This window comes from Brassica rapa, chromosome A04 (genome assembly GCF_000309985.2).
Source record: "Brassica rapa cultivar Chiifu-401-42 chromosome A04, CAAS_Brap_v3.01, whole genome shotgun sequence".
NCBI lineage: Eukaryota > Viridiplantae > Streptophyta > Magnoliopsida > Brassicales > Brassicaceae > Brassica > Brassica rapa.
The window spans coordinates 15,535,256-15,642,552 of NC_024798.2; the positions used below are offsets into that span (position 1 = coordinate 15,535,256).

The 107,297-nt window shown below is 34.3% G+C and overlaps 15 protein-coding genes and 1 non-coding gene across 18 annotated transcripts; 9 read left to right on the plus strand and 7 right to left on the minus strand.

The window, feature by feature from the left end:
• Nucleotides 1-2,203: 2,203 nt before the first annotated feature.
• Nucleotides 2,204-5,161, minus strand: LOC103864923 (U-box domain-containing protein 12). The gene is made up of 4 exons (XM_009142699.3): nucleotides 4,890-5,161; nucleotides 4,658-4,774; nucleotides 3,591-4,025; nucleotides 2,204-3,506 (listed from the first exon to the last, which is right to left on the minus strand). Exons 1-4 carry the CDS (start codon nucleotides 5,154-5,156, stop codon nucleotides 2,367-2,369), a joined length of 1,959 nt encoding a protein of 652 aa, XP_009140947.1. The 5' UTR covers nucleotides 5,157-5,161; the 3' UTR covers nucleotides 2,204-2,366.
• Nucleotides 5,162-20,614: 15,453 nt separating this feature from the next.
• Nucleotides 20,615-23,095, plus strand: LOC103864926 (putative E3 ubiquitin-protein ligase XBAT31). Of its 2 annotated transcripts, none has more exons than XM_009142701.3 (8): nucleotides 20,615-20,972; nucleotides 21,044-21,103; nucleotides 21,173-21,244; nucleotides 21,474-21,595; nucleotides 21,684-21,824; nucleotides 21,894-22,001; nucleotides 22,084-22,345; nucleotides 22,416-23,095. In XM_009142701.3, the coding sequence occupies exons 1-8, from the start codon at nucleotides 20,793-20,795 to the stop codon at nucleotides 22,824-22,826; spliced, it is 1,356 nt and encodes a 451-aa protein (XP_009140949.1). In that variant the 5' UTR covers nucleotides 20,615-20,792; the 3' UTR covers nucleotides 22,827-23,095. The 2 variants fall into 2 exon arrangements, with proteins under 2 accessions (XP_009140949.1, XP_009140950.1); XM_009142702.3 differs by having other exon boundaries at nucleotides 20,791-20,972; nucleotides 21,173-21,248.
• Nucleotides 23,096-26,944: 3,849 nt separating this feature from the next.
• LOC103864927 (cyclin-dependent protein kinase inhibitor SMR10) lies at nucleotides 26,945-27,932 on the minus strand. The gene has a single exon (XM_009142703.3). It carries the CDS (start codon nucleotides 27,606-27,608, stop codon nucleotides 27,204-27,206), a length of 405 nt encoding a protein of 134 aa, XP_009140951.1. The 5' UTR covers nucleotides 27,609-27,932; the 3' UTR covers nucleotides 26,945-27,203.
• A 5,052-nt stretch (nucleotides 27,933-32,984) lies between these two features.
• Nucleotides 32,985-35,232, plus strand: LOC117133367. The gene is made up of 2 exons (XM_033289385.1): nucleotides 32,985-34,744; nucleotides 34,839-35,232. Exons 1-2 carry the CDS (start codon nucleotides 32,985-32,987, stop codon nucleotides 35,230-35,232), a joined length of 2,154 nt encoding a protein of 717 aa, XP_033145276.1.
• A 54-nt stretch (nucleotides 35,233-35,286) lies between these two features.
• LOC103864950 (aminodeoxychorismate synthase, chloroplastic) lies at nucleotides 35,287-38,494 on the minus strand. The gene is made up of 12 exons (XM_033289386.1): nucleotides 38,185-38,494; nucleotides 37,977-38,108; nucleotides 37,824-37,891; nucleotides 37,694-37,758; nucleotides 37,503-37,569; nucleotides 37,136-37,417; nucleotides 36,928-37,054; nucleotides 36,529-36,815; nucleotides 36,344-36,423; nucleotides 36,167-36,269; nucleotides 36,002-36,084; nucleotides 35,287-35,914 (listed from the first exon to the last, which is right to left on the minus strand). The coding sequence occupies exons 1-12, from the start codon at nucleotides 38,492-38,494 to the stop codon at nucleotides 35,287-35,289; spliced, it is 2,232 nt and encodes a 743-aa protein (XP_033145277.1).
• Nucleotides 38,495-40,149: 1,655 nt separating this feature from the next.
• Nucleotides 40,150-41,395, minus strand: LOC103864928 (CAX-interacting protein 4). Its single transcript, XM_009142704.3, has one exon. The coding sequence runs from the start codon at nucleotides 41,220-41,222 to the stop codon at nucleotides 40,335-40,337; it is 888 nt and encodes a 295-aa protein (XP_009140952.1). The 5' UTR covers nucleotides 41,223-41,395; the 3' UTR covers nucleotides 40,150-40,334.
• A 124-nt stretch (nucleotides 41,396-41,519) lies between these two features.
• Nucleotides 41,520-46,889, plus strand: LOC103864929 (RING-H2 finger protein ATL72). Its single transcript, XM_033289286.1, has one exon. The coding sequence runs from the start codon at nucleotides 42,095-42,097 to the stop codon at nucleotides 42,521-42,523; it is 429 nt and encodes a 142-aa protein (XP_033145177.1). The 5' UTR covers nucleotides 41,520-42,094; the 3' UTR covers nucleotides 42,524-46,889.
• Nucleotides 46,890-49,469: 2,580 nt separating this feature from the next.
• LOC103864931 (probable serine/threonine-protein kinase PBL10) lies at nucleotides 49,470-52,210 on the plus strand. The gene is made up of 7 exons (XM_033289265.1): nucleotides 49,470-49,621; nucleotides 49,714-49,804; nucleotides 50,126-50,451; nucleotides 50,530-50,665; nucleotides 50,759-50,901; nucleotides 50,999-51,122; nucleotides 51,526-52,210. Exons 2-7 carry the CDS (start codon nucleotides 49,753-49,755, stop codon nucleotides 51,999-52,001), a joined length of 1,257 nt encoding a protein of 418 aa, XP_033145156.1. The 5' UTR covers nucleotides 49,470-49,621; nucleotides 49,714-49,752; the 3' UTR covers nucleotides 52,002-52,210.
• A 2,262-nt stretch (nucleotides 52,211-54,472) lies between these two features.
• EXPA6 (expansin-A6) lies at nucleotides 54,473-57,790 on the minus strand. Of its 2 annotated transcripts, XM_033289226.1 has the most exons (4): nucleotides 57,530-57,790; nucleotides 56,937-57,255; nucleotides 55,729-56,153; nucleotides 54,473-54,823 (listed from the first exon to the last, which is right to left on the minus strand). In XM_033289226.1, the coding sequence occupies exons 1-3, from the start codon at nucleotides 57,681-57,683 to the stop codon at nucleotides 55,844-55,846; spliced, it is 783 nt and encodes a 260-aa protein (XP_033145117.1). In that variant the 5' UTR covers nucleotides 57,684-57,790; the 3' UTR covers nucleotides 54,473-54,823; nucleotides 55,729-55,843. The 2 variants fall into 2 exon arrangements, with proteins under 2 accessions (XP_033145117.1, NP_001288899.1); NM_001301970.1 differs by lacking the exon at nucleotides 54,473-54,823 and having other exon boundaries at nucleotides 55,844-56,153; nucleotides 57,530-57,683.
• Nucleotides 57,791-63,477: 5,687 nt separating this feature from the next.
• Nucleotides 63,478-75,378, plus strand: LOC103864933 (probable leucine-rich repeat receptor-like protein kinase At2g28990). The gene is made up of 13 exons (XM_009142708.2): nucleotides 63,478-67,190; nucleotides 67,279-67,816; nucleotides 72,046-72,521; nucleotides 72,611-72,755; nucleotides 72,843-72,914; nucleotides 73,008-73,079; nucleotides 73,174-73,251; nucleotides 73,413-73,573; nucleotides 73,651-73,901; nucleotides 73,985-74,111; nucleotides 74,230-74,295; nucleotides 74,470-74,659; nucleotides 74,770-75,378. The coding sequence occupies exons 1-13, from the start codon at nucleotides 67,121-67,123 to the stop codon at nucleotides 75,176-75,178; spliced, it is 2,655 nt and encodes an 884-aa protein (XP_009140956.1). The 5' UTR covers nucleotides 63,478-67,120; the 3' UTR covers nucleotides 75,179-75,378.
• Nucleotides 75,379-75,619: 241 nt separating this feature from the next.
• On the plus strand, nucleotides 75,620-80,170 carry LOC103864934 (probable LRR receptor-like serine/threonine-protein kinase At2g28960). Its single transcript, XM_033289296.1, has 12 exons — nucleotides 75,620-77,042; nucleotides 77,130-77,617; nucleotides 77,707-77,851; nucleotides 77,932-78,003; nucleotides 78,074-78,145; nucleotides 78,241-78,318; nucleotides 78,396-78,550; nucleotides 78,660-78,883; nucleotides 78,970-79,096; nucleotides 79,183-79,248; nucleotides 79,353-79,533; nucleotides 79,606-80,170. Exons 1-12 carry the CDS (start codon nucleotides 76,489-76,491, stop codon nucleotides 80,015-80,017), a joined length of 2,574 nt encoding a protein of 857 aa, XP_033145187.1. The 5' UTR covers nucleotides 75,620-76,488; the 3' UTR covers nucleotides 80,018-80,170.
• Nucleotides 80,171-80,699: 529 nt separating this feature from the next.
• On the plus strand, nucleotides 80,700-81,970 carry LOC103864935 (uncharacterized protein RAB5IF homolog). The gene is made up of 4 exons (XM_009142711.3): nucleotides 80,700-81,011; nucleotides 81,166-81,269; nucleotides 81,436-81,565; nucleotides 81,663-81,970. The coding sequence occupies exons 1-4, from the start codon at nucleotides 80,886-80,888 to the stop codon at nucleotides 81,699-81,701; spliced, it is 399 nt and encodes a 132-aa protein (XP_009140959.1). The 5' UTR covers nucleotides 80,700-80,885; the 3' UTR covers nucleotides 81,702-81,970.
• Nucleotides 81,971-82,081: 111 nt separating this feature from the next.
• Nucleotides 82,082-82,153, minus strand: TRNAG-UCC. The gene has a single exon. It is a non-coding gene; the product is annotated as a tRNA-Gly (tRNA).
• A 121-nt stretch (nucleotides 82,154-82,274) lies between these two features.
• On the minus strand, nucleotides 82,275-85,254 carry LOC103864936 (probable xyloglucan galactosyltransferase GT11). Its single transcript, XM_009142712.3, has 2 exons — nucleotides 84,001-85,254; nucleotides 82,275-83,351 (listed from the first exon to the last, which is right to left on the minus strand). Exons 1-2 carry the CDS (start codon nucleotides 85,188-85,190, stop codon nucleotides 82,523-82,525), a joined length of 2,019 nt encoding a protein of 672 aa, XP_009140960.2. The 5' UTR covers nucleotides 85,191-85,254; the 3' UTR covers nucleotides 82,275-82,522.
• An 8,855-nt stretch (nucleotides 85,255-94,109) lies between these two features.
• On the plus strand, nucleotides 94,110-95,096 carry LOC103833812. The gene has a single exon (XM_009109872.3). The coding sequence runs from the start codon at nucleotides 94,110-94,112 to the stop codon at nucleotides 95,094-95,096; it is 987 nt and encodes a 328-aa protein (XP_009108120.2).
• A 4,773-nt stretch (nucleotides 95,097-99,869) lies between these two features.
• On the plus strand, nucleotides 99,870-102,776 carry LOC103864937 (scarecrow-like protein 33). Its single transcript, XM_009142713.2, has 2 exons — nucleotides 99,870-100,201; nucleotides 100,407-102,776. The coding sequence occupies exon 2, from the start codon at nucleotides 100,430-100,432 to the stop codon at nucleotides 102,596-102,598; it is 2,169 nt and encodes a 722-aa protein (XP_009140961.1). The 5' UTR covers nucleotides 99,870-100,201; nucleotides 100,407-100,429; the 3' UTR covers nucleotides 102,599-102,776.
• The last annotated feature ends 4,521 nt before the right edge of the window (nucleotides 102,777-107,297 follow it).

Genomic DNA, 107,297 nt, shown 5'->3' on the forward strand with positions numbered 1-107,297 from the left:
TTTTTATTTATGTATTTTGATAAAAAAATAGAAAATATAATCAAAACTAAAATTTAACAAAAAGGCATTTGCAAAGATTATATTTTATTGTCTCAATAGTAGCAATTATAAAATATTTTAGCTCATCAATGATATTCTAGTATATGTTATTTAAATTAATTTTCAAAATAATCTGAGAAAATATATTGATGTAAAAAAATATTTTATTAATTTAATATTTATCATGTTGTTTAATATTATTTTGAAAAGAGATGATTATTTTTTAACATAAAATATTTTCTTGTGAACTTTCCTTTTTATGAAATCACACTATATATAAAATATATTTTCATAAAATATGTTTTCTTTCCTTTTTGTAACTATAATATTCATTTTATTAAAATATGTTTTCTTTCCTTTTTGTAAATATAGTATTCATTTTTTATTATATTTAATTTTATGATATATGTTATTTGAAAAATATAAAAATGAAACTAATATTAAAAATTTAATTGGCATAAGTTATTAAATAGTTTTAATAATGACAATTATATATAATAGTTTAATTCATTAAGGGTGTCTCCGTAATTACACATCGTAAAAATTAACATGAGCGTGACACACATTGAAAACTTACTTCTCAAAAATATTATAATGATATTTATCTTATAAAAAGTAATTTTCATAATCCTAAAAGTTATACATATATAAGTATATAACAAATAAATCTCACCAAAAATCAACTCAGCAACTTTCAACTGAATTCCACAAAAAAAAAACACATTGGGGGTGATTGGTTGGGCTTTATCTCCATACTTTAGCATTATTTATTTTTAAATCACTAAATTTTACCAATCATGCTTTAGCTTTACTTTTAAAAATTAAAGTCTACATCAAGTTTTTATTTAATTTTACCAATCATGCTTTAGCTTTATTTTTAAAGCTACAGCAAAAAAAATAAAGCAAAACTTTTTATTATGTATTTTAGGCAAAAATGCTACATCATATTTTTATAGGCTGTAGAATCTGTAAAATGTAAAAAATATATCTATAATATCAAATAAATTATATAATCATAATAAAAACTTTTATAAATATTTTAATTTTGAATTTGAGTGTTTTTTAATTATTAAGATATTTAAATAATATAAATATTATTTACATATCACTTTTTAAATTACAACAAATTTTGATAATTTATAAACAAAAATATTAAAATAAATTATTTTAATTCATATAATAATAATTTTATATATACAACACATATTTCATATATTTTATTTTAAAATATCTACAGCCTATAACTTACAGCTACAACAAATTTAACTACAGTAAAAGTCTGTGCAGAAAAAATTTACAGTAACAACTTTACAGGTACAACCAATTTATCTACAGATAAACATCTACAGCTAAATTTTGTAAGCCACAGTCGAACCAATCATCACCATTTTCTATGGCTGCGACGAGACGTTAAACACGGCTGAGTAACAAAGGTAATGTGTCTATGTTTTTTAAAGACTTGGTCGGACGAAAGACCCTAAAGAAGAACAAAGACACATTTGGTGTGCGGAGATTTTGCTAGAAAGACGCCAAGGAAGGGATAATTGGAGTGACTAATGTGATTATATTGTGACTGAGAAATTTGGCCCTCATAAAATTCTAGTCTGTTTGGTTAGATTCTGGAACTTTATTTCATATCAATTGTGCTTTTAATCTGCCTGAAATTTATGCCTAGCTGTACACAAATGCCTAGATGAGATTATTCTTTGCATTAAATCTAAAATCCCATTTTGCTGAATTCGTTGATGTAAATAACATTTAAAAGTTTCCAAAACTTATTATCAAAATGAAGACATGTTTATGAGGTTGCACGATCCGGATCAGAACCGGTCCTAGGGTGTATCGGGCTAAAAGTAAAATTAAAAAAAAAAAAGAGGCCACTTTTTCAGGAAAAAGAAAAGAAAAAATGAGGTAGATCAATTTTGATTAATGAATGTGGTTTGGTGTTAAAAAAAAACACTAGACTAAAACTATATTTGTTAAAATTATGGCCAATTTTTTTTATGGAAGCCCATGCTTCATTGGCACGGCCCAAGGGCAGGCTCTGCCTGGATCATTTACATGATAAGTCACGTATTGCTAGTTGTTATGTCTCAAGTATAATCTTTGTTCATCATGACGAGATCAAAAGGAGTTTCTCAGCGCAGTCCAAGTTTTTCAAACATGACAGAAGCAATAGATTGTGTTGTGATTTATTTTCCGGGTTGAAGGAGAGATACAGAGAAAAACAATTCCATTGTACAGGTTTCAAAATCTTGTCCTTGTGGTGTAACTTTGATATGAAAAATGTAGAAAAAAAATAACCGTAAAAGCAAACCCTCTAAACCTCAGATCAGAGAGACTTGACCCTCTACACCCAAACCAGACTGCTTCTGCTGTTCATTAAAACGGCTAAAGCGGTTAAGTAACTGTGCCGCTTTGCGTTTCCCTCTATCAGTACCATTCTCAGCCATTTCTATCAAACACCCCATTACCCCTAACTTCTCAGCTTCAATCAAATGCTGCGGATCCCATGAACACAACTGCACCAACACAGCAGCTGCGTTCTCTTTGTTCCGCGGCGACCCGCTCCTAATAAAATCAACCATAAAGGGAACTGCATCAGCCGCTCCAACCACTACTTTCCCTTCAGGATGACTCGATAGTATAGCCAATATAGCTAATGCTTCATCGACCATTCTCCCTTCCGGTTCTGTTAGTAACCGCATTAGCACGGGAACTAAACCGGCTCTCACAGCTTTCCCTTTGTTCCCTTGAAATATACAGAGATTGAACAAAGCAGTCCCCGCATCTTTCTTCCCCCTCTGTGACCCTTCGCTCAGCAAGTTCACAAGCGGAGGGATGGCTCCCGCGGCGCCTATCGTCATTTTGTTCTCGTCTATAACCGAGAGGCTGAAAAGTGTAGCCGCCGCGTTTTCTCTAGCTTCCATGCTTCCTTTCTTGAGGACGTGAACGATCCCCGGAACCGCTCCAAACGTAGAGATGATCCTTCCTTTGTTCTCTTGGAATATAGAGAGGTTAAGGATCGACGTCACGGCGTGTTCTTGCGTCCGGGGGTCGTCGGAGTTCGTGAGGAGACTCACTAGCAGAGGGATGGCGCCTGATGCAGCGAGGACGACTCGGTTATGGTTGTTTTGTTTTGCTAGGAGGCGGATTTCTCCTGCGGCGGATCTTTGCTCTTCGGGGCGTTGCGAAGTGAGCTTACATAGGAGTGCTTCGATCTTTAACTGTTCATCAGAAGGAGGTGAGAAGGAAGAGGAAGAGGAGGAGGAGGAGGCTTTACTACTCGGTTGAGGATTGTTTGGACGTTTTGGAGGTTCGATGCCATTGGATTCACACCATTGAGCTATAAGGCTTCTTAGAGCATAGTTCGGTGTGACGATGTCGATTGTTAGCTTTACTTGAGTCTTTGGACAAGTGGAATTTCCGTCGTCTAGCCATTTCTTAATGCATTCACGATCATATGTCTATTAAAAATGATTAAGACAAGACAGAGTTAACAAAAGTTGTGATAAATTAAAAAAATTAGGAGAGACTATGTTTCACACTACCTGTCCTGAAGAAACAATGACTGGATCACTCATCAACTTGTGTGAAATCGGACAGCGAAAATCTTCAGGAACATTCTTCTGATCTTCATCTTGTGCCTTAGAAAGCGACGGTTTTGATCTCAATGGAACGTCTTCCAAGTTAGGATTATAGGTTTGCACAAAGTCCTTGATATTCTTGAGAAGCATCATCATCTTCTCAAAGCTTTCGCCGGGGTCATCACCACCGCTGGTACTAAGCATGTCAAGTAAAGCCAAAGACTCTTCGGTAAGGTCGGTTACAGTCATCAGCTGAAGCTTCTCAGCCACTCTCCTGAGGATCTCAGAGTCTGTTGCACCGTCGTAAAGAGATAGAAGGTCTTTATACAACTCATCATCGTACTTTTCGCCGCCGCCTTTGCCTATCGATCTTCTTAACTGAACTAGAACAAGCTCAACCTACAATTAAGTAGAAGCAAAGTTGTGGTCATGGACATAGCGAAATGAAACATTGGACACGACTCTCAAAAATTTGAGTGGTTAATGTGTATAAACTATTGACCCCCAGATTGGTTAAGAAAAGTATATGCATTGATCATTTTTTTTTAACAGGGATGTTCCGCAGCCCGTAGCCACTCTCAAAGAGCTGTCCGCAACCCGTAGTCAGGACCCCTGACTCAGAGCCAGCCTGCGCTCATACCTTTAAGTGGCGTAAAGCACTCTATGGCCACGTAGGGTTTAGAGACGAATCGAACCTAGAGACGCGCAGCCAAACGGCATGACGCTTAACTCAACTGGGTACCACTAGCCCACCACTAGGTGGCCACATAGGATCATTTATTCCTTTTTTTTAATAACATAAGTTCGGGGCTGAAATCCGTTATCCCCATTAGTTTCGTCTTAGCGGTCAATCGAACCGGGGACTTCTGACACAATGGCATGGGTTCTTTCCAGTTGAATTAATGACCTCTGGTTATGAATTGATCATTTAGCACTCAATCCATAATTATTTAAAGACCGTTAGAGACAAGCAAATGTAAATGTAATTACCAAACATTAGAGACAAAGAATCTATTTCTCTCTCTATGTACCTGTTCTTGAAGCTCATCTGAAATTTCAAGACTCTGGTAAGGAATCTCACTCAATGCTTGTTCTAACAGAGCTGTCACTTTCTGGAATCTAACCATGACTTGGTCTCTCTCCAACACCTTAAAAGAATCATAAAGACAAAACATTAAAAAAAATAAAACAGAGCATATCCGCTTCTGTATTCCCGACAAACAATAGCATCAAGAATCAAAAAGATACTTTGTTTACACGCACCAGGTAAATCTTGCTGAGTTGGCTTATATAAATAAGCAGATCCTTGGCATGGAGGAGCGATTCTCTGAGAGATAGCAAAGCCTTCATCATCGATTCTTCAGGGAGAGAGTTTTTGCAGTCTCTGATCTCTTCCAACATGGGAAGGAGAAGCTTCAAACGCCGGGAGAGATGGGCGCAGTGTGTCTTCATCGGTGGACGGTGATCTGAAATAGAAGCGATCTCTTTTACTGATTCGATTAAGATCTTTGCTAGCTCTGTTTTCGCCATCTTTACTTGGCCTTTTGGTCAGGAGATTGGACTCTCAAGCATGGAAAAATTAACAGAGAAGACGAAGAAGAACTTGTCTGCGTGCGTGGACTTGTAGTTAGAGAGAGAGAGAGACGATGTCGTGTGTAGAGAGAGAAAGCACTCATCACGAGTCACAAGTCATGAAACGGTTATAGGTGAAAAGTGAAAACAGCTCTGCTCGGGTTGACCCGGTTCAGGTCGGGTTGGTCCGGACAAAACTTGCCTTCTTTAGCGCAGATTTGGGGATTGACCGGTTGATTTCTTTCTTCCCTTTAATTATTTTACTTTCAGTTTTCAACGGAAAATATAATCATAATAATTATTATGCAAGAAATATATCACTACTACTTTGAGTTGGAATCTCTTACTTTTAATGTTGTAACTTAAAGATCCTCAGTTAAGTGAATCATGTTTGTTAAGTGAATCATGTTTGCAGACAAATTAAAAAAAAAATTGGACTTACTTAATGGGAAATTATTATGAATAACCATATATATAATACACTACATAATTATTTAAAATTAAATGGGTCCGGACAAAACTTGTGTTCACATGAATGATGGTAATTTATGGGCGGTTTGATGTTCTTGAAGAGGGCATACATTAACAAACAGACATGCCTAATTCAGGATCCGGTTATGTGAGAGGTCATCCAATTGGTCTCGACCAACTAAAGCATTTTACTTTCTTGCTATCCAAGCTTCTACGTCGTCGGAAGATGGATTTTCGGCATCAAACAGTTTGAACAAATCAACAACCTCGTGCTTGGGATATGTTTTAAAATATTTCAGTTCACTTGTATTGTATACATTTTAATTATTTTTTTCTCGTAGGCAGTTCCGAAGAAGAAAGTGTAACATCCCAAGTTATGATATGTGGAAAGTCTTAAGAAAATTGATTTGGCTACTTATGTTACCAAAGTTGATTTATCTTTTTCGTCACACGTTCGTTTAGAACTCCAGAGTTAAGCGTGCTTAGGCTGGAGTAGTGAAAGAATGGGTGACCTATCGGGAAGTGATTCGCGATACCGTGCGAGTGAGGCCAAAACACGGAGAAATGTCGAGTTGTGATTGCAGGGTTAGTAAACAATGATTTTGAGCCTTAGAAAATTAACGGATCAACCGTCGGATGGGATGGAGCCCACGGGCCGAGAGAGCGGCCGGGCGTGGGCGGCCCATTAGCTGTGGGCGGTCGGGACGTTATAAAAAGGTTGGCTGGTTGGGTTAGGTCGTGGAGCAGGTTCCGTTTACTGCTCTCAAAATTGTGGAACAACTAAGGAACAAAGATGAGCGGATCGTGGTGCTAGAGAACCAAAATGCAATGATTCTATCTCAATTGGCTAAAAACCAAAAAGTTACTGAGAAGATGAGACATAGATTAAACGACTTATAGGTATTTTTATTTTAAAAATAATAATCAAAATTTAGATTTATTTTATGAAACCTTTTAATTATGTATTTTAATTTTCAAATTATGAGCTCTTGATTGATTGTTTTTATTAATTATTTAAGAGTAATTGCACTCCCTATACAAACATAACAGCTATATTTGTAAAAATGGAATTTTCACTGTTCAATTTTCATAATACCACTGCTGCCCCTGTCCCCTATACACAAAGCTTATTAATTTATTTTTCTATTTTTCAGTATTTTCATTTTTTAATTGTTTTATCATTTGTTTTTTCTCTCTCTCAGAACAGATCGAAGAGAGAAGCCGGTGATGTTAAATGGAAATCTAAGTTTGGGGAGTTTCAACTTTCAAGAGCTGAGTCATTATCGCATGAAGATGTCTCCGTAACATCTCTTTTTCCACTTACACTCTAAGCGTATGGTCCTGTGAAATCACCGTCGCCGAAAACTGGCTAACAGAATCTGAACCGGTCGAGGATTGAAGACGAAACCATATCGGTGATGGCCAAGCGCCGTCGTCTACGGCGGGACTGAACGGAAGAGAGATAGATCTCAGGGTATGGTCTTTATCTCGGGTGATGATTTATGTGGGAGAATCGATAGATTTAGGGAAAAGTGTTGCAGTTAGAGATCATAATTTTACTTTAGATCTATCGGATGTCGTTTTGCGTATATGCTTCATCCCTCTTTTTATGTTTATTTTCAACTATTTTTCGCCTGGCTACCTTATCATGAGCTTACTTATTTTTAGGAATTACTCGATGTGTGAAGTTTTTGTTTTGTTGCAGAATAGTGAACCATATATTGATGGGGCTGGTACTGAACCTGACCATGTGATTAGAACAACAGTTCGTGGTTGGATTATTATAGAAAATGTATGCAAAAAGTATGGAATCCCCAAGAAATTCACTTTTATGTGTTCGAATTTAATGTAAAATTTGGTGTGTTTAGAGTTAAATGATGAAATTTTGTAAAATAACAAGTTTTCAGTAGTGATGTAATTATGTGAAATAACCGGTTAATAAATTTCACTTGTTTTTTTTTTGCTATAATGATAACCGGCTACTCTCCGAAATGCACAACTAACAATAATATTATCCGGATAATTAATATGCATTATTTAGCTTATTGGATATGATACTAATTTTTGGGTCTAAATCTATAATAACAACTGACTATTGATTGAAAAATTCAACTAACAATAACAATGACCGGATAATTATATATGTTTGTCCACCACTAATTTAAATAACCAACAACCATTCAAAATAACTGGATAACTGGTTTGTTAGCTGAACAAATCAAAACATAACCATTCTATTTACATCCAACAATCTATACTTCAGACATTTTATATAAATCGGTTAGTCACTGGTTCAATCATACATAGCTATATTTTAAATATTATTCATTTACTAATTAACATAACCATCATCAACTCCAATAGCCGGTAGTTTTAACTCAAAACATTAGTTAATATGCAAATTATACGGATAAACTGAAATATAACCATGCTAATTTATAAAAATATAAAAATTACATTTTAACTGTACTAATTTACGTATTAACTATATGATTTAATATTTATTAGCCGGCTAAAATAAAGTCAAAATAAAATCAAAGAAAATAAGTACAAAAACATATATTTGTTAGCCAGCTAAATTAGTTTAACAGCTTGAAACATATTTGTTGGCCGTTTAAACTAATTTAATAAACTATAAACATATTTGTTAGCCGGCTAAGCTAATTTAACACTAATATTTTTGACAGCTATAAAAATTGTAAGATATTCACAAAAACACAACTAAGGAAAAATACCAAATAAAAATACAGGAAGAGAGCTACGCTAATAGAAAAGTATGTCAAGTACATAGCGACTTTCTCTTCTTGACATGTCACCAAACAACCTCATAAGCCTGCAACAGAAGCTATGAAAGTAAACCCAGAAAGAAGCTAGCTAACATTGTACTCTACAGACTGAATCTTCAATAAGATACAACAACTGATTATCGGAGAGCTGTTTCTGGTGGTGCGCCGCCGCTGCGCTAGATCTCTATTTTCCGTTCATTGTCGTTCAACCATGAATCACAGCTTTTATCTCTTAGCATGAATCAGAGCCACAAATGAATCTTCTAATTGGATGTCTGTTAAGCTGTTAATCAAAGCTTGCTTTTTTATTTCTATGTCGTCTCCTTCTCTCTCTCCATTGATGAAATTGATTAAAACGAAAAAGAAATCGTTGTTTCTCTTTCTTTCAGAAATTCATAGGGCTAAATATGTCATTTTAACCTTTTTCTCTCTCCTATTTTCTCTATTTTTCCATTCTTGCAAATTACTTAATCTTTTCTTATTTTGTTTGCAAATCGCTCATTATTTAAATACAAATATTTGATTTTAAAAAAAAATTGTTTAGAAAAATTGATGAATTCCTGAAGAAATCATTACCGACGGATTACCAATTAATGTGTTACTAGGAAATGTTTGTTGGGCATATTTCTGAAAGACTGCAGACAATTATTGAAAAAATTCTAGACGAACCTTTGGGGTCATAGAATTATTGTTGAGAAATTTTTTTTACCATTTTTTATCCGTGGGAAAATTTTAGTGATGCATTTCCGACGATTATTTTCTACAGTAAGTAACATGACGTTCTCGAGAGAGGAGAATACATGTGTTACAATTTGGTTAATTCATCGAAAATCCGTCAAAAATCCGTTTGTTGAAAATTCTTCTGAGTGTTTTGAGAATTTACTGACGAGTTTTTCTTTCCAAAAAGCTAGTCTCGACAAATGAGTTTCTTAGAGAAACTATCGGTACCATGCATTTTCACGGATTTCATGCGGTTTTAGGTTGAGAATTGTTTTAGTTGTTATGTAAATTGGAAGGTTGTAGACTGTTTTCTCTATATTCTTAGAGATATTTTTGTCCAAAACTAACATCATTAATTTGTTATCATAGAGATTTTCTTAAGTATTTAGACTATAACCAAGTAAATTGTTCCTAAACTAAACCCTCCATTAAATAAATAACACCCAAATAAACGCATACACTAACTCATATTTGGTTCGGTTTGTTTTTCTCGGATTGACTTTGTTGGACATGGTCCTTAGATCTACCTGCTGGCCAATACTCTTACAAGTATTTTTAATGCCAAAGGCCTTCAGGCTGAGGGTTATTTTATTTGTATAATTACTCAAATCTTAGGGTTCGATTGGTAATGACTGTAGTTTTAAAAATTTTGCTGTAGAAAAAAATCTGTAAACTTTTTGATGTGGTTTTAGATTTTATTACTGTAGAATTTTATGGAAAGTACAAAACAATTGATTTGGATATTTGGCTCTGCAGATCACTTGTACAGTTGTAGATTATTTCAAGAGTTGTAGTTTCAAAAAAAAATTTAAAACTTAATTGCTCTGAATTTGGTGCCGTAGAAATAAATAAGAATGTGGAGATCACATACAGCAACTACCAATCACCCCCTTAATCGAAATGTCAGCTAAATTTTGCATTCTTCTCCTCCGTTTGAAAACCATTTTCAGCCAGGTAATTGCGTTTAAACAAACCCCATGAAAGATACTTACCAATTAAAAAGATAATTAGATATCTTAATCATATCTTAATCCCGCTTACTATTGGACAAACATAACTCATTTTTATTACTGGAGACCATTTATCATATCAGGTTGAGCCTGTATATATTTTAGAATAGCATTTTCGAAAAGTCTTACTTGAAAATTCATCAAACGTGATCAATGCCGGTATTTCTTAAATAAAGTATGTCAGATATTTCAGCGGCACGTATCCTTCAAATCAAAATTAATTTCCTTTCATTTATATCATTGGCCTACATGATAATTCTGATATAACAACATTCATCAACAATGAATTAATTCATCATGCATCCATTCTTAATAGTATTTGGAAGAATCTTATGGAATATATTGTCACTTCTTTTAAATTTAGGATATAGTCAATTAGTCATCATATGATATTAAACCGTACAAGTTATAGAATCTTCAGTCAATTTTTTTTTAATAGAATCTACGCGACAGGATTCCGTGATAAGTATTTCTCTGCTATAAAGGCAGAAGCAAGAACAGAGATAAAGACTGAAGTTTTACGTTTTATTTCTGATAAAGATAACTCATTACAAGACTTGATATTTATACACTCTACAAGAAGGATCTAGACTGACGCCAGCTGTGGCTTCATTAGCCTGCTGTAGATAAGATAGCGTAACGGTTAGCTAGCTGGATACTCTCCTTTCTCGTACACTGAGAACAGCTCTTTTGCATGAGCAAGTCTAATGCTCTTTTGTCTTCTTGTCTCAGTGCAGTAGCAGGCTTTGTATTGTTGCTGGGCTTCACTAGATTCTGGACTTGGGTCATGTTAATACCCCCTCGCAAACTCGTGGTGGGTGGTTCAACCACACCGAGTTTGTTTCTGAGCGCGTAGTATGCAGCCTGAGGTAAAGACTTGGTAAAAATGTCTGCCAGTTGAGCTGAAGATGGAACATGCTGCACTATCAAGGATCCTTTTGCAACCTGTTCCCGAGCATAATGATAATGAGTGGCAAAATGCTTGGACTTCTTGTGCAGTACCGGATTGGCTGTAAGATGTACAGCAGATAGGTTATCACAGTAGACAGTAGCAGGCTTTGTGTTGTTGCTGCCAAGCTCACTCAGAACATCTGATATCCATGATATCTCAGCTGCCGTATCAGAGAGAGATCTGTACTCAGCTTCTGTTGATGATCTTGAGACAGAGTCTTGTCTTTTGGCTGACCAGGAAATGAGATTAGAGCCTAGCATTGTCAGAAAACCGCCTGTAGATCTCCTTGTTTCATGACAACCTGCCCAGTCACTGTCACAGAATGCTTTCAAAGAAGAATCAGATGCCGATTTAAAATGAAGTCCCATGGCAATTGTCCCTTTTGTGTACCGCAGAACCCTCTTCAACAAATGAAAGTCTGCCATTGTTGGCTGATGCATCTTTTGACACACAAGATTGACAGCAAATTGCAGGTCTGGTCTTGTTAATGTAAGATATTGAAGCTTGCCCGCAAGACTCCTAAAATATGTTGGATCGCTGAATAACTCATCTTGATGAGGTACACGATCAAGTTGTAATGGCAAAGGTGTTGGCATAGGAGCACAATCAACCATCCCTGCTGCTTGTAATAAATCTGACGCATACTTCTCTTGATTTAGAAAGATGCCTGTTGGTGTATACTTAACTTGAACACCAAGAAAATAACTCAGAGAGCCCATGTCCTTCATTCTGAACTCTGAACTAAGATACTCCAGTAACTTCTTCATCGCAGCTGAATCATTTCCAGTTAAAACCATGTCATCTACATACAAGAGAAGAAAGATTGTTGCTTCTCCATGACGATAGATGAACAAGGAGGGATCTTTCACACTGCAGACAAACCCATAGGCTAGGAGAAAAGAGCTGAATTTATCAAACCAAGCTCTGGGAGCTTGTTTTAAACCATAGATTGCCTTATGAAGAAGACACACATGATCTGGAAACTTCGAGTTTACAAATCCTGGTGGCTGTCTCATGTACACTGTCTCTGTTAAGTCTCCATGCAAGAAGGCATTCTTGACATCTAACTGCTTTATATCCCACTTGTTAACTGTTGCTGTATGCAGAACCATCCTTACTGTCGCTGTTCTCACCACAGGACTATAAGTCTCAAGAAAATCAACTCCTTCTTCTTGTTCATTGCCTTTTGCAACCAACCGTGATCTTAACTTCAGCACACTTCCATCTGCATTCAGCTTCACTTTGTGCACCCATCTGCAACCTAAGACATGTGTATTGTCTGGACGCGGAACTAAGCTCCAAGTCCTTGTCTCCTCACATGTATCTATTTCTTCTCCCATCGAGTCTTTCCAGCCTGAATGATTGAGTGCCTCTGCGATACTCTTAGGTTCTGATGGTATGCCTTTGACAGTATGTAAGATATATCTTGGATTTGGTTTTCTAATACCATCTTTAGCTCTTGTTACCATCTGATGAGCATTATCTTCTTGGGGTTGTTGTTGCACAGGAACCACAGGCACTGGTTGAACAGGAACATTTGGTGCGGGTGGAGGGACTAACACAGGAGCTTCTTGTAGCAATGGAGGAAAGTCAGCTTCAACATACTCAAAATGAGGTGTTGGTGCAGTATGATTCTGTTTTCTCATTCCCGAGACCACTTGTTCTTCAGGTGTAGACTGATCCTTGTCTTCTGTAGTTGACATAGGCACCGAAAGACCTTTGTACCATGCTGATAGTAGAGGCGTATCAGCTTGTGGTAAGAAACTTTGATAGTCAGTAGCATAGGGGTATCTTTCTTCATCAAACAGAACATGACGACTGATGAACACACGGCCCGTAGGTGGATGAAGACATCTATATCCTTTATGTTTCTCAGTATATCCCACAAAGACACACAACAAACTCTTAGGATCGAATTTTTTGTGTGCATAAGGACGGAGGTATGGATAGCAAGCGCAGCCAAACACTCTCAAAGCTGTGTATACTGGAGCAACCCCGTTGATCTTCTCAAACGGACTTAGGCTCTTATCATGAACTGATGTAGGTAAGAGATTTGAGAGAAAGTTCGCAGTGAACACAGCTTCAACCCATAGATTCTGTGGAAGACGAGCTTCAAAGATCATTGACATTCCAAGCTCCAGAAGGTGTCTATGCTTTCGTTCTGCCAAACCATTTTGCTCAGGGGTGTGTGGGCATGACAAATAATGCTTGATACCGCAGCTTGCAAGGTGAGTCATGAGCTGTGTATTGACAAATTCTCCACCACCATCACTCTGAAATATGCTTATCTTTCTGCCAAATTGGTTCTCTACCAAGCTTTGAAACGTTTTGAAGACAGCATATACATCAGACTTGAGTTTGATAGGATAGAGCCATGAAAATCTTGAAAAGTTATCAATAAAGATCACATTATATCTGAATCCTTGAACTGAGGTAACAGGTGCTGGACCCCATACATCACAGTGAATCCTCTCTAAGGGATTTTGAGACTGATACACTGAATTAAAGAAAGGAAGCTTTGAAGTCTTTCCTAAATGACATGACTCACACATAGTCTTATAGACTTTATTAACTGAAATAGACTGGATTGCTGATAGATGTTGAAGAATCTGATGATGAGGATGCCCCAATCTCTTGTGCCAAATCACATCACTCGTGCTCTGCTGCCTTGATGAGTAAAATGCCAGAAACTGAGGATTCTCCAATCTATACAGACCTTCATGTTTACTTCCCCGACTGAGAAGCTTGTGTGTTGCTTTGTCCTTAACAAGAACAGTTCGTGAGTCAAACGTGATTTCACATGGGTAGTCATCAGTTAATTTGGACACAGACAGCAGAGACTTGGTTATACCAGGACATACAAGAACGTTATTAAGAGGAAGCGTACCTGACATCGCTGGTAAAGCAATAGAACCCACATGCGTGATCGGCAAGAAATCTCCATTACCAACCAAGACTGAGTCGGAACCCGAGTAAGGCTGAGCAGACTGAAGATTCTGTGATGAGTTTGTGACATGATGGGTAGCCCCAGAGTCTGGATACCAGTCGTTGTTCTCATACTCATGACTCTCTGATCCTCTTATAGCAGCCAGTGCTTGCGGAACTTCAGCTTGATAATGCTGATCAAAGCGCTTGTAACATGAGACCGCAGAGTGACCATATTTTTCACAGATCTGACATGTTGGACGCGAACCTCCTCCTCCTGAGTTCTGTTGTGTTCCACGTCCACCAGTCTGACCAAACTGTTGATAAAAACCCCGGCCTTGAGTTGAGTAGCCACGACCTCTTGATCCTCCTCTGTACTGTCCTCTTCCTCTACCAGAGTAACCTCCTCTCTGTGTATAAAACGCCTGGTGAGGTGTAACTTCAGAGGAAACAGCATAACTCTGAAGCTTTTCATCAAAAGCTGTCAGCTTGGACATTACATCATCAAGAGTCGGAGCCGGAACAAGGTCCATAGAGTTTTCAATGACCGCACATATAGACTCATAATCTTTACCCAAACCGTTGAGAACGCCGAAGATCTTTTCACTGTCAGGAATAGGTGCTCCAATGGAATCAAGCTGGTCACACAACGTCTTGATTTCAGACAGATACACCGTCATCGTCTTGTTGGCCTTTGTAGTATTCTGAATACAACTCTGAAGAGCAAGCTTCCGGGAGGCAGAGACACGGTTGTACTTCTGTCCTAGAGCGACCTACACCTCTTGTGAAGAATGAAGTCCATACACTGAGCGAAGAGCATTCTCAGTAAGAGTACCATAGATCCAGGCCATGATTAGCTGGTCTTTTTGTACCCACTTGACAAACTCCGGGTTAGCTGCTTCAGTAACCTGGTCTCCTTCGCGAACAGTGATGGTTTGAGCTGGTCGAGGGTGCGTGCCGTTGACGTAGCCGAGAAGCATCTGAGAAGAAAGGAACTGCTCAAACTGCAGTTTCCAGAGCAAATAGTTGTCATCCTTCAACTTCAAGGTGACACACTGAGTAATCGTCAAGTTAGACGCAGACTGAGGATCGGGATTTCTGTCCATGATGAGCAAGAAAGCGAATCCAAGATCTACTTTCTGTGCTCTGATACCATAAAGGCAGAAGCAAGAACAGAGATAAAGACTGAAGTTTTACGTTTTATTTCTGATAAAGATAACTCATTACAAGACTTGATATTTATACACTCTACAAGAAGGATCTAGACTGACGCCAGCTGTGGCTTCATTAGCCTGCTGTAGATAAGATAGCGTAACGGTTAGCTAGCTGGATACTCTCCTTTCTCGTACACTGAGAACAGCTCTTTTGCATGAGCAAGTCTAATGCTCTTTTGTCTTCTTGTCTCAGTGCAGTAGCAGGCTTTGTATTCTTGCTGGGCTTCACTTGATTCTGGACTTGGGTCATGTTAATATGCTACTCAACGGACTGGACGAGTGAGCTCTATACGTTTAGAAAAAGAAATGCAAGTTTGTGCCAATGAACATGCTTCCAAAGAATTAGATGGTCGAGCTTCGGTCTGCAGACACCTCCGGATTATTAAAATTAAAGAATGCATGTTGTGTGAAAAATAAAGATTTATACTTTATGATCTTAGAATGAAATCAGTGAACGAATATCATTTGCTTAATATTAAAGTTATTCAATATGTCTCGGGACTCGGGTGAGTTGATTTGTTTCTGTGTATATCACTGTTACTGTATCAAGCTAGTTATGAAAACGTTTTTGGCGTAGAGATAAAACAGAAAAGGAGAAAAATAAAAGGAAAGATATATAAACGAGACATGGAAGTAGAAATATCAGTGAAAATAAAAAGAAGAGAAAATTATTGTCGACTCTGACGAATCTCGCGTGCCGATCAATGATCTACTATTCGTATATTGTCCCGATTTACAATTTCTATTTTTTTTTTCTCGACTGATCCCGATTTACAATATCACTCATAAAGTTGAGTCCAAAAACTTCTGCCCCTTGGTGTTATCAACAACTCCATCTACAGACTACCGTACGCTTCCTATTTATTTTATTTGATCCTTTTCTCGATTTTTATAATAGGAGTATTTTCCACAAATCATACATTTCCCTTTTTTTTATATTTTGTAGAATTATCCGTTTACCTAAAAATAATAAAAGATGAGAATAGAACCAAATCATGCAAAAACAAAAGTTGAATTATGAATCACTTCTTTATTACACGAATTTGAGATACTTAGTTATTGAAATACTGAATGGGTCATAATAAAAGTTGAGAATTGTTTTGCATGTTTTTGCATAAAGAAGTGACTCACAATACTTAGTTATTGAAATACTAAATAATAAATAAGACAAACCAAATGGTGGTAATATAGTGAAAATCTCTTGAGGTTTGGTGTCTACCCATATCAGTCATGAATTCAATTTTTATGAGAATTAAATGATCAAATGTTTGGTCAGTCTGGACTTGAAATTCGGTCAAAGTGGTTTTATGGTGAACCGTAACAGATGATCGGTCTATCCTCTGATATTAGTCGGAATGTATTTCAAACTCGGATCAGACAGTGTGATATGCTTTCGGACTAATTCATTTTGTAGCATTAGGTGCGTTCTTTTCGGACCGACCGAATCGGCCGATAAAATTTATCAAAAAAAAAAAGAAGACACTAAGACAATTTGAGATACAAAGTGACTCATAATCACAAGACTGATTGTCTTATTTGTTATATATATGTAGAAATACTGAATGGGATGTTTAAATTTCAAAAGACTGATTGCACGTACCAAACATGGAATCTTTTTTCATTCCCATGTTTTTCTTTTCATGCCCATATTTTCAGTTAAATACATCTGTGATTAGTAGATTAAAATAAAAAAAGATGGTGGACCCCAAAATTAAATAAGATCCTCATGACAATTGCCAATCTGACACACAAAAAGTTATGTCGCCATGGTATAACGCATGACACAATACCTAATTTACGGGGAAAATGAAATTTATGTGATTATATATTTTTTTTGGTAAAATATGTTTGATTATATTTGGACACAATAATGAGACATGTTTATGAACTCCCTTACCTATACCGCATCAGGACTTGATACCATGGTAATAGGTGTTACAATTATTCCACGATAAAATAGTAATTTGATATTAAAAATTCATATTAATATGACTATATAATTTTTAGAAAACAATAAATAAATATTATTAGGCGTGGTGGTCAAAAGTAAACCATGAGAATTTTTTTGGGTAAAAAAACCGTGACGGCTAGAAATTTTGGTTCATATTGAACTGCAGGCTGGAAATCAGTGAAGCTTAAAATCAGCGACATAATCTGCTTTTAGTAAATATATATATATATTAAAATGTTTGATTTTGTGTTTACCTAACGATAAGATATAAGTTATTCTAAGAGTATTTTTTTCATTTTTATTTTTGTAATAGCATTTAGAAGCAATGTTATTCCATCTTATTACTGTTTATTTCTCTAAACAAAATTTGTTATTTTTCTCTATAAGAAAAAATAGCAATTTCTATTTTATATTTATATTTAGAGCAATGATATTATAAGAAAATACATTAGAATTATTTGATCTCTATTATAGAATTTTTATACATTAGAAAAAAGCAAAATACATTAAGATAAACATAGTCAAGCCTATTCTAAAGGTTTGACCAAATGTTCATTGATGCTTCTATACCAGTAGTTATGTGTTTCGATTTCTGGAGAAAGCGTAATTATGCGAATTAATGGAAAAACGGTTTACAAGAGATTTGCAGCACGGCGCAAGGAGTACCATCAAAGGTGGATCCGACAGAGCGGTTCAGGTGATGCAGTCAGACGTGAATCTTCATTAGGCATATAGAATTGTCAGCTGTAAAATCATTTGTAATAGCATAATATATCCACCGTTAAAAAAAAAACATAGTCAAGCCTATTCCAAAGATGTATCTGTTTTTCTTCATTAAAAGATCGTATTGTCATTAATACTTAATACTATATAGAACATTAGGTACACGTATATCTGGCTCTCTCGCTGATTGTCAGTTATGTGTATGCCAATATTGCCAAATGATGATTGGTGATTTGTCCACCTTAAAAGATTTTTTCTTATATATGCTATATACAAATGTCTAAATTCTACTCAGGATCAAAAGAATAGAGAAATGGTGTTCTTAAATAGCGAACGATATGTTAATACGATAATCCATATCCCAAATTAATCGTGCAAGCTTTGACACGATCCATATCTTATTATATACTATATAGACTAGAGAAAACCATAATGACTTCGCTAATTTTAGTTTTGATACCATTATCTCAAGAAACTATGTACGAGGACTATATAGTCAGTACAATTAATATACATGCAACATCATCACAATATTTATGACAGATCTTAGGTTCCAAATGGTAACTGCGGCTTGAGCGGTGTGGGACAAGCGGTTCAACTGCAGTGCAGTTTTAACAGTTATAAAAATATATAGATATATGATATATGTAAAAAATTTTGTTACTGTTAACTGCGATGCGGGACGAAAGGGTTCGTAACGTTAGAAAGCCTTAGTCGTACAATCATGCTGAGAGAGTTGCATGTTTTTTTCTCTCTCTACATAGTTGCATGATATTTGCAATAAAAATTCAGTATGTTTTTATGCTGGGTTTTTATTACTAGAAAATCACTTTTATCACAAAATTACTTTTATGCCACCAAATTAATATACACAAGTTTTTCTCCTTTTTGACCAGAAAACATTTCTTAAACAAACAAAAAGTGAAACAAGAATTTGATATAGGAGCAAAAGTCATCAAATGCCACTTGGATTCGACAAGAAAATTTTCCAAGTGGGGGTGTGCTTGTTGGCTTTTAGTATCAGATTGACCACACATTTATATGATTGTCATTCTAAATAATTATTTGTTGACTCAACTAACTACAAAGATGGTGTATGAGTGAAAGAAGGATCTGATAAGAGTTATGTTCTGTTAAAATATCTGAGGGATGATGCATAAGCATTTGGAAGGATCTATGTTTAACTAATCATTTTCTTATATTTATTCAAGACTTTAAAAGTCCACTTAAAGTGCAAATGCTATTAGTTACTTACAGTATTTATAGATGTTTCTTTAAAAGAGGTTTCATGTTGCTTTAGTGATTTGTCAAAAATTAATATTAGTAGAATTATATGTAACTTACATAACTATAGAGACTAAAATGAAAAAGTAAATAGTATATATTCAAAGTTTTGAACTGAGATTTAATTATTCAGATTCTCAGATCTAAGGGTTTAAAGGTTTGATAAAAAGTCAAAAACCTTCAAAATTTGAAGGTTTAAGAGCATCTCCAAAAGAAACTCTATAACTTCAAATATATAATTTTTTGCTCTCTAAAAAAGAACCTCAAAACTTAAATTTAGAGTTTTAAGAAATAAAACTTCATATTTGAAGTTTCACTATTCAAAACTCTAAATTTGAAGTTTTTCATCTTTTTATTTGCATCTTGGTCCTTATAATTAATTATACCCCACAGTTCTGATTCTTAAGTGATTTCTCATTCATAGTTTTAATCTTTAAGAAAAATTTTATATTTTAAATATTTCAAATTTATTTTTATAAATTTAAATTTTACACATATTTTTTTAAAAATAAAATAAAAGAAGACTTATAATATTTTAAAAGTAGAATTAGACAACAATAATATAACAAAAGAAACTTAATATATTTTTTTTAAACGATACATGAAGACATATTATTATACAAATTTAAATATTACAACAACACTAATAGTCTTGTAAATTTTCTCCGGAACGTCTAAAATATTGCTCAAACAAATTTTGTATAACCAAAAATAGAGCATTAAGAAAATAATTTTATGTAATAATATAGTATTTTTCTTGTAGTCTAATATTTAACTATGTATATCTATTTATAATTTTATATTTTATTATAAGATTTTATTAATTAATATTACTATAATATTTTTATATATGTGCTAGTTATCTATAAAAGTTTTATGGATATATATTAATATAACAAATATAAGGAGCATAATGTAAATTATAAATAATTTTGAAGTTAAATTTAAAGTTTTGCTTTTAGAAAAGAACATTTTGAAACTTTAAATATAGAGTTTGCAAAACTTTATAATAGAAAGTCTTTTTTGGAAATGCTCTGAGCGTTAAAAAACAGAAGGTTTAAGAGCTGAACACATGTATAAAACAAATAATAATAATCTGGTATAAAACAAGGGATGATATGTAGTTATTTTCGGAAACGCCATGTTTCATGTGATGAGGTCTGAAACAATCGATCTTTAAACAAAATCAAAGAAGTATGATTAACTGAAAACTATAAATAAAATAAAAAGAGGAGATCTGACAAGCTGCCCGAAATCACGGAAGAAACTGTAATCCAACTGACACGGGCAAAGATTAAAAATGCTGCCCGTCGGGCAATCCTCAAACTCCAAGAGTCGTCGTCGTCGTCTCTCTCTTTATCTCCGTCTCTTTATTTTTATTTTCTTAATTCCAAAAATAAAAGAAATTTTTTAAAAATAATATCTCAAAGCCATTGGCTCCATCATAAATGTGAAACTTCCCTCTTCTTCTTCTCCACTGGAATCACCAAACCCAAACAGGGCCCACCGTGGCGTTTCACTCTCACGGCGGAGCGCCTCATCGGTGGCAGAAGCAGCGATGGGGCAGAGCATGAGCTGCGGAGCTAGACCGGAGCACGAGATATTCGCCTCCGTGCAGTGCGGCGACATCGTCACCGTGCGTCGAGCTATAACGGCGGATCCGAGTGTCTTGCGACAGACCACTGCTTACGATCGTCACTCCCTTCTCCACGTCGCCGCTGCTAGTGGCCACATCGAGGTCAGTTTTAGTTAGTTTTCTCGCCGGAATCTCTTGTTTGATTCGGTTTTATTACTGATGCATTTCTGCAGATTCTGGCATTGCTTCTGGAACGATCTTCGAATCCAGATACGTTGAATCGTCACAAGCAGGTAAGATTTGATGATTCGCATTGATCTTTTGTTGTAATTCTAATGAAGCTGCTGATGTGATTCGTGTAGACTCCGTTAATGTTGGCTGCAATGCATGGGAGGATCTCTTGCATCAAGAATCTCGCTCAAGTTGGAGCTAATGTATGTAAGGTTTTTTTTTTTTTTTGAATTATACATGAGTATCATGACCCTAGTCTAGACTAGTCACGTGTTACCACGTGTCGGTTTCCTGTCCCTGACGATGCCGAAATTTTAATTCCCTAGTGGCCGGGACTCGAATCCTGGTGGCTTCACCGTATTGGACTTTTGCCCTCAAGTTAATCACCACCGGACCACAATTTTTGACTATGTTAATGTTGGGAATCTGCAGGTTTTGATGTTTGATAGTGTGAATAGAAGAACATGCTTGCACTACGCAGCTTACTATGGACATGCTGATTGTGTTCAAGCCATTCTCTCTGCTGCTCGCTCAACTCCCGTTGCTCTTCATTGGTGACACTCTCTCTCTCTTTACTTGATCATTAGCTCTGCATTTTAGCTGAAAGTTTATTTATACTTTGGAGTTTACTTTTTTTTTCAGGGGATACGCGAGATTTGTGAATCTTAGAGATGACAAAGGAGCAACACCGTTGCATCTAGCTGCACGTCAGAGAAGTCCTGATTGTGTGAATGTCTTGCTGGACAGTGGTTCTCTTGTTTGTGCTTCTACTAGCCTATACGGGTGATGAAGCTGTTTCTGTTGAAATTAAAAGTTTCTATCGTTTGGTACTAATAATACTCCTTGAAACAGGTCTCCAGGGAGCACACCTCTTCATTTGGCAGCAAGAAGCGGATCTATCGACTGCGTCAGAAAGTTGCTTGCTTGGGGTGCTGATCGTCTCCAGAGAGACGCTTCTGGGTATTTTATAAACATTCTCTATCGCCCACTTTCCTAACTTGTATTCAGAATCTCAGTGAATCTTGAAATCTTTTTCCTTCAGGAGGATACCTTATGTGGTTGCCATGAAATACAAGCACGGAGCATGTGGAGCGTTGCTTAACCCTTCTTCAGCAGAGCCACTTGTCTGGCCATCGCCGTTAAAGTTCATCAACGAGCTTAACGAGGAGGCGAAACTGCTCTTAGAGCAGGCTCTGATGGATGCTAATATGGAAAGAGAAAAAACCATCCTTAATGGAACTGATTACTCCTTACCATCACCATCTTTCTCCGACACTGCCTCAGATGATGATAACATGTCTGAGGTAATGTTACACATAAAGCTTACACTGTTTGTTAAATCAATATCAATGCGTTGTAAAATGTGTTTTACAGATGAGTGATTCAGAACTGTGCTGCATTTGCTTTGAGCAAGTGTGCACGATAGAAGTAAAAGACTGTGGACACCAAATGTGTGCACAATGCACACTTGCACTTTGCTGTCACAACAAACCGAACCTAACGACCTCAACCGTGAATCCACCGGTCTGTCCGTTCTGTAGAAGTGTCATCGCACGGTTAGTAGTCGCCCAGAACAACAACAAGGACGATAGGAGCAAGAGCCAAGATGAAGTTGGTGATGTAAGCTCGTCAAAACTAAGGAAGCATAGAAGATCGATCAATCTTGGAGAAGAAAGCAGCAGTTTCATGGGCCTATCAAGCATTGGATCGTTCGGAAAGGTTACCGGCCGTGGCTCTGGAAGGATCGTAGCCGACAATGAGCTGATGGACAAACCGATTTCCTGAGGATTGATTTCACTTAAAGACAAGACATTATGGGTGAAATTGTGAGAATGCATAGATGAATTTATGTACTGTAATATGATCTTTTGTGGTGGTGGAGGAGAGAGAGGTTAAAATAAGGAAAGAAGAAGTGAGTTTGTGTAATGCAGTCAATGATTTGTTGTTTTTGTGATAAGTTTTGCAGAAACATTTGGTTTGATGTTATTATTTGGTTACTTGATAATGAAGCGGAATATCAAGCGGAAGCTCATAATCTTCTTGTCTTTGTCTCACTTGTTTTTGCTGATAAATTAATGGAAAAATTGTATTAAAATCATAAAATGGCAGAAATATTTTTACTTTTTTTTTCTCCTATTTTTATATTCTTAAAAAATGGACAGTTGAGATGGGAACAAATGCTATAGGAATGGCTGCAAAGTTGCCAGTGGAGAAAGATATGAAGGAGAGAGAGTCATGAAAATATGAAGAAGAGAGTCTCTTGGTGGTGTGTTTTGGGGATCGTTGTCCCCACATGATCCAATCACTTTGTTTATTAATGCCTTACTTTTAAAAGAATTTTTATTTGATTTACCGGAGTGTTATAAAAATTGGTCTACGCATAAAAAAATCGGATATCGGATATAAGCGAAACGATTGCATCAAAAGTCGGATATCGGATATGAGCAAAACGATTATTTCAAACCGATTTTTTTAAAAAAAATCGGTCTAGGAACTCACCTAAACAATAATCTTTCAATAAGACGCATAATCACTAACTAGCAATTTTTAGAACATTGTATTATATTTTTTCTTTTTGTTAAGTTTATAGGAAAAACAATTATGGATTGTATTTTTATTTTTTATTTAAGAAAATCTTTTATTTTTATTTCTTTCACGTTTTCCCTCTTCAAATTCAACCTACCCTTTGTTCAAACACGTTTTAGATATACAAGAAAACTAAAAGGCAAAAAAATTCAACATCCATTTTCTTTGTTTGTCTGATTTTACAGTCATAAAAAATCCAACATTCATTCTCGAACCAGTACCATCTGTTTTATTTTTTACTGGTTCTCTATCATCATTCTGATTTTCTTTAGTTACTTTTAGAATATTTTTTTGGGAATTTGGGTCAAATATAACTTTTAGAATTTAAGTCGACGGCTTAAACTATAAAAGAAGAAATCGAAAATCATAATACTGAAGTCAGAAGAGTCTGACATAAACATGTTATTGACTGCGTCACGTAGGCCCCGGACTGTTTCATGTGACTCCTTCCTATTGTATTTCATGCATTTCTTTAATTATCATTTATGTTTTATGTCATTATAGACGATCAAAATTATTCGAACTCAAATCATATATAATATTTATGTCAGTATAGTTGATCCAAAAAAAAAAAAGACGATCAAAATAATCGTTCACGCTTCATTTTTTGTAGCAAAAAGAAAGAGACTAGTTCATGAGCAAATACCAGTCAGTCTACTGGATTAACAATCATGTTCTTCAAATCTGAACAGTCCATCTCGATGCGTATGGTAGTAATTTTGCATATGTTGTAAACATAACATCAAAGTAATTTTTTCTTCTCATCATGGAAGACTAAGAGGCGTCATAAGTATTTATGTGGTCCAAACCGGTAACCTAATCATTGTTTGTATGATATTTTATATAATATTTTACATATGATTTGAACGCTGTCGAGATTTTAAACGGGTTATCTCTTACAGTTAATAGCGTTAAATTAGTTCTCATAATTACTCTGAACTGGCTAGTAAAAATAACCATGGTCTGTTTTTTATGTCATCAAGATACATATTCAATTAAGACTCTGCGAACCACATAAGTAACTCTGTGCCATATGAACGATGAATGACGGTTGTTTCTGAGCACTGCGTGCAAAAATGTATGCTCTTTTATTTTTCGTCCGAGGTACATGTATGAACTCAGAGTGATTGAAACTCTCCTGCACCAGGTTGATATCTTCCAAATAAGTTGCAAAAGCATGTAATTTTTCTCGTTCCGAAACCATCTTCACCAATTGAGAACAATCGGTTGCAAACTTCACATGAAACTGTCGTAAATTCCTCTTACTCTCCATTGTCCAAATGAGGGCTTCTATTTTCGAATGAAAGGGTGGTAAACTGGCTCTCGTGTTCTTAGCCCTCATTAGTCCATCAAAACCTTCCAAAGTACTATACCATCCTTTCCCCGAGAACTTATCTCCGGAAAACCATTCGTATACCACAGTCGTCCTGATATTTGAGCTACTATTGTCATATCCACCTCCCTGGCTTGGGTGGTCTGTCGTACAAATGATGTTTGTGCCTCAAGCCACATGCTTGCTTTCGTCTCTGCCAGATGGATAGTATCTCTAGGATCAATATTCATGTTGAAGAAAACCATATTGTTCTGCTTTTTCTAAATGTACCATATGATACATGCAAATTGATGACTATCCATATGCGGTTCCACCTTCCAAAATAAATTATCCGCATTTGTAATAATTTACCAAGTAAGGAAGATGAGCGGATTTGATGGGATCTACGAGAGAGTCCATACTTAGATAGCCGAAGAACATTCAAAAAATACATGATTTATTGATATTTCGTTTGTTCCACATCTTGCACATTGTGTATCTCTTAGTATTCTTCTCACCGTTATACTCTGGTCTAACACATTCTTCTACTTAAGAATACAGATCATTGGGGATTAGGCTTCTATTTGCTTTTCAGCTCACTTGGATAGATCCAAATTACATGCTATTGATTATTGTAATTCATTTTAATTTCATTAATTTTATGTTATTATATGTTTTCTTGTAATTTTCTCATGCATCTTATCTCAAAAATTCGTTTAATATTTTTTCTCGAGAATTCGTCGAAGATACTTCTGTTAGAAATCCATCATAAGCAAACTCCGTTAGACATTTTTTATTTTATTTTTAAGAATCCTTTGAAAATTTTCGATAGACTTCTATAGATTTTTATTTCCGACAAAATAGTTTCAACCATCAAAATCTTTCGAAAATCTTTTGAAAAGGTTAATTTTCTACATACTCCCGAAAGTTTCACTAGTTCGGAATCGCTTGTTTTCCTATAGTGGCACCATACGCTAGTCCAATGTTTGACTCCATCCCAAACGTTGGTTTGGGTTGAGGAAGTAGAGTTTCTATAATAGTAGAAGGGTTAGTGGGTTACATATCCTGATTTTGAAAGTCTGGACTATTGTATTTATCTTCCTTATCCATTGAAAACTGTCTGCTTTTTCAGGAGGTTTAATTGTATTAAGGTTGTACACTTTGGTTCTTATATGATCCATCTAATACAGCTTTATAGTATATACATTAGAGAATATAATATAATAATATATAAGTGGTTCTCTCTTTATACAGTTTTATAGTAGTTGTTGGATCATTACTCTAGTTTGACCAATGCAAACAATAACTACTTGCATCCTTTTTTATTTTATGTGTTGTTTTTATCCCTTTTCTCTACTTTCGAAGTGCTTTGGTTTGCTTGTACCACAACAATTTGGACCAAAGGTCCCTCTCTCTTTCGATTGAAATACAGCGTCAAGAAAACAATAACTCTGGTCTAGCATTCTTCTACTTGTAGGAATATGCAAAGCATTTGGGCTTAAACTTCTATTTCTTTTCAGCCCACTTGGATAGATTAAAATTACACGTTGCAATAATATAATACTATCACAACTCACAGTAAAATGAACTGTTTATTGTAACTTAATTTGGATATATCCAAATTTGTATATATACTACTAGTTCTTACACTATGTACATATTATAAGTAAATTTATTTTTCAGTGAGGTAAAAAGTAAATAAAATTAATTTCAGTTTTGGTGTAAATGTGTCTATCGTTATTTAAGCTTTTAACATGATTGTAAAAAGCTACTCCAACATTCATTCAATAAAATAATTATTTTGAAGTTTTTTTTTTAAAAAGTTGTGAGATATTGTGGTGAAAACCAGCTTTTAAAACTTGATAATCGAAAAAAATGGGAAAACACGTTCACCTTGATTTCAGTGATTAAAGAAAAAGTCTTAGATATCTTTTCAATACTAAATTCCACTTGAATAAAATCAAAGGATTTGACCGACTCTACTCTTCTTCTGGCTTCCCAATGCTTATAGTTTACGTCCTCTAGTTACCTATTATTCCCAATGTAAGAAATATAATAGACTCGCGAAAAAAAAAGAGCATGCATAGCTGCATAAGTATAATAGCCTTGTCACTTGTCAACCAAAAAAAGTGAAAGAAAGAACTAGCAACTGAACAAACAACGAATAAATAAAGGGAAAACAACTGAAATGGCATCTCACTACATTGCATAACTCGTAGTTAATTTATTACATGTAGATACGATATACATATACAAATGAAACATCAAATACGTTTGGCTTTCTTAATTTTGTTACCTAGAGATGCTGAGTTAAACATACAATCAATCTCTCTAGAAACATTCAAAATGATCATTCTCCTGCTTCTATAAGAATCTCGAACCTTCAAACTTCTCGACGGAACTCTCTTAGGCTTCCTCGGCGCCGGAGGACAAATATTTGTAACCTTCGGGAGAATCTGGTCGAGGCGTGTCGGAGTCTTACATAAATCTTCTTCTTCATCTTTCTTTGCCTTTACTCCTTCGCGTGGAGTATCAGGTATCTCTCCGACTTTAGTTTCAAGATCTTGATCTGGCCTGAATTCTTGAACGCTTTGGTCTGAAAACCCTAGTTCCGTTTCGCAGAGATTGTTTTGATCGGAGAGACCATTTCCAGAGTTCGAGAAGCCCATCTTTCAAAGGAAAATTGTAGCTCAAACTTAAAAGTCGAAAGGGTTAAATAGTTCTGATGTGAGAGAGAGAGAAGGAAAAGAGAGCAAGAGGTTATGACTTTTAGTAGCTTACTTTGATTTATATAATGGTTATACGATGTACGTGTTGTTTTGAATTGTGTATTTGGAATATTTATTTTGGAAACATTCAGGATTTTACTTAATGTTGTGAAGGATCCGATGCAGCAAATACACTTTATGTAAGCTTGCTTTTTATTACAGTAAGGTTTTCCTCAATTTGGTTAATCTCTATACCAATCACATGTTTCTCGCCTTTTAAGGCCACATTTTGCTTTAGGTGATGATTGTTTCAATAGATTTTAGTTTTAGTTTTTGGTTTTTAGATTTTAGTTTTTGGTTTTTAGATTTTGGTTTTTGGTTTTAAGCTTTTGATTTTTATTGGTTTTTAGATTTTGATTTTGGTTTTTGGTTTTGCAGTATTTTTTTATTTTTTAAAAATTAATTAATGTGTTACTTTGAAATAATACAACAAAATAGAAATAAATAATTATATTTACAATTAAAATTATCAAAATATTGTGATGATTATTTTAAAATAAAATACAATAACATATTTTAATTATTATAGTTTTATAAAAAATATATTATACTAAAATATTTATCATAAAATTTATATAAATTGCAAAAAATTAAATTATTTAAAAGTTTGAAACTATTTAGAAATTTTTCTTATATAAATTATTTTTAATTTTATAAACTTAAATAGCAATAATTTTTCTTAAATATTATAAATTATATAAAAATAAAAATAAAAATACTTAAAATTTTTTAACTAATTATAAAATTTCTCATATAAATTATTTATATTTTCTTAAAATTGAATGGCTATTTTTATTTTTCATGACTAATACAATATATTGTATTACTAAAACATATTATGTTTTTATAATTTTAGTTATTTTTAATGTGACTAGTAATTATTAAAATTATTCTATTATTTTATATAGTGAAATTAATAACTAAGCTTTAAAATTAATTAATATTATTTATAAACTATATAAATTTATTTTACAGATATTAAACACAAATAAATTATATCACATTATTGTTTAAATTATAGCTAATGTACCAAAAATTGTATGATTATTTATCTTTATGAAAATATTATTTATTAATTATTAATTAATTAAATATTATAGTTTCTACCCAAAAAAATCAAAATTCGTTTTTCCTTTTAAAAGCTCCCAAAAGTTGGTTTTTGGTTTTTCTTCACAAATTAGTTAAACTTTTTAAAAACTAGTTTCCCTAAATTTTAGGGAATCTATTTATTAGAAATCTTGATTGGCAAATCAAATGGTTTCTACAAAAACAAAAACTAAAAACAAAAACTAAACCAAAAACCACAAACAATCAATTATTTAGCCAAACCCAAATATTTAGAAGGAAATAAATAAATAAAATGAGGCCTGAATAATAGAATACGAAGCCTCGTTTATTTAAGTTCTCCATTTGAAAACCTGACAACTAAATTACAAACTCACGTGATGCCTTCTAAATTTTTTAAAATGATGTGATATCATTCTCATATTGGATTAATCAAGTTGATATTTCATTAAATAAATTAAAGTAAATTAGCAAAACACACTATATAATAATTGTGTAAAGATATACGAAAGCTTGAAAGCGTATTGACATGGAAACGGGAAAAGGCCAGTTTTGCTGGTTGAAAAGAAAAAATGTCAATTACTTTCCTTTATTCATAAGCTAAAAGAAATTATTGAATTTTGTCCAAAGTAAGATAGCCCGTCTCTTTCATCTTATTCGAATTAATTAAAATCATCATTATTTTTATTATCTACTCACACTCTCTCGCTCCTCTCTGATCCTAACTTTTATGCATGCATATGTGAACTTCGATCTCACATGCCTTCTATGTTACCACACCTACATATACATACACTCATGCACATCACCATATCTCCAACTATTACCATTTAATATGATCCATCATACGTCCATTACCTTTTGTGTGTATCTAGTCAAGGACTCAAGATTAATTCAACTGACAAAAATAACGAATGGCTATATGCAATATACTAGACAGTCTAGACTCTGTGTCGATTAAATAACGCGCGATGATATGAAACTACCTACCTAACTGACATAAATCTTAAATGTTTGACACAAATTAACATTCTATCGACATATATCTCAATCTTTGTCAACGAAAAACAAGAAAGGTAACGAAAGTGAAGACTACTAATAGATAGTGTACATGTTTATTTGTCTCTGTCATGTACTAACTAATAACAAAAAGAAAAAAAGATGGCTGTAGATAATCGAATTGTCCGGATCGACTATATCGGACTAAGATGTGTGTGGTAATATCGTAATGTTGTTTCTTAACAAATAACAAAACAATCAGAGACAAAATACTCACGTAAGAGCTATTATTTCAGTACATTAATTTAGTGTAGTGGCGATTTGTTATACGTAATAGAAAAATTCAAGGTTCTAAAGACTCAACTACCAAAAACTAAATAGATCCAAGATTTATTCACGTAGATATAAACATTTCAATCAAATCACGAGAGAATCTTCGTATCCCTTACCGGACAAAAGTAGTAAACCAGTTTTATTATAAATATAAATGATAAATGACATGTAAATAAAATCATCTACATAAACTTGCAGTAAAGCAACCAAGCGGCGTAGTCATAGTCAGTCACTCAATGCCAGTGGTAGCTGGGTTGGGACTTAGGAAAAAGGGATTGTATCACTCTGAATTTAGTAATTCTGAGTGCGATCTTTGCTACAAACTAAGTCATTCTGTTTGGGCCATTTCGGCTCAAAATGCTTAATCTGTGCTGCGTTTGTAGAAAGCTTCTGGCAATGAACTTTCCCTTTACACACAAACGTAACAAGAAAAAATGAGAATGGTGGCCGCAATTCGTTTGATGGTTTTGTTGAAGATCACATCGTTATCACCATCTACCACCAAAAGTTTATCACTTCTTGCAAGTAGTATTTCTAAATTAAAGAGAATCTGTATCCAACTTCTGGGATTTTGTAACTAGTTATCTCAATCAGTTTCTGAAGTTAAGCAGACAATTTAACTTCCTGTTCAGATAAAAAGTTAAAATCACTTTTACTAGTAAAATTGAAAGCAAAAGCGCCCAAGCACACACTCTCATGGAGAGAATAAATAAACTATATCTTATGCTCAATCATTTTGTCTCCCATTTTCTAATTTCTCCTTCTACCAATATTATTCTGTTTTTTTAGTGTCTTCTTCTGAGATTTTAGTTTCAATTTCAGTGTAATTACAATCATTGACTATTAATTTATGTAGCTTGGCCGAACATGTCTCTACTGGACAGCTAAAGATCATTACAAAATCTTGTCTTGTCCATATAGATGATTTGTTCAAGAATGTATTAGATGTTAATAATAATGTATTTATATCGTGTACGAAGTATGAAGCGAGAAGCACAGAAGATGGGCCTTAATATCGAATCAAGCCCAATCCGAGAAGGCCCGAGTCAAGGCGCGCCAAATACAGACAGAGTCAAACGTTCGAAACAGAGTTGCAAGAGTACGGTCTTGAAGCAGACAGAGCCAGCTGGTGAAGTGGTCCTGCACAACTCCTTTATGCCGTTGTGCGTGTGAATCAAACGGTTGGAATGAAGCCACTTGTGAGGAGATTACCATAGGGTCTCTAGGGCTTTCATAAAACCCTAATAGTATTTAAAGTTGTAAAGGTTCAACCTTTGTAAGTAAGTTTTGAGGAAATAAGAGAAAGTTATTTCAGATCTTCAATTTCTCACATATCGCACCAAGGAATTTACACATTTCACAACACAACGCAGACGAATGTTTTGATCGTTATATCTTAATTCCATTCATTTAACCCATGCATTCATTTTATATCAGCTTTTAACAGATGAGATCTTTTTCAACAAAATTACTTTGATAAAAAAAATTAATATGATTTGACAAAACGGTAGGCAACAAATGAGAAAACATGAATTTTACTGAACCCCATAAACCTCTTATGTAATGTGTTTTTGAAAGTCGTCATGTTACCACTAACTATATGAACTCATTTGATTTATCTAACTATCTAAAGGATATGTGGATTTGGATACGTTTCTGTTATATGAACACATACTCTTTGTATATATCGGATTAAACCTATCAAACTTATCTTATATGACTTGATGACAAAAAAAGAAATCTTATATGACTTTTCCATCCAATCCATATATCTCAATTCATGTTGTAACTCTTAAACTAAATTAGAAGTTGAAACCAAACTTGTAATACCTTTTGAATGGATTTTTTTATGGTGACCAGAAATTATTTTGCAACCAACCGTCCAAATGATTCATGAATATCATTTACACGATATCTGAACTTAGTACAAGAAATCTAGTACTCAATTTGTGAAAGTGAAAGACTAAAAAAATAATTGTATGTAAAACTTATTAAATTAATAAATTGTGAAAGTGAAAGAACTACAAATGTAGGAAGTGGGGTTACATTTAGGTAAAGTGTACCCAAAATAAAATATAAAGTTTATTTCAAAAGCATTTATCAAATCACTATTTAAAAATATACATTTTATTTATCAATCAAATCTACTGAACCACCTCTACAAAACTCAATGACCCCATTAGCAGGAGCTCTAGTCTTAAGAACCATTTCCTCAAACTCATCTACCGCATTTGATAAAGCAACGATGGCTCCTCCTGCTCCAATGGAAGCTTCATCCTCATGTATCACCAATGTTCTTATCACAATATTCAGATCAAATGTACCATTATACGAGAAATACCCTATTGAGCCAGAGTAAAGTCCTCTCGAACACTTCTCAAGCGTATCAAGAATCTCGACTGATCTTAGTTTTGGAGCACCGGTCATTGAACCGCCAGGGAAAGCTGCTCTTACACATTCCACTGGACTAATATCTGACTTTTTCAGTCCACGGACCGTGCTCACCATAGTGTGCAATGTTGTGTATGTTTCCACGTCCATGAGGTTAGGCACATGCACTGAGCCAGGCTCACATACACGACCAAGATCATTCCTCAGAAGGTCAACAATCATCAGATTCTCTGCTTGATTCTTCTCACTGATTACATGAACGAAAGGTCAAGTCAATGAATGTTAAAGTACAAAAATTCTAGACTCATTTTGAGTATCTAACAATTAATATATAAGTTTCTAACAAAACTAAATTACTAAATAAAAGAAAAATGATGAACCTATTATGAACTAGCAAGTGGCAAAAAGAGGTTCAGAGAAATTCTCAAATGAGATGCAATATCTATTTTCTCACCAACTTTTTTTATTCTTATATTATAATGTGCTCTTATGATACTTAAAGGAGTTTGGACCAACTGGGTTATGCAGTGTGTGTCTACGGTCACTTACTCTTTTCTCATCAATGACTCAGTCCTGGGAAACGTCCAACCCCAGAGAGGAATACGACAAGGTGATCCCCTCTCTCCCTATCTCTTTATCCTTTGCGCCGAGGTCCTTTCCGGGCTTTGTACAGCAGCACAAAACAGCGGAAACCTCTCTGGTATAAAAGTGGCTCGGCAATGCCCTAGGATCAACCATCTACTCTTCGCTGACGATACTATGTTTTTCGTCCGGGCCGATTTACGGAGCTGCTACACTCTCAATGCGATCCTCAGGAACTATGAGCTCGCCTCGGGACAGCAAATCAATACCACTAAATCCTCTGTCTCCTTCTCAGCTAGAACACCACAGGAAACCCGCGTTAGGGTTAAAAATACCCTTGGTATAGCAAATGAGGGAGGGGTTGGTAAATATTTGGGCCTGCCTGAGCTGTTTACCCGGAAGAAGAGGGATTTGTTCACTTCTATCGTCGATCGCATCACGTGTAAGGCGGCCTCTTGGTCAACCCGACGCCTCTCTGGCGCAGGTAAGCTAACTATGCTCAAATCGGTTCTAGCTCCCATCCCCAACCACGCCATGTCCTGCTTCCTACTCCCAGTCGGGCTATGTGCGAGAATTCAGTCTGCACTTACACGGTTTTGGTGGGATGATGATCCCTCAACTAAGAAATTATGCTGGATATCTTGGGATTCTCTGACCCAGTCAAAAAAGATGGGGGGTTTGGGACTGCGAGATGTTCAAGCTTTCAACCTGGCTATGATCGCTAAGTTATCTTGGAGGGTTCTAACTCGGCCAGAATCCCTGTTGAGCCGTATTTTGCTAGGTAAATACTGTCATAGCTCAAGCTTCCTGTTAGCTCAGTGCCCCTCAAAACCCTCCCATGGTTGGAGGGGGATCTTGCTGGGAAGAGACCTGCTTTTGAAACACCTCGGAAAAGCGATAGGTAACGGGAATACTACCAGTATTTGGTATGACTCTTGGATCTCCACCTCTGAAAACGTAAGGCCTATTGGACCTCCTCGAGAAGCGGAAAAGGATCTTGTTGTGGCAGATCTTCTTACCCACGGGAGTCATGACTGGAACCAAGCGAGGGTCGCGCTTATCTTTCCGGAGCTAGCTCATCTGATTCTACAGATAAAACCAAGCTCTCTCAACGCAGAGGACGCCTTCTGCTGGCAGAAGGCCCGTACTGGTATCTATAGCGTTAAGACAGGCTACTATGCAGCCTTGGATTCAACAGAGCAGCCGATCGTTGCTCCTCCTGCCCCTGACAACTTCACGTGGAATCAGCATGTATGGAGCATCAACACTTCGGAAAAACTGAAGCTTTTCCTATGGAAACTTTGCAGAGGAGCTCTGGCCCTGGGCGTCAACCTACAACAAAGAGGTATGGCTCTACAAGCGGTTTGCCCGCATTGTAATGCAGCAGAATCCGCCCTCCACCTTTTCTTCACGTGTCCGTTTGCGCAACAAGTGTGGAGACTGGCTCCTTTTACAAGTCCAGTTGATTGGCTGGACATCAACACACCACACCAAGCGCTGACCAGAGCTACCTCACTCTTATGCCTCCCACCAACGGGATTATCTACTGATCTTGTATCTTGGATACTTTGGGGGATTTGGAAAGCGAGGAATCTCCTGTCTTTTGAGCACAGAGCTGCCACAGCACAGGTGGTTTTGACCAATGCCATCTCTGGAGCCAGGGAATGGTCTCTGGCCCAACAACCTAATCTACCGAGGACTTCACCTACACGATTCATGGAACGACCTTACAACTCTCCCCGCTTTGCTTCTTAACTGCAGTACGGACGCAGCCTGGAGAAAGGAGACTAAGTTTGCTGGGCTCGGTTGGGTTATCTCCGATTCACAAGATGGTCGGATATATGAAGGCCAATGTCAGGCCCGGTTCGTATCATCACCACTTATGGCTGAAGCACTGGCGGTTAAAGGAATGCTCCTAGCGGCGTCACATCTCTCTACAACAAACGTCTGGATTCGTTCCGACTCACTTGAGCTCATCAGAGCCATTAACTCGAACACATACCCTATGGAGCTCTATGGAGTTCTCAAGGACATCGAGTTTCTATCTGCATCCTTTGTTTTTATCTACTTCTCTCACTTCTCTAGATCGTGTAACTCTCGAGCTGATTCACTAGCGAAGAATGCTCTGTTATGTGATCCCCCTATCATGTACTGAACCCCTTTATCTAATATATTGCAGCAGTTGTTCAAAAAAAAAAAAAAATGATACTTAAAGGTTTTGGTGGTACCTGAGTTTCAATTGCAGTTTGAGAAGTTCATCTTCTTCAGGTGTGGAGCCACGAGCCATAGTACCCTTGATCGGCTTTGCTTCAAGCACTCCATGTCTGTCTAGCTGAAGAAACCTTTCAGGGGATGAACAGCATAAAGACACATTTGCATTAGAGAAGTTGAGAAAAGCTGCATATGGAGCTGGATTCCTCTCTCTGAGGTGTAGATAGAGTCCCAAAGGATCAGTGTTCCCTATCTTCAATCTGTTCTGAGTAGTGAGACAAAGCTCGTAGCTCTCCCCGTCTTTGATGTACTGCATACACCTCTCAACATCGTTGATATACTGCTCTCGTGATTTGTCAGGGACAAAACTTGTAGATGAATCTATAGGAGGAAGCGTTTGATCCTTCCACTTTCTTGTAGACGAAACGTTCATGCTAATGAGCTTCTCTTCGGTATCTTTGAGGAAAGAGGTTTCTACGGTGCCATCTTGGTGAAGAGATAATACATAAACGTCATCAAGATGATGATCAATTGCGACAATGTTATCTACAAAGAAAAAACATGCATCTGGAGCCTTGGATTTGTGACGGTTATTTGGCATTCCACATTCGACTTTAATATCATACCTGCGATACAAGTAAAAGGTCATTAAAAATATTTATGCAAAGGGCTTGTGAGAGAGATTCATGGTCTAAAAATGATGTAACACGTACCCAATACAACCTACGTATCCACCATAGAAATCAAAAGGCAACCCTTCAAAGTCCTTCTCATCATAAGAGATAGATGAAAGTTCCTGGTAAATATACAGTTGAATAGTTTTTAATGATCTCAAATCAGAACATATATATCCACTAGGGGAAAGTCTTTCGTCATACCTTACGTAAAAAATCTAGAAAGCCTTCTTTTAAGAATCTTTTCTCAGTAGAACTGTAAGCATCTTCAATCAGAAGGTGTCCACCATGTTTAGATGTAATCTCACTGAAAAACAAAAAGTCATAAAAGATCATAAACTTTTACGCAAATAGAGAAAGAGTAGGTGAGATGCGTAAAACCTTTGATCAGATAAACTGAATGCCAACTGCTTCCAGAGGGATCCACCTTTACCGCCCATGAATGAAAAACGCCCTCTAGCCTGGAAAAAAATGTAATTGGAAATTTGGAAGCAACATTTCTTTAAAATCAAATCACTAGTAGCAACTAGCAACTAGTGCAGTTACAGGAGAAATAGACTACTAACCTTGTCACTAGAGGAAGTATCCAGCCAAAAAGTATCATGCCCTCTACTTTTACCAAAGAGTTGCATGAATATATTTCTTGCTCCACCAACTTTATGTGCAAGACGTTCAAGCTTCTTCCATTTCAACCTCAGCAATTTTGCATTAGGTTCTAAGACGTCTACTCCATTTTTCTTGGCAGTAGAGAGGGACGTCACAGGGTTATCATAATAGCTCGAACCGTTTCCTGTATTTCTACTTCTGGAAAGTTCTTTCAGCAATTCACAAGCACCTGGCACCTGCATCTTTGCTATAAAAATATATTAGTCAGAAAAGGCTCCAAGAAGGTTAATTATGAAGTAACGCCACAGGTAATAGTAATGCCGTAATATTAATGAAATTATTAATGTAAAAGAGCTTACTGGTTCCATTAATCTTTCTTCGTAGCAATGATGGATATTTGCAGTGATTCCAATAATCCACAGTTATGTCTTTGAAGTTCTTGAATATTTGACTTCCATAGGTGGTAGCAATACTCTCTGGATGAAACTGAATGAATAATGATTATCAAAGACATCAGAAAAATGAAGGAAACTAAGTATAAATGTGATAACTAATAAACATCAAAACCTGTAAACCATAATGAGGAAAAGTAGAGTGCATGATGCCCATTAGAATGTGTCTATCTTGTTTTCCATCAACATGGGACGAAGGCCAATAACTTTGATTTTCCAACTTTTCTGAAACAGAAACGATTGATCCGTCCCTTGGTGGGCTCACAGAGTTATTCACAGGAACAAGGAACCTTTTCTCAGAGAAAGAACCAGTGTCATCATTAATAGTCCACGCTATCGGTACGAGTTCCTTTGGCAGTGAATCCTTATCTATGATCAGCGAATGGTATCTAACAACCTGGAAGAATTAAAAGCTCAAGAACTTAATTTGTATTTAGAGAGATCAGTGAATGTTGCATGTTAATAAAAAGTAGAAGACCTGCCTTGAAATCAGAGTTTCTCCCGGATGGTATATGAGAAAACAATATGTTCCCATCATGTTCAATCCCACTACATGAAGTAAATGGTGATAGCATATGACCAAATATCAACAATTTTACAATTGTTTTATTTTTATTTTTTTGACTGAAAACTTTTAGAATTGTTTCAGCTGAAAAGGAATTCATTTCAATACCTTAACCGTCCATGGACTGGTTCTGGGGCATGCACCACATGAGCTCCATGGACATAACCCAGTGCCTGTCAAATGGAATAAACTCAGATATCTTTTGAAGTAATGTCATCTTTTATGAAGATAGAAGTACCTGGTGGCCAAGGCAGACGCCTAGAATGGGAATATCACGACATTCAAGCAAAAGGCGAAGACATATTCCTGAAAAGACAAAGTGAAGTTGGAGAAAAGACAATCAAAGGTAGGTAGGTGGATGGGTCTATAATTAACGGTACTTGGGTGGTACCTATATCAGATGGGCACATGGGAGAACCAGGTCCAGGTGATATAACAATATTATCGAAAGCAGCGTCTTCATATAAGTAATGATAAGCTTCTTCCCACGTCCACTCATCGTTTCGAATCACCACAGGAGGCACTACACACGATACAGAAGAGTTTGAAAAGACCACTGAATATATGTAAATAAAGAAAAAAAAAGATAAGAAATTTACCTCCATTAATGGTACTAAGTGCCTGATATGTATTGAAGGTGTAACTATCATAATTGTCAATTAACAAAGTCCTCACAAAGCCAAGCCTCTCTCCAGTCTTTGTTCTTGGCAAGATCTTCTCAGCAATTGACGAATCTTGCAAGTGTACTCCTGGCACATAATGTCCTGACTTCCTCGTACCACCGCGACAAGAAGGTAAACTAATGTATTTCTTCTTCCAGCTCTCGTCAATGCTAACCAATTCACTAGAGAATAGCCGGGTTGCCACTGTAAATCTCAGAACATTATCACTTGGACATGAAAGCTTCATAGCTCCTAACATAGGAAAATTGACATAAGAATTTGTTAATTTGGGCTTATTCCAATTGGTATTGAAGAATTATTAGCTCATAATAATAAATACATTTTCAAATTTTTCTATGTGATAATATGTCCACTTTGAAATGTTGGCTTTTTGGCCATTAATCTCAGGTATAAATGGTCAAATGAATCAATTTTTGTTGGATGCACTAAATGAAAATTATGGTTCATATATCACGAAAAACAACTAATTACACATCCCATTTTGTAAAAGATCAGTAGTCTCTAATGCAGTGTAGATTTAGATTCTCAATCCAAAACTTGTATACATTCCGATTAATTTAAGCAATGCATGCGGGTATCAATAGGTTTTCAATCAATCTCTCAACTCATTAGAGAGAGAAAAAAAAAGTAAAGAGAGCTTACGTATAGATTATTCGAAAAGCACGAATCAGTCTAAAGAAGAAAAGGGAATAAGCGCGTGAGGATTTTGAATTTCAGATGCTAAGAAAGAAAGGGTGCGCAAAGCAAGCGAGGAAGATGAAGAGAAAAAGTTTCTCGTTTTTTTTTTATAACTATGAAGAGAAACGGGAGGACTGGACTATATATATATACAGAAATTTTAAATTACAGATAGTTTAAGGGAATAAGTAGATACCTATGTTTAATGTTCTCATTATGACTCTTGTCCATTAATCAAAATTATTAACTTAATTTCTCTCATGCAAAATGTTAATGTGATTTATATATTGTTTTCAAGTAAACTGGTTACAGTATAACCAGACATTTCCAGCGAACACGGAAGCTTAGTTTATATGTGTTGTTCTAATTCTTTCTCGTGTTTAAAAGATGGTCCACAAACTAAGTGCCACTATATATAGCCAACTTTCAAGCAATTAGGAAACCAGAACAAATCGTATCCTATCCCCCTAAAATGTGAAAACCACTCATTCATAGAAAATTTGCAATAAATTTGATTTGTTGGGAATTTAAAGCGAAGGAGGATGGTTAGAGATAATGATTTAAGCCTTTGACATCAACGGTGATCAGACCAAGAAGGTTATGACGTATTTGAAATTTTGAATCAATTTGTCCATACAAAGTATAATTGTTTACCTCTTCTCAGCGCATAAAATCAAAACTGCATGTTTTCTGATTAACCAAGAAGATCCAATTAAGCTCATAATGTTCTTGTGGCCGAAGATTAGATTGATTAATAGTTACTCTCCATCATCGATGATCGAACTCGAGACCTCAAAAGCTCTACTCTTTGTATGGTCAGCTAGTACACTCTAATTTTGCTACCAACCCTTTGGCTAAAATGAAAAGTTCAACTGTAAACAATTTGATTAATTTGAAATGATTTGATTTATTCTCACAATATTGGTTGATTGAGAGAATATTGCTTGAGGTGGAAAGTGGACTAATTACTCACCGCATGCTCGATAAACACTCCCTACATATTAGAAAACAACATGATCAATAAACTAATCATAAGCACAAAACAGATCCTTCACGTATATATAACAAACATGTGTACTTAACAACATGCACACTTGTCGATGGCTTCGTAAGCGTCTTCTACAAGAGAATAAACTTTTGCTTCTCGATTAACAGGACTCACAAGAAGATGTAAACTGATCAATGAAACTTAAAAACCGCAACTTTAAATAAAAAACCAAAGATGATCATAGATCACTGAAGCAGTAAGAGTCAAAAGACTCGCACACAATCAACAACATAATACATTCTTGAAACAAGCAGGCCACAAGAGTCAAACACAAATCAAATCCAATAGGCAGGTTTCATCATTCATCGAAAAAAATGACAGAACATGATCGATCTTAACTTCAGTCTTTCCTCCTATGATGACGTTTCCTGCTCTTCTTCTCATCAGACCGCTTAGAGGAACCCCTTCCAACACGTGTTCTATCATTACCTGAAACATCGGAGTCAGAAGAAGCCGCCAGTTTGCTCCTACGCTTCTGCCTTCTACCTCTCCCATCATCCTCAGATGAATCTGAATCAGAATCAACAGAGCCACTACGCCTGCTTCTCCTTCTCCTCTTCTCCCTTCTACTCTTTCTCTTAACCCGTCTCCGATCATCATCTTCATCAGAATCATCATCTCTCTTCCTCCCCCTCCTCTTACTCCTTCCTTTTCCCTCGTCCTCAGACTCATTCCCACTCCTCCTCTTATGCTTCCTCAGCTTCTTCAACCTCCTCACTCTCTTCCCATCTCCCGAATCAGACTCAGACTCGTCGTGCTTCTTCTTCTTCCCATACCTCTCAGCAATAATCTTCTCAATCTCAGAATCAACATCAGAATCCTCACTCTCACTCTCCTCCTCCTCACTACTCTCTTCCTCCTCAACCTCCCCTCTCCTAACCTTCTCCAGCCCCGCCGCAACAGCAGCTTCAACCTCACCCCCATCCCTCTCCTTATCCTCCTTCGCGCTCAAGAAGTTCCTACACTGATACGTCAAGTGCCCCACGCGGCCACACTTCTTGCAAGAGCCACGAGCCTCGTCGTTGTTGGAGCCGGTGATACGAGCGAGAGCCAGAAGTCCCTGGAAGCTATTGTACGAGTTCTCAGGGTCATCGGACTTCTCCTTGCTCGTCGGCGCGTAGGGATCGTAACGGATCGCACTCTGCCATATCCCGTGAGTCTGAAGCGCCGCGCTGCTGTGAACACGATTGTTCGCCGGCATGCGAACTCTTCCTGCGGTGGCCGGCATCTTTACGAAACCCTAGATAACCTCACGACCTAATTCAAACACAAATCGATACATTCCTTCTCAAACTTTGATATTTACACCTTTAAACTTTGTTTATTGAAGAATTTATTGGGCTTCACCTTTTTATTAGACTTTTAAAGGACTTTAAACAAGACAAAAATAATAAAATCCGAGGGCGAATTATTGGACTATATTGGGCCTACGATCCAATACGTACAAATATACTCCCTCCGTTTTTTAATATAAGTCGTTGTAGAGAAACTTTTTTATTCCAAATTATATGTCGTTTTCGGTTTTTTATATAAAATTTATTAATAATTAATGTTGTATTACCAATGATAATATATCTATTTTTCTATTGGTTGAATTATAGTTAAATAAATAATTAATGATGTTTTTGTTTAAAAAAAATAAGAAATTAATAATTTTCTTATTCTACGTGCATAGCTGTAAAACGACTTATATTAAAAAAACGGAGGGAATATTAAAGATAATATTGTGATCAAAATCATTTTATCATGGAGTAACCGAAAGAAACTTCAGACTAAAACAAACATGCTTAATTATAAATCCATTTTAAATTCAGTTGTCGAATTCATGAATAGAAACGCGCAAGGTTCATGATAAATTTAATCAAAACCTTAATTATTAATTAACCTCTTAACTACAATTAATAAGCAAGGATATCCCCCTCTTGATCCTTCCCGCCACCTTTCTCTCCACAAAAGTATAACTAATTACGTTAATTCAGTTTTTAAACAGTTCATTACACACTCGTTTAAGATTATACACTTATATAAGAGATCATTGTTAAATCTTAAAAATCACAATATTCCCTATATTTTTAAAAAGTTATACATAAAGAATCGAAGATGGCTTCAAGTTGCTGTGGAGATTACGTTGCTGCTTCGCCGGAGATGGCGGTGACGGGAAGCGAATCAATCTTGTTGAGGCTTCTGTGCGTCGTCTTCATCGTTCTTTTCTACGGTTCGATTTTTCTTCTCTGCTTCGTGATGTACCCCAAGGATCAAAAATCAGAAATCGGCGATGAGGAATCCGGCGAGCCGTTGCCGGCGGCGGTGAGGCTCACGAAGAAAGGAGAGAAATGCGGCGGTGACGGCGACGGGATCAGAGCGGATGTATGCGTCATCTGTTTGGAGGATTTCGAAGTGAACGATGTCGTTAGGATTCTGGTGGGATGCAAGCACGTGTTTCACGTGGAGTGTATAGACTCGTGGTGTTTCTACAAGTTGACGTGTCCGGTTTGTAGAAAACCGTTCCAGTGGTTTGGTGATTGGTAAGGGTGAAGAGATAAGTTTAGGGTTTAAATGTTCGGTACCATCCGGTTTAATCCCATTTTGGAAATTCGTACGTTTGTGGGATTAAGAAATCCAAGGGGGTCCTCTTTTTTTTTGGATCCGATCCTTTGTGATGTATGTGTACAAAAAGTTGATTATATTAGTGAATAATACGGATTATGGTTTGATTTTGGTTTAGTACAAAAACGATTAGCACCAATTAAAAACTAGAAGGAGAATCGTTTTTTAAACCATAAAAGTGGCAAAGATTTCCACAACTGAGTTTTGAAGAAACAAACATCAATGCAAACTGAATTCTCCTCGCTTGGATGTTGTTCTGCGCTTTACCATTGTAATTTGTTGGCAGCTTTTCTTATTAAAATATTGATTTGTCATTTTATGTATGAGTTTCTTGGTTTGATGATTTTAAATTCAAATTAAATTCCAATGAAATTAATTGTTTGAGACTTCTATTTATAGTTAAAATTATTGTTGTCTCCTTATATTTAAATAGCAAACACATGAACGAATATGTATATACATGGTATCGCATGATGAACAATTGTTGGTGTATCATGGTATGTACATTCAAAAAGTAGGCTTCTTAAAATAATGATAACTAGGATTCTTCATTCAAAATGTGTCAGTATAGTCATCTATGCAATGAAAGAAACTAGATTCGTCATTCGTAGACTATCCACCGGAAGAGGTTATTCTTTATTTCTGCGTCTGATTTGCAGATTAGAATTGATTTGTTTTTTGTTGGTCGTTACAATTAAAGAGATCTAATTTCGATGTCAATTGTCTTTTGTCTTTTCTAACATGTTTAAGATTGTGTTCAAGTTGTTTTAAGATTAAATTCTTGTCAATATAGATAACACTTCAATCATACTGAAGCAGATTTTTCTTCCAGTAAAGATATACATTCTTGAGCCAGTTATACTTAATACCATATCCATCAGAATCGGAATGATGATGGAGTGAGTAGTAACATGCAGAAACGTTGGTTTGGTCTAATTGTGTCCAGACGGATAATATATTTTTAATTTCGTGCCGAAATTCTGCTAAAGACCACTTTTAATTTAGAGTTGAAAGCAGTATCTTATAATTCAACGGATCGACATCTATATAGGAAACACCCGAGTTGAATTGGGCTGGTGGTTGAATTCAAGGAAGCTAAATTATAAGCAGCATACTGCTTAGCTAGGCCTAGAAATTTCCAGTCCATCAAAAAGGAAAAAGAAAAACTCATACTACTAAGAGCATGTACATCAATGAACCCCCCCTTGGGGTTCATCTTTTCAATTTTTTATTATTAAACTTTTTCTCTTTTTCTTTTTGATTTTTTTTAAAAAAAAAAAAAAAAAAAAAAAACTAGACCAATCGCGGGCCGCCACGACACGTGGGGCCCGCGCTACAGTGATGAACTTTAGGAGAGAGGGGTTCAGCCCAAAGAGCTTTAGGAGAGAGGAGTTCATGTGATTTACTTATTTTATTATTATTTTTTCTTGATTTCTGTGTGAACTTTTCCTATAAACTCTCAATGCACATGCTCTAAGATACAATACTTATCTAGAGGAGTTTAAAACTTATATTTGAATTAACCACAGTGTTTGGCGACCAAGGTCAATCGATTTTATTTTGTGTATTCCAAGAGTACAAAACATATATTTGATAAGAAACCCCCAAAATTCACATTACTAAAATAAAAAGAACATTTGACAAAACAATAAACTGATAGGCCTCGTACATCAAATGGGGATTGTATGCTTGCTTTATGGTCTCTTTTTTTCTTATTATTGATTAAAATAATGAGATTGAACTTGAAGCCAACCCAAAACAAGAAAAGTAACGAAACATCCAAGCATCAAGCAACTTGGGACTACTGCAAAACGTGATGATCACAACGACTCTCAGTCTGTCACGGTGTTTTGTGGATTAAGGCTTTCTGCGATTCAAGGCCACAAAGTTTAAGGACCTTCAGTATTTGATTGGGTCTTTTTTGCATGACTTATTTTCTAGATTATGTCTACTTTGTTTCTTTTATGCTTTAGATATATTTTACGTAACAATTATTTTCATAACATGTTTATATCACAATAACGAAGAAAGGTTGAAAACTCCTCCTAACCTAACTTGCCTCCTCATTATTTCAATTTCGGCGTTGACTTGTGCAAACAAAACCACCAAAGTACATGTGAACCCGTACGGATAAAGGACATCATCTGAAGAGTCACGGGACTGTTCTTCGCTGACATCATGAACCACTTTGACACTCACTCCCTCAATTTGTTTGACTTCGTCTTCATATTTATTTACTTATCCTTCTTTACTACCTCCCTTACTTCTAGATGAAATATCATTTTGAAGCTCCAACATCATGAAAATATAGCGTCTTTATATATAGTAGCTATGTTTTGTTAAGTCTAATGGGACTATTTATGTTTTGAAGTTTTGACTGTCTAGTGACCTAAAAAGGTTTTTTTTACATGGTAATTTGAGTCATAGTAAATGTAGTTGGCGGTAGTTGGATCTAATAAAATGGTGAATAGTAGTATCATCTAATCATGGGAGCTAGAATATACAAATCTGAAAAAGTCAGACAATATTATCTGGAAATAGAGTAACATTTTGAATTAATAAAAAGCGTTTAAAAAATTTTATTGTCTTTTTTTTGGAACACAATTAAAAAATTATTGTCATCACATGAAAATATAGCGTCGCACGAGTCAATTTTTTCTTTAATGATAAAATTAATCTTTTAACATGACTACATTTAAAAGTTGGCAAAACGAGTACTTAATTAACTAGGGATGTTGACAAGTGATAGGTAGATGTTTTTGCAATTTTCATACAAATGGGTAGATGTACAAATTAGTGGATAAAATTAACTACAAATCCGGTCAATTGACTGGTTTTCACTTTTGAGATAGATGCGCTATGTTTTTTAGAAGAAGATTTTGAGAGTGTAAGCTCGGTTCACAAGAATAGAAACGTATGTGTGTATTCTTTTTGGATTAAAACTTGGTTTAATCATATGAAAATTGACAAAAATAAAATAATTTGCCGAAGCAATGCGATATCCGTATGTACCTATGTAGGAATATATAGCGGCAATATATATATAATAAGCTGATTATCTCAACACATGCGATTTTTTTCATTTTTTCTTTTGACTTTCAAAAAAACAATGCGATTTTTTTTTCATTTTCGCAGATTTTAGGTCTTATGTAATTAAAAGAAACTGTATTAAAGTTTTTTTGGAAAAATGGCTTAAATTGTATTGAAGTTATTACTAGAAATGAAAAGAAGATATGCGATGAAGAAGGTTGAAAAACCTTCTTTTTTTTTGGACAACTAGAAGGTTGGACAACTAAAAGTCAACAGCCCCTTTTTAGCTTTATTTATCATATTAGATGCATGAGAGCGGATTTATAACGTAGTATACATTATATAAAGATATATATTATCACATAAAATGTTAACACTTGCTAGGTTTATTGATAAAGCAACACTTGCTAAGTTACAAAGGTTTAATGCAGATTAAAAAGCCACATGATAATTTAACAATGTTCTGATTTTCTATTCTATGATATTATTGGCATAAGCTTATTTCAATTGTAATCTAAGTTTATTGATCATGTATTTATAATATGGTTTGTTATCTAAAGCATCATAGTAATAAGTTTGCACGAGAACTTTGTGGTGGGAGGCTTATTGGATTGGATGTTTGAGAAGATTTCATTTTCTTTTCAAATATCTCCTTACTGATTTTGACATTTGTACGATTTTTGTTATCTCATATTATTGGAATAACTATTTTTAAAAATTCCATAAAATCTCAGTTTATTGGATCAATCAATTTAACAAATTTATTTAAATTCCAGCTTATTGGAAATTAGGGATTTTATCAATGGTATCTATCAAATAATATTTGAAGGGATTTGAGAGGTAATTGATAGTTAAAGTTAGTGAACAGAAATACCATCTCTTATGATTTATTTGATAGTTTTTATAAAGTTAATTTTTATGTTTTAGTTTTAATCTTAAAAATGAAAAAAAGTTAAAATAAAGAATTAAAAATATATTAAAAATCAATATTATTAACAATTTTTTTGTTTTAAGAAAACTAATATCATCTTCTCATTTCAATAGAAAAAAAAGTTTGATTTAAAAAAATTAGTAAATATTATTAACCTTTTAAATACTTTTTTTAAATCTCAAAAATCTCAAAATATTCACCAAAATGCTTAAAATCATACCAAAATTACCACCAAAATCCTCAAAATCCATTTAGTTTTCACTTTTCACCAGAGTATATAATGCTATTTTTATTTGAACCAGAAAACAAAAGTGCAAAAGTCTTACTAAAAAAAAAGGTGCAAAAGTAGATCTTTTACTCTTTTACAATGTGTCGTCGACTGACAAGAAACATGGACATTAGGTTGGATAGCTTCTTATCTAGATGCTATCATGGGAAATCGTTTGATCCTTTTTAGCGAATAACACACTCATTATTTGATTTTTACTACTACTAAATAATTGAATCACTATATTGTTATTATAAGCCCCACTAACCACGAGCCCTTTTTGCCACCTGACTTTTCTCAAGATTTAATATACGTACAGTATGTTTTGAGTTATCTCCATTAGCCAACTAACAATAAAAGCCTTTTTTAACTATGTGCATTTGAAAAAAAAAAACTATGTGCATTTGAACATTTCAATTCATTTACTGTTCAAAGAAATATTTCAAATATAGTGGCAAGTTAATGGTTTGTTTAGTTTCACCTAGAAGTGACTACAATCGGATAGAAAAGGATCCGACATTTCCTTCAATTTTTGTGTATCGAATCAAACATTGTTTCTGTTTTCATATATATTAATAAAAATATTCTATTATAATATACGGTTATCAGTTTTCCATAAAAATAAATAAATATTCATTCAATTTATAAAAACACATAAATGGATATTTATGGAACAAATTTTCCCAAAATATTTTTTTTATGAAACAGAGATAGTACTACTTACTAAAGAAAAGGATTGTGCTGTGGGAGTTTAAGCTTATGGGTCAAAGAGACACGTTTACAGTCCTGGCTAGTTTTTTTTAGTCTTGTTTGTTCGAATCCGAGTTTGGATCGACAAGAAATGGCTAAACTAGACTAATAACTAGTGAGGGATGTCTTTACCTTAGATACTACTTCCTCTGTTTTTGTTTTTCAATATAAGTCGTTTTAGAGAAACTTTTTTGTTTCAAATTATATGTCGTTTGCAGTTTTCAATGTAATATTTATTAATAATTAATGTTGTCTGACTAATGATAATATATCTTCTATTTTTTTATTGGTTGAATTGTGGTTAGTTAAACAATTAATGATGTTTTTATTTTGAAAATATAAGAAATTAATGATTTTTTTAATCTACGTGCATAGTTTTAAAACGCACTCAACATGGTGATGTTTCGCTACTAGACATTTTTGAAACGATAAAAATTGTCTCGTTGAAGCCAATACGACTTATAAAACATTATATTCTTTTGACAGGTGAGTAGTTTATAATAGCTGTAAATCGATGAAATCATAATATTATCGAACACAACGTTGTGTATGTTTACATTTATTATATAGTACTGTTGGAATAGTATCATGTCACGTAAAAGTTTTATTTTGGTCTATAGTGTCACGTAAAAGTTGCCATATGGTGATTTTTCTAAAAATTGATATTGCTTCTTTTACTTTTCAGGTGCCTAGTAGCGTGTTTGGAAATTAGTCTAGAGACCAAACCTTTTATAATCAATAACTGATCTGGGCACGTACACGGATGTTTATTTTATCTTATATATATATATTTGTTGTAAGTAGCGAGTTTTACATAAATATATATTTTAGGTAATTAGATTATATTATTTTTGTATATTTTTAAGGCTGATCCAGATATATAGTATTTCTATAATTGATTTCTAATTTTTCTTAATAATTTCAGCCCATTATTTTTCTTAATATATTGATATTTATGTTTTCAAACAATATTTTTTTTTACTGTTATTCATATTTTCAAACATTTTTTAAATGTATTTTTTACTTTAATAAGATAGATATGATCAAACGTTATACCAGAGTTAATTAAAGTGGTTGGACATGTTTGCAATCGAATTGAATGAAGTAAATGCAAGTTAAAATGTACAGAAGAGAAGAAACATTTAATGTCATTTTTACAACTTGGCAAAACCAAGCCGACATGAACCGAGCAAAGTGTCAAGTACGTTGAGGACCCAACGGCTGAAAACGATTAGACCGCCGTGTAAGCGACTTACTTTATCTGGCTTATTATATCTTAGTGCTCAAAAACAAGGTAGAAAAATTTCAAAAGAGAAAGACGAATGATGAAATTTGAAAATGATTGATTTTATTTATTTCTGTGAAACGAGAATTACGATGGAATTATTGACTTTTTTTTATAATTTTCGAGTTTATGGAGATGACCAAACTCGATGGAGATGGAATTATTGACTTTATTACGATGGATTTTTCGAGTTTATAAATAAATACCTAGTTTTTATTTCGTTTGTATATAGACTAAATAATTGAAAAAAGTCATTTGAATCTTATTTTACAAAAAAAAAATATCGTTAAACCTTCACCTTACCAACTATTATTTTTTGTATGTTAAATTTCGTATCCTTTTTTATGAATATAAAATTATTTTAAAAATTCACTATTAATCTTTTTGTTTTGGAACACTGATTAATCTTTTTTTCTAAACCTCACTATCAACAGCCGTGTTTTTTCTGGAATAGTGTTAAACATCACCATTGATTTTTCTTTAAAAATCACTATTAATCTTTGAAAACTTTTCAATGTAAGAAAACAAAATTGTCGGAGACAAAGGAAAAAAACAAATTTGACGTTGAATTTTTAAAATGTTAAAAGTATTGAAAAATAAAGAGATGGGTTTAAAGGCGGGACCGGTCCGTCATCAATGCCACCTCCCAACGCCTCTCTCTTTCTCTCTTAGCTACTTGCAGCAAAGAGCCGATAGAAACTTGTCTCTCTCTGTCTCTTCCTCTCTATCTGTTTTCTTGGTTGACAAAGAAAATAGGTGACCTAGAGTTAAATTCTCTCTATATCCTCAAGATTTGCTCTGTTTCTTCCTCAACTTTTGATTGATAATTACAGCTTTTTGATCTCTAGCCTGTAATACAGAAAGAGTTTTGTCAGATCATTCTAATCATGGGGATTTGCTTGAGTGCTCAGATTAAAGCTGAGAGTCCAAGTAACACAGGTACTTCAATACTCAAGCTTTCATTTACATATATACAATAACCACTACTCATGCAAATATTTAGATTTGTTACTTATGTGTTTTTATAAGTTTATTTTATCAATTCAAGGTTAGGTATTTGGTAATTGAGACATAAAAAGTGACTTAACTTAAAAGTTAAAGCTTAGGTGTTTTTGACAAATCTGTCTTTTCTAACGCTAATAATTTGATTAATTCTTAAGCTCTGTCTTCTTCATAATCTTTGCACTATGTTTTGAAGAGATGGGTTTTGTCAAAATATGAAATGTATATTTAGAAACTATTTGTTTGGTGTTTGCATAGGTGCGAGTCCGAAGTATATGAGCTCAGAGGCAAATGATACACAGAGCATGGGAAGCAAAGGCTCTTCTGTGTCGATCAGAACAAACCCTCGAACCGAAGGAGAGATCTTGCAATCTCCAAACCTCAAAAGTTTTAGCTTCGCTGAGGTCAAATCAGCAACTAGGAATTTCAGACCAGACAGTGTTCTTGGTGAAGGTGGATTCGGTTGTGTCTTTAAAGGATGGATTGATGAGCAATCTCTCACTGCGTCTAAACCGGGAACCGGTATGGTTATTGCTGTCAAAAGACTTAACCAAGATGGTTGGCAAGGTCATCAAGAATGGCTGGTAAATTCAGAATCAGATCTTTTGAAATTATATTTGAAGATTGTTTGTTTATGTTTTTCTACAATGATGTTGTTATAGGCGGAAGTGGATTACTTGGGGAAGTTTTCTCATCCTAATCTTGTGAAACTTATCGGTTATTGTTTAGAGGATGAGCAACGTCTTCTTGTGTATGAGTTCATGCCACGTGGAAGCTTAGAGAATCATTTATTCAGAAGTATTGTATTCTCTTCTCTTGTCTATATTCATTCCTCTAGTAACTCTAAATGTTTCTTGAGTATTGAATCTTGTGTTCTTGATGTTGTTGCAGGAGGTTCTTACTTTGAACCATTATCTTGGACTCTCCGGTTAAGAGTTGCACTTGGTGCTGCAAAAGGCCTAGCTTTTCTTCACAACGCGGAGACTCAAGTCATATACCGGGACTTCAAAACTTCTAACATACTTATTGATTCGGTACTTCAGCCTTCTTCCTTCATTTTGATATGATGAAAAATGCTGTGTGAAAGTTTGATATACGTATACTTTGGTCATCTCTTTGACATGATCACAGGACTACAATCCCAAGCTTTCTGATTTTGGGTTGGCTAAAGACGGTCCAACAGGTGATAAAAGCCATGTCTCCACAAGAATCATGGGTACTTATGGATACGCAGCTCCTGAGTATCTTATGACAGGTTAGTCTCTCAAACATGTTGTGACTTTTTATCAGTGTTCTAAAAATTAGTCCAGACGGGGCCTAAGCGGCAAATCAGTCATATCCGTAACGATTATATCCGTAACGATTTTCTGATTTATGCAACTCATATCAATAACCAAGTTAAGCAATAATATTAGCCGCATATTAGTTTTTATAATTCATCAAAATAATTCTTCCATTAACTTTTTTTGTATATTTAGTTTTTATAATTCATCAAAATAATTTTATAGTTAAACCCAAATACTAAAATATCTAATATAAATTGTAAATATATAAAACTAAATCAATAATTTGTTAATGTCTTATACGAAGCGATTAGTTACCGTCTAACAATAATCTGAACACTGTGTGATGACCACTGACTGTTTCACTTTTCTTAGGTCATTTAACAACCAAGAGTGATGTCTATAGCTACGGTGTTGTGCTTTTGGAGATACTCTCTGGACGTAGAGTTGTAGACAAGAACCGTCCACCGGGTGAGCAAAAGCTGGTGGATTGGGCAAAACCGTTGCTTGCAAACAAGAGGAAGATCTTCAGAGTTATTGATAACCGTCTCCAAGACCAATACTCGATGGAGGAAGCGTGTAAAGTAGCTACACTAGCGCTGAGATGCCTGACGACAGAGATAAAGCTGAGACCAAACATGACTGAGGTTGTTGCCCACCTCGAACACATACAAACTTTGCATGAAACAGGAGGAGGAAGAAACATTGATAAGATGGAGAGGAGAACGCGTAGGAGAAGTGATAGTGTTGTGGTGAGCCAAAAACCTAATGCTGGTTTCGCTAGACAAAGTGCTGTGGGTGGAATAGCAGCTGCGTATCCACGTCCCTCTGCTTCGCCTCTGTTTGTCTGATGATGTTCTGTTTAGTTCTGTTTAGTTCAGATGTACAGTTTTGTTTCTGCTTATGTATTGAGAGGATTCAAGTTCATGGCTCGTCAGAGATTTGACAATTGATGTTTGTAGTGCGGAGAGTTGACTAACAAAAAGTAAAAATGATGGTCTCATGTCTTCAATTTGAAGCTTTGTTATTTAATAAGAAGATTTACAGTGAAACAAAACTATCATTACCATGTTCTAACCAGTCCCATGTGCACTGTCCTTGGAGCATAGGCTCCCCTCGTTTCTGTTCAGTTCTCGTCTTCCCATGATCAGTTCATGTAACACTATCCTGAAGCTCCAAGCATCGTTCTTTGCTTACTATTTACGGGTGTGTACATACTCAGCAGCCGTGTAACCAACCGTACCTAAAACCTTTTCCAACTCAGCAGCGTCTTGAGAATTCTCCAACCTCGTACTGACACTAGCTAGTCTGCCTACAAGCTTGTGTAAGTTATAACCAAATTCGAAATTGGAACATTTACGAGTGTAATGAAGCAGAACATAGAGTAAACCTTTGACCATTAAGCTGTTTCTCCTTCTCCTCTCTTCTCGCCATTTGGTGAAGTGAAACCTTGACAAGTTAGGTTATCTCACGTAAAACACTTCATCTCCGTCTGAGTCTTCTCGAGCCTTTTTCTCTACTTTTGAGGATGTGTGATTGTCTGATGTGACAGATTAACTAACTCGGTGACGTGTCAAGTTGAGAACCGTTTGATTTTTCGAAGATGTAACATTCATTGAGCTAACCTAACTTGCAACCAAGTTTGAAGATAGTTAAGGTATTAGTTTGGTCGAAACGAGTAACATGTTAAACATAAATGTTCATTTTTATATTGTTAATTAAAAGACAAAGATATCATTAAAATTTAGCTTCAGCAAACTAATAGAATTGTTGTTTAGTTACTTTTTTTTATCAAAAGTTGTTTAGTTAGTCAGTTTGCTTGTTTTTCATGTGTTTTCCTCTTTTAGGCCTCTGATTCCGGGGATATTTTTATATTCTGTTGGTTCTTGATTTCGGAGATATTAACATTTTCTGCGGCTTTGTACGGTTCCTTTGGTTGTGATCTAGTTGGATGTTTTATCATATATAATTCCAGTGACAAAAAAAAACGGAAAGAATTGGTGTTTCAAAGGCTATGTGAAGTAGAGGAGATTCTCGTGAGGACGCGTACACATGTTGATGATACTGGTGCTTTTTTATTGTTGGAATGAAATTTATCAATCAACCAAGAATACTATCTACATGAGAGTGATTCATGCCTGATTGTTGAAAGTTTAGAAAATAGAGTTTGAAACGTAGATAAATCTGTTACACATTTTTATTGATCTTACTTTTGCTATATTAGTTTTCCAAGTTCTTAAGATCACAATTTAAAACCTAAATTAAGATTTTTCTTAATAACATTTATTTCCAAAAGTTAATGGAAGAAATTATAGATGTAGTCATATAGATAGATATAGATATAGACATAGATGGTAAAGGGAGGGAACGAAAAGAACCCACCACCCATGTGCAAAAGCCTCTCATCTTCTTCCTCCTCGTTAAGTACCCAATGGACCTTCTTCCTCCTTGATGTGACTCTCTTTATCTCTTTTCGATTCTACCCTTTTCTTTTCCACTTTCTCTATTTTTTTTATATACACATATAAACTAGAACACTGATAAGAACATGAAAATGTATTGTCTCATTTATCAATTATATATACCAATGAATAAAGAAACACAAAAGCTATACAAATAAGCAGTATAAATTTTGTATTGGATGGTATGGGTTTGGCTGAGGGAATAAGGAAACATTAATACATTTCGTAAGTATCCGATTGCTTATGTACAAAATTTCACTATCATCTGTTTTGTTTTAGCCTTTAGGCTTTTAGAGGTAATGCCAGAATTTTTATTTATTTATACTATCCACCCAACCTTTTTCATAGATAACTCAAATATTTTTGACCAATCAATTAATTATTTAGTTTTATTTTCAGGTATAATAATAACCAATAATAACAATAAAGTAAACGTTACAAATTGAAAAAATGGGACACCAGTCAATAATGCGCAATATTTTTGATGAATTTGCCAGATGAATGTAGGAAGACTTTTCTTTTTATGCATAAATATAAAGAGAGAACTGTAAATATGTTTTTTTGGCAACTGTAAATATGTTATATGTTTCTTTTGCGTGGAATTTATAAAATAACTTCATATCATATAGTAATAGTGTATAATCGACTAAATAACATCTTATTTTAAGAACTCATCAAATTTATCCAGAAAACACACATAAAACAATTGGTATTTTTAAAAAGGCATGCATGATAATAATCTGATTTTATTCAAATAAATAATTTAGTGAATATACTCAAGATTAGTTTCTTTTCTTTTCCCCAAAAAAAAACTCGTTTAGTGCCAAACTTTAGTGTGTAGCAAACCGAGTTAGTCTTACTTTTCAGAAATTAAAGATATTAAACCATATATAACATACCCAAATCTTCATATATATTACAATATGATGGTCTACGACTACAAGAAGCATTACAAACCGATATTACTGCTTCTTTACTAAAACAGGCTTGACAGCAGAACTCTTAGCATCTGCTTCAGCCCCTTCTACTTTCAACAAACTTCTAATCTAACCCCAAAAGAAAACTCATTAAACATTGAAGACCTCACACGCTAAAAACCACAAGCCATTCATTTCACACACCCCAACGAACACGGTAGAACAAGAAAACAACCCATCAGAGGTAGAATATTAGAATTTCAAGTGGTCTTGAAACATGAAAAATAATATATTTACTAGATTTTGACCCGCGCTTTTAAAGCGCGGGATTGTTTATTTATATATATTTATTATTATAACAAATGTGTTTCTTCATAAAATTTATATCAAGTGTTTTTATGATTTTTATTATCAGTTGTTTTTATATGTTTATGTGATCCTTTTTATCTATAAAATATTAATGCTGTGAAATTTATTGTTGCAAAATTTAGTAAGAAATTAACTTCAAATTATTTGCAATATAATTAATTTTACAATGACATGTAATATTATTAAAATTTTAAAAGACTATATAATTTAAATTAAGAATGTTTAGCAATATAATGTAAAACCATATTGTAAATATATTTTTATGTTTATTAATTGTAAATGTGATATTTTAATGTAATATCAGAAAAATGTTTAATTGTTTTGTTAACATCAAAATTAAAATATTGAAATAATTAATTCAAAGTCTATATAATTAAAGGTTGTTTGATAAATATAAAACGAATGGGCCCCCAACAAATTTGTTGTTGTCGTTTGTAGTCCAATAAAACTAATACTTATTTTTTGTCTTATAGACCATTTGTATATATATATATATATTGTTTTAAGTTTTTATTATGCACTGATTTTGCTTGGTGAATATGGCACATGCCTAATATTATGGCTGCATTTAGTGATAATGTCGAAATTTGGTTCCTAAATTTTAGGAGAATCACAACGTAATATTTATTGTAATTGGTTTGAAAAAAAATCAGGCCAAAAATAGAAGTATAACAGTTAATGATTTTATGTAATTGTTTTGTAGATTTGATTGGTGATAATTAATGTTGACTTTTTTTAAAACAAAAAGCAAAAATAGGAAATGGCAGTCCCTTGTAAATAACTCTCAAAATCAAGGGCAGAATCCTATTAGGGATTCTGTTTTAATAGTATAGATATATATAATTTCTCAAATTACTAGCTGCCTTCGGCTTAGTAATCAGAATAAGTAGGATTAGGAATACTAATAAAACTGATATTTTTGATAGTGAGTTCCCGAAATTGCCCTTAGACTCTGAAGTTCTTTCCCGTGAAAGTCTGACCAAACTGCCAATGGGCCGGAGCAATGTTCCATGACGTGGATGATCTACGGTCACTGGCAGTGACTCTAAATGAAAGTGACTGACCAACCAGAACAGAGTTCGATTGCCAGTTTTGTCCCCAGTTTCGGCTCATGCTCATCCACGACGTTCTTGTTCCTTTCACGCTCAGCCGTACGATGTTTCCGGCGCCGGCGACGTTTGTGACCAGAACCAAGTTAAAGTAACGGAAACCGTTGATCGTGAACCTCATTCCTCCTCTCTTTCGGCATGGCACTCTGTAGTAATTTAAAAGAAAACGAAAGGGTAGTGTCGTCATTTAAGTTTTCTGTAATAAAAAGTTAGAAAACGCGTGTTGACTAAAAACACAACATTCATTATTATTGCCCCATTACTTTTATTATTTACGACAGTAGTACTGATAGTTGTTTAAAAAGGAGATTGTGTGAAGGACAGATTCGTCCTTTTGAATAAAATAAGATCTTTAAGATTTGGTAAATTTCTGCGTACGAACCCCAACATAAATGCTGCACCAACTCGCGCCAAGAATCAAAGCAAAAACACTTTTCAGTTGTACCCGAATACTTCTATAATGTTAAGTTTAGCCCCAAAAACTTTTATTGAAGTCCACATTAACCCAGTCTAAATGCAAGACTTTTCATCTCAACTCCCTATAATTCTAAAAATGTTAAGTTTAATGCTATTTAAAGTTTCAATTTAGGGAACAATAGCCCTAGTTTTTCATACGCAAGTTTTCTCAACCTAAGCATTAAAACCCTGTACTTATAAAATTTTATGTTTCATACCCCAAACTTTTGATTGTGCTGACATCAACCCAAGCTATCAGAATCTCTAGACGTGGACTTCTTAACAAGACCCCTATTATTTCTTTAATGTTGAGTTAGTGCAGAAAAAGTTTTAATCGACCGACACTAACCCTAATCGTTCAGAATCGAGACCTAAGACTTCTCAACTGTACCCCGAAACTTGTACAATATTACATTTCAGACCCCTACAATATAAATTGAGCTATATTGAACACTTGAAATTGCTTTTCTTACCGGCGGAAAGAGACGGGGACAATTCCGGCGCGATACTCGGCGATCTTGAGGAACATAGGCATAGCGAGATCGAAGTGGGGCCTAGGAGGGTTGCACCATCCGCCATTGTCACTGGGCTGAGCGAAGTTTGGAGGGCAGAAGTTGGTCGCAGTGACGAAGATGGAAGGGCTACCTGAGTGGCACCACTTAGGATCACTCGCGCATTTGAGCTCGAAACAAGCACCGCAACTGAAACCGTTGTTGAACAGAGCCGTGCTTAGAGCCGCCGTGTTCACACCGTAGCCTTGGCTGTACAAGTTCCCGTACCCACACGCACCTCCTGGTTCAGACAAAACAGAGCAGGTTTAGATTGTCTTAAAGTTGAAAGTTGAAACCTTGGAGGGTACATTTAAAATATTCAGATATTTTAACATTTTATAGAAACGTTAATTTAACAATGTGGTAAGTTTTTTTTTTTTTTTGCAACTAACAATGTGGTAAGTTTCGTTAGTATAGATGAACAAAATTTAACAATGTGATGTGAATATGAGAAATAAAAATAATTTTCTTTTGTGATTTTGGTGGAAGAAAAGAGATTGATAGATTACACATACCCATGGTGCCAGAAGCATCAGAACCACCATAGAAAGTCGCATGAGCAGTTTCCCAACCACCTCCACTGTAAACTCCTGGGATTCTTGCTTCAGAAATTGTTGTGAAATCAGCAAGAATTGTAAGAACGCATAAAACCAAACTCAACATTGCCATTTTTGGAGGGAGAGATGGAGGCAAGAGGAGGAGGAAGAAGAAGAGACTATTGGAGTGTTCTCATGTGTAGGGAAGGGCAATGGAGGTGTTTATATAAATTACATTATGCATAAATAATGTTTTTATTTTACTTGACTCGTAATATTCTCTATCTTTATCGTTACAAGAGTTAATTACATTCTTTGCTATTTTCCTCCGCATTCAAACTTCTTTATTCAGTTTTTTTTTTCTTGAAACTTTTGTACCTTCATGACTTGGATCATTGACAACCTAAGAAAAAATTAAAGATTTTGTATGTAAGTGTAGAATATGGATCATACTACAAAGTGAGTATGTCTCATGTACAAAAAGTCATGAGTCCTTTGCCCAATACAAATCCTTTATTAATTATGTTTGAGTACTGCCCTAAATGTCTATTGCCAATGCCACGCGCGGGGTAGACAGCGTGAATCATATCACCGAACCATACTAACTGTGGATGGATAAAGCCGATGTTGCTCCACTCAATTTGATAAAGCTATCTCTATGCTCCTTTCAAGCGCGTTACGACGACCACTCTCTTGCTGCTATAAGTATTTCCCCCTCTAAAAGTGACAAGTTTATTTCACTCGCTATGGACCTATCATAAGTTCATAACCATCGAGAAATCGCGAAAAAAAATAATTAAACTGCGTAGAAACTAATTAAACTGCAGAAAAATTTGAAATTTGCGGAATAATGAAATACATGTTAAATTGATCAAAATATTTATATGGTATTCACTTTGTTATAAGAAAAAACAAAAATGTGAAAATAACTAAAATTTATTAAAAATACTTTAGTCCTTACTATAAATATTTAGCTTATCTTTCAATATGTTTTAATAATAGATTGACATTTTATAATACTACAAAACAATTTATAGTATAACTTTATTTACAATATAACTCTTTATCACTACAAAAGCTATTGCTATTTATTTTAAAATTTAAAATGTTATTAGCATATAATTTAATAATATGAAAGTGTTAAATTTGTAAAATTTTCCATAATAATCTACTAAAACTCACTTTTCCAGCTAATGAAAATTCTTCAGCAAAAACGCGAATCAGCATTTTTATGTTTTCTTTTTTATTCCACAACTTTTTTTATTGGTATAATACTTGCAGAATTGCATTTGAAACGTGATTCTGCCAAAGTTACCGATCAAAGTCATAATGTACTGAATCTTGTCTCTTTGTTTTATAACTGGTAGGATTAATTTATTAAATTGTATACAATTGTAATTGCTAGGTTAGTTAAAAAAAATATTAACAGCTGGAGCTTATAATTATACCATTTTTTGGCGGGGCTATAACTCGGTTACATTTTTTTTTGGTCAACTAGGTTAAAGTTTTAAATATATTATCAGTTAGTAAAAGTGAATAAATTTATATAAGTAGAAATTTGGACATGGAACACATTAACAGACAGAAAAACAATACAAGTTGAATATGCATCTGAAATAGCATGAATGCTTTTCTAAACACTAAAGAGTAAAGTTAAAAACTTTTTTTTTCGTTTTAACTTTAATAATTCGAAACCTTTTCTAGCTCTAACGATGATGATGATGAAAATATTACGTAATTATGATGATATGTTTTATAATGGTCACAGGTTTGTGTATGAATACATATTTTTCTACGCGATACACTCATAAATAACCACCAATATACTTCCAATACTTTTCTATTTTAAATCATACATTATCATAAGGAAATTGTTATAGTTTCTTAGATCATAAATTATAACTAAAGACAAAATTATTGTTTTAGTATCAAAAATAATACCTTTCTTAAGCATAATTTCCCCTTAGTTGCAAGATATATGATTTTTAGTCCGTAGGTAACGGACATAATCAAATAAAAGGTACTTGTTACTTGGAAGCTAAAGAAAAGAAAACACAGTTATCAAACTTCATGAACGAAAGCTTGTTACCCATATTTTTCTAAAAAAGAATTTTGTTAATAATCCATTATAAATAACCAAAGTGAATGTTATTTCGAGAGATAATTCATTTTTATTATGATAATTTAAGAAATTTTCAGCTTTCTATCCATAAGCCTTTCAAGTTGGATAAATCTTTGGTAATATACGTAAAAAAGAAATAATCTATTGCACAAAAGAGTAGGTGAATTTGATTGTTTCTGGAAGAAAAACAAGGTTTCAATGCATTCTTATATACGTCTTAACTATGACCTTGATTGGTAGAGCATTAGCATTAGCATTAACAGTAGCAGTATATTATACAAGCAGTATGCTGCAGGAGTTGTATGTTTTTGCTAAACTGTTTAATAGTATGATTGGTAGAGCAGTATGAATATACTATTTAAAATTATTATAAAAATTAGTATATAATTATAATAAATTTATATTTAATGAATATATTTCTAATAAATATATAAATATATTAACATATAAAATTAAAAAGATATATAATTAATTTACTTTATTTAATAATTTTAAAAAATATGTTTATGTAGAAAATATTATTTTAAAATAAATTTTATAATTAAAATATATGTTTTTAAAAATAATTTTTCACATTTAAAATAAATTAAATTATATAAATTAAATTATATTTTAAATGTGAAATACTACTTAAAAAATGTTTTTATTGTAAACTAATTTTAGAAATCAAAATTTTATTTTCTGGATATAAAAATAATTTTATAATATTATTAAATAAAATTAATGAATTAATTTTATATTATAAATACAAATGCTTCTCTAAAAGCTTCATATGAGAGCATTTGGAGAGCACTATCATTTAGTAAATATTTTTCTAAATGTTTTTATAACAATTGTTGATTTAATAATGTAAAGCATAATGTTAATGCTAATGTTCTACCAATCAAGGTCTATGTTTTAATTTGTAATCTCTTGTTGCTTTCCATATTATCTTTAAATATTTTGCAGCTAATACAATTTTAAGTTGTCACATAGTATACCTACAATACTACAACTAGACATGTGTGGAGTTTGGTATAAGCAGGACTCCTACATACATATAGAAAATATAATTGAAATATTTGATATAAATAGATGACTAACGAGAGAAGATAGCCTAAAAATATGCAAACAATGTCAGTAAAGAACGAATCCATTTTTGACCAATTGAGCCTCAAGCAGTCGAGTGAGCAAGCAGCGTTTTTGGTGTTCTGAAAATACATGATTGAAGGCTGGGATTGGATGAGTTATGACTAGCATGGGGACCACCACATGGAATCCTGTCAAGTGTAATTGTCCGACGTAGAACTCTGGGTCCCATTTGATTACCGTAATCACCGGAGCATGTAAACCGGCGAATCTGTTAAACTGAAAAATAATTATAAGCTCACACCTGAACTTAAACATTATATATAATGTTCAATAGTTTAATGTTTCTTGATCTACTCGAGCCGCACGCGCCAAACAATATATATGTCCCGTGATCGTGGTGGCGGCACTTCTATTATTATAATTACTGTTTTGAATTTGTAAGGTTCTTTTTATGGTTGCTGAACATGCCGTGGAGCCTCACTGTGAATCCAGTAACAGTAAGAACACTATAGTAAGGAAAATCACATGACTCTTATCATTAAAATGAAGTGTTCTAAAAAGCAGGCCAAATGGTTCTATCAAGACGGCGTTATGCGTTCATAGAATTAAAACTATATATCTCCTAATGATCTAAATTATACACTTTTAATACTATACGAATTCGAGCACAACAATGGGAGAAGCAACTATAAGAACATTGCTCTTATTTTCTCGACCGTAAAATAATTGGAGGTTTGGATCTGAACTTCGTGGTCATTAAGTTTACAAAAGGAAAAAGAAAATATTGCAGTGAGAACCCATATGGTTAAATAGGAACGTGTATTAGAGACGGTAAGTAGTGAACTTTTGAAGGTCCATCAGCCCATGCCACGCTTCAAGACATCAAACCTCCCATGTGATCATCTCCACAACCCTTAAAATCTCACCTCTTATGCATTCATCAAAGCAATAACGTGGAACAGTACTGACATGTAACCGCGTGTCTAACATAGAAGATTTCTTAGGTGAGGTTTACGAATCCAATGCAGTAGTCCGCACAGTATGAAGCTGAATGCCATATGATTATTTCCAATCATATCTGCCGTTAACATTGCTTCATCAATCAAATTTTATATTACTATCACTCTATCAGAGATCATCTCGTTATTGTTCTACATGTTTTCTATTTGTAAGCTTGTTTCAAATGTTTACTGGCTTAACAGTTCACACCAGACAAAAATGCTGACATTAAAAAATAGAAAGATATAAGTAATAAACAAGTTTAAGAGAAGCTGATTAGAGTAGTGGTTACTAAAACTTCATATATGTGACTACAAAATAAATAAATTGTCAGAAAAGTAGACAAGACATCAATGATTTTGTTTGTTTGACTATGTTATACGTACCACGAGTATGAGAAGAGTGATGTATGAGAAATAGATAGAGAATTCACTAATTATAATTAATTGCGTTAGTTACACTTAATTTTTTATCATATCTAATTACTTCCGTATATCATTATGCGATCACATGTTTGTTATTTCAACTTTACAAATTGAACCCACAACTTCGATTGGATTTGTTTCTTTAATGTCCTCAAAGAAAAAAACATCATGTGAAATTTATCCAAACTACACTTTTCACATGGTGCTTCTTCATTCCACCTCTAATTAACTAATACTATGATAAGAAAAGAGATATTCAGTTTCTTTTTTTATAGTTTTTGTTACAAGGCATTAAGTATGCTCGAGACGTTAACTGATCCATGCATTTTCAACGTGTTCACACACATAACCCTTTCTCAGTACTAGAAAGTAGAAAGAATACAAAATAGACATACTAGGAGATATTATACATTGTGTAGAGATTCTCAAAACAAGCTTAATCTTTATTAAATAGAAATAGAAATAGCTTATTAAAGCTTTATTATGCAATTAAAAGAAGAAAGGAAAGAGCTTGAGATTGTCACCAAGAACAAAACATATGTCGATTGATATTTATAAATGATGAAGAGGAGCTGCCTTTACGGCAGCCAAGTTGTCTTTAACATAATGTCATCACACATATTTATACTTGCTAGAAACCCTAAAGACATAAACTAATGGACTTGATTGTTTCTTTGGGCTTGGGCTCTTATACATTGAACTGGAATCCAGCTAGGGGACACTTATCAAGGACATATATAACAAATAAGAGAAGTTACAAATTTTGTATATGCAACGTTACCGCGTGACCGTCCATGTTATATCTGCGAATGAAACATAATTTTTATTCACCTTTCGCTTTTATGAACTTTGATTATCATATATCTGTGAATTGGGTTTGGCTAGTGGATCTGTGGATGCAATGCAAGCCAGCTTTGAGTAAATTCATAGGCATGTACGTAGTTAGGCGAAAACTTATTATATTGGATTTGGACACAATGTAATATTAATACTGGTCTATTTACTAAGCCTCTAACATTGATATCCGATGGACCTGCAAGGTTTTCATCATAAGTAATTTTCGTTTCTAGCTAAGAAATTAGTTTGGAATGTGGCGTGACCTAATTGTTTTCCTTACTTTCTATGATTATGAATCCTAAATGTATGGTCCAACCTATGTTAGAGCACTTCCATTGATAAAGGATGAGTTGAGTATCAAACATGTAAGTTGGAAGAAAGAGAGAGATACAACATCTCTGTTCCGATATGATCGAAACGTTTTAGAATGCTCTTATTACAAAATGGCATTGTATCATTGATTCATTGGCTTAAAACTATTAAGAAAAATAAATATTCAAAACTTTTAGAAAACTGTAAGAAAATATTAATAAAAAAAATAAGAACCTATTGTGAGTTTATTACCTATAAGCTTGCTCTTAATATCTCAATATAAAAAAAAAGAGAGAGAAAATCTCAATATCTCATAGCAAAAGCCAACTATATGATATTAAGAATTGAACTATGCGAACAACAAATTTATATATTTTTACGAGATTATTTAGGTCCAGAGGCAGAGATACTCTAATGAAAAAAACTGTGTTAGTGACTCGCCAAACTGATTGGTGGTAACAACCAACTTGTATGAAAATTATTACACAATGCACATTTTGGAGGACAAAGAAAGACCTACTGTTACAGCTTCTTGTGGCTGCAAAAGCCAGTTTGAAGTTTGAACAATATGAATTAAGAAAACTTCCGATTTTTCTTTCTGTTAATATATGTTTACAATTATTTTATGTGAATTGGAATAGTAGGATAGAGACAGACACTGTAGGTAGTCTTGCATGACTAGACGAACGTCTTATTTCTGTTACCAACGTCTTAAGAACGTGAAATAATCTTTACAGGAACAAAAAAAGAATTGTACATATTTCCATAGTAAAAAGGAATTTTAGATATGTAACATAAAAAGGTGTAGTTCTGAAGATTGGTTATCAAAAAGGAGTTTATATGAGAATATAAAAGAAAAAAAAACATGTGAATGATTAGTTGGCTTTCAGGTCAATAAGGTTTGGGCCTTGCAGAATTGATTGGGGGAAGAGAGTTAGAGAACTAATAGAAGCCCAAGAAGCCCATAAGGAACATGAGAGAGGAAGCTGTTAAGTTCGTTACAAAACAGAGGTTTTCATTATCAGTCTTCACATCTTCTTCGTCTACTACTTTTCCGTAAAGCTTCATCTCTAGATTCACGACTTTTTCAGAGTACCCTTGTATGGTTTTGGTATGAAGCTTATACAAAGTTCTTCTAAGTCCCCCCCCTTGCGGTGGTGGGTTCTAACGCCGTGACAGACGCCGGCGGAGGAATGAAAAAGAGGACACTTTAATCGGTTGCTTTATGGCACTCGAGGAGAGAGAGAAAGTCAACTTTTTTAACCAATGTATATATTTATGTAATATATAGAACTACGTACATTTTGATTAGTTTGATTCTGAATAATATAATGTTGCATGAATGACCACAAATATGGGCTAAACAAGTTATAGTTTTCGTATTTATTATATCCGGTTTTAAGAATAGGGTGATGTTTGTTTGCTCACCCAGGTAATCCATCTAGGTGAAGATGCAAATCAATGTTCGATTTGTGCATTATAATGTTATATTCAAATGGATTACTTAACTAAATTTTTAAAAATTCATCTCAAATTTTCACCCCCAAATAAAGGTCAGTCTTCAGTCCAAAATGATAAATATCCAAAATCATAAATGACAAAAATAATCTTTTAAAATTAAAATATTATTTTCAAATCGTAAATCCTATTTTTTTTTGCAAATACAATTTTCTTTTAGAACCAGAAAACACATTTTTCCGCTAAAACCGAAGAAACCATATTCCCGTCAAAACCGGAAAAACACTTATTCCCGCCGAAACCGGAAAAATGCATATTCCCACCAAAACCGGAAAAAAAAAATATTTTTTCGATAAAACCAAAAAACACAATTTCCCCGCCAAAACCATAAAACGTATTTTCCTGCCCGAAACCGGAAAAAGCATATGCCCGCAGAAACTGGAAAAAACATTTTCTTGCCAAAACTGGGAAACGCAATATCCCCGCCAAAACTGGAAAAACGCATTTTCTCGCCGTAACTAGAAAACATATTTTTCCGCCAAAACCAGAAAACATATTTTTTCCGCCGAAACCGGAAAACGTATTCCCCCCCCCCCAAAACTGGAAAACATATTTTCCCGCCAAAACCGGAAAACCACATTTTCCCGCCAAAACTGGAAAACGTATTTTCCGCCGAAACCGCAAAAAATATTTTTCGTCAAAAACACAAAAATGCACTTTTCCCGTCAAAAACACAAAAATGCATATTTCCCGCCAAAACCGCAAAAATACAATTTTCCGCCAAAATCTCGAAAATAACTTTTCCCGTCAAACCCGCAAAACACACTTTTTCGTCAACAACATATTTTCCGCCAAAACCACAAAACGTACTTTTTCCACCAAAACCGCAAAAACGTATTTTCTGCTAAACCCATAAAAACGTATTTTCCGCCAAAACCACAAAAATGCACTTTTTCGTCAAAAACACATTTTTCCTCAAAAATCGCAAAATATTTTCCGCCAAAACCGTAAAAATGCTATTTTTCTGCCGAAACATAAAAAATATATTTTAGTCATTTTATTAACAAGTCCATCTGGATGCAGATGCAAGTTAAAAAATGAAAAGCAAACGAACATTCAGATGATTCATCTGGATGCATAGACGAAATGAAGAAACGAACAACACCCAGATGAAGCATCTGGATAAGACATCTAAATTGACCATTTGGATGCATCTTCCAGATGTAAAAACGAGCAGGGCCAGGTCCATACGAAAGAGAAGAGTTGGCCATGAAAGGAACCTTGTCATATCTTCGTGCCTGGAGTGTTCGTTTAATTCTTGGCTGGCGACCAGGTCCGGCCCTAGGATAAAGCCCGTAAAGCAAGAGCTTGAGGCGCCACGATTTATTAATATTTTAGGGGCATATTTTGCAGCGAAGTTTTTATGGTCTAGTAGCTCTATGTACATCTTCTTTCTCCTCCTGGCCCGGGTTTGAGGTACACCTCTAGCCAAATTTTTTTTTCGTATTTAATAAAGACAAACGGCCAATGACTAAAAGATTTGATAATAACTAATTTATTTGATCGAAAGATTCATTACCTTTTCTAAAACAAATTATTTTCCTTATATATTATATCAATGATAAATACATAAGTTACAATAACTACATTTTTTTTTTTTTACAATTGACGTTCTATCTCCCCCTTCTTTTTCAACCTTCTTGTTTATTCTTTTCTGCAGATCAATCATAATCCACGTTCTCTGAATCTATGTAAGTTTTGCCTCTTCCTTAATTTATTTAGTTTTCGTTAATTTTGTAAAAAATATCATTAAAGTTTAATTTTGTCCCTCTCCAATCTTTAATGGTATTTTATATTATCCGATTATGTATTCATATTTATACGAAAAAAAATTATAGTTAGGGGACAATATATTGGGAGTGTGCTTTAGGCACCACGGATGTCTAGACCGGCACTGCTGGCGACTAAATGATGACTTACCAAATATTCATTTTTTTTACTCAAGCTTTTTTAGCAGAGTCGAAGTATATAATATATCAACTGGAGATTAACATACATTAGTAGTACAGGAAGTATTCCTAGGCATAACGAGTCTCCACTCGTACAACAGTAGATAACACCAGAAGGACTGGATACACGATCTTGTCGTTGTCGTGGAAAGTGTCTAGCTATGTTTTTTTTATACAACTCTGCATTATTTAATTCTCTTGCCGGATTTGACTTTTCTTGATTATTTCGTCCAATCGTATACATGATGTATATCTTATTTTCATATATGCCGAAGTTTTCACTAAGCAAGTTTTGTATTGCTCTTGATTTTATAGAAATTTGAAAGTCAGAGACAACATGAAGATTCATCTTTTGTTGGTCATCATTGGAACCTATGCCGCTATAGTTTTAGCCCAGACACAAGAAGGTACGTATGTCGACAATAATCTTCCTTTGACTTTATTAGATATCTGATATATGTATCAATTTTCCAATTTTTCTCTTCTTTTTATTAGGATTCTTCAGTTTGGATTGTGGATTACCTATTGAAGAATCTCCGTACGATAATGAATTCAATGGATTGACATTCACATCGGATTCCACATTCATCCAAACAGGGAAAAGTGGTAGAGTCCATAAAGATCTCAAGGACGTATTATCAAAACAATATTTGACTCTGAGATACTTTCCTGAAGGAAAGCGCAACTGTTATAGTCTAGATGTCAAGCCTGACACAAAATATCTCATCGCAGTTAGCTCCGTATATGGGAATTATGATGGTCTTAATCTTGATCCAAACTTTGATATCTATATTGGTCCTAATAAGTGGATAAGTATAAATTTGAAAGGAATACCAAATGGTACTCTAGATGAGATCATACACAAATCTATGTCAAACTCTTTGGATATATGTCTTGTTAAGACAGGAACAACGTCGCCAATAATTTCAGCCATCGAAATACGGCCACTCAGGGATAATACTTATGTTAGCCAATCTGGTTCACTGAGGCTGTCTTTCCGGGTGTATCTTAACAATTCCGATGGATTTATAAGGTAAGTAGCTCCATTTGAAGTATTCAATGTGATTTGTGTGTCGTACTATTCTTTTATCCGGTATATTCGGATATCAATCCAAATTTCATATAAAATTTAGATAAAATGGTATAATATATAAGTTATCTACTCCCAATTAGTACAAAACTAGAGAAGGATAAACATCCAGTTTGAATTACCCGAATCCAAAATTTGAATATGCATCCGATCTAAGATGTAAAAATACTCGAATACATCATCTAAGGTGGTCTAGAACATATTTGAATCCAAAATGTTTACTAAACAGACTCGGACTCGAACTCGAACGGATAACCAAAAAACTCAAAAATCCGAATACATATTTAAAACCTAATAAGTATTTCAAATTAAATACTTAATTACATGTTTATTTGCATATAATATCTAAAAATAAATATTTAAAACTTAAATAGTTACCTAAAATACTTAAATCCATGTCTATTTTAATATGATATCTAAAAATACCCACTCTCAAACGCAATAACCCGTATACAAAAAAATGGTTACAAAATGAGTTTTAATTTGGTATGAGCTTTAAATTATTTCTGATCCACTTTAAATCCATATTAAAATGAAACCTAAATGGGACTTACTAGTTTGAGTCTGAAAATCCAAAAAACCCAAAATATATAATCCAAACTTCCAGGCCTATACGAGAAATTTTGAAAATGACATCAAAAACAAATCTTTCCGGGCTTTATCTACTAATAATAGCAATCCCAATTAATTTCAAAGGTTGTGAATCTCACTTATGTTGAAAGGTTGTGTCTTTTAAAAAAGATGTGTAGGGTTATGTCTTTTCTAAAAGTCATATGTTGTAAGGTTGTGTCTTTTATAAATAATCTACTAAAAGTTGTGACTATTCATAAGTATCTTTTAAAAAGTGAAAAATTGTGACTATTAGAAGAATATGACTATTCAGATTGAATGGTTGTGACTATTCAAATAAATTTTAAAAATCTATAAATAGTCTTTGTCATGCATTTTTTAAATTTAAATTTTCACTAATCTACTAATAATCTACTAATAATAAAATGGTGGAAGGTAGAGTTTTCTCTGGAAGATATGGTTATGTGCGTTCGCTTTAACTTTATGATCAGTAAGATTCATAACAGTGAAGGAGACAACTTCTTGATCACGTCATATGTGATACATAGGATATTAGATTTTTTTGTGTATCAAAAATTTGACCCAAAATTGTTTAAATAGAATTGAAAAGGTATGAATGGTAAAGTGTGTGAATAGGTATATATAAAAATAATATAAAGTTGCAACTGTAGGACTTTATAACATTTCGAAGTGAAAATGTACGATTAGTAAAATATGCAACTTTTTAAAAATCAAACAGGTATTAGTGACATTTTTTTGAAGGATGTAACTTTTAGAGATATTTTTTCACAACCTTTAAGAATGAAAAAACACAACTCTTCACTTCAATTGAAAGGTTATATGTTTTCAACAATTAAAAGTTATGTCATTTTATTTAAAATAACTGTTTATTTTAAAAAGTTGTGACTTTTCATATATGTATCATTTCAATACATATATGTATTATTTCAATAAGAACAATTTTTATATTGAAAAGATGTAACTTTTGAAACAAATTTTTGAAAATCTATAAATAGTTTGTATATTATTTCTGAATGGTTGTATATGTGCCTGTTATACAACAATTTGGCTTGAAATCCCATTCTTTTAAACGATTTCTTTTATTAAAACTGATTTAGACACATGAAACCATGACATAACAAAATAATATTTAGGGTTTAGAAACTTACTGCCCAAGACACACATGAGGAACACTTAACCTTTACGACATGGACCTGGAACGGTGTATCTCTCGTACTACAGCGGTATGAGCGACAACTCTGATGGTTTACGGGTAGTGGTGGTGAAGATCATCAGTCCCGCTGGTGTCAAGATACGGTGTCTCCGGCTCGTATGTCTCCTTTCCCTCTCGGCTCACGTTCTCCACATACAAACCATATATGAAGCCTCAACGCCATGGACGGGATGGCACAGAACGAGGCATGTGATGGCAGGGGCTTATACTCCCGTGGTGATGACTCGTCGTGGTTAGTGATAAACAGCGGCGGATCCACACTTTCCCACGAGACACCAAGACAAAGTGGAGCAAGATGGGTTGGAGGAGGAGAGAAACGATGGAAAGAGAGAGATGCATGTGGAGGTGGACCAGGTGGTGCTATGGAGGTGATGGCTCCTCACTCACACGCTTTCAACATTGGCGGCTACATTGGCGGCTTGCCACATGGAAGAAGTTCTCTCCATTATATAATTAGGTTTATGTGTATACAAACACACGACTTGAAAAAAAACGATAAGGCTTTGTTTGATACTAAATTAAAACAAACAAAAAAAGAGCAATTCTCGGTTTGGTTTATAGAAAAATATTAATGAAAATAAATTAAACCAAATTTATGAAGTGAAGAAATGCAGTTTTCTTAATGCTACAAAGCACCCATTCAGATCATGAGTTAGCAGTCGTATCTCTTCCGCAAACAAATGCAACGTTTCATTCAATTGACATCTTCATCAATTATATATGTAACTGACTTCCAAATATTTTTAAACTCATCTTTGGAACTTCTAGAAAACTGACTAATTTTTCAGTAACTTTCATTTCAACAAATGATTACTTTAATTTTAAATTTTGTGAAAGAGTTTATGAATATCACCACCACCAACAGTTTTCTTTTGCTTTTTTATGTCTTTCAATTTCTCAATATTTCCATCATACAATTACTTAATTTTTTTCAAGAATCAGATGTATCAAGTAGAAATAACTTATTTAGTTGCATTTCTATCATTTCCAATATTTTTTTATTTGATAGGACGAAGTCGCGAGGCGATTATTTGACAGAGAATTAGACATAAATTATCAATTTTTTAGATTTATGTATTATCTTTGCACATATCGATCGCATCGGGTATATATACATAAGAATTTTTTCTGTTGATCGATTTTTAAAGATTTTTAAAAAACACATATAAACGTAGAAAGCTCTATTTGTTATTTTCTGTGCATTAACCTAAATCTTAAAAATTTGATTGAAAACTTAATAGACTTCTGGAGTATCTCAATCTTAATACCATTTTGTCTTCCAAAATACTATTTACTACTCCAACAGAAGTCATCATGTCTTCAAAAGGTAAATTCATAATTTATCAATTTAATTAACTTTTCCAGAAATTCAAGGTAATATTATAAATTTGAAAGGTTATTTCAACATATATTTAGTAAGATATCCAATCTCTTTAATATTCTTTCAAATAAATAAAGCAAATAAATAAATATATTAAAATAATAATATATTATTATTTACCAACATAGAAATAGTAATTGTTTTAAAAATTATGAACTAATAATTCTAATATTGTTTCTTAAATAGGAAAGTTATTTAAATATCATGCAAAAATAATAAAATCATGTAAAAAGTGATGGTGATATATATATATATATATATATAATTTAGAACAACATTTCATTGATAATTATAAAGTATATTATGTGAAAATTGTAAGAATAAACTTAAAAAATGGAAATGCAATTGTTTGTAATATTTGTTCTGATAAAAATACAATCAGAACATTAATGTTTATATAAATATATCTTCAAATACTTTGTAAATCATATTTTAGTTATCAAAATTAAATATTATTTATATAATTTAATTATTACTAGCTATATCTTTATAAATAAAGATTGTAAGATATATATGTTTATGCAATATGAGTTCCCGTGCGACATCGCACGGGTTTCTTTACCTAGTTTCTTTAATAACACAAAATGGAAAATATAGCATACTAACTCATAAGTGAGAAAACCAAGGCTCAGTCTGCTTGAACTGACCATCCGCGCACTCTCACGTATTGGGAGTTTTTTCTTTGTAAATAGTGAATTACCAAAGAGACAACCAAGACTTCTTGTTTATTAGATTTCTGGCAACCTGTCTTGGTCTTACCAACAGACACATTCCCCTTTTTAATACCCTTTCAGTATTAATTGTCCAACCGTCTCACATGTTTGGTACATATAGTACCGTCCAAGACATCAACCATAACATTTGGAAGATGATTACAAGAAGTGTTCTCATTCCTTGTCAAATGTGACAAGGACTATAATTGTTATGAGTATTTGTTATTAAATTTTTATCTGTTCAATTCCTTTTGGCTAATACAACTCCGTGCAGGTACCCTGATGATGTTCGTGATCGTATTTGGAATCCATTTTTTGATTCTTCATATTCACAAATAACAACCAATCTCAACATAAACAATTCAAATGCATATGAGGTACCAAAAACTGCACTCCAGAGTGCTGCCACGCCTAGAAACGCCAGTGGACCGCTGGTCATCACTTGGAATCCCAAACCCTCTAATGCTCAAGTGTACTTGTACATGCACTTCGCCGAGATTCAAACCCTTGAGGCCAACGAGATCAGAGAATTTGACGTTATCTTGAAAGGGAACTTTAATCATTCAGGTTTTAGCCCTACAAAGTTAAAGGTATTTACATTATTCACAGAAGTACCTATGCAATGTGATTCGGGAGGTTGCCGTTTAGAGCTTGTAAGAACTCCAAAGTCAACTCTTCCACCTCTGATTAATGCTCTCGAAGCTTACACGGTTATTGAATTCCCAAAACTGGAAACAAGCCCAAGTGATGGTACCTTGCATAGCTCTCAATTACTACAAGAAAGTTATTTATATTATGCCATAAGATATACTGACTCCTTTGATTAACATTTGTGTTAGTTGACGCTATCAAGAACATCAAAGTTACTTATCGACTGAGTAAAATCAGTTGGCAAGGAGATCCGTGTCTCCCTAAAGATTGGTCGTGGGAAAATCTTAGATGCAATTACGTAGATCTCTCCACTCCACCACAAATCGTTTCCTTGTAAGACCATTGACAACACACACTTTCTAATAATTAAAATTATTGTATCCAAATATTTCTAAAGTGTTTTTGTGCCTTTATAATTAGAAACTTGTCAGAAAGTGGATTAACTGGTAGCATAGCTGTAGCTTTACAGAATCTCACACAATTACAAGAACTGTAAGTATCTCCACTGTTGAGTAATTAAACCAAGAATGATACTATTTTAACACATGTAAGCCAATCATTTGTATTTTCTGCATGCAACTGCAGGGACTTATCGAACAACAACTTGACTGGACCAGTGCCTAGTTTTCTTGCCAGCATGAAATCGCTGACCTTGATGTAATTTTATAGAAAGCATAAATCCTAAACATCTTTTTCAATGTATTTTTGTTGGATTTGCGTATGTTTGTAATTATGATAATTTTTTGTACAGAAACTTCAGTGGGAACAATCTCAATGGTTCAGTTCCTCAGGCTCTTCTTGATAGAGTAACGGAAGGACTTGTATTAAAGTAAGTTTTTTTTATTCTCTGTATCATTTGCTAATTATTTAAAAATGGGGTAGAAATGGTAGTTCTTGTACAGAAACTACAAAGCCTGAAGATAAAACATAATTTAACATCTTCCATTGCGTGTTCCTTAACATCTTCAATATATCGCATGTACTTTGTAGACTTGATGGAAATTCAGATTTGTGCAAAACTAGTTTATGCAATCAAGAAAAGCAGAAAAAGAAATTCTTGATACCGGCTTTTGCATCAGCTGCCTCTCTGCTTGCTATACTGGTTGTGGTGGCTCTAATTTTTGTTTTCCGAAAGAATAAACTTCCTTCAGGTACGTATTGAGCCATATAATCATTAGAGAAATTTCATAAAATCATATACTGCAAAACCAGTTATTTTACTGTGTAGATCCACCTGCGCCACCAAGTATACCCGTACCGGATGTTGGGCATACTAGCCAGCCGGAATCGTCATTCGCTTCGAAGAAGATTAGGTTTACTTTTACCGAGGTTCAACAAATGACAAATAACTTTGACAGAGCTCTCGGTGAAGGAGGGTTTGGAGTTGTTTATAACGGCTTTGTTAATGTTACACAACAAGTAGCTGTCAAATTGCTCTCCCAATCATCATCTCAAGGCTATAAGCATTTTAAGGCAGAGGTACTCTTTGGCACAATGATTTAATTCATGAAACATATATATATGTCTTGTTATTACTCTTAGCTGATGAATGATTGGTTTAGGTGGAACTGCTTATGAAAGTGCACCATATAAATCTGGTGAGTCTAGTTGGGTATTGTGATGAAGGAGACCACTTGGCCCTCATCTACGAGTACATGCCAAATGGAGACCTGAAGCAACATTTGTCAGGTAATAGAAACACAGTTAGTGATTATAGCAAATATTGAAAATAGTATCATGTCTTAACGTTTCTCTAAAACAAAGATCGTATTTTGAGCAATTTTGCATTAATGTCTAATTAATACAGGGAAGCGTGGTGGATTCGTTTTGAGCTGGAAAAACAGACTAAGAATAGTTTTGGATACAGCTCTAGGTATGTACAAAGTTACTCAGTGAATAAAGAAGGAACCACTACGTTTCCATTGGTGCATCTAAATTTTTGACCTCTGGCGTATGCAATTGAAACTAAACCTAAGGCATTCTATGAAGTACTTAAATAAATTAGTCATTTGCCAAGAAATTACTGAATTTTTTATTTGCTATGAAGGACTGGAGTACTTGCACACAGGATGCATACCACCAATCGTTCATAGAGATATAAAAAGTACTAACATACTTTTGGACCAAAATTTCCAAGCTAAACTAGCTGATTTTGGTCTTTCAAGATCTTTTCCCGCCGGAAATGAAACACATGTGTCAACGGTTGTTGCTGGCACTCCTGGATATCTTGATCCAGAGTAAGTATTGTTTCACTTCATATGCTAGTATAAATATTATAGTCCCTTTTGCTACTTGATCATCGTCACAGAGAATATTTATGTTTCAATTTCTATGCCATGCTTTTCAGGTATTACCAAACAAATTGGTTGACAGAAAAGAGTGATATATACAGTTTCGGTATAGTATTACTGGAGATCATTACAAACCGTCCTATAATTCAGCAGTCCCGCGAAAAGCCTCACTTAGTAGAATGGGTCAGCTTTATGATAACAAAAGGAGATATTGGAAGTATTATGGATCCAAACCTCCATCAAAACTATGACATTGGTTCTGTCTGGAAGGCCATTGAAATATCAATGTCTTGTCTGAGTCCTTCTTCCATAGGAAGACCAAACATGTCTCAAGTTACTAAAGGTCTAAAAGAGTGTCTAATATCCGAAAATTCAAGGATAAGCGAAAGTCGAGATGTTGAATTAAGAACTTCAATGGACTACAGCAAGGACATGTACACCGAGGTAATCCCTGAAGCTCGTTAGCTCGCCAAAAATATATCTTTGCTAGTTTTATTTTTTATGAATCTCCCATTTGTATTTTCCAAAAGTTTGTTGTCAATGATGGCTACGGTGTTTTTCACAAATAACATGTGATACTGAAGTTGAGTCGTCGTTTGATGAATATGTTGTGATGTAAAAAACGTGAGCGAGAAGTTATATTTATACTGATATGTTGATAACGATAAGGATCAACCCATTTGAAAATCATAGAAGACAATATTCATCTTGATCGGTAATTGTAACACTTACAACTTACCGCCAGTTTGTCCATACAATATAAGCTTGTTCCTCTCCTTTCATGTCCCTGGGCCAAAGCATTTTAATAAATCATTTGATGTGTTTCTCCAGCTATTGATATATGAGTTGTAACTACTAGAGAAGAATGGTATTCTTACATACGATATTTTATGGAAGTAAATTTTCAGATGAGAACAATATGTATATGGACAATAAGCGACTTTTCAGTATATGATATATTATGTGGATTGACAGCGATAAAAGGTTATCGTTGCCCTTACTACCAAAATAGTACATATGCTTTCCAACTAAAACACAGACGCAAAACGTGTTGGTTTTATCTATCACATGAGATTTCTACGAGGCAATTCGTTCATCTCTGTTCTTCAGGATATGGTCATTCACTTTATCGTTCTTCAAACATCTAGATGAATAGATGGCGGCTTTTGAGAACAAAAATGCAACGATCTATACCAAAATGCAACGATCTCTACCACTCAACTAAATACTAGCTTCACCCTTGAAGTGACCCTTGAGGCGCAATAATCTCTACCAAAATTTTGAAAATTTCGTTCCATGTCCATTTCTGTTACAATTTTATGCTGTTGTTTCTTTACATCTGAATCAAACATAGGACTGCTGGTTAATTAAATAATCCAGAGGGATAAAGGTTGTTAGCACGTTGTGAGGTCATGGTGACCAGTTATCCCGGTTGTTTCTCTTCTGTACACAACCTTTTATAATAAAAAAATCAAAGTCAAGGATCAACCTTAATCTTGACTTAAAATGTACGAGCAACTAATCCGAGAGGCGAAAACTGTTTTCTTTTTGACTTAAAACTGTCTAGAAAAATGAAGAGTCTTCAAGGTCTTTTGCTACCTCTGATCATTGTGTCTTTTGTCACTAATGCACATCTGATTCAAGCTCAATCTGATCCCAAAGGTACACTCTCTCAAACAATTTAAATTCCCTTTGTTTCAGTAGAATTTGATTTTTTTTTTTAAGTTTTGAATTTAAATTCCCTTTGTTTCTTATAATATGTTTGACATGGATTTATGTGCAATCTCTTACCAGAATTCATCAACTTGGACTGCGGATTACACCCCGCAGCATCTCCTTACACCGAACCATTGACTGGATTAACATACACATCTGATTTCAACTTCACTCAAGGTGGTACAAGTGGTAGGGTAGAAAGGTTTTCGGAGGAAGCCTATAAGCCATTCAACGTACTAAGATATTTTCCAGAGGGAATAAGAAACTGCTATAATCTTAAAGTCACTTCAGGCACCAAATATCTTATCAAAGCTCAATTCAACTACGGGAATTACGATAGGCTCAATGATGGCCCGGAATTTGATCTTTATCTAGGTCCCAATAAATGGACAAAAGTTGATCTTTCAATCTCTCCAAAAACAGAAGAAATCATACACATCCCAAAGTTAAGCTCTTTGCAGGTTTGTCTTGTTAAAACAGGGGATACCACACCAATCATTTCAGCCTTGGAACTGAGACCGTTGAAAGATGACACTTACATCACCACAAATGGCTCCTTGAAGCTCTTACAACGACAATACGCTAGCAATGATTTTTCCCGTCAATCTGTCCGGTAATTTTAATTTTCTTACTTACTTCACAAGCAAGCAAGCTTTGTAAAAGATGACAAAGATTTGAATATTTGAATATTAATTTTCAGGTATCCTAAAGATGCATATGATCGTGAATGGGTTCGAATAGGCGATTCTAGGTTGAATTTTATAAACACAAGTCTCAGTGTAAACTCTTCTGCTCCTTATGAGCTACCACAAGATGTAATTTCAAAGGCAGTCGTTAACAAAAACGTGACTGAAAATTTATCTTTTTATTGGAGTGTTGATAACCGTGATTATCATGCACTCATCTACCTTCATTTCTCTGAGATACAAACACTTCAAGGCAACGACACAAGAGAATTCGACATTGTGTGGAAGGGAAACGACCAAAACATTACAGTTTCATCTTATCGCCCTCCGAAGTTACAGCTAGAGACTCTATACAACACACCCCCTTTGAAATGTATGTACAGTACTCAATGTACAGTGGAACTTGTTATGACTCAGAGCTCAACCCTCCCACCAATGATTAATGCTATGGAAGCTTACATCATTATGCCGTTCCCAGACGCAGGAACTAATCCAGAGGATGGTTAGTCAACTCAATCATCATTAGTATCGATTTCATGCACGTGGTATTAACATTTATGTTTGTGTATATCAATTTTGGTTTTTTTTTAGCTGTGGCGGTCCAGAATGTTAAAGATACTTATGAGCTGAATAGAATTGATTGGCAAGGAGATCCATGCGTTCCTCGACAGTTTAAATGGGAGGGCGTAAATTGCAGCTACACAAATGCTTCTATTCCACCAAGAATCATATCGTTGTAGGATTATACAATCACAAAGTAAGCTATATACTTTGTAAAGTTTCAATGCCTGAAAATGTGTGTGTTCATATTACCAGAGACTTATCATCAAGTGGACTAAACGGGGTCATAGCATCTAGCATACAAAACCTAACCCATCTACAAGAACTGTGAGCTTATAGTAAGTGTTTTTTAAGCACTAAGATTGCTTCTTAGTTATTTATCTTAATCAAATGCTAGGGATTTGTCGAATAACAATCTATCTGGAGGAGTGCCCGAGTTTTTAGCCAACATGGAGTCATTGTTGATCTTGTGAGTATATATATTTCTTGGAAAACAATGTCACATATTTTCACCAAATATATGTGTGAATGATTTCTATATAATAATGTTCTCTGTCTCGACAGAAACTTAGGTTGGAATAGCTTAGCCGGTCCAATTCCTCAAGCCCTTCGCGATAGAGAAAAGAAAGGCCTGAAATTGACGTAATTAAGCTTCTCCCTAAAAAAATATATATTTTCCTAACAATTTTTGTATATTTAGTAACGTTCTTGTTCTATAGTACTCAAGGAAATCCAAATCTTTGTCTCTCCGGCTCATGCAACAATAACAAGAAAGTCTTAGTACCAGTTATCGCATCGGTTGCTTCAGTCCTGGCTCTTATCGCCTTGCTGGTTCTCTTTTATATTTTCAGAAAGAAAAGACCCCTATCAGAAGGTAAATAGACAAACAGAATCATCCATGAAGAAGCATACACAGACTTAATAAAATATTAGGTTTCATTGTATATGATAATGGGGCATTGCTTATGATCTCGCATGTAAAGGCGCAGCTGCTACACGAGAGTTACCAAGAAAGTCATCAATCTTTTCCAAAAAGAAAAGGTTCACTTATTCAGAAGTAGTAGAACTTACAGACAACTTCAAAAGAGTTCTAGGAGAAGGAGGATTTGGAGCTGTCTACCACGGTTCTTTGAGTGATACCGAACCCGTAGCTGTGAAAGTTCTCTCCGAGTCCTCAGTTCAAGGTTATAAGGAATTTAAGGCAGAGGTACTAACGTTATTCCATTGGCTTGATCAAGAAAACTTGTTTTAAGTCGTATTGAGAGTTTCATATGTATGAAATGGATCCAAAAGGTGGAGCTTCTTCTAAGAGTTCATCACGTAAACTTGGTAAGCCTTGTTGGTTACTGTGATGAAGGAGGTCATTTGGCACTTATATATGAGTACATGGAAAATGGAAACCTTAAACAACATTTATCAGGTTACTGTGATGAATGAGGTCTTAATTAGTCTATGAATCAATAAGACTTCAATATTTAAAGATTAAATTAGCATTTTCATTTACAGGACAATCTGCTGGATCTACTTTGAAATGGGCTAGTAGACTAAAAATAGCTGTCGAGGCAGCACAAGGTTAATTCTTGCTAACATGACAATTTTAGTTGTCCTTTTTATAACATTGCAAAGATCATATATCTCTCAACTTTAAGATCTTACCAACTTTTGTGTCAAAATAGGTTTAGAATACTTGCATGTGGCATGTGAGCCGCCAATGGTTCATAGAGATGTAAAAAGTACAAATATACTATTAGACGATCGCTTTGACGCCAAACTTGCGGATTTTGGGCTTTCAAGATCATTTTCCGTTGGAGCTGAAACTCAAGTAGTGGCAGGAACGTCAGGATATCTTGATCCCGAGTAAGTTCTCCAATACATAGTAAACTTTCATTTTTTGAATCATTTAGTTCCATAAAACTCTTTATTTTTCAGATACTACCAAACAAATCGGTTAAATGAGAAGAGCGATGTCTACAGTTTCGGTATCGTACTTATGGAGATCATCACAAACCGATCTGTGATTGAGCGAACTCGAGTAAAAGCTCATATAGCAGAATGGCTAAAGGTTCTTATAAGCAGAGGAGATATTGAGAAAATCGTTGACTCAAACCTTGGTAGAGATTATGATTCTAATATAGCATGGAAGATTCTAGAACTAGCAATATCATGCGTGAGTCATTCTTCATCTGATAGACCAAACATGTCGAAAGTTGTGAACGTGCTTAAAGAGTGTTTGGTCTCTGAGAATTTGAGGACAGGAGGACAGATTCAAGATGATGACTCAAAGAACTTCTTACAACTGACTGTTGATTTCGGGACTCGAGTGACCCCTGATGCACGCTAGGCTGGGACATGAATCGAATCATTTATCTTGTTGTCATGTTGTATTTCTTTAATTTTTGTTTATGTTTCTTTTTCATATTGGTCTGAATCTCTGATTTGTTTTTTCTTGTTCTTTGACTTGTCTTCGTTTTATTTGAGCGAGTGGTCTTCTTTACACATGGATCATGGTTTGTTTTCTTTTGGGGTTTTATTTTTAAAAGATAGACAATGTAATTAAAGATGGGCGATGGAGTGTATGCTTAAGTACTCAATTTGTCAAAGTTTTAGAACGGATTACAAGGACTTGATTGCGATGATTAACGAGCCTCATGCTTGACCGAACTTAGCGACAAAACTGGAGAAGATAGAGACTTTCAAGATATACTTTCCGAACTTTAAGAACACTCATATTTCATGAACGCAAATTAGATTTCGGATTTCTTAGCTAGGACTGCAAGATCTTTCCATAGAATTTTCTATTTCTTTGGTTATTCTATTTCGGTTTGGTTAACCAGACCGCTTCAAATTTGAGTAATATAATAGTTTTGAGGAAAAAAAAATTAAGATCGTATCCTAATTCTTTATCTGTATATATGTATTGTTGATTTATACAATATTTTTCAATTGATCCTATGATTTTCTAAAATAAATTTATTATAGTTATTCACTTATTAAACATTAATTTATTTTCTAGTGCATTATGTGTCGCTCAGAAACTAGTATATGTATATTTTAATATAAAAACGTAAAAAGGAAAAAAAATATTATATTTTTCCGGGTGGTCGTAGATCGGATCTGAATCATCAGAATTCACGACTCATAAGCAGTTAAATCTATTCGATCAACGAGATTCCAGGAGTAAGCAGGGTTTTACGATCACACCGACAAATATGAAAGAAAGAAAATCTGCCAAGTTGAATCATCAAGACAGCGATGAACAGATCCACCACCAAAACAGTCACCTGGCTTCCTTCAAGTTCGCCAAATTGTTCGACTCAGAAGCTTCCTGGGACAAGGTAATCTACTCTCTTCCCTGCTTTCTAACTCTAAAGTTCATTCCTTTATGGATATTAGCTTCAGATTCTGATGGGTTTATGCCACTATCTTAAAGGCAACTCTTTTGTTTTTGAAGTCTTGTGGTCGTTTGTTTTGTTGTCTGATTGGGGACAGGATCAACTAGGAGATGTGTTGCATTGGATCAGGCAAGTTGTTGGCTTACTCTGCGGTTTGCTTTGGGGTGCTATTCCTTTGGTTGGTGGCATTTGGCTTCTTCTGTAAGTTTCTTCTCTTCTTCAATCTACAAGTTTGACCTTAAAGAATGTAACTTTACCCCTTACAAATAGTCTTGACTTATCTAATTACAACCACACTACATAGGAGGCATTTGAATGTTACTTGAGCTGATTTATCTTATCAAGTTGACTTTGAAAAATGTGGCAGGTTTCTGGCGATCTCCTCGGGCATAGTATATGGTTACTATGCGTTGATTCTAAAGATCGATGAAGAAGACTATGGGGGTCATGCAGCTCTTCTCCAGGATGGTTTATTTGCTTCTCTAAGTGTGTTCCTGGTATATATATCTACATTTTCTTCCTCTCTCTCTCTCTCTCTATACAGAATATTTATGGCCTCCTACCCTAAGATAATAATGTCTATTTATGTTTCAGCTAGCGTGGATTCTGGTGTATAGCTTGTCTAGCTTCTGATAGAGACACAAGTGTCTTGCGCTTAAGTGTTGCTTTTGCCTCTGCTCGGAAGAAGTTTAGGAGAATGTGCCCTTTCACGGTTTCTTCGATTACAGTCTTCTTTACGCTGCTCTTGATGCTTTTGTGTTTCTTAAGATGGGAACTAGCATTGGTACATCTTGTGGGGTTTTGCTTTAGTTTTGTCTACTATACTCTTTTTTTATCTGTTTAATAAATTAAGTATTATGTGTTTATGCTACAAAAGGGTAATTTTTTCCAGGGTTACTCTATATTTTGGTTAAGAAGTCACTGGTATCGAAAATCAAGAAAATATTTCAATAGATCTAACACAACAGAAAGCGAATCAAAGAAAAAAAAAAGACTGAAGGGGAAAAATTAAATGCGTCTGCCGGGAGTCGAACCCGGGTCTATTGCTTGGAAGGCAATTATCCTAACCGTTGGACTACAGACGCTTTGATGTTCAACAACAAGAACAGTTTATAATATAGCAGAACATTTGCTTAATCAAGAACTTTAATAGTACTATTTTATCTGATCACATTACTAAATCTAAAGCCAAAAAAAAATAAAAAATTTACAGAACTTTCAACTCAGATTTGCGCTTTTTTGTCATTCTTGTTGAACATATTTTCAAGTCGCAACTAAAACTCAGAACATAAGACAAAAATTTAACATGCCTTGAAATTTTGTGAAGCTAACAAAACCAGATATAAAACTACGGCCTTGTGAAATTTATACCATGACAATCACAGCAACTACATTCATTTCTCTTCCAACAAAAAACAAAAGAACAATCTAATATCAATCAATCAATCAATCACTCAACGCCTATCGAAGTAAGAATCCCACTCATGCTTCTCAACATTCCCAAACACATTATACTTCCAAGAAAACCTCTCCGGAAAATCAAAAATCTCTTCATTCCCTTCCTCAATCCTCTTCCTTAAACCCTCCACTCTCCCTAACACCCCTTCCACAGCCACATCAAACGCATCTTCAAACCTCCCCGCGTCTCCTCTCTTACCCGAAGGGTTAAAATACATCAACCTCGGTATCAACTTTATCACTTCTTCTCTCATCGCCACAACTTTCGCCTTCGGTATCCTACTCAAAACCCTCTCTATGCTCGCTTTACCTTCTTTAACATTCTTCCCCGGTAAAAAAACAGAATATTTACCAATATCTTTAGGTAAATGCCAAATATACTGCGCGTAAGCTGACCCCGGGTGAAAGAAAACCGGTATACAACCAGCTAAAATCGAGTCGAATGTGGACCGTCTAGTGTAGGAGTCACCCGGTGGTTGGAGACAGAACGTTGAGCTCAGGAAGAACTTCATGATCTGGTCGGGTTTGTAGCATTTTTGAGATCCCGAGACGCATTCAAGAAGCTTGCATTTTCTTCTGGAAGCTTTGCATTGGTCCATGATCTCGCTTCTTATGCTGTCACCGAGGTTTGGACGTGGTGCACCTACGAAAGAGAATAGGTAACGACGTTTGATTCTTCTCATACGGCTCTGCCATTGGAGAATCTCTGCGTTGGTTGAAGGGTGGAAGTAGGTTGGGTAAGGAACTGCGAATCCGTGGTAGTTCCATGGGCTTGATTCGATTAGTAACATCGTCATGTTTCTTATTTCCGGTAAGATCATTAACCTGGAGAAAGAGACAAAAATGAGAAAGCTTGTCCAATAAAAAAATAAAACATTCATGAATGCTCTCTATTATGTAATTATGCAAGACTAGTGATAAATGTATTAAGAATTTTGAAGTATTTGATCTCCAAAATTGATTAAATTTTTCATAGTACTTTGTCATTCTCTTAATGAACTTGAGTTTTCCTCACTAAACCATTTTGTCATTCCTTTCTACGTATGATTTCAGTTTATACTATGATCCTGTCATGTCATACCAATTGGAATCACATCATCATCACAATAATAATATACCCACTTAGTTAGTTTTGACAGTAGACAAGATAATTATGCAACTATTTTATCACTCACATGTTTTTTTTTTTTTACCACTCACATGTTTTGACACTTATTCATCAGTTTTGACACTTATGCAATTATGCAACTATTTTACCACTCACATCATCATCACAACTAGTTTTAACACTTATTCATTAGTTTTTTTTGTGTTTCATGTTTCTGAAGTGCTATATAGTAACTAGTAAAAGTGAAACGTTTATGCTAAATTAGTATTTTTTTTTTACCTCTTGTGTTTCTCATGCTTCATTATACAGTATGCTATTTTGCTATTCCACTATTCATTTGGTATACGAATAAGATTAGCGACGCACCTGTTTCCCCAATCGGATTCATTCCCTGGTGTACGCATAAAGTCCCAAGTGGTGCGACCAGCCACCATGAAATGATCTCGACCGTCCATTCTTTTCCACTCTTGTCTCTCCCTAAGCCACTTCATCAAATCAAGCGCCGCCGCATCTCTCATGGATGGGAACGGTCCCCACAGAAACCTCATCAAGTCTAAACCCGGATAGTAAGGAACATACACAGCAGAAGCAAGAGAAGAGTCTTTGGTCAAGCACTTGTACTGCTTCATCCTATTGTGGAATATCACTTCCAATGTGAATTGATTCGTGGCGAACCAGCCGGAAACCCCCTCCATGTTTGGTAGAGGAGGGCCTAAACCAAAGTTCGATGTTAACTCGCACATATCAGTCCACCTACTCAACGTCCAACAGTTCTTGAGAAGCTCTTCGTTGAATAAAGATGGAACATCGTGCATGTAAACGTATTTCCCTCGACATGGATCGTTACGTCGCGTTACTCTTGGCCGTACCACAACTTTAGGTCGGTTCCTCTTGGCGCTAATTCTGCTGTTGACCTTGGAAGTATTATTATTCGATGTTTTTTGCTTACTCTCCACAACGTTATTGTCATCAACTCGCTCTTTCTTTGATGTAACATCGTTCCTAGGCTCGAAAAAGTTTGGTTCCTTGTCGAGTGATTGATGATTTTCATCACTATTATCCACATTGTTCTCGTCGTCATTATTAGGTCGAACCATTCTCTTATCCGAAGATCTCGTCCTTCGTGACTCACGATGTCTTCCCCTAGACCTCGTGGACCGACGACTCCAAGCCGTATCACCTCTCTTCTTCACATTCTCAACGTCTTCTTTCTCAAGTTCCTCAACGAGATCAGACACAACCTTGGCATCTTCCGAAATCTGAACCTCTTGAGAGGAACCATTGCCGGTAACAGGAACAGTGATGTTGTCGACGTTTGAGACAACAGCTTGGTCGGATTCATGGTTTTGTTGTGAGACGTGGACGGGGAGATCGATCACGTTTTCTTGCCGGAACAATCTCTCGTGGTTATGAACGGTTTTTACGGAGGAGTTAAAAAGGTAAAGCAAGACAAGCCAGAGGAGGAAAGAGACCATTGCCACGTACCAAAAATATGTTCTGTACTTTGAACTCGACTTGTCCATCGCCATGGGTCTTTTCCTTTGTAGTTTTTTCATGCATTGGCCAAATCTAACCTCAAAACCCTGATTTGTTGCGTGTGGCTAAAGAAACCGCGAAAGGATGTGATGATTCTGAGTATGAATGAGAGATTTCAGGTAAAAATGGATCTCTTGTAGATTCAGACCCGGAGTGGAGGCTGTGTGCGAGATGTGAGATTGTGAGAGTGTTGAAGCGTTCAAAGGTTTTGTAGTAATTAATAAAAAGATGTGTGTGTGTTTTCAGTAAACCAAAAGTTAATTAGTAGTAACATTTGGGAAGATGTAAATAATCAAAGATTCTCTCGCACAAGTGTCCTTAATAAGAAGTGTTCATACTCCCTAATTAAAATCTTCTTTGATTAATGGTGAATACTTTCTCTTACGAAAGTAACACGTTTATTTAGAAAATACTTGCAAAATATTGAATCTTATGTAATGACAATTTATGTAAATTAAACATGAAATAAAGGTTAAATTTTGTGAGTAATTACCTTCTTTTTTACTAGTAGAATTGATTATTGATAAGAAATCTCATGCGTTTCAGTTCGGTTTCAGGTAGGAGCTATTCGGTTCCGGATATATCGGATAAATCATTCTTATACTCAATAGGTACTTATGAAATTTCGGTATGGTTTTGGTTCGGTTTCGGATACCCGTTTAATATATGAATCAAATATATATAATATATAAAATATATTAGTTAACATGTTAATCTAAATGGTTTAGTGATTACACACTTACATATTCGTCAATCCAACCAATGTTTGAGTCACTAAATTGCTAGTTTTATAAGTATTTACTATATTTAAATACCATATATATATGTGTATAATATAAAATAGTACATAAAAGTTAATAGTGGGTTAATGACATTTTGCCTTATATCAACAAGCTGAAACTTGTTTTTTTTTGGATATTCAGATATCCGTTCGGTTCGGGTTTGGTTTATTCGGTTGTAGAAATATAGAAATCATTCGGGTATTTGAGAGTTTTGGTTCGGTTTCTGTTTCGGGTAATTAGGTTCGGTTCCTATTCGGTTTTTTTGCCCAGTGCTAATACAACATATATTATCACTATTTATTCGATTTTTTCCTTTAATATATAGTTGATCTCATCATGTGATTAATCAGCCAAATGTTTGCACTCAAATCTTCTAACTCTTAAATGTGAAAACACTGTTAGTTGTGATTTAATTTAAAGATAAACAAAAGAAAAATCCTCGTGGCTCACGAAACACTTTGCACATCTCGGAGGATTCACGTCCGGGTTTCTTCTAGGCTTTGTTTTTTTTATCCGTCTTCAGTATGGATACTTCAACCAGAGGAACAATCCTCGTAGCTATGCTGCTTCACCTTCTGGTAAATCCAAACACAAGCCGTATCAATACGTTCTCTGGATCACTTCTTTACTGCTTTTGGTAGCAGGATATACTGTTGGGATACGAGGGATGGATTTGAACAAGCATTGTTCATGGTGCCATTATCTCAGCTGTATGCCTACGTCGCTATGGAATTGTAAATCTCAAAATGTATACTGAGAGGTAAAGCCTTTTCATATTTCAGTTATTGTTTTTCCTAATTGTAACTTGTAAGTTTATGAAGCTAAGAATGATTGTGGGATTTGGTGCAGTCGAGCCAAATCGGGAAGCAGATGAACTTGACGTGTATTGCGAACGGGAGAACAGAGATGTATAAGCTCAGTAACGATAACACGTCTCATGTTCAGCAGTTGTGTTCCCAATTATGCAGCTGGTACTAGTATACTACTAAACATCTAACTGATATAATCTTTGTAGAAAGTAGGAATATCTTGGAAAGGGACAAAGATTGTTTACTTAATATGATTTTATCATATGCACTTGTGATTTTTCTTGTTGATCATTTGTCTGGTTCCACTTCTTGTTTCATTGCATATTTGCATATGTAAGAACATATTCAGATTATTAGAATCAAGCTGAGGATGAAAGACAAATCTGTTGCAGTGCAGACCATTGAACTCAACTTGTCGTAGCTACACCAATTTGGACTCACTTCTCCTTAAAAACTCCAAACCATGGGTTATTATACCTGGCCTAGTATCTCATCAGTTCTAAACCGATGTTAGTCATATATCTATCTTTTTAAAACTGAAGTACAAATAGAACTAACCTTCTTTTTAACAATTTATTACATTAATATTTTTTTTCATTTTTTCATTTAATTTAACAATTTCATTAATTACATTACCATAACAATATCACATCATTAATTATATTAGGATAATAATAGTAAATAGTTTTATTTATTAGTTAATTAAAATTAACTTTACGCCAATTATAAAAATAAAAAATGTAAAATAAATGGGTTTTGCATATGGTTAAAAGTTCGGTTTAGTTTGTTTTACTAGAAATTTTTTTATTTTATTTTCAATCTGTGAAAAACTATGTAGCCAAACACAGAATTTAAAGACATGTTTATGTGAATAAAATAATAATTTAAATAAAAATAATTAAAATGTACTACATTTATTGCACTTAATTTTTTACTTCATATAACTATTTTACTAAATAAAAAAATATTTCTATTTCATTTAATTTAGCCAAACACATAAAAAGAATCATTTTTATTAGTTTATTGAATCAATTAGGCATGAACATTGGGTAGTCATTTAAGTACGAGTTGTTCCTATTATAAATTTATGTGCGGGTTTCGAGTTGAGTTTTTCTGGATCTGAAGAAATTCGGTTCTGATGTTTAGAAACCTAAAAATATCCAAATAACCAATTTATCTTAAACATGTTCGGATATTTGTATAAAAAATAATCATATTACTTGATTCAGTCCAAGTTTTTTTAATACAATTAGTTATATGGTAACATATCTAAAATATATAACACTAATTATAAAAAATAAATATCATAGTATAAAAATGTGAAACCAATACCCGCGCATAAACGCGGATTAAACTCTAGTTTTAAGATTAAAACATTCACGCGAAAAATAGAAAATGCTTGTTTGCTTTTTACATGGATGTTGCATCTAGATTCTTGCATTTAGATACAGAAGCTTTGAAATCCATGATTTAGATGTTCATTTCCTCAAACTAGTTTTGCATCAAAAATTGTGTTTAGAGCCCCTAAAAACCTTTTTTTTAGATCCCCTAAGAACATAGGCACAACACTGAACTGACTCCATTTAATTATCTTTTTTTTCATCTTCCCTTCTCGAGCAAATCACCAATAATTTTTTTTGTCATTCATCACTCTCCTGAAGTTTTTTTCCACTTCCGGCAACTTCTTTTTGGTATATGATTGGTTGGATTGTAATTCTATATTAAATGTCGTAGAATTTAGTCAATACTACTTGTATGTTATTTTGTAGTAAGAAAATCATACAGTTTCAGAACATAAATAAGAAAAATGCTTTTAACGTCGTAAGTTTTATATGGAAATCACAAGAAACAAATTAAATGATTTAGGAATAAATGCTGTTAAAATGTAAAAGCATTAGGTTGAACTTGTATCAATCAGGTTTAGATATCATGGTTTAATCCTTTAAGAACCCAAACCGTCTAATTTCATCGAACCATGTGATAGAGAAAAGTTTGTACAATATATTAGGGATTTACGCGCAGAGATCAGATGAACATGATAAACTGATCTAGCTACGAGCCTACGATAAGATAATAGAAAACTGAATATAGTACGTGTGGACAGAGACTGTTATCCATTAGTATTATAGTAATATACTACAATTTACTTTCAAAACTTCTCTCCCAAAGGTTGAAGACAAGCTTGATAAATTGTGTCTTGCCTTAGTTTGGTGACATATTCAGTTTTTTCACTTTTTACAAAAAAATATCAGTTTTTCACTTTGTACCACTAATCAATATTATATTGATTGAATACTAATTATGTGATAGTTGCCTTTATTATATATGAGTGGGACGTAAAAGTTGAAATTATTAGTTAAAGTTCTAGTCATATTTAAGTTAAAGTTTCTACCCATATTTTTAGTGTCGTAAATGGTTAGTGCGAATATGATATTCTTCTACAAAAAGAAAAAAAAGAACATGACAATCCTACGACCATCTGACTTTTCCAAATAATAGATGAAGTAACAACCAAGAAATAATATTGAGTCTAGTATCAAAAAAAGAAGAGAATGTTGAGTAATATATTGTTTTGGTTTTTCTTTAATATATAATAAAGTATTACAACTAGATTGAGTTGATATCTTTATGGGTCGTCCAGCTTGTAAATAATATATTTGGAAAAAGTTGGCAATAAAATTGTCATAACAATATAGTAAATAAAAGGAAAAATTGAAGACGAAACAACAGAATAAATTTTAGTTCTGTGGATGATAATGAAATACTAAAAACCAGCTCGGATTGAAAACCCAATATATACAAAATATTTATTATGTTTTTTTCACTAAAAAGAAAATTAACAACATAAATAAGCCTAGAGTTAATCCTGAAAAAGAACGGAACTAAAAATCAAATTGAACCAAAATATCTGAAACTGAAACTGAACTGAGCCCTTTAAATATCATAATGGTTCTTATATTATATATCCGAAATAACGAACCGGAACTAAAACCAAACCAATAACCAGATAGATACCCAAATATCTAAAAAAACAAGTCTCAACTTTCTAATACAAGGTAAAATGTCATTAACTCCACGTGAACCTGAGTTAGATAGGAAGAGTGAAAAAATTGTCACTACAAAACCACGTTACCTTTTATGTATTATCTTATATTATAAATATATATATAGTATTTCTAAATTAAAATACAATAAATACTTATAAAATTAACAATTCAGTGATTCAAACTCTGGTTGGATTAACGAATATGCAAGTGTATAAGATCATCTCCATCTCTATTTCATAATATACTCCAAAATGGAGTTAGAACAATGATCTTTTATTTTTGTTCATATTTCATATTTCATTCTATTTTTGAAGTAAATTATGGAATGGAGATGAAGATACTAACCATTAGATCACTTAGACTAACATGTTAACTATATATATTTTATATATATATATATATATATATATATATATATATATATATATATATATATATATATATATTTGATTCACATCTCAAAAAAGTACCCGAAACCAAATTGAAATCTCATAACTACCTATTAGGTATAAGAATGTTTTGTCCGATATATTCGGAACTGAATGGTTTCTAGCCACACCGAACCGAATACTCGAATGCCCGGTGCTACCTAGAGTTTTATTTTAAAATTCACTTTCTAGTAAGAATTGTGGAGCCTCTTTAATACGATGGTTAAGAGAATAATAATTAATAATTGGGGTTTGATTCCTGATAAGGCATAATTTCTACGGTTTAATGAATATACGTTTACAGGGAAAATATAGTAAGAGTAAAGTTTTTCATCATAATATAGTGTATGTAAATTGTCGTTATTGTAAATTTATGTGGAGTAGATAAAATCTATACTATTAATGCAGAATTTTATAGGATTTTGCCCTTTATTTTGCACTAATATTACAACCTATGCCACTGAGAATATTCACAAAATTAAAAGGAAATTTTAAACTACTTCCTTAGTCCAGTGGTTTGAGTAATGGTTCATTAGTGCTTCTACACCAAGAGATCTGAGTTCAAACCCTAGAAAACGTAAATTATGCAGATTATGGAAAAACAAAGTTATAAAATGTTTTCAGCATGGTGCATGGCGTATCATCGAACATGGATCTCATAGGGCGCCTCAAAATGACGCAGTCAAGTATGTATTCTCATATGATAGTAGAATTGTCAGCCGTAAAATTTTCTATGTAATATTTCTCAGCGGTGTAATAGCATAATTAATTTAAAAAAAAACTACACCAATATATTGTCAAATAAAAATCTGTTGATTTTTTTAACGCTGATTTATTATGATATTACAATTATGATATTAGAAAAATTACATAGACGATTCGACAACCGACAATACTACTTACCTAATGAGGATCTCTGCCTAACTGCATCACCTGAGCCGTCCTACGAAGATCCACGCGTTACCAGATTTACTTGCACCATGTTGAAGATCTATTGTAAGCCTTTCTTCCGTAGTTTGCATAATTTTTTTTAATGAATTGCTTTTTCCGGGACTTGAAGCCTGAATTTTCTGTAATATGGAAAAAAATGGATAGTCTGGATTTCGAACCCCAGACTTGGGTGTAAAAACCTTTAAACCTTAACCAATATGCTACGGTGCTTCCATAACATCAGGTGATATACGTTGAAAAATATTTAATGATCAATATATTGTCCTCTTTACATGTCGACTTACGACATGTACTATACAAATATAATTTCTCAAGTGTTGGCACAAATCAACACAATTAAAAATGTGGGCACAAGTGCTAATATTTATGCAACAAACAAAAGTAAATATATGTTACAAAATTAAAACAACAAGAAATATGATTTACACAAACATATTAAAAATCAAATATATGAATATATTCAAACGAAAGATATTTTTGTGCTTTTAAAGCACGGAACAAACTCTAGTTATCCATTCAAGAATAGTCGCTAAACACTAGTTGTTTAAAAAATAGATTGAATTGTAAGACAACAAAACAATTTAGTAAAATCTAGAATTTGAATATTAATCTTTTTATTATTCAACCGAATTTACAGAATTTATTTTTGGGAAGTTGGCAAGTTGCGTTTTTTAGTCTACCCTTTTGCTATATTAAATCATTAAAAATTATAGATTTCCCGATCTAGATCCATTTTGACCAAATTTGTATTGAAAACATGGAGAAATGATATCAAATTAAAAGTACTGTACACCCAGAAGCCAGACAATTAATCTATTTTGAGAAGGGATAAAGATATTCAAAGAGTATATTCCATAGTGAGTAACGTGTAATCAATTTTTTTTATTAAATTAAGATTATTGTCGTATGATACTTTTTTTTAAATAAGATATATTATCTTTTAATCTACGCATTAGAAATATTTTACCTGATTTTTAGTTAATTAAAATTACAATTTCATACATAATTTGTGTATCTTAAGTTCTATATACGTGTATATATAATTCATTGGGAAATTCTCTATGAAAGACCTAAAAAGTCACAAATATAGATTTTAAAAATAAAAATGACCAAAAATAAGCTTATTTTTTTTATGAAAAAAAGTAAATATACACTTATATCCCTAGGGTACTTAATCTAGATATTAGGGTTTTGTAGTTAAAAGTTGGAGTTTAGAGTTTAGAATTTATGGTTTAGAGTTTAGAGTTGAGGAGTAGGATTTTGGGGATAAGATTTCAAATTTTACAAAATAATTTTTTTAAAAAAATTCAAAATAAAAAATGTTATTTTGGTCATTTTAGTTTTTAAAGTCTATTTTTGTGACATCTAAGAGAAGAAAAAATTACTTCCGCCATTAGAGTCACCCGAGGTGCAGAAGTAAACTAATTTAAATCTTCCTTGATAAGATAATGCAGAAAATTAGGGGAGAAAAAACACATTGCAAAACTTTTATTTGGAAAACATTGGTTGAAGAATATATTATTATTTGACATATTTTAAAATGATGATATTGGTTTGTTAAGTTTCATAATTTTATTGAAATGTGATTTTGAAAAATATAGAAATATTGTGTATTTACTTTATTCAAGTAAAATTTAAATGTTTAATAAATAATTTTAATATTTTTTTACTTCATCGTATATACAAATTAAACATACTCAAATATGTAAGAAACAAACAAAATAAGTAAGCAAGACATAACATTTGCTATAGAAAGTGCTGACTCATCATACAAAATATTTTATAAAATAAATAGATAATAAATATAAAATACTTGATACTGTTACGAAAGTCAGCAACACTTTCGTGTGAGAGTTGATATGGAGCCCATATCATTTAAAACTCACAGTAACAATTGTCGAAACCTCTTCTATATAAGGAATTGTATTGCGATCATTTTATGACGCCCCTTTCGAACGTAATAACATCAATCTCTCTTATTTGGTATACTACTTCTTCTTCTCATTTATTAAGATTATTATTCTTTTCTACTTTCTATTATTTACGTAACATGATCAAACAAATAGACACCTCTTATATATGAAACAATATATAATATAATTATAACACGTTATCAGCACGATCACTCTATTATTATAATTCTTTCTTTTGATTATTATGTTCGGAGTGGGGCCTCCATTTTATTTGTTTATGATTACCGGAGTGCGGCCCTGCCGCCCCGCCTTTTATTGTTAATTTTACAATGGTTGCTTAAGGCACCATGATGGCCGGTATACCGCCTAAACATTTAACTTGTTATTTTATTTGAGTGCATTATCATAATTTATTATTTTACAGATTTGATCACCTTAATATTTTTGCTTTCAAATTTGACGGATAATTTTATCCCCATAGATAACTAAATATATTTAAGTAGGCACATATATTTATATATATGTTTAAATTGATAAATTTTATAATTGCTCACTGATTGTTTATGATTAATTTTTTTTTCTATCTTATGTTTTTCTTTTACCTCCAACGGTCATATATAAATTTAAAAAAAAAAAAAAAAAAAAAAAATTACTTTCTAAACGGCTAGTTAACGGCTATGAACAGTGTTTTTATCTATAAATATACTCATTTCTCACTCATTTACTTCATCCAAAACATTTCATCTTCTCTCAAATATTTTCAAATCGCTCCATTACGGTTTATCATTACAAAAAGGATGATTCGCATATTTTTGGTTGTATGTGCAATTCTAATTTTTGCTTCTATGTACGGTCTTTTTATCGGAGAATTTGCTCCTGAGGAATTTACGCTCAATGTCGGTTTACTTTTCTATGCGCTGTTTCTCCTTGTAATTGCGTGTATTATTAATATAAATGGTTCATTTTAAAATTATGAAATTCTAATATATTATTTGATTTTAGAAATCCAATGGCAAACATGGAGAAGCTCCAATTCCCCGCTCTAGACATCACCGGCACCAACTACATTTCATGGGTTACAAATGTCGAACTTCATCTTGAATCTCTTGGTCTATCCGAGACCGTTAAAGAGATTAATACTTCAACGCCTCAAGAAAAGGCTAAATCGGTGATCTTCCTTAGAAGACACCTTGATGAAAGTATTATTTATGACTATGCCAACATGAGAGATCCTAAAGAGCTATGGAAGTCTCTGAAAGATCGTTTTGATCATCAGAAAGACATAACACTTCCACTTGCTCGGGATGAATGGCAGAGTCTGAGATTTCAAGATTTCGACAAAGTGATGAATTACAACTCGGCTGTGTTAGGGATTGTGGCCAAATTGAGATATTGTGGTGAAACAATCACCGAATCTCAAATGCTTGAGAAGACATACACCACATTCCATAAGAGCCACATCACCCTACAACAACAGTACAGGTTGCGGGGATATATTAAATTTTCAGAATTAATTGTGGCGCTTCTCATAGCAGAAAAAAACAACGAGCTTCTGATCAAGAATCACATGACTCGTCCAACTGGTTCAAAACCGTTTCCTGAAACAAACGCGTTAGATGCAAAGAAACCAGTCAAGGAAAATAAAGCCTATTGGGGTCGCGGTCGTGGTCGTCAAAACTACCGTGGACGTGGACGAAAGTACAATCCACAAGATAGGAAGTCATTCCAGTGGGTCCGCTCTGAGCAAACCCCTAAGGGAAAAGAACACCAAGGAAATACCTCCCAGAAGCGAGAAGAAGCTTGTTTCAGATGCGGTACTAAGGGACATTGGTCTCGTTTATGTCGTACCCCTGCACACCTTTGCGCTCTATACAAAGAGTCCGTCAAAGGAAAAGAAAAGGAAGTAAACTTTGCGGAACATTCTGAGGGTACAACGCACCTCGATGCGTCTGACTTTGTGAATGATTTCGAGGAGACCGCTATCCCGGAAGCCTAAGTGCCCATCATGTGACTCTTGAAATTCCACAATTATACCATAAATAATTGTTGTTTGTGGAAGATTAATGTATAATTATTGTGTGCTTTTCACCTTCTTATGTATAATTATTGTGTGTTTAATGTTTGCTAATGATGTATAATATTTTATGAATAATATTATCTTATGTTAATTCTTTTTGTTTGTCTCAGAAATGGACATTACAAATGGAACATCAACCAAGATCAATGCTAGAGATATTTGTATACCAGATAGTGGAACAACGCACACTATTCTGAAGCACAGAAAATATTTTTCTGAACTAAAACCGACAAATATCACTGTTCATACAATATCGGGTCCTGCAGACTTGATCGAAGGAATTGGTAAAGCCCATTTCACGTTACCCAACGGGACAAAATTCTCGATAAATAATGCACTATTTTCTCCAAATTCTAAAAGGAATTTGTTGAGTTTTAAAGACATATATCTTCAAGGATTTGATACTCAGTCTGCAACTGAGGATGGAAAGAAGTATATGTATATTACTCTTGAGAAATCGGGAAAACAAAAGGTATTGGAAAAATTACCAAAACTCTCTTCTGGTCTACATCATACATATATAAGTGCCATTGAATCACATTTGGTGATTAAGGAAAATTCTAGTGATTTTACACTATGGCATGATCGTCTTGGTCATCCAGGCACTACAATGATGCGAAAAATCATCGAGAACTCACATGGTCATTCACTGAAACCCCAAGAAGTTTATCAAGGGAATAAAATGACATGTACTGCGTGTTCTCTTGGAAAGTTGATTATAAGACCATCGCCAACCAAAATAGATAAAGAGTTACCAAAGTTCCTTGAACGAATTCAAGGCGATATTTGTGGACCTATACATCCACCTTGTGGACCATTCTATTATTTTATGGTAATGATCGACGCGTCGAGTAGATGGTCACACGTTTGTCTATTGTCCTCTCGAAATATGGCATTTGCGAGATTTTTATCTCAGATAATCAAACTAAGAGCTCAGTTTCCTGATTATCCGATAAAGAGAGTTAGACTGGACAACGCTGGTGAATTTACCTCCCAAGCATTCAATGATTATTGTATGGTAACTGGAATTGATGTTGAACATCCTGTTGCTCATGTTCATACACAAAATGGTTTGGCCGAATCATTAATTAAACGTCTGCAACTGATTGCAAGACCATTGATTATGAAATCTAAACTCCCAACTTCTGTGTGGGGACATGCTATTTTGCATGCAGAAGCATTGATTCGAATAAGACCAAGTGCATATCACAAATACTCTCCCATACAGTTAGCCTTTGGACGAGAACCAAACATTTCTCATCTAAGAATTTTTGGTTGCGCTGTATATGTGCCGATTGCACCTCCCCAACGTACAAAGATGGGACCTCAAAGGAGGTTAGGGATATATGTTGGTTGTGACTCTCCATCAATTATACGATACCTAGAACCACAAACTGGTGACGTATTTACGGCACGTTTTGCTGATTGCCACTTTGATGAAAAAGTATTCCCAGTTCTAGGGGAGAAAATAAACAAGTAGGAAAGGATATCAAATGGTGTGTACCATCTTTACTACACCTTGATCCTCCTACAAAACAATCAGAATTAGAGGTCCGTCGGATTATGCATTTACAAAGCATCGCAAATCAACTACCCGATGCTTTTGCAGACACCAAATTGGTTACAAAATCCCATATACCGGCTGCAAATACTCCTGCTCGCTTAGAAATGCCACATGAACGTGGAGTAGAAGATAATACACGAGAGTCTAAAATACGCTTGAAGCGTGGTAGACCTATTGGTTCTAAGGATAAGAATCCTAGAAAAAGAAAGGAGTCAGAAAAACAAAATTCTTCCAATATAGCAGAAAAGTTGGAAGAGATTAACAGCGAGGTCAATGAGAATGTTGAACATCATGATTCTGAAGAAAATCATGAGATTTCTATTAACTACATTCATAATAGAAAAATATGGAATCGAAACAAAGTGAATGGTGTTGATGATCTTTTCTCATACTTTGTTTCGAAGGAAATAGATGAAGAGAATGATGACCCTGAACCAAAATCTATCTTGGAATGTCAAAAGAGACATGATTGGATAAAATGGAAAGATGCAATACAAGTTGAACTCGATTCACTTAACAAACGAGAGGTATTTGGTCCTATTATAATCACACCTGAAGCTGTAAGGCCAGTTGGTTACAAATGGGTTTTTGTTCGGAAACGAAATGAGAAAAGCGAGATTATGAGATATAAGGCTCGTCTTGTAGCTCAAGGATTTTCTCAAAGACCTGGAATCGATTATGAAGAAACATATTCTCCTGTTATGGATGCAATCACATTTAGATTTTTGATGAGTCTTGCGGCTAATCAAAATCTAGAGATGCGTCTAATGGACGTTGTTACTGCATACTTATATGGATCTTTGGACACTGATATTTATATGAGAATCCCTGAAGGATTTAAAATGCCAGAATCATTAAGTTCTAAACCTAAAGAGTTATGTGCAATAAAATTGCAAAGATCATTATACGGTTTAAAACAGTCTGGACGCATGTGGTATAATCGTCTCAGTGAACATCTAACTAAAGAAGGATATGTAAACAATCCTATATGCCCATGTGTTTTCATCAAGAAAACATCATCTGGATTTGTTATCATTGCCGTATATGTTGATGACCTAAATATTATTGGGACTAAAGTCGAAATACAAAAGGCATCTGATTATTTAAAAGGAGAATTTGAGATGAAAGATCTCGGACAAACAAAATATTGTCTTGGCCTACAAATTGAGCATTCTCAAAAGGGTATATTTGTACACCAGTCTACATATACGAAAAGAGTGTTGAAACGATTCAACATGGACAAATCGACTCCACTTAGTACTCCTATGGTCGTCAGATCACTTAATGTCGAAAATGATCCCTTTCGACCACACGAAGAAAATGAAGATATACTTGGTCCTGAAGTGCCATATTTAAGTGCAATAGGAGCACTTATGTATCTTGCTAATTGTACTCGGCCTGATATATCATTTGCTGTTAATCTTTTGGCAAGATTTAGTTCATCCCCTACGCAAAGACATTGGAATGGGATCAAACATGTCTTTCGCTATCTCCAAGGAACGATTGATTTAGGATTATTTTATCCTAATAATACTAACGGAGAAATAGTTGGCTTTGCAGATGCAGGATATTTATCTGACCCTCATAAAGCTCGATCACAAACAGGGTACGTTTTCACGGTTGGAGGAACCGCTATATCATGGCGATCCCAGAAACAAACACTTGTAGCCACTTCCTCGAACCATGCTGAAATAATCGCTCTCCATGAAGCAAGCAGAGAATGTGTTTGGCTCAGATCAATAAGTAAACACATCCTATCAAGTAGTGGGATCAACGTCGACTCAAAACCGACCATCATATATGAAGACAATGCAGCATGTGTCGCTCAAACAAAGGAAGGATACATCAAAAGTGACCGAACCAAACATATTCCACCAAAGTTCTTCTCATATACCCAAGAACTCGAGAAGAATAAAGAAATTGAAGTGAGATATGTTCGATCCTGTGATAATGCTGCAGACCTCTTTACGAAGTCACTATCCACTACGACATTCAGAAAACATGTTTACAACATTGGAATGCGTCATCAACAAGACCTGTAACGATCGTCTATTCGAGGGGGAGCTTCTGAGTTGTACTCTTTTTGCCTTACTATGGTTTTTCCTACTGGGTTTTCCAAGAAAGGTTTTTAATGAGGCAACAAGAGATGATATACATGAGACATTAATGATACTGGTCTCCAAGGGGGAGTGTTACGAAAGTCAGCAACACTTTCGTGTGAGAGTTGATATGGAGCCCATATCATTTAAAACTCACAGTAACAATTGTCGAAACCTCTTCTATATAAGGAATTGTATTGCGATCATTTTATGACGCCCCTTTCGAACGTAATAACATCAATCTCTCTTATTTGGTATACTACTTCTTCTTCTCATTTATTAAGATTATTATTCTTTTCTACTTTCTATTATTTACGTAACATGATCAAACAAATAGACACCTCTTATATATGACACAATATATAATATAATTATAACAGATACTTCAAATGTTAAAAACGAAAGATTCTTACTGCTACGTTTTGAACAATGGACCACGTGCATATGAAGTTAAACTAATATACCATTATATTATGTATAAATTATTGTTCAATTTTAGACAATTAAACAAAATTGTAAGACATTGGCATATATATTTTAAACTGTTATACGTAAGTATAACATAGTTTGCTAAGTATGCTAACTATTGTGTACATAAATTGTAACATTTAAATGTAAAATTATAAACGAAAATTTTAACTATGTAAATTATAGGAGAAATTAAAAATATTTTGATATATGATTTTCTTATAGTAAAATCAAACAGTAAATTTATCAAGTTCATTCAAAAAACAAAAGAAGGCTTAAAAAAACATACACCACTCTGCAGAAACAGCAGCAAGAAGTAGAACCAACAAAGGTAAAATTTATTGATTTGAAAAATATTCTTTCTGGCCCTAAAATATATCTATATAATTTAGTATTTTAATATTTAAATATGTATATGTTATATTAAATTTAATATGAAGAAATTTAACAAAGGTAAAATTTCAGTGATATTTTTTATAATATTCTGTGTTTGATTAATGTTAGTTTTTCTTTTTTTTACACGTGCTTTAGAACATAAAATTATTTTGATAAACTGTTAATTCATTTTAACCCCTTCATATTTGTCAAGACTTATTTTAAACATTTTTCATAATGATAATCTGTTTTTAACACTCGCATTTTGGTATAAATATCGTGTATATATGTTTAAAAAATGGCCTTTAAAGTTTCCTGACCTAGTGGGTTTCTGACACACATAAACAAATAAAATGTACTTTTCAAAAATCATTGAAAATTGTACCTTTCATCCATTTGTTATTTTCTGTACTTTTTAATACATAAAAAATACATCTTCACCACGTACATACATCAACTCCCCCCAACACAAAGCTTTCTTCCAGAGTATCTGAATCAACACATCTTAATCCCAACAGGTACGCTTGCAAAATTTGTTTCTTACCAAACACAAAACATCATTATCTCCTAGGGATTAATAAACATCATAGCTTAGTGTTTAGGTTATCTGTTTTTCATTTGCTGTGTTATTATCTTGATCAGGTAGAGAGAAAAAAAAAGTTCCAACCTTCAAAACGTGTTTTCTCTCAGAGACTAAGGATTTGTGTTTTCTTGTTGAAAAAGTTTTAGGGTTCTTGTGATTACTGATGGGTTCTTACTCTGCTGGATTCCCTGGATCGTTTGACAACTTCCATTACAATTACAAGATTGACTTTTCCAATTTTGGAAATGGGTTATATCTGGATGATCAACCTTTCTTGAGAAGTCCGTCTCCTTTTCCTCCTCTTCCTCTCCCTCCTCTTCATCCTCCTCCTCATCCAGAGCCATGTTCTCAACAGAATCTTCCTGCTGATGCTGATGTTGATGCTGATGATGATTGCACTGATTCTGTTCTGCAATACATAAGCCAAGTGCTTATGGAAGAAGACATGGATGACAAGCCTTGTATGTTCCATGATGCCTTGTCTCTCCAAGCAGCTGAGAGATCTCTTTATGAAGCTCTAGGCGAAAAGTACCCCGATTCTACTCGCCCTGTTCAGTTATCTCATAGTCCTGATGAGCTGAGTGATATAACTTCTTCAGGCTATACCTCAAGAACCACCACCACCACCACCACTTCCTCTGATTGGAGTTTTGATAGTTTGGAGAACAGTAGGCCTTCTTGGATGCAAACACCGATCCCCAAAAACTTCGTCTTCCAGTCTACTCCCTCTACTAGATCCAGTCCCAATAGTGGCCGTAACACGGGTATTAGGTCAAGTTCTAGTAATGACTTGGTTTCTAACATGTTCAAAGATAGCAGCTGGGCGTTACAATTCAAGAAAGGTGTGGAGGAAGCAAGCAAGTTCCTCCCAAAGAGTACTCAGCTGGTTATAGACGTGGAGAATGATCATCACTATGTTCCTTACAGGATAACCGGAGAGAAATACCATTGGCGTGAAGATGAGCATTTGCCTGAAGAAAGAAGCAAGAAGCAACCAGCTGTCTACGCCGATGACCCCGAACTATCTGAAATGTTTGATAAGATCCTCTTGTTCGGAGATCCCAAGGAGAATCCTAAATGCATTCTCAACGAAACCTCCCAAAAGGAACCTCCCAAAGCTTCACCAAGTCCCAAAGGCGAGACAACAACATACCCGAGGGGACAGAAACCAACTGCTTATGTGCAAGAGATACCTGACTTGAGGTCCCTTTTGCTTTCATGCGCTCAAGCTGTCTCGGTTAACGATCATAGAAGAGCTGAAGGATTGTTACGACTCGTCAGGCAACATTCTTCGTCTTACGGAGATGGAACAGAGAGGTTAGCTCATTACTTCGCGAACAGCCTCGAAGCGCGTTTAGCCGGGACGGGTACGCAGGTCTACACAGCCTTGTCTTCCAAGAAAACATCCGCTGCCGACATGTTGAAAGCTTACCAGACCTACGTATCGGTCTGTCCGTTCAAAAAGATCGGTATAGTTTTCGCTAACCATACCATTCAGCAGCTGGTTAAGAAGACTATGCCTGACACCATCCACATTATAGACTTTGGGATATCTTACGGTTTCCAGTGGCATTCTCTCGTTCATCGACTTGCATGGAGACGTGGCTCCTCGTGTAAGCTTAGGATAACGGGTATTGACTTGCCTCAACGTGGGTTTAGACCAGCTAATGGAGTTATCGAGACAGGACATCGCTTGGCTAAGTACTGTAAGAAGTTCAACGTGCCATTTGAGTATAACGCTATTGCTCAAAAATGGGAAACGATAAAGCTTGAGGACTTGAAGTTGAAAGAAGGCGAGTTTGTGGCGGTGAACTCTCTCTTTAGGTTTAGGAACCTTCTAGATGAGACGGTGGCGGTGGACAGCCCTAGAGATGTGGTTTTGAGACTCATACAGAAGATAAAACCGAACATCTTCATCCCTTCTATCTTGAGCGGTTCTTATAATGCGCCTTTCTTTGTGACGAGGTTTAGAGAAGTTCTGTATCATTTCTCTTCTCTGTTCGACATGTGTGACACTACTCTGACGAGGGAGGATCCAATGAGGGTCGTGTTTGAGAAGGAGTTCTACGGGAGGGAGATCATGAACGTGGTGGCTTGCGAGGGGACGGCGAGGGTGGAGAGGCCTGAGAGTTATAAGCAGTGGCAGGGGAGGATGGTGAGAGCTGGGTTTAGACAGCTTCCGGTTGAGAAGGAGCTGGTTCAGAAACTGAGGTTGATGGTTGATAAAGAGTACAAAAGCAAAGAGTTTGATGTTGATCAAGATGGTAACTGGTTCCTTCAAGGCTGGAAAGGCAGACTTGTTTATGCTTCTTCTTTTTGGGTTTCTGTGTAGTGTTGTCTTTTACATTCCAAGAAACTGATTATCTCTAAGGTTTGTTGTCTCTTTGTTAACACAATGACCTTCACATTTGTATATTTGTACAGGTTTAGTATTCTTTCCTACTAAACCTTTACAAATAACACAAGACTATTTCAATAAATAAAAAAAATACAAAAGAGATCATATTTCATGGGAGAAAGATAAAATAGCCCAATATGGATTCTATAATATTTGAATAAAATGTTAAAATGAAAATTGTAAATATGATTAGTGAAATTTGGGGTTTGATTTTGGGTTATAAAAACAATTGGAAATTTTACCACCAAAATTAGCTTATTATTGCTAAAAATAACTTACAATTTTACATTTATATATAGGAATTGATATAATATTTAGATTATTATAAAATTTCGATTTAGATTGGTTAATTTTTTTTTTCGGTCGCTGGTTTGATATTAATCTTTTTCCACTCATATTATCATTAATATTACTCTCTCCGTTTCAAAAAGATACATATTTTAGACTTTTCACACATATTAAAAAAACACATTAAAACTTGATTGTAACTACATTGTTTTTTTTGTGAATAACAATTTTTCATTATTTTTAGTCAATATAAATCTGATAAACACCATTAACTTTTTAAAATTTATAATTTTTTATTAAATAATACATTAAAAAAGTAAAAATTGTATTTTTTTGAAATAATTTTTTTTTTCTAGAACGTGGATCTGAAAGGGAGGGAGGGAGTATTATTTATGTTGCCTTTATAATATTTAAAGCCCAATGGGTAAACGTAAATGATCCGAGGTAAAGGAGGCTTCTTGTTTTAGGCAAAATAACAATGGGATTTTTGCAAAATTGACCTATAACTTAAAGTCAAACACAAAACTAACCTCCTTTTTTTTTGAAAATTGGTTTTGCCCTATTCACCCCACAAGTTCATATAATTTACGAAAATGCCATCCATTTTTTTTTTATTTTTTTTTTCGAAAATGACATTTTTACTCTCTCACCCTCATCATCTTCAAGTAATTACAAGATTGCCATTGTCATCAATACCACAACCACCATGAACAACCAATTTGAAGCTCTTAATGCTCCTAAAATCGATTTACCCTTCTTCTTTTTCCATTCTTGTGACCTAAACACAACATATCTCTCACTTTCTCTCCACAATGAGCTAAAAAAACTCAAGATTTTGATTCTAAAATTTTTATGGTTCATAGAGTCATAGAAGCTAACGATTATGGGTGGGTGACTTCCGTTTGTGATTCTGTGTGCTTGGAGAAGCCTTATGTATGCTAAGGAACTTATCTCACTAATTTAAGGTATGACATCGAGTTTTTTTCCAGATCTGTTCGTCAGACGACTTACTTGGGAAGTCGTCTGGCTGTAGACGACTTACCTTTCAGTCGTCTGGCTGTAGACGACTTACCTGGAAGTCGTCTGGTCAACGCAGAGGTTATTTTTGCAATTGACTTTGAAATCTGTAACCTGAGACGACTGAAAGTTAAGTCGTCTACTATTGTTTGGTTTCAAAAAAAATTCCAAAGAACCTAGACGACTTACATTTCAGTCGTCATAGGTTAATTTTGTATTTGACTGGATAATTTCAGAAGTTTGACTTCCCCAGACGACTTACATTTCAGTCGTCTGGCGAAAATTAAAATAATAATATTTTTTTTAAAGTAAACGACTTACAATTAAGTAGTCATAGGTTAGTCTTGCAATTGAAAAAAAAAACTTCAAGATTTAATTATACACAGACGACTTATAATTCAGTCGTCCACCAGACGACTTAATTGTAAGTCGTCCAGGATTTTTTTCCGAGATTCTGGTCAAACCTCGTAAATCCTGGACGACTTACATTTCAGTCGTCTCGTGGACGACTGAATTATAAGTCGTCTGTATATAATTAAATCTTGAAGTTTTTTTTTTCAATTGCAAAACTAACCTATGACGACTTAACTTTAAGTCGTCTACTTTTAAAAAAATATTATTATTTTAATTTTCACTAGACGACTGAAACGTAAGTCGTCCAAAAAGTCAAACTTCTGAAATAATCCAGTCAAATGCAAAACTAACCTCTGACGACTGAAATGTAAGTCGTCTAGCTTTTTTGGAGTTTTTTTTTTAACCAAACAATAGTAGACGACTTAACTTTCAGTCGTCCGAAATAACAGATTTCAAAGTCAATTGCAAAAATAACCTCTGCGTTGACCAGACGACATATAGTTTAGTCGTCTAGACAACTTAGATTGAAGTCGTCCGCGTCTTCTCCACTAGTTTTTAAGTCTTCTACGTTAGTTTATGAATAACTTGTATTTTTAAGAGTGATAAGTAACTTCAAGATATGTAAAACTCATATTTACAAAATATGTTCTCTCCCTTAGTTTTACTAAATTTGACTAAGTTTTTCAATGCAAACTTATAAAAAATATGATATGCTTTGACTAGTTACTATTGTTTGTTTCCATCTCTTACCAACATTCTTGTTTATTAAGATGAGAAAAAGGCCATTGGAGTTTATTATTGCATATGAGAGATCCAAAGATAAGAAAAAGGCTACTGAAGTCTATTATTTCATTGATTTGTAAATGTGTAAACACATTGTTAGCACATTTAATACATCTTGGAAAACATTATTACTGATTTTACAAAAAATTCACAACTAAAAGAATATACATGCAATTCATAAAACAGATCACAAACAAAACTATTATAGATCATTCATCTACAAAGACAAGCTTGGATTCCACTTGAGTAGACAAGACCAGACAACTTTTAAGAAGTTCAGACGACTTCTAAGAAGTCCAGACGACTTCCAGGAAGTTCAGACGACTTTGCCAGAAGACTTTTAGGAAGTTCAGACGACTTCCAGACGACTTTACAGGAAGTCCAGACGACTTTACAGGAAGTCCAGACGACTTTTAGGAAGTCCAGACGACTTCCAGACGACTTCCAGATGACTTCCAGACGACTAACAAGTAAGTCGTCCCAGAAGTTTTCCAGATCTGAAAAACCTGCATATTAAATCCAGATCTGAAAAACCTGCATATTCAAAAACGTTCAAATGGCTTAAAAACAGAAAAAAATGAGTGGAAGATTATATAAATCTACCTTTACAGAACACACAAAAATACATATCTAAAAATAATAGATCTACCTTTAAATTAGTGGAAGATGAGTACCAAATAATTAAAAACCTGCAAAAAAAAAAATAGATTAGTAACAAAGACATGAGACAAAATTGAAAAATTCATATAAAGTTTGGTGTTTTCAAGTCAAAGAGATTAGAGTGGGTTTGGAGAGTTTTAGTTTGGGAAAAAAGTAAGAACTTTATACAACAAGAAGTTACCAAATGAAGAAAAATCAGACATAAGAACTTACCAAAACGCTCAGAAAAATCCAGACGACTTCCTAGAAGTCCAGACGACTTCCTGGAAGTCCAGACGACTTCCTGGAAGTCCAGACGACTTCCAGGAAGTCCAGACGACTTCCTGGAAGTCCAGACGACTTTGTCAGAAGACTTCCAGATGACTTCCAGACGACTTCCAGACGACTAACAGGTAAGTCGTCCCAGAAGTCTTCCAGATCTGAAAAACCTGCACATCAAATCCAGATCTGAAAAACCTGCATATTCAAAAACGTTCAAATGACTTAAAAATAGAGAAAATGAGTGGAAGATTAGATAAATCTACATTTATAGAACACACAAAAATACATATCTAAAATTAATAGATCTACCTCTAAATTAGTGGAAGATGAGTACCATTTGATTAAAAACCTGCAAAAGAGATAGATTAGTAAGAAATACATGAGACAAAACTGAAAAATTCATATAAAGTTTGGTGTTTTCAAGTCAAAGAGATTAGAGAGAGGTTGGAGAGTTTTAGAATGATGAACATTACATTTTTGTTGCAGCCATTTGAGAGGAGGAGAGAGAATGTGTAAATTTTTCTTTATATAGGGAGACAAAAAATCCAATTAGATTAAATATTTTTGACTCAGACGACTTCCTGGACGACTTACATTTCAGTCGTCTGGTGAAGAAATTAAAACAGACGACTTACATGTAAGTCGTCCAGAAGAGTTTAATATTTTTAGCGGGAAATTAAATATTTTTAGCGGGAAACTAAAATAGAAGACTTTCCAGACGACTTACAAGTAAGTCGTCTGGACGACTGAAATATACGTCGTCCGGGTAAATTATTTAACAGACGACTGAAATATAAGTCGTCCACACCCTAAACATAACCCCTAAACTTAATTATCTAATTAAACACTTCATAAAACCAAATCAAACTTGAAAAGTGTTTACTATACACAGAAATAAACACATATAGGTGAAAACTAATTTTTGAAAAAAACATTTTAGTTTTCCAAAATCTAACCCTAACAATACATACAATACTACAACATATGTTTGCCAAACTCCTAAACCAAAGTATTTCATGATTCACTACTTCCACTCATATATCTTCAAAACAAATCAATTTTATCATATCTTAATTTATATCAGTTAAAACTGTTTATAATTACTTGATTTTTATTTTTTACGCATCTAAATATTTTTTTACAAGATTTATAAATTATTTTTAAAATAAACTGGTACCAGACGACTTACACTTCAGTCGTCCAGACGACTTACACTTCAGTCGTCCAGACGACTTACACTTCAGTCGTCCAGACGACTTCCAACATCTCA

Coding starts and splice junctions, on each gene's coding strand:
- LOC103864931 (XM_033289265.1), top strand. CDS start 49,753: ATGGGGATTTGCTTGAGTGCTCAGATTAAAGCTGAGAGTCCAAGTAAC. Junction 50,902..50,998: donor CTAACATACTTATTGATTCG/GTACTTCAGCCT, acceptor ACATGATCACAG/GACTACAATCCCAAGCTTTC. Junction 51,123..51,525: donor TCCTGAGTATCTTATGACAG/GTTAGTCTCTCA, acceptor CACTTTTCTTAG/GTCATTTAACAACCAAGAGT.
- LOC103864933 (XM_009142708.2), top strand. CDS start 67,121: ATGAAGATTCATCTTTTGTTGGTCATCATTGGAACCTATGCCGCTATA. Junction 67,817..72,045: donor AATTCCGATGGATTTATAAG/GTAAGTAGCTCC, acceptor AACTCCGTGCAG/GTACCCTGATGATGTTCGTG. Junction 72,915..73,007: donor CTCACACAATTACAAGAACT/GTAAGTATCTCC, acceptor ATGCAACTGCAG/GGACTTATCGAACAACAACT.
- LOC103864928 (XM_009142704.3), bottom strand. CDS start 41,222: ATGCCGGCCACCGCAGGAAGAGTTCGCATGCCGGCGAACAATCGTGTT.
- LOC103864935 (XM_009142711.3), top strand. CDS start 80,886: ATGAAAGAAAGAAAATCTGCCAAGTTGAATCATCAAGACAGCGATGAA. Junction 81,270..81,435: donor GGTGGCATTTGGCTTCTTCT/GTAAGTTTCTTC, acceptor AAAATGTGGCAG/GTTTCTGGCGATCTCCTCGG. Junction 81,566..81,662: donor CTTCTCTAAGTGTGTTCCTG/GTATATATATCT, acceptor TTTATGTTTCAG/CTAGCGTGGATTCTGGTGTA.
- LOC103864937 (XM_009142713.2), top strand. CDS start 100,430: ATGGGTTCTTACTCTGCTGGATTCCCTGGATCGTTTGACAACTTCCAT.
- LOC103864936 (XM_009142712.3), bottom strand. CDS start 85,190: ATGAAAAAACTACAAAGGAAAAGACCCATGGCGATGGACAAGTCGAGT. Junction 83,352..84,000: donor GAATCCGATTGGGGAAACAG/GTGCGTCGCTAA, acceptor CTCTTTCTCCAG/GTTAATGATCTTACCGGAAA.
- LOC103864934 (XM_033289296.1), top strand. CDS start 76,489: ATGTGCAATCTCTTACCAGAATTCATCAACTTGGACTGCGGATTACAC. Junction 77,618..77,706: donor AGGAACTAATCCAGAGGATG/GTTAGTCAACTC, acceptor GTTTTTTTTTAG/CTGTGGCGGTCCAGAATGTT. Junction 78,319..78,395: donor AAGAAAGGCCTGAAATTGAC/GTAATTAAGCTT, acceptor CTTGTTCTATAG/TACTCAAGGAAATCCAAATC.
- EXPA6 (XM_033289226.1), bottom strand. CDS start 57,683: ATGGCAATGTTGAGTTTGGTTTTATGCGTTCTTACAATTCTTGCTGAT. Junction 57,256..57,529: donor TGATGCTTCTGGCACCATGG/GTATGTGTAATC, acceptor TGTCTGAACCAG/GAGGTGCGTGTGGGTACGGG. Junction 56,154..56,936: donor GTCCCCGTCTCTTTCCGCCG/GTAAGAAAAGCA, acceptor AAATTACTACAG/AGTGCCATGCCGAAAGAGAG.
- LOC103864923 (XM_009142699.3), bottom strand. CDS start 5,156: ATGGCGAAAACAGAGCTAGCAAAGATCTTAATCGAATCAGTAAAAGAG. Junction 4,775..4,889: donor AACTCAGCAAGATTTACCTG/GTGCGTGTAAAC, acceptor GATTCTTTTAAG/GTGTTGGAGAGAGACCAAGT. Junction 4,026..4,657: donor CAGATGAGCTTCAAGAACAG/GTACATAGAGAG, acceptor ACTTAATTGTAG/GTTGAGCTTGTTCTAGTTCA.
- LOC103864927 (XM_009142703.3), bottom strand. CDS start 27,608: ATGGGCTTCTCGAACTCTGGAAATGGTCTCTCCGATCAAAACAATCTC.
- LOC103864950 (XM_033289386.1), bottom strand. CDS start 38,494: ATGAAGCTTTCATGTCCAAGTGATAATGTTCTGAGATTTACAGTGGCA. Junction 37,570..37,693: donor CCAGTCCATGGACGGTTAAG/GTATTGAAATGA, acceptor TACTTCATGTAG/TGGGATTGAACATGATGGGA. Junction 36,270..36,343: donor TTCAGTTTATCTGATCAAAG/GTTTTACGCATC, acceptor TTTGTTTTTCAG/TGAGATTACATCTAAACATG.
- LOC117133367 (XM_033289385.1), top strand. CDS start 32,985: ATGATACTTAAAGGAGTTTGGACCAACTGGGTTATGCAGTGTGTGTCT. Junction 34,745..34,838: donor ATCTCTGGAGCCAGGGAATG/GTCTCTGGCCCA, acceptor TCTTAACTGCAG/TACGGACGCAGCCTGGAGAA.
- LOC103833812 (XM_009109872.3), top strand. CDS start 94,110: ATGGCAAACATGGAGAAGCTCCAATTCCCCGCTCTAGACATCACCGGC.
- LOC103864926 (XM_009142701.3), top strand. CDS start 20,793: ATGGGGCAGAGCATGAGCTGCGGAGCTAGACCGGAGCACGAGATATTC. Junction 21,825..21,893: donor GCTTCTACTAGCCTATACGG/GTGATGAAGCTG, acceptor TCCTTGAAACAG/GTCTCCAGGGAGCACACCTC. Junction 22,346..22,415: donor ATGATGATAACATGTCTGAG/GTAATGTTACAC, acceptor TGTGTTTTACAG/ATGAGTGATTCAGAACTGTG.
- LOC103864929 (XM_033289286.1), top strand. CDS start 42,095: ATGGCTTCAAGTTGCTGTGGAGATTACGTTGCTGCTTCGCCGGAGATG.